Source organism: Anomalospiza imberbis, chromosome 1 (genome assembly GCF_031753505.1).
Source record: "Anomalospiza imberbis isolate Cuckoo-Finch-1a 21T00152 chromosome 1, ASM3175350v1, whole genome shotgun sequence".
NCBI lineage: Eukaryota > Metazoa > Chordata > Aves > Passeriformes > Viduidae > Anomalospiza > Anomalospiza imberbis.
This window is the reverse complement of record NC_089681.1, coordinates 11,958,078-12,064,819: the sequence shown is the minus strand read 5'-3', so window position 1 is coordinate 12,064,819 and position 106,742 is coordinate 11,958,078. Positions and strand designations below refer to the sequence as shown.

At 41.1% G+C, this 106,742-nt stretch overlaps 1 protein-coding gene and 1 long non-coding RNA gene across 7 annotated transcripts; one reads left to right on the top strand and one right to left on the bottom strand.

Moving 5' to 3' along the window:
* Positions 1–10,429: 10,429 nt before the first annotated feature.
* Positions 10,430–34,471, bottom strand: LOC137469172 (uncharacterized). Its single transcript, XR_010996386.1, has 3 exons — positions 34,322–34,471; positions 28,069–28,169; positions 10,430–11,362 (listed from the first exon to the last, which is right to left on the bottom strand). It is a non-coding gene; the product is annotated as an uncharacterized lncRNA (long non-coding RNA).
* Positions 13,405–90,610, top strand: FER1L6 (fer-1 like family member 6). 6 transcript variants are annotated; one of them, XM_068181653.1, is made up of 41 exons: positions 13,405–13,525; positions 33,400–33,482; positions 34,174–34,300; positions 34,929–34,983; positions 35,079–35,210; positions 35,926–35,988; positions 40,583–40,661; positions 42,134–42,290; positions 43,333–43,519; positions 45,093–45,285; positions 46,315–46,664; positions 49,303–49,411; positions 51,157–51,337; positions 54,337–54,457; positions 55,742–55,842; positions 56,511–56,601; positions 57,377–57,496; positions 58,557–58,709; positions 59,991–60,177; positions 60,727–60,851; positions 62,799–62,933; positions 63,474–63,623; positions 66,117–66,227; positions 66,847–67,008; positions 67,983–68,166; positions 68,353–68,537; positions 69,107–69,229; positions 69,360–69,399; positions 70,299–70,414; positions 71,512–71,643; positions 72,585–72,710; positions 73,760–73,887; positions 75,169–75,339; positions 76,479–76,639; positions 79,404–79,546; positions 80,112–80,200; positions 82,120–82,218; positions 83,706–83,947; positions 84,265–84,428; positions 85,638–85,738; positions 89,887–90,610. In XM_068181653.1, the coding sequence occupies exons 1-41, from the start codon at positions 13,506–13,508 to the stop codon at positions 90,071–90,073; spliced, it is 5,583 nt and encodes a 1,860-aa protein (XP_068037754.1). In that variant the 5' UTR covers positions 13,405–13,505; the 3' UTR covers positions 90,074–90,610. The 6 variants fall into 6 exon arrangements, with proteins under 6 accessions (XP_068037754.1, XP_068037761.1, XP_068037746.1 ...); XM_068181645.1 differs by lacking the exon at positions 13,405–13,525 and adding an exon at positions 25,220–25,361; XM_068181660.1 differs by lacking the exons at positions 13,405–13,525; positions 66,117–66,227; positions 66,847–67,008 and adding an exon at positions 25,219–25,361.
* The last annotated feature ends 16,132 nt before the right edge of the window (positions 90,611–106,742 follow it).

Here is a 106,742-nt window from a genome sequence, read left to right as displayed (position 1 = left end):
GAACTGCTCTCAGAAAAAAATAAAGATGCTTTTATCGTTCTTACAGGCAAACTGGTTTTGAGGGTAGCTGACATGAAAATAAAATAGAAAACACTGACACCATCCCCAGAGTCTTGCATTTGCTCTGCACTCAGCCCCTGGCTGCCGTCGTGTGCTCTGCTGCCATTGCGCTGAAATGAACAGGGCTAATGCCTTTATTAATGTTCAGCTCTTTATTAAAAGATCAGCTGGGCAGGGGGCCCGAATGGAGCTCGCCCCCGTTTTTGTAGCTTTCCCAGGTGGCCAAAAGGAAGGAGGCATGCAGGGTCTGTCACTGAAGTCCAGAGCAGCAGCTGTCCCTTCTTCTTCCCTGTGGCACAACCAGTGGCCAAAGGGTGAGGAAGCGTGGAGTGCAGTCTGTTGTGAAGTCCAGAACAACAGTCCAGTCCTTCCCTGGTGGCAGCCCCAGGGGCCTCTGTCTCTTCCGTCTCCACTTGCCCCAGCCTACTCTAGTCTAGTCTTTTTTTAGGTGATGGTGACGGACAAAAGTCGATCAGGGAATATGTTTCCCCCTTCCTCAGCTGGGGCATTTGTCTATCCCCCTCTACTGTCTTTATGCCCAAAAATTACTCCCATGATTGCAGGGGGTTTTCTTATTTGCATTTTAGTCCAAAAATGTCGGTGTGGTGGGAGGAGGCAGGTTATCTCCAGATAGTTTAGAGAAAACAAACAGAGCAATTGGCTAATAAACATTTCAATATCGGTACTCAGCTAGAGCCAGCAGCCATTCCAGTGTTGCCATGGGAACTAGGAAGGCCCTGCCCGCCTCTCTGGGAAACACCTGGAAACTTTGTTCATTCCAGCGCCTTCCTGGGCTGCCCCAGGGCAGGCGATCCTGCGTCAGCCCGGCACTGCGGTGTGGCTTTGGCAGAGATCCGAGCTCTGTTTCTGTTCTAGTTTGGTCTATTTGGAGAACGTGTTTGTCTGCTGGCCCCGAGACCCGCCCGGCCTCGGCACAGCCGAGGGCAGCGAGCAGTTGCAGGCTGCACCGTGGCTCCAGGAGCCCCTCCTGTGAGACAGCGGTAGAGATTCTTTATACAATGCAGAAGAACAGGAGAGACCAAGACTCGTGTTTCGTGTTTACTGTCAGGCACTGGAAAAGATTGTCCCGAGAAGCTGTGGCTGCCCCATCCCTGGAAGTGTTCAAGGCCAGGCTGGATGGGGCTTTGGGCAACTTCTCCTAGTGGAAGGTATCACTGTCAATGGCAGGGAGCTGAAGCGAGATGATCTCCAAGTTCCCTTCCAACCCAAACAATTCTATGGCTAGTAACTGGCCTTAACCAGCCTCTGAGAAGTGGATATTTGGCTCCTGAATATATATATATGTAGAGATAATGAGCAAATACAGATACGACATTATTTGCAGCTTATGGTCAGAGCTCTGTGTGTTCCTGGTGCTGCAGCCGAGTTTCTGCAGCTGTGGTGGAAATGGATCTCTAAGAAATGGGATGGGAGTTCTGCTGCTGCAGCTTTTGAGGGAAACGGGAGAGAGCAGGAGGGCTTTGGACCCTGCTTACCAAGGGCTCTATACCAGATAAGAGAGAAATTAAGTGACAAAGGATTTTGGTTATCTTTTGCAAAAAAGCATCAAGCTTTCTTCCCTCCGCTTCTGATCTGTGTTTTGGTGAAAATATAATGGCAGTTAAAAGAGCTTTGCTAAATCTTTCATAAACCATGCTAGCTGTGGAGAAAGCAGAGGAGTTGAAATAAAGTTGAGTGTTTTCCTTGCAGACTTTCTTGCAGAGACTCCTACAGATACTGAGGTCTGCAAGTCTATGACTCCTAAATGCAGTTGCTCATTTTTCACTCAGAAATTCCTGCAAGTGACTCTTTTCAGAGAAATCTCACAGATCCTGAATTTTCCTCTATTCCATCTGCAGTCATTTTCACCCAAACCAGTTCCATCTGAAGTTAACTTTGTTAAATTTTCTCCATCTTTAAAAAAATGCTGATTTTTTTTGTGTAGATGGAACAGTGTTTCTAGGTGCACAGTTCTTTTCATGAAGGATCAGCTAGTTATTTTAAAAGGAACCACACAGAGAAAAAACAGACTTTTGGGTGCAGCTATAAATTTCTTAAATATTCCCATTTCCTGGGTATAAGTGGTTTGATAAACTACCCCTGCATATAGAACCCTGTATGAGAGCAATCCAGGTCTTTGTTTTAAAGAGCTTTTGAAAAAAAGCAAAGGCAGTATGTGCTCAAATCTGGTGTAATTTATATTGCAGGTTACAGAGTTGCATTTCCAATTTTCACAGTTTCACAGTGTTGTTTGGATTTATGTTGTACTAATTAAATTTTATTACATCTTAAATTTCTGTTATCTTTTAATTATAATAATATCTAAATTCATATTGAAAAGTGTGGCTTATCAGCCCACACAGTACCTTTCACAAAAGTGAATTAAATGTCTTGAAAAAAAAATTTAATTCATGTTTATCGAGATGAATGACAAAATAGCTTATCTCCTCTCTCTCTGCTTTTTCTTATTTATATTCCTAGATGTTTATTTTATCCAGCTTTCAGGTCCCCACTGTGGTGGATTTTTCCTATTTAAAATAGAGCTATCCCTTTACAGGCAAACAAATGTTTTTCCAAATGAGAAAGAGAAGTATTTGGCTTTTGTGCCTTACTCACCAGAGCTGGTGCTGTGAGGAGTCTGGGCTGTTTTTGTGTTGATGCTGGCAGTGTTACTGTGTTCAGTAACTGGGCATTTCTGCTACAACTTATATGCAGCTCAGAATATCAAATATCATCCCTAACTTCATTTTCTGCAGAATAACTACAACGAAGCAATGCAGCTTTTTGTGTGCCTCTTTGTTTAAGCAGGGCTATAATTTTTGCAGCATGTGTTTGGTGTGGGAAGACAATTTAATGGAGACATATTTCCTCCCATTTACAAATCAAACCCTCCTGATAAACAATGAGTCAAGTCTCAGGGAGCTTAGGGAGATGCCTCATCTCTCATATCATTTTCTCTTTGCTGGGTCATGGGTGATTTGAGGCGGCAGCTATGTTTTCCTGTCTCTGTCAGATGGAGCTCAGTGGAATGTTGGCTTGAACATCTCATAAAGTGATATAAAATGAGCATAGAAGTGGTTTGTATAAAAAGCATAATCTACTTTTACCTTTACTTTTTGTTTTTACTGTCTTTTTAGTATAGTATGAGACCGTGATCTTAATGAAGATGCCAAACGTGCACTGTGAAATCACTTCATCCTGCAATCAGACTGTGTACTTGATGTTTGGAGAGGGATGTGTATCCATATTCAAGCTCCTTTTAACCCTTGGTTTCGGTTTAAAATTCTTAATTAAAGTCCTGGGACTTTAAAACTCTTTATTAAAGTCCTGAGACCAAAATGCTCTTGTCCATTTTTGAACTCTTGGTAGGGAGAAGATGCTACCACAAAGAGAACTTGGACCCACATTTCAGCAAGCTCTGTTCAGGCAATTAAAGATCATCATCACCAACTGAGAGAACAAAATCAAGGAGGGCTTGAATGAACAGGAGTCTGGTTATTACAATTATCCCTATTAAGGCTCAGGTCCCTTGGGGCAGGTTTTGGGTAGTGCAAAGCAAAGGGGTAGTCTCTGCCTCACTGTGGTCCCACTGTCCATGGATCACAGCCTGGGTTCACTGTCCCTTGCTGGCACCTCCAAGGGCTTCAGCATGGCCCTGCTGAAGTTCCTGCCCTGGGGTACACTGATGCTTCTGGCATTTCTAAAGTTTCTGCTTTCTTCTACACCTCACTATGGAGCTCTGGGCTGCCACATTCATTCTCTAAAGTGGGAGTTGAGTGTTCAGAGCTCAGTCTGTGTGACTGTAACTCCCTCCTGTTCTCTTGAGCTCATTTTTTTCCCCAGGTTGTCATTTAGTCAATCAGTTTTATACTTGAGTGATATGAAAGTGATATGAAAATCAAAGTCAATGAAGAGAAGGCCATAACTTAGGGTCTGTTTATATGGCAGTGCACTTACTGAAGCAGGCTCTGTTTGCTCAGATTTTTAAGTTTTTTTGGGAAGGAACTATTCCTCTCTATAGGTCTGAATTGGTGTTAAGATTGTGGCACGCATATTATGAGTGGGGTCTTTAAGGAGTTGTCACTCTTGCTACAACTCAGACACTCTCAAGCACTTAGCAGTTGTTGAGGCTGCTCAGGGAGATGTAAAATGCTTGTGTTTGGCCAACAGCAGCATCTTTCTGAGAAAGAGGTTTGTGTGACCAAGGAAAAAGGTATGAAGTGCAAACATGGAGCCAGGAGGTACCCACCAGGGGCAAGGCTGGTGAGATCCACAAGGATGACTCTGCTGGGTTATGTTTGCCAGCCTTGCCATCTCCTCTGTGCCCTGATAAGGAAAGTGGGTTCTCAGAGTCAGAGAAACCCCCATCCTGGTCTTGCACATTCCATTCTGAATTTGCACCTGAAATTCTGACTTTGTAAATATACATTTAACAAAAGCACAAGGAAAATTCTCATAACAGTGGCACTGAAATAACAAGATACTTCCTCAAATTTAGTTCCTTGTTTTATATTGACTCACCTGTGTCACAACACACAGTGCACAGGGGTGTTGATACACCAAACAACTTGGCAGAATTCCATATTATAGTCCAATTTTATATTTCTACCTGGCCTACCTTTTGATACCTACTATGCCTGAAAATTTTACGATAATTGTGTCACAGTCTCTGATGTCTTAGGACTGATTTGCGTGACATTGTGGGAACATTAAAAACTGCAGATCACCTGAAATGGACTCCCACAATGGATAAGATTTGGAGTTATTACTTGATTTCTTAACCTGTAGGTGTTTTTGGTGGTTTGGATATGTGAATGGGTTTTGCTTTGCAGCCAAATCATACTAGAGGTGAAGAGGAGTATTTAAGAAAAGGCTGAGATTCTTGGATGATATTATTCCAACAGCTCAGGCTATTTAAAAAAACCCCAAATCTAAACCCAAACCCAATGAAGATGCAAAAGGAGGCTACAATACTTTGTTAGACCTTGAATGAGAAAATAGTTACAAAATAAAGATAAACCCAGTCATGGAAATACTTGTGAAAAATGTGTAGCATTGATCCTGTCCATGTAACAAACTTGTGCCCTACCCACTAGGTAAAAAAATGCTTCCAACTTGTTGCTTTGATATCAGAAAATGTGACATTTGTTCATCATTCTCTTTAACTGAATTAAGCTAGTATTGGCCAAGTGGTTTTCAAGAACTAATGAGAGCTGAACACCATCTGGGATGCCTAAATCAGGGCCAGGTTATCAGATATTCAGAAGTGCCAGTGTGGCTATTTGTGAAGGTGTTTGCCATGCCCAAACGTTAACACAATCATTTGGAAAGCTTGTTTGGAGAGATGCTCAAGAGGCAAAGTCGGAGTTTCCTGGCCCAGGACAGTCAGTACCTAGGCAGAGCTCTTCTTGGTGGGGTTTTTGCCTCCCTACAAGATCAAATGAGGGGGACAGTGGCACATCATATTGGTAAGGAGGACCACACATGAAAAGTCTTTATCAACAGTATTGTGAAATATTTTTGGGACTCTAAATTGTAGTGTTTGGGTGACTGGGTATTTTAGGGACTGTAGTGCTTGTACTCGAGGCTGCTCTTCAGAAAGTCCCTCTCTTCACCTGGCCCTCTGCTGTATTTTGGTTTCTGGAGCTGGTCTGCAAGGATTCAGGAAGAGAGACTGCTACCTATTGCTGCTGTGAACTCTTGTTTAAGACCTGCAAGCAGCTTTGAAGCAGAGCCATATGAAGGCATCACCATTCTGGTCTCATCCTGGTTTGAGACATCACAGAAGAAAATTAAATAAGGAGATAATGTGAAAAATGTTTTACAAATTATAGCACTAGTATTTTGAAGGCAAAGAAATGCAGATAAAATACATTGAGCAATTCCAAATCCATTAGCAGTGGATGTGCTTAGAAACCCCATGCCTATTATGGAAATTTGTGGGCAGGTGTCCATAAATTCATAAAAATGCATTCTCTAAGCAATGTTCACAAAACTGAGGCTGGAAGACTAATAGGGAAGCTGTGCAAAGCATCAGCAATAACTATTCTCCATAGCTATACACAAAGAGAAAAAAATACAAAGCTGGTAAAATCAGAATTAATGTCAATCTAACTTTACAAGGAGAAGTGAATGTCTCACAAGTGCATATAGAAGAAATGAAATCTGTTTAATGCATAAATTGAGAAATAAAAAAAAATCATGGGATATAATCAGAGGCTTGGTCTGAATCACACCCAAGTGAAAAGTATTTCAAAGGTATGGCTGTCTTTGCCTTATCAAGCCTGTGCCATAGAATAAGCTCTAAGCAAATAAAGAAATGTGATCTTACAGATGCAGTAACTGCAGTCATGCAGAAGGGGAGAAAGTATACAAATAAGTATATGGACAATGTTAACTTTAAAGTAACTTGTAGAAAATTAGGTTCAGGATCAGCAGAGGACAGTACCATGATAAATTCTGGAAAGGGGAATGGAAGATTACTGTGGGTAATGCTGTGTGAGGTTTTAAAGCACGGAACACATCCTCATGTATGTGACCAAGCCACTGAGGCTTGGAAGCTTGCCTAGAGGTGGGACTTGAATTATGAACACTGCTGAAAAAATTCTGTATAAAGTTGTTTCTGTTGAAGAGAAAAAAAACCCAAAACAGATGTCTGCTGTCACCCGCAGGATTTCAGATTCAATTTAAATGAATGAGCTTGTTGTGGATTAAATAAACCAACAGAGCGTATCTGTAAAAAATACTAAGAAGTGCACATATTAGAAAAAATTCTTTCCCTTTTCTAGTGCAACATATCTGAGGAAGGAAGCAAACCAACTGTACCATGTTTTAATTACAGTTGTGAACACACAACAGTTTGAATGGTTTATACAGAATTGTTTCACAGAGGGAACACAAAACCTCCATAACTGAGTGCAGGGGAAGCTGTAGGTGTATAAACAAGGAGAATTTTATTTGATTCACACGGGCAAAATAAATTCCAGTCTCTTCATACTATATATAAGAGTGAGAAATGGATGCATATGAAGCAGAGATGTCTCTTTGTATGTTACCTTCAGTAGGAAGTGCACATTTAAGGCATTGGGTAATCCAGGTACAAGCCTTTTTAAGCTGCTTTTGATTTTGTTATGTAAGACTAAGTGAAGGACATGGCTGAAGCTTTGCCTGTGGAGCAGGAGGATAAGGTGTTAGTGGTCACACTGCAGGACAGGTCAGTCTGGTGTGTATTTGTGTGATGTCCTTTCTACTTGATACCAGAATCAAACATTGCAGAGTTCCTGAGAAGTGCCAGCTAATATGGTGAGGGGACCTCATTGGTAGTAAGACTAGGGTGGCCTGATGTTTTGAGCTCGAGGGGGGTATTGAACAGGAGCTACTCTCTTCATGTTGTTAATTATTGGCTATGTCTTCTATGCCATTGAGTGTAATCTCAGTACCACATGACTGGGAAGGACTTTTGGATCTTTTGTTCCACCCTCTATGCTGGGCCAAGGCTGCAAATGTTAAGTCTGAACCTGACAGGAGAGCTCAGGGGGGTTGCCCTGCTGGATGTCCACACCTGCATGAGCTCTCTAGAATGTGTTAGGTCAGCTAAGTCTCTAAATATTTCTTTACTTCCACTGACCAAGAGGTTCTGGGTGACTATTTCACGCATCAACATTTAGTCTGCAGACATGTGGAGTTATGAGAGATGAATCTCTTCTCTGTCATCCACATCAGGTGGATCATGACCTAGAAAACTGTGTCACTTCCAGCACAACTCCCTTCTCAGAGGAAAGAGGAGAGGAAACAACAGAAGAGTAAGGAATCTGACAGCAGGTTCAAGTTCCTTCTTTTACGTTAGAGTTGGCTTGTGCCTGTCTTTGCTTTGCAGATTTTTATTAGGTTAGAGGGTAAGAGGGGAAATGGATTGTTTTAAGATGGGGTAAGCTGATAAATGAAGTAAAATGAAGGAGAGCCTCCTCCCAGTTCAGCTGCTATAGACTAAGAAAATCCATCTCTGGGGGGGTTTGGCCCCTTATCAGGGTTTCTCAGGAATGTGCCCTGCCTCCATTTCCCAGTAGATATTCCTCTTGCTGCTGTCTCTATTAACTAATTCAGAAAAAAGCAGGAAACGCTTGGACCTCCAGGAGATCTCATGCCTGAGCAAATTCCAGCACAAGCAGTTTCAGGAGAGGATGTCACAGGCTGACGCTTTGCCCAGGCTGTGGTTGGCTAGGGATGGGCTGCAGCCTCCCTGGTATGCTCCAGACTTCATACCAGCTTTGGTTAGCCAGCATAAAATTTTATCTGTGTGCCTCGGGGGGTTCCTGTTCTGAAAGCAGAGAGAAAGAGGCCATCAAACTTTTATGGAAGTTGCAGTTAATTTACATGAGAACTTTTCTTCCATTTCAGAGCATGGAAAATATTTTTATAGTAGCTGTGCATTATGTCTATTCCAATTCTTCTACATCAATAACCATCTTTTCAGGACTGAATTTATTAATGAAAACTCAGCAAATTTTTCCAAGAGGCATGAACTGCTAGAGAAGCCAAAGATGATGGTCTATTAATTGTGAATTAAAAAAAACCCATTCTTTAAAAACTGACTGTATTTGAGAACCTTGTACTCTGTGCTCTGAATGGAGTTACTTTACCCTTAATTTCTTCTGGTATCTCAATGTTACATGGTCATGTGCTGAGTAGCAGCAGCTGAATGGCTTCATCTGTTCCACGCTGTAGCTATGTGTCTTATGCAAAACACTTCTTCAGTGATAAACTGTGAACAAGTGTTTTCTGCTCATCTTTCCCATTCCACTAATGATTTTAGAAGCTCTAATGTATGCCACTCATTTGCTTTTTTCAAGCATCAGTGTCCAAGATGTAACTTGTCTGGAAGGCACCCATGCCCTTGGTGACCTCTGTCCCCTGACAACTTCTATTGTCTTTTAAGAAAACTGCACAGACTCAGGGTGTAAAACTAGGTGTTTAGAGTGGCATAATCCTTTTTGTCACAAAATGAAGAAATTATGGATGCTTCATCCACAAAAGGAACTCTCAGACATGGCCACTGCATGAATAAAATGTCCTTGTAATTAAATCCCTGAGTGAATATTCTCAATGAACCTCTTAATTTTTCTTTCTTTCCCCTTCCTTTCTGAAGTGTATAAGAAATTCTGCCAACTTGACATCTGCCTGGGTGGAGCCCTTTTCCTCATTGCCTGTTTTCCCATTTCTGTCCAGCAATGTGCTTTACCCAGACTTATTCTCCTCAGCATTTTAGTGCACTATGCACTACATTGCATTACCCAAACCCTCCCTTGCAGGTATAATGGCACTGTTCAAACTAATAATGATAACCATGTCCTGAGAACCTGCCACACCTTGTGGCTGCTCTCAGCTAAACTCAACTAAATTGTCTTGTCAGAGGTTTGGGCTATTGTGGGTAAACATTTCTGAGTCACAGTGGCTCTGGAAGTCAGCTGCCTGGGAAGCAGGAAAGTGCCCACATTTACGTAATCCCTCAGGCAGGGAGGTCCCTCCAAAGAGCAGTGCACTGCTGGAGATGGGTCCAGACAGACTTGTTTCATCTTTCCCCCCACTACTGAAACACAGCAAAGTTTTCCGTATTTGATCATTGGGTAGATGTTGGGGGGGGGGGGGAAATTTAATGTGTTCTTATTGAGTTATTAGTGTCAATTAACACCAACCCGAATCCCACTGTCTGAGGACAGAAGGAGCCCCACTGTGGATTTTCAGTGGTGTTAATTATTATGTCTCATTGCAAAGACTGTGCTACAAGATACCCTGTTATTTCTGTGAGGGTGTATTATCCCTAAGATATCAGCAGACTGAAAGCCTGGTATTGACACAATTTTTCTCTTCCTTCCTGCAGACAACAGACCTTCACTACAGTCACTGCTTTTCAGGTCACAGTTATATTTTTCAGCCTCCTCTGCCCCCATGGTGTTCAAGCAGATCAGACAGACCTCACTGGGCTCCTGTGTGACCCCCTCCAGGGCACTGAAGTGTGCCTCATTTCACTTTCATTTATTTAATTTCCAAACTTAAGGAAACCAAATTAAATTACTGTCATGGTAGTTCTGAGCACGCGTCTCTACACAGAGAAGAATGCAGTTGAATTTGTCCACTTTAAATATTAATTCAGAGTAACTCCCCCTGTGCCCCCTGAGCAGTAGAGCCATGAGTGGTCTCCCACAGAGCCAAGAGACTGGCATCTTTCAGGGTATTAGAGAAATAAAAATACCTAGAATGAGATTAATGTCATTTAACCTCAAAAAGGCCCCCTCTAGTTCATGCTGAGCAGTGGGGCACAGCTCTGCTGGTCTGCTCTGCACAGGCACATTAGAAAGCCCCCTGGAGTGCTGAATTGAGGACAGCTGATACCTGATTGATGTCTGTCAACATGAGAGATGATTCTCCCACCTTAAGATCAGTCAGTATCCTATATGTGAAGGAAACTACATAAATTCTGTAAGGTAATGACCAGTGGCAGCTATAATATCCACTGAAGTAACTATGCTCCAGAAAAATGCCCAAAATAATTATGAAGTGAAAGAGCTCTGCACCATGAAAGAAAAATTTTCTTGAATGTGGGAGCTGAACTGATTGAGATTACCCATAATTGCTTGGAATGACTTTCCAAAAAAATTGAGCTTCCGTCTTTTGTTTTATTTCATTCGGTTTTCAAAACTGAGCCCTGCAGCATTACCTACCAAAAACTAGTGGGTCACACTCAGTCCTCCTGCAGTGCTGTATTAAACCAAAGTGGAACTGTATGAACACAGGCATCTTGTGCCATTAGAGATGCCATGGAGGCCAGCCACCCATAAAGGTTGGTAAGTATAACACAGGATCCATGACATCTACCTGTTTCCGGAGCAGGGAAGGGAGAACAAGCAGGATGGTCTGAAGCACCACAGATGGCACTGGTTGCCCCTGTTGAGCTGCACTGCTTCCTTTGCATCCTCATTTCAGAGTCCAGGTCCTCTCCTGTTTCCAGCTGCTGTCCTGATGAGCATTCACCTAAGCACACCTAGAGCCTTCCTCAGAAAGCTGCTAGAACTACTTTGTCAGGATAAACATATAACTGGGTAAAGAAATGAAGAAATTGCTCACCTGGCACCTTCACAGACCACACAAGGGAACATATGAGTGGAGAAAAACTGTTTAAGATTGTGGTTTCATCTGGTTCTGAGCCACCCTGGTGGCTCTATCTTCCCTGCTGTCCTTTCTTCTGTTTGCAGATGCATGATGGCTCTCCCTCCTTTCCTCCTGGCTCCAGACTCTCTGGTTCCTCCTGGAAGAAGTTCTAAATTGTCCATGCCTTTCTGGTAGATAAACTGTCTCAGAGGAGTGTTGCTATAGTTGGTGTAACATATGCATGAGAAAGATGGTTGAGAGCAAAAAGGGGACTGATAAATGGGAATACTGCCCTCATCCCTTCCCAGCAGCAAAGAGCTGTTAAATTAACTCAGACTGTCATATGAAAACCCATCAATGCTAAATGTCTACACTATGGGGTATGAACGTGTCCCTGTGAGTTTTACTTAGCACTCAGAGCATCTGGGTGTGTAGCCAAGTGCTAAAACAGCCATAAGCCCTAAAAAATCAATTAAGAAAATACTAACAAAAGGTAAAACCCTTTACTGTTTCTCTCTATCATAATATGTTTTTAACTAAGCAAGAGAGCAGTTCTTGTTTGGAGAGGCCTGAATTAACCTTCACGATGTAAGACATTCCTCTTGCCAAATAGTCAGGCTTTTCTTTTCTTTCTCATTTACTCCTTAATATTACTCTTTGGTAACACTTAGACAAGCTACTGCACTAAATAGCAAAATGACTACATATGCAATGGACTGCTCAGTGACACAGGTCCCCTCTTTTTGTGCTAATTTTATTAATTACAGTGGTTTCTTTATTCTTTATTCATTTCATGCATTTTTTAATACATGGGAGATGTTTACTTTTGCAGAACCGTGGAGCACAGCATGTATATACATGTTTTTATATGAGAAGTGAAATGATGAGCTAGTTAACAGTCTATGTATTTGCTCAGCAGGTTGATGTTCAGGTAATTTAATTAGGTTAAACAAGACATTGCCTAAACTGTGTCTGTGCTTTGTCCCAAAGTCTACACTTGTATCACTTCAGGACTAATGGAAATATTGCATTGGATGTATTGCTGTGAGACTGTAGAACATAATTTGCCACATGAATAATTTTTAAATGTTATAGCATGCCTGCAAATGCCCCAGGGAAATAAGAAACTGAAATGATTCCCACTCAGCAGCTGCATAAGCTGTAATTCAGAGAAGATGTATGATCAATACCTCTACAGGGAGTAGATTTTATCCTCAACCCATGCTGTAAATCCTGATATGCCTGCGCACACCATACTCGGAATATAGCAGAATATAGGATCATAGGATGGGATCACAGGAGAACTGAGCAAGGGCTTGTGGGTGGGCTCCAGTTCAACCTCCTGCTCAGAGGAGAGTGATCCATGAGTGCAGACCAGGTTGCTCAAGGCTTAGTCCAACCAGGCTTTGAAAATCTGCGAGGACAGAGATCACACAGATTCTCTGAGGAGGTTGTTCTGATGCTGGGCTGTCCTCATAATAGAGGTTTTTTTTATTATTGTTTGTTTTGGTTTGGTTTTTTTTTTTTTTTTTTTTTTTTTGTTTTTAGTTCTATCTGGGACGTACAGGGAACAATAGCTCTGAACCCTGGGAGGACCTAAACTAAACAAAATATTTCTTGTGCCTATCCAGTCTACCAGTCTCTGATATCTTGGAGTTAAAACCTCCCAAGATTCTGTTGATTTTGTTGGGATATTTGTACACTGGGGAGAAAAGTCTGGACTGGTGAATCTGGAGAGAGGGTCCACACATGTGGAGAAGGAGCAGGAGTTGTGTTAGTGCAGCAAATACCTGGTCCACATGAAGCCCTGTGAAAGGATATACACCACCCCCAAGGATATACACCAACCCCCAAAAACCCACCCCACTATACCCCATTTTGGCATTGTTGCACCCCAGAACATCAGGCTATTGTGCCTCTGGAGCTGTTTTATGAGCCAGAACACTGGCTGAGCCAGGAGCTGATCCCACCCAACTGCAGCAGCATGGTAGGAGGAGGAGAAAATGTCTCTGTAAAGGAGCACTATGAGCCAAAACCACAGACTTTTGCTAGGCTTCAGTAAGCAGCTAACAACACTTGTACACTTCAGTGCTTTGGGAAGCCTTATCTGCAATAACCATCATGAGTACAATTCAGTGTTTAAACAGCCTCACCCTGCCGTGGCAGATCTCTCGGTGGGTTAATCATAAACACAGGCAGAATCCCTATGGCAGCCAAAGGAAGAAGACTGGAGAGTCTGGCGTGTGTGGGATGAGTTGCTGAAGGCCAGCTTGACACCAGACAACAGGAAGGTGTAGGAGATGGAAGGAAAAAAGCCCAGGTAATGTCTCTTCTTGGCAATGAAAATGTAAGACATCTGCAGTTAGAAAAAATAAGGTTTAGGAATACCTAGAGACCTAGAATTTCAACATTAAGGTGCTTGCATGAGTGTTTAATTTAAGTCAGCAAGTTTTGTATTATTATTTTTTTTGGTTTGAAAGTCTTCAAGGTAAGCTCATGAATTCTACTGAACTACAAATGGGAGGAGATGAATGGCAAGCGTATTTTCTTGCATCCTTAGATCTTTCTTGTCCACTGTTTTCTAGAATTTTAGTGTCTTCAGGATCACTTTGCTTCACACTTGGTGTGCACTGACCCAGCAGTGCAAGTTAAGAGAACAGAAATCCCTTGGAGCACCCTGGTCCAGGACTGTGGGGCTTGAACGTGTAAGAGTGGTTTCTGTGTCTGCAGCAGTTGGCTTAACATAGCTGTTATCTCTTCCTTGAATTTTGTGATTCTGCCCTGAAGAAGTACTCAGAAACAGCATTGCTGTGTTTTGTACGTAGATATATAGGTAGATACATATAGGCATCAATTTATCCATTGAGAATGTCTTTTGATTGCAATAGGATGCATCTAAAGGCAAAATATGGCACTTAAATCTTTTAATGCTCAGGTGCAGCAGCTGGAAATAATCTTACTTTCGTGAAATTGATCTAATTCATGAGCTGGGAATTAGCTCTAGTTTTTTAATTGCTTGTTTTTCATAAGGAAAGGTTACTGGCTTTTTGCTGAAAGAGAACAGAGAAATATGTGGGTATTTTTGTCTTTGAGCATATGCAAATATATATATGCATATATCATGTTTATTCATATGTTTATGAATTTCTGTTAACAGTAAGATTATTTAAATAAGATATCCTGCTTGTAGCATATGTTCTTGTTTCTACCTTCTTTTGCAGTAGAGCTGAATGTGGATCTAGAAAACAAATTTTGCCTTGGCTGTAGAACAAACCCAGAACTTTTTCATGGATTTTATAGCATCTCTACAGACTCAGAGATATGGAACTGAGACCTAAGCTTGGCCAAAGTTCTTAGAGATTTTGACTTAGAATTTTATAAAATTTATATTAATAGAAAATAGATGGTAGTTATTAAATAAATTTAACATAGTGAAAAATTTTAATTTGTTCCTCACCCTAAATTCTAAGACAACTGCACAAGGTTTTTCTGTGTGTAAAGAGAAAGTAATGTTTTGCTTTAATGATATGCTTCATTCATTGAAACAATATAAGAATATCTACCTAAAACTAAACTAGCATTAACTCTGGTAAGTTTTATATAATTTTTTCAATTTCTTCTACTGAAATGTATTTTTTCTGCTGATATATATATATATATATATATATATATGTGTGTGTGTGTGTGTGTGTGTGTGTGTGTGTGATTTTGGAGTCCAAGTTATTTAATATTCTGTGGGACTGATCCTGCAGACAAGGGATATCTCCATCAGAGAAGAGAGAATTTCTAGTTATTATCACATAGATATTTATTCTGCATTACCATGGAATACCTTTAAAGTTAACAAAAGGGCTTGTCACAGAAGAAAGGCAAGAGGAAGGTGGGTGGAGTTATTTGGATTAATTTTAGGTATTATGTTGTATCCAGGCTGCTTGATGTCCTTGAGGGAAGTGTTCCTCCTGCAGACAATTCACATAACTCCACATAAGCCTTTGTGGCTGAATGCTCTCTGGAAAAGCCTGTCTGTCTCCACTGGTCTTCTAGGAGGATCCTGCTTGCTAATGTGCAGTGGGACCAAACCCTGGCTCCCTCCCTCAATCCCAGCAATGGTAAACATAGTGGGGACCTTTATTTCTAGTTTGGATCTTTATTGCTGTTCACTACAGCTCAGCAGGTCTGTTAGGGACTGCAGCACAAGGAAAAGCAAAGCAGTTGTGCTAGGGATGAAAAGTTTTTAAAATAGTGAATATAGAAAATTACTTCAGGGATATATTGCTTTCTCTTTGAGTCATACAAGTACCCTCAGAAAGTTTGCAGACAACACAAAGCTGCAGCTGATTCACCTGAGGGAAGGGATGTCATCCAGAGGGGCAGGCTTGAGGAGTGCATCTATGTGAACTTCATGAAGTTCAGCAAGGCCAAGTGCAAGGTCCTGTGCATGGGCTGGGGCAATCCCCAGTATCAGAACTGCAGAATGAGTGGGTTGAGAGCAGCCCCGAGGAGAAAGACTTAGAGATCCTGGTTGGTGAAATATTGGACACGAGCTAGCAATGTGCACTTACAGTCCAGAAAGCCAAGCATGTCCTGGGCTGCGTCAAAAGAAACTGGCCTGCTGGTGATTCTTCCCCTCTGCTGTGCTCTTGTGAGAGCACACCTGGAGTCCACTAGCCCCACTGTCTCCAGCTCTGAAGTCTTCAACATAAGAAAGACTCTTGGAGAGGGTCCAGAGAAGACCATGGCAATGATGGGGGGCTGGAGCACCTCTCCTGTGAAGAAAAACTGAGAGAGTTGAGGTTATTCAGCCTGGAGAAGAGAAAGGTCAAGGGAGATCTTACTGCAGCCTCTCAGTATACAGAGGGCACTTAAAGAAAAACAGAGAAAGACTTTTTACCAGCAGCTGTAGTGGCTGGACAAGGGGCAATGGTTTTAAACTGAAGGTCAGTAGGTTTAAGTTGGACATAAGGAAGAATCCTTTTGTTGAGGGTAGAGAGACACTGGAGCAGGTTGTCCAGAGGAGTGGTAGATACTCCAGACTGGGAAGTGCTCAAGACCAGGTTGGATAGGGCTTGGGGAAACCTGGTCTGGAGAAAAATGTCCCTGTCTGTGGTGGAGGGTTTGGGCTGAATAATTTTCAAAGTTCCCTTTTAACCCAAATCAATCTACTATTCTGTGATTTTGTGAATAGAAGACTAATTATTCCTCTGTATATTTATATACAGGGGCATATTAGTAATTCCTCCATCAATCTTTCTTCATATAATAATCAGTATCTTCTTTCATGTTTGTTTGCTTTTCTTCTTTAGTAAATAGTCCTGGTAAAATATGAATTAAATTTGATGCAGACCCGATTCCTCACAAGAAGATCAATTTTTATGTGGAGACAGGCTCCTTGCTAGACTGCATGGACAGGTATTTTTGACCAGCCATTTCCATCTCTGACACTTACAAGGCTTGTGAAAATTGCAGTGACTTGGCTGCTTCCAAGCATCTTGAGAAATACTGCAATAAGCAGAAGAACTTGGTTCAACCAAATGTGCTTATTTTTGATAAAGTGACTCATACCCCCAAAGAGCAAACTTCTTTGAGTTCCACCCTGTGAAGGGAGGATGCTCTCAAGGACATTGATGAGACGGGAATATTGGCACATAAAGATGCTACTGTAGGCATTAGTAGTGTTCTAGACATTTTTACAGCCTTTATTTGAGCAGCTTCCCTCTAGCAACAGTGAAACAAAGGAGTAATACTGATAAACAATGTTATATTGATGGCTGTGGTAAAAGGTGAGAGAGAAGATATTTGTCCAGAGCTTTCAGGCCCTCTCCTTTGAAAGTGAAAACTATCTTTGATTAAAGGGTGATTTTGTGGAAAATCTGGACTGATCACACACTTTCTTTTTACAAGTTTGGATTTTCTGGTAGCAAATGGAAACTGAGTTGCTGCAGCACCAGAGAAGACCCATTTCCAGTCCAGTTTAAAGGCATTTTGCAGCATCAGTGCGAAGCACATAGTCCTGGTTTCAGCTGGGATACAATTAGTAGCTGATACAGTGTTGCAAGATTTGGATTCAGGATTGAGAATAATGTTGGTAACACACTAATTTAGTTGTTCTTGAGAAGTACTTACACTCTGTCAAGGACTTTTCAGCTTCTCACACTGCCCTGCTGGTGAGGAGTCTGGAGGTGCACAAAAAGTTGTGAGTGGACACAGCTGGGACAGCTGACACCAGCTGATCCAAGGGATGCTCCATACCATGTGGCATCTTGCTGAACAATATACTGGGGGAACTGACTGCAGGTGGTGTCCTGCTGCTCAGGGACTGGCTGGGCATCAGTCAGTGGGTGGTGAGCAAACTGCATTGTGCATAATTTGTTTTGTAAATAATAACAACAACAATTATTATTATTATTATTATTATTATTTCCCCTTCATTTTTGTCCTATTAAACTTCTTTATCTCAATGAAAGAGTTTCCCCTTTTTTTTTCCTGTTCTCTCCCCTGCTCCACTGAGGGGTGGTGAGTGAATGGCTGTGTGGTGTTTAGCTGCCTGCCAGGGTAACCCAGAACACACATGTAGTGTGGCACTGATCAGCACTTCCAGAGGGTCACTTGGTGCTGGGTGGCAGCAGCCCTGTGTCCCATTCATAGCCTTTGGAGGATCCCTTGGATTTCCACAGGCAATTATCCTCATGCTCCGTAAGTAATTGTTCAAGGCGTTACTATTTTTCTCTCTCTCTCATGACTGGTTCAGGACTGAAGAATAAAGAAGATTATTTGGCCTGGCAGGGCACAGTGAAAATCAAGTGACCTTGCAATGATTGCTGTCTGGACCAGAACACAATTACTGTAGCAGCTATTCCATAAAATATTCCCTTTAAACTTGATATCTATAGAAATGCTGAAGGCAGCATCCACTCTTCTGGTTTTCAAAAGATATGTCTGTTATGAAGATAATCCTCTAAAATCATACTGAAGATTAATTTGAAGGTTTTGCAGAATAGGAGGTTATTCTGGAATATGTGACTGGTAAGCTCTAGCATTTTACAGCCCCACTGAGTCAGAAATAAGAGTCCTTTGCACTTTAAGATAAGTAAGATACGCATCCTGTTTCAAGAAATCTCAGAGTCACAAGCTGCTTGCCTCTTCATCTAGGAGCATCTTTTACATTGGTCAGTGATGGTCTTTTCACTTTTATGGACTGGAACTGAGGAAGGGACAACAAGAACAGATTTATAATGGAAGAAGATATCTAAAAAGAAAAGACATCTAATGTTGGCAGTGTGGGATCACAGGGACATAGGAACTGAAAAAGTGTTGTCAGTCCATGGACAATGCAAAAATCATAACTTTAATCTCATACATAGGCATTTGTAAATAGAGAACTGTATTATGTGCTCAAGAATTGTCAGTAGCTTTTGGTAAAACTCTGGGAGGGCAATGTACATTCCTTATCCTCCACATTTGCCCACCAGGACCCCTGCTACTGGATGTCTGTACTTGTCTTGGTAAGGTGAGCTACAACCTTTCTGAGGCAGGAATAAAAAAGCAGCTCTGTGCCAGGTGTAGTGACTTTGGAGCTGCTTTGTGCTCACAGCTTTTTGTTTATGGAAACCAACCTGCTTGTCCTCCTGAGCACTGTTTGAACTTCATGTCTGCTTGGTAGAGAATCTCACTGTGTGTGGGATAAACTGAGATGCTGAGCACTTCCCTCAGCAAACAGTCTGACTTTGTTCCTGTGTCAGAAAGGATTTATTTACAGGGATTAATACTTTCCTGCCCATTAGTCAATGGTTATGTTCCAGTGCAGACAATCTACTGATAAAGCAGAAGCATCTTTGCAAATGTCACTGTTTAATTGACATTCACAGTATATTTTATGTCATCACTGGAGGGTGATGACCCAGACAGCAGTTTTGGGGCTATATTGGTGGGCTGCATTTTTTGGTGATAGCTGTACCGGGCAGAAGGCAGAGCCTTGTTTCCCCATCAGAGTATGTGAGAGCTCGCAGCGCTGCTGTTGGCACTGACAGGGTTTGGTACAAAACAGGACAGCCCTAAGTGTGTTTCATATCCATGGCCCAGGCAGCCATCTATAACCAGGAATGCAAGGGAGGGAGAGGAATTAAACCACTGTGATTTAACTCATACCTTGACAAGAGACTAACCTCTGGCTTGGGATTAACAACCACATCCAAAGCACACATAATACTGTGGGCCAAGTGCACCCAGATGGGAGTTATGATTCCTCTCCTTTTCTAGCTCCACAATAATTTGCTGACAAATCTTGATAATGGACTTTGGAAAGTCAAAGACTAGGTATATTGTGAGTACTGTAAATAACAAGGCCCCTGGGAAGAGGTAGATTGCACAGCTGCACTGCAAAGCCTGGGCTGAATACTGAGATCTGGCATGGCCTGGGAAAGGTTGAGCCACTGCCTGTGAGAAATGGCTCAGCAAGGGATGCTTGTCTGCCTGGCTCCACAGAACAAGGCTTGGCCAGGACCAGCTCCTGCCCCAGGCTTGTTTTAACACTCACAGGGCACTAAGGTATCATCACTGACTACAGGCTGATTACAGACCCTCCTGGCTGAGCTGGCACTGAGACTGCTCTGTGACTTGGCTGCTGAGCAGGTTTATTTTGCAGACCAGCACAGCCCTAAGTCTGTCACTGATGCTTCATTACTTCTGCAGATACAGTAGTTTTTATGACTGCAGAAGTAGAACCAAAGGCATTAGGGGGGTCTGAGTCACTTTGTGCTGCCTGAGCCACGCTGCAACACCTGCTGTACAAGCAGGGAGGTGGAAGAGGAAGCAGGGGCACAGAGACCTTCCAGCAGCTGCTCACCTGCCTTGAGCAAAGCTGGGATTACAGTTCAGGGCTCTTGAGTTCCACTTCCTCTGCCCATTTGTATGTCTTTATCTCCCTGAAAGAAAAGTTTTTAGTAAAGCAACTGCTGAAAGATTGAGTTAGGGATGGTATCAGAACACTGAGGTACCCCTGGGCAGGGCACTGACTGTAATACTTCATTTCCGCAAGCACTTATATTTCTCAAATTTTAAATATTTTCCTTTACATCAAAGCATGCATCTGTTCAATATTCAGGAAGAAATACACTCACTGAGGGTAATCCAACAGCATTGTCCCACACAAGCCAGGTCTTGTAGAGGCTGGCAGGTTCTGACTCTCCTTCCCTGTGTGACCACCTTGCAACCTGCTCCCCAAAGATGTAGGAAGCACTGGGGAAATGCTCTTGCTCTTATGGCCCTGTACAGCCACTTCCATATCTGCACTTCTCTTGGCCCTTGGCCAGCTTTGCAGCATCACTTACAAAAGCCAAATTCTGTTCTTTTTACTTGGGTCTATCAAATCTCTTTATTTCTTTTCAGCTGGATCATTAGTTAGATGATCCTGTATTGTTTTTGACATATGCATTCTTCTCTGAAAAATTAGAGAAATCCCATTTATAGGGCTATGCAGTCACTGAGAGAACACACCAATTTATACCTGCTGAGTAGACAGCCTATTTAATGTCTTTTTCTAACCTAGTATCACTTTCTCAAAAAGAGGTTGTTCCAATGCTTTGAGGACTCCCTGTCAGCAGACAATTTATGATTCTTGTTCTCTGACTTGCCACAAAAGGAAGTCACTACTGTTTATAGCTGCTTGCATTTGGCAGCAACACGCCAGTTTGGTCCCATCTGGAGCCATAGAATGGTTTGGGTTGAAAGAGATCTTTAATGGTCATCTGCTCCCAATGCCCTGACATAGGCTGGGACACCTTCAACTACATCTGGTTGCTCAGGGAACTGCCCAGCCTGTCCTTGGATGTAGAGATGGGGCATCTACCACCTGTCTCAGTGGAACAAGTGGCACCAGGTCCCTCAGGGTTTCAGAGATGATTGAGAACAATATTCTGCACCCATTAAAGAAACCAAACACAAAACATGTGGATCACTAAGTGCCCAGGGTACTTGGGAGGAACCATCTTGTCCTCAGATGCACCAGCCCATCTCTATAAATGCTATGGTTTGATCAGAGCACTTTTCAAACATGGAAGTCTGGCTCTCTTCCCATGGGAGAGGTACATCTTTTAAATCCATCAACTGAAGAGACCACTCAAAGCTACACAACTTTATTGCTATGGCAATAGCAATAAAGGAATGAGGATGGAAATAGACTCCATATCTTGACTTTCTTCTCATCCCTGGCCTTCCACTGGAGGCTGGACTTAGCCCAGGTCTGGTCTACTTTTTTATGACAGGAGAGGGCCTGAGTCACTTTTTTAACATATTGACTTACTGAAAACCTCCCCTTATGTAAGCTTTCTATTTCTTGACACTCCTAAGTTGTCAAGTATTGTATAACTTGGTACTGGGCACAGCCCCCACCTTGATTTATCAGGCAGCTCAGAGAAACACCCATTCTGTAAATATAAGGGAGTTTCTGTTCAGCCCCGGATTTATAAAATGAACATGCCAGAACTTTCTGTCCTTCTGTTCCTGTGACACAGAGCAGTCAATGAGGCAGAGAGACTACTGTCCTGTGGTGCCTGGCTGGGGGGTTGAGGATCACAGCTGGTGCAGGGTTGTTCCTGCTGGGTGACAGTGGGAGATGCAAAGCTGAACTTTGAGCATGGTGGGGAAAAAAATATTTTAACAAGTATTGCTGAGGTTGGATTTCCTATGGGAGGGGAGAAAAGGGGCAAGGCTCGGGAAAGTGTTCCCCCTCAGGCAGTGATTTGTGATGTGTTTTGTGATCTGTGATGGGCAGCTGGTGAAGGCAGGGTTCCTGTGGGGCTCTTTGCTGCTGCTTTCCTGAATGAACACCCCAGCTGGAAACAGCCCCCTTTGTCTTCCAGCAATCTTAACAGGATGCTCTTAATCACCTGCTGATGAAAGTTTCACTTTTGGCTATCCCCACTCTGAAGCCTGTTCTCCCACCCTCGGGGATGGTGCCCCTCACCCAGCACTTACTGTGTGCCCCAGCAATCAGCAGGAATATTATGGTGACCTGTTTCACTGTCTTTGATACAATGGCAGGTAAAGACCAGCACCCCACTGTGTTTGGGTCAGGGTATGTTCACAGAAAGTCTCAGAGAGTCTCACAGAGTCTCTGGAAGTCTCTGAGGAAGCCTTGAAGAGTTTTTAGTTTCACTAGCAAAGAGTGAGAGGAATGGAATTGTCAGTACTGTGGTCATACAGGTAGGAAGGATCACAAGGTCTGATTTCACTAATTTAATGTCTAGCTTCTATGTGGCAGCCATGGCTTTTCTAGTGAGTAGTAATAAATGGAAAGGATTGTTCCTGGAAGAAGACTCTCAATTGCATCATGTGCTCTGCCAACATGGCTTGATTTCAGAGTATGTATAGATACACACATGGAGTCTGCTTCTGCCCTACTTGTTGCACAGCAGTTTTGGAAACAAACTTCAGAAAACATGGGCTGAGGTTGCACCTGGAACGTGGTCCTTACAGCAACAAGAACAGGAGATACCACCCTTACAGCCTTTCCCTGCTTTTACAGTGCTCAGTTATAAAACAATCTGTGAGATTTCTTGCCAGCCCTGCCAGTGTGGAGGCACATAGACTGAGGAGCAGTGTACATGTTTACATCCACTTAAAAAAGCCCTGTTGGCAGCTGTTGGCAGCTCAAGGCAGGCATCCCATATGGCCTGAAGGCTGATTTACACCTCTTTACATAGTGAATCTTAACTGTTAAGTTTTGTAAGTCTGAAAACATATCCTATAGAAAAGGAAGCAGTCGAGACAAACTTACTCTCTACTTTTTCCTTCAACAAAGTGAAAGAAAGAAGAGAAAAAGAAAAAGAAAAAGAAAAAGAAAAAGAAAAAGAAAAAGAAAAAGAAAAAGAAAAAGAAAAAAAGAAAAATAATTAGGTCAGGGCAGCTGCCTCAGCTTTTGCCACTTAAATGTTAATTGAGTCCTCAACACAGAGCCACCATGTCCAGCTGAGCAAAGGGGATGCTATTGGATTATTTCAGGTCTTATGGGAAGATTTGCCCAATCAGAAAATAAGTTTTTTGAGACCTGGATGGTGTAGGGGCCTTGCAGCTTGGCAGAGAAGCTCTCTGGAGAGGTAAGCAGAGTTTGGTTGCCTGACAGGATGTTGGTGAGCAAAACTGATCATCCACTGAGTGTAGTTGGGTGCCCAGGACTCTCCCTGACAGCTTTCTCCTGCAGTTCTGCATACTTGGTTGCAATTTCTAGGACAGGGTAATGAAACCATTCTGTGGAGGTCATGAATCATTTTTCAATTCAGCCATGCAAGAGGGATATTTTTTTCTTCTTTTTTTTTTTTTTTTTTTTAATTTTAGCAGACCATGAGCAACCCCTCCACTGAAAGGGCTCACTGACCTCACCTGTGTTTAGGATTTCATCTAGGAACAGGGTGCTTTAAAACCTCACTTTGGTGAAAGTGCTTTGGAATGGCTGTGCTGTGTGGGGTGTCCCAGGGGACCACACCACTCTGCTGGCAGCCCAGTCTGTCTGGACTGGGTGTGCTGTTATCTGCAAAAATGCAAGAAAAGAAATTGAAAAAGAGTATCCCCAGTAAAAGCCAGCACAAGAACTTGGGGCTAATTGCAAAATTCAGAAGGATGAATGAAAAATAAAAAAGCATTTATTTTCTGCTCCAGTGGAGAAAAGGAAATTTTGCATATGCTTTCTAAAGATACAGGAGCATATGAGATATATGATTTAATTACCATTTCTCCTTTGAGCAGAGCTGTGCTCAATCACTTAAGTCAAACAAGAGTGTAATGGATGCTGGTGAAGGGCAGGGCAGCTTCTGGACAGCTAGGCTGGAATCTTATTGAACAGAAGAAGAGCAAATAAGCCTTACCTTCAGAGGTAGCCATCTCCCCAAATTCCACTGAAAGAAACAAAAGGATGGAGAATTTTGACCCTTGTTGATCAATTGGGTTAAGCTGCCTATTGTAGTTTAATTTCTCTGCATTTTTCACTCCAGCAGAATTACTGATACCTCACATGGTACAGGTGCTTCATCACTGCAGGGATCTTAATTATGTATTTTGTGAATAATGAATCCTCCTGCTGGGGTTCAAATACTTCATTCCAAAGGTGTCCTTAACGAGATGTTTACCTCACAGAAATATAGTGTCCTCTTTAAAGGCTAGCTGCCATTAGACAAGGTTAAGAACAATGTGAAAACTGTTTGAGAAGTGCAGAACAAAAGTGATCTTGTGCCTCTGTAATTTGTTCTCACCAAGGACTGAAGTATGTCCAAGAGGAAATGTCAAGGAAGTAGATGTACTTACAAAACTGGAGACAAGAACTGTGACTAATATGATGGTTTATTAACTAACAGATATTAAGCCTTAGAACTGGGGAGGTTAGAGGAGTAGAAGGGGGAACCACAATCCAGAGCCTTGTACATTGAGCTGCAATAGAGAGAAGTTAGGCAAGATATGGGTGGGAAAAGAAAGTAGAGAAAAATAAATTATGTCCTTATTAGAAATGAGTGAAATACAAGAATACTTTAGATAGGCCTATTTAGATAGGCCTTTTTCAGAGAGTGGTTGGTTACTAAGACTGTCTGAAATCTAAACTTTTCTAGGTGTCTTGGTGGGTGTGGTAAGCCTGGTGGCCTTTTAGCACGGAGCTGTTGTTCAAGAGCAGTGCATGGCTTCCACAACAGACTGGCTCCTGCAGATCTCTGCAGAGCAAGAGGAGTTAATGTTTGCACTGAGATAAGTCTTTGTTCTTGTTCACTATTTACCAGATTGACTGAGGCACCACATTTGCTACCAGCAAGAAGCAAACTTAAAGGCAAATAGAACAAGAGGACACAGCCTCAAACGTGATCAGGGAGGTTTTAGATTGGATATTTTAAAAAATTTCTTCACTGAAAGGGTTATCAAGCAATGAAACAGGCTGCCCAGGCAAGTGGCTGAGTCACCATCCTGGATGTATTTAAAAGACATGTAGATGTGGCACTCAGGGACATGGTTTAGTGGTGAACTTGGCAGTCTCAGGTTAATGGTTGGACTTGATGGTCTTGGAGTTCTTTTCAGCCTAATGGGTTCTATAATCTTGGAGAGCCTGTTCACAATGTAAAAGGTAGAGACTGAAAGAAAAACAGCAGGATGGAGCCCTCAACAGTGGTACCTCAGGCCCACAGGTATGTCTAATACCCTCAGGAAAGTCTTCCAAGGTTTAAATTAAATCCAGCTAATTATAGCTAAAGACTTTTTCTTGAAGGAAAAGAAAATCAACAAGTCCTTTAATGCTTGTTTTATTTGCTCCTGGCGGGGGGGGGGGGGTGGGGGGGGGGGGTGTGTGTGATTATTATTCCCAGTAAGAGCTAGTCTATAATGCCTTGTGCTGTCTTTAATAATTTCTAACTGCACAAAGTCCTGGGAAGCCTTTCACAGTTCAGCAGGTGAGGGGTCAAGATCCCTGTAGGGGGAATTAAGAACTCTAAGAGGTGCAGGAACAAAAGAAAGGACCTCTCTGCATGTAACAACTGCATTCTTTATTTTGCAGGCCTGTGTTAGTATTTAGTAGATCTGTTGCCCATCTCTTGTGTATTGACATGAGAAATGTTGTTGAATATGGGCAATAATTTGCATCTGTTCAGGATGTGGCTTCCTTGTTGTCATGACTCATGATGCTTAAGGATGCTAAATGTCAATAAAAAGTCATGGTTTTCTGCAGGAGGGCCAGGGTTTGGAAGAACTGAGGTTGAAGGTGCCAGGGTAGATGGCCAGTGTTTGCAGAGATACCTTGCTGTGGTGCTGTTCTTCCTGAAGCCTTCTCAGAGATGGAGTTTTAGATAATTTGTGGCAAAACTGCACAGTTCAAAAGTTCAAATTATAGGTTGCTCAGAGTGCATATCAGTAGACCTGGTATTTCTTCTTCTGCATCTAGGGAAATATTTTTTTTTTAAATTAAAATGCTGAAAAACATGGAAGCAACTGTGTCAAACCAGTTTCTGCCTGCCAAGAAGGGCCAATGGTGGATAATTGGAAGTATAGTTTGTGAAAAAAGCTTGTTTACTTGTGTGAGCAACGCCCTCAGCAGTTTCATAGACTTAGAAAGTTTATGAGCTGGATGCATATCAGACCCTCTGTCCACAAGCTCCATAAATGTGCCTGAAATCTCCTTGAATTCTCTAACTCAACGACCTTCTTTGCAATGTGTGATATATATGTCTCACTGAAGAAATCCCCATTTGTTCACACCCTCATTTGTTTTAAGCTTGTTGCCTGATAATGTCATTGAGCACTGTGGTTTTGTGGCTTGGGGAGTGAAACTGAGACACTCCTTTTCTATCCTTCTTTCCATGTCACTCATTATTTTATAGCTCACTTCCAAAGAACACTTCAGGTGTGGTTAAACAATTCAGTAAACCCAGATGCCTCTCAAAGACATGGTGATCACATGAGACTGTGTGAGACTGTGATAATTGGGAAAGAATTCACCTTCCTGCTGAAGTGTCCTCCAAGGATGGATTAATTTTTTCACTATCAGGCTTTATGCTGGATTAGGTATAATTTTGGCTAAAGCTTGTGCTATATGCTTTGATCATTCAGACAGAAACATGATAATGAACCCATACCTGATTCAAATCCATGCCAGGTGACCCAGCCATGCATGGATTTGGTATTTATGATCAAGGAATGACCAGAACAGGAGAAACATCCTATGAGGTCAGATCTCATATCCATCTGGCACTGTGCTCTTCTCCAGCAGTGGCGAAAGGGTGGGATATTCAGGGAGAGCACATGAGCCTGGGCACTTTCTGTGGTCCATTCTCCTTAGCATCCAGAATATTTTTATCATGAGTGTTAATGGGTACATTCCCATCCAGTCCTTGTAGTATTTTCAGTCTTGTTTCAAGTGCATCCTCATTCTAGTGTTGTGTGTTATGCTTTGTAAGAAGCTGCTCTGCTTTCATCCTATTTGCCCATTGAAATGTATAAAATTTCATCCTATTCTGACTCAGTCATCTCCTCTCCAAATAAAGAGTTACAGCTCTTTCAGTCTGTCATAAACTGACTTTTCCCATCCTTTTTCTGTGCCTTCTCTAACCCTGTTGCCTTATTTGAGATATGGAGACCAAAGCTGCACCCAGTATGTGAGATGTTAAACTGATTTTTTTCTGTGATCCTGCGTAATGACCCTGTGTAGGTTCACCAGTTCTTTAGAGGCAAACTGACACTCACTCCTTTCTTTCTGACACCTGTTCTGACAACACCCAGCACAGTGTGGATGTTTTTAACTGATGCTGCACACCGAGCTGCTAATTCAGAGACCACCAGGGGTGACTCTGGGACCATCTTCTAGTGTTTGGTAGCCAGTTCAGAATTTCTCACCCATGCTTCATTATTTTTACCTCACTGCACCACCTGAAAAGCTCAAGCTATGTTCTCTCTCTTAGGCTAAATAGACTCTGCCAGGACCCTCTTTTGATCACACTTCACAGTGTTTTCTCTGCATTGCTGAGTTTTAGTTTCCTTTTGAGATAGGAAGACAAAGCAATAAGCTGTAGCAAATGCAGTAAATTAGCGGCGTAAGATGTTCCCTGCCATGTTTTTATTTAATTTCTTATGCTTTCTAATGGCTGATTTCAGGCTTTGACTGCTGCAGTGCAAGAAAGAGAAGTTTTACACAGAAATAGCTACAAAGATAGAAGAATTTCTCCTGAATAGCTATTTTATAGCTCATTCTTGAATGTACAGAGCCAGTGTGTAACTAATCCTGACCACTGTATTGTCAACTTGCAATTTTGTTTTCTTATGGGGGAGATATTAATAGTTGAGACAAGACATGTAAAGTCACAGTGTCACATAGATATGAAAAACCCCAAGATTCAGAACTGACACCTGTGGCTGCCACAGCTGTTTTTCAAATTGCAGCTTGTCATAAAGGATTCTGTATTCACCTTCTTGAAGAGCTGAAGCTTTCCTATTTTAAATCCTTGGACCTGTCAAAACAGCAAAACCAGGGGGAAATCAGGAAAAGTGTAAACAAGTTAAGACAGCTCGTAAAAGCTCCAAGCTTTGAAAGAACCACATCAGAAATGATGGACTTGGGGATAAAGGGAGGTTCTTTGCTGAAGCAGGATGTAGGATTTGACAGTATACTGAACAAAGCAACCCTGCACTGGGAAACAGAGTGAATTAAATTACTAAATAGGTGAAATCTTCCTTCAAATTCTATAATCCTGAGAAAAGAAGGCATGAAATGAATACATTTTAACCACTCATTAAGTTTTTTTTTTTTTGCTTTCCATATGCCCAAGATCACAGAATTTATTTTATTCATGCCTCCTTGATAATTAAAGGTAGTGCAATAAATTTCTTCTCTGGGACTTCACTTATTATCACAAATGACATAATGTCTTAATAAAAAATGGTTGTGAATTAACCAACTGTGCTTATGTGACTGTTTTATATTTAGTAGACTTTTCATTTTGAAGCCACATCTTTGTATTGTAATTATATTTTATTATTTGGAAAAATAGATTTAAGGTATGAGATAATTTCCTCGATTAGTACATATTTGGAGTGTTAAAATGAGCCAAGAGTCATTCCTACATTGCAGGTTTGTTTTTGGTGTTTTTTTTTTTTTTTAAAGAGAACTTGTGTTTATTTAATGGAAATTAGAACTACTCATCTGTTGATAATTATTCAGCTAGTGCAGTACTGGTTGATCTACTGAAAGACTCTTTTGAAAATGAACTTACATTGAAAGAAGTGGAATTTTAGGGAGCTGAATAATAACCCCACCAAGACATCTTAAAAAGTGCAAATAACAAAATCTAAAGACAAAAACCTACCTATCAAATTTTATGTTCATGTGTAGGAAGGCAGCAGGTTTTTTTTCCTCTTTCTTCAGTTTCTGCTTCCCCAGCCAAGGCAATCACTGTACCCATGGCTTACAATCTTGAGGCACTGGAGCTGGCTCAGAGACGAAGTGCACAAACCATTGTCCCTGAACTAAATCATTTTGATGGTTCCAAAAGGTTTGCTTAGACTTCTGCTTCCAGGGAGGAAGGGACTTGGGGGGAAAAAGCAGGGCAGCTGCTCCAATAAGGACTTCCTGCTGCCAAGAGCACTGGCAGCTCACTCAGCCTGTCCATGTGAGAGCTGGAGGGTCCTGGGAGATGTGCTGGATAAAACAGGCTTTGTATCTGTGCCTGTCCTCTGTGTGTGCAGATCCCACTCCCTGGTTTCATTCCTCTCTGCCCACCAGGAGCACAGCTCACACGCCAGCACAAGGGAAGGGCATCCCAAGGCTACAGAAATGGAACTTGATAAATATCTTGATCTAATGTAGCTAAGCCCAAGTCTGGGTTTTGCCTGACTGAGTTCTGGAAAACTGCACAGAGAGGGGGCTCTGAGGAAGAGAACAGAAGGTCCCTTCTCAAGCCACACATGCCTGTGTTTAGATGGCTCAGTTTATTCTTCCAGCTTCGTAAGTGATGGAAAAATGTTTTCTGCCATCCCACAGTGAGTGCCTAGAGTGAGGTAGATAACCTGCACCCTAGAAGTGTCACCCTTGCGCCAAGAAAGACATAAGAACAGACGAGGACACGGCGTAAAAAGGAAGAAAAGAAGGCTTTAATGGAAAGGAAGCTTCGGCTTAAATAGACCAACACGACACATTCTATTTGATTGGTTAATTAATAAAAACAACTTGCTCACACACTGTCCTTGAGAGGAACAGAAAAGCAAGGTGGAAAAACACCACCTGAAGATTATTTAGACTAACAAGTTATCACATTCCTACAACTCCCTAAAAATTCTCACAAGCCACTGTGAGAAACGTTTGCTGTTTCTCTCCCTGGCCAGGCTGACATCCACCCTAGAAGTGCCTGTTTGTCTCTGGATGGCTCATAACCATTCCCACAGCAGGAAGCCAGTCTCCTCTTAAGTCAAGTCTTCAAGCAAACAGGCTTCTCAAAGATTTTGTTCAAGAAAATACTAAGTTTAAACAATGTGGAGAAACTCTGAGGTTCAGTATTAGTAAGGTCATTTGAACTCTCCTGCTGACAGCTCTGAAGCAGATTTTTTTGCCAACTTTCCTTTAAATTAGACTGCAAATTGCATTTATTGGATATCTAAGAGAACATTATGCTGTGCAAGAAGTGATCATAAAGCCTCTGTGATGATGGGACAGCTTAGATGAAAAGGAAGAACATGAAAGCAATTTTTTGGGAGCTGAAGGCTGCCATGGATGAACCTTGACAAGAGGAGAATGAAATTTGTGAGTCTTTTTCTCAAGGTATGATAATTAATTCAGAGACCCAGTGGACCTGTGGCACTGATAATAGGAAATGAACAGTTGTATTTACAGAAGTGCAAATTCAACATGGTCTGAGTATAGGCAAATGCTGTGGTATGGTTGATGTCTCACTCTTATTTACTATTTATATCAGGGAAGCCTCAATGGATCACAGTCATAAACTAAGGTCCACATTGGACTGTGCATATGCAGAAAAGAAAAATTTCCCCTAACTTCAGATTTTCTTACAATCCCCATGTGAAAGGAGCTGAGACACTTGGTCCTCTTTGAACTAAGAAATGTTCTTGATTAGCTGAGATGGCTGATTTTTAATTGCTTCTAATTAAAGCAATTAAAACAGGAAACCTCTTTGTAGCCTGTAAGAATTCCTTCATCTGCCTTCTCTTTGGGCATGAAATTGCTTTATTCTATCTCAAATATCTTGTAGAATCCAGTAAGAAGCAAAACCTCTACTTGTGCATTATGTAGTATATGAGGGTTAAATCTTCACTTAAGTTTGTGAGTAATACCTCAACACAAACAACCTCCAACCTCCCCACAGGTCCATGACAGGTGAATGAGTTTTTCTGCACCCCAAGCCTCTCCTGATTTCCCATGTTTGTGCCTCACTGATAGCCAGGAGATCCTGGGGGAACACGGGAGACATTTCCTCACAATATCTTTGGGATTTACCTAGAGGTGGCACAAAGTTTTATGCCTGGTTTAGGGATACAGATGTGTATGTATAACTTTAGGGTCATTATCTGGTATAACTGCATAGAAGATCCAGACTTTCTCTTTTTAAAATTTTCACCATCTTGAGCAACAAGAGATGGAATAATTTTCAAGTTTTCAGCAGTTGATTGAATTTATGTCAAAACTGCAGGGAAAAACATTTTGTGGAAATCTGAAAGAAAGTTTACTTTTTTTATTCCTTCCATGAGAACAAACTGTCTACCACAAAAAGCGTACCCATAGAACACTTTCAGCAAGCCTAACTGGTTATATTGAGCAGTGTGGATGTTACCCATGTGCACAGTATTAGAGTGCACACACTGACACTGGCTGACAAGTCGTTTATATATCAAAGTGATGGAGCCTGTTGTGAAGGATTGATTCATTCAGTTCCCTGAAGACTTAATTTACTTAGTTTAGACCCTTAGAGAGAAGATTCTCTCTGGCAAATCCCATGTACAGGGAACGTCACCCTGCTCTCCTGCTGAACAAACCCACGCTCTTCTTTCCCGTAGCTGAGACTTGCAAGTGACCTGTGCTTGCTGCCTCTCTGGTGCTGTCGAGGGACACATCTCTGCATGGTTATCTTGGTTAAGGTAACCTCTGGGGTCAGGGACACATCTCTGCATGGTTATCTTGGCTAAGGTAACCTCTGGGGTCAGGGACACATCTCTGCATGGTTATCTTGGTTAAGGTAACCTCTGGGGTCAGGGACACATCTCTGCATGGTTATCTTGGCTAAGGTAACCTCTGGGGTCAGGGGTGCAGGAGAGCTCAGATGCAGCCTGATGTCGTTTGTGCCCAAACTTCTGTCAGAATGAAAACCTGAGACTGAAATCTGGTTTACTTCAAAGATGGATTTTGCTCTTGGCACCATGCAGTTATCCAAAGCCTGGCTAGTTCTCTTTCTGTTACCCTGTGGCACCTTCTGCAGTTCTGTCTTTAAGCAGTTTCAAGTGTTATGTAAACATAAGAATCATGGAAGGCAGCCCAGTTAGCACATCTGGCTTTATTAATGGCCATTTTCTGCAGTCACCCTCTGACTCTTGCTTTGCTTGAGGCCTGTATTTGTCTGGGTGCTACATTTCCACTCATACTGACCAGATTTTAGGATTCTTCGGCACAAAGAAGTTGTACATTTTCTGCTATTGTACCCTACATTGCTGACATTCCTCTTGGGCTGGCCAGTAAACTTAATTTGCTTGCTCTGAATACAACCTTTAAACATTACCAACTTCCCTTTCCAGTCTGCAGTATCTTTTCATCCACAGCTTGAATTTGCAGATGATTTAAGATGTTTGAGCACTGGCTACTATCAGATTTACTCAGCTTGTTGATGACTAGTTGGACTGTGTGCTTCTGCAGGTAAATTTTTATACTTGCAATAATTTAAGCAAATAAATCCTCTGATGACAGGGGGAAGAAAATTTGCTGAATATTTGTCACTGCATGCTTGTGGCCAACAAAGAACCTGAAAAATGCTGCTGTTATATGAAATCCTTTGTGTTTGCCTCTCACCACTTGGTTTGTTTGTCAGTACTGTTAATAGCACAAAATTTTCAAGCAGCATAGATTGTCTCTCCCTCTGAAACATGTGGCATATTTATTTTCTTGTAAGAACTGATGCTAGGCAGAAGCACCTCTCTAACACAGCTTGAGGAGTGACCCTTGTTCAGGCTTGTTCATTGCTTTGCTGCTGAAGGGGAGTGAGAACTACCTAAATTATGTGATTTATGTGCCACAGATACAGTGGGTGTAGTGGGTGTCCTGACCAAGGTATTTACACAAATGACTTTATCTCAATTCAGTGGAAAACTGCTTTTGTTCTGGATCCTCTAATCTGCCTTTTATCTCTGGTCTTGTCACCAGCATAAGGAATGAGCTACATGTGTGGGAAGTCAGTAGATTGGAACCTTATCTTTCATTTCCTTTCTTTGCATGTGCCATCTTGGTTTGAACAGAAGTTTTGGCTCTTGTCACATTCTGTTTGCCTGTACATGGCCAAATTTTAAAAAGAAACTACATTAGATGAAGCAAAAAGTCAGAGCTTTCTCTCGTTTGCTAAATTCAGAATATAATGATCTTGCTTGGAAATCAAAACTCCCTCATAACAACTCCTTGAGTTAAATTTGAGTCCAGTACAGAGAAAGGTTTGAAAATACTGCACTGATCAATTTTATTTACTTTTTCAGAAAAGGGCTGTTTGCTGGCATGAAGCTGAAGAAGAAGAAAAAAGGCGAGAAAGGGCTGACTATTGCAAACAAAGATGCGTTAGGTAAGCCTCATAAATCAATATTTCAACAGGGATGAGCAGGTGGTGGGGGATTATATTAGATCTGATTTCATGTGAACTCATTTGAATTGTGTCTAAAGGCTTAGCATTGATAAAACAGACTGTAAACTCCTTATCACTCCCAAATAAACAGAGAGCTAATTCTTTTTACATTAACTGTTTCATGAAGTTCACGTTCAGATTCTGTGAGTTCATACTGCTCTATCTGGTACAGTAAACTAAAAATGGCAGCCTGCCTCTTACCATAGAGAGATGGCATATTTTTGAGGTGTTTTTTTTTTCTACTTTACAGGTAGATAATTTACTACAAGTGTGTAATTCCTCCCAAAGTTCTGCTTCTTTTAGAAACCATAAAGACACAACCTTGCATAGGCTGTGATGGCTGAATGGGCTGGCTCAATAAAGCTGGCAGCTTGACTCAGTAGTGTGTATGTGCCTGTTGTGAGTGCACACAGGGTGAGGAGAGTGGCTACAGCCACATAGATATGGGAAATGGTTTTGCACAGGAGGGGAGCTGCTGCTGTAATCAATGCTGCTCGATACAGACCACAAGAGTGTCTCTATAAATAAAATATTCAGTTAATGATGATAAATTCACTGCTCTTCTCCAAGTGAGTTTTTGCTACTAGAAATCAGATGTGGGTTTTACTTCCTTGTCTGTTTTCTTCATCAGGTAATCATGATGAGATTGCAAATTTTCTCCACGACACTCTTGGAAGACAGGAAGAGGTAGAGGAAGACCTAATGAACAGTGATGCTCTGTCCACTGCTTTTGGATCCTTAAGCCCAAATAGGAAAAGGTGCTCCTTCATATATCTTACCTAACATCCCCCTCAACATCTTTTCCACCCTTCCCGGGAAGGGCATTACCCTTGAACAAAACATCTGACAGAAAATCCCTTTGCTGACAGCAGTGATCCCTTCACTCTCCTCTCCCACATGACAGAGTGGAATGCATTTGTCAGGTCAGTGATATCACCAGATGCTATTTGTCACTCAGTGATATCACCAGATGCTATCCAGTGCCGGGAGAGGTTGAAGTGGATCCTGAGTGTGCCTCAACTGTGCTAAGGAGCTCTGCTAAACAAAACAAGCCAAAGGGAACAGCAATCTCTATAGCAAAGAGTTTGTCTAGCTGTGCTTTTCATACAGGAGAGGAATGGAGTCAAGCTTGGGGGGATCAACAAGTGAAATCATTGCCATGATAGGTAGCTGCACTGGTTTGTGTGGATGCAAAACATCTCCCTATCAAAAAGTATATGAGAAAGACAGAGATGGTCTCTGCTGTTGAAATCACGCCTAACAATTCACAACAAAGCTGTCTGCCATAAATAATACTTGTTTACTGTTAAGAAGTCTTTCCAATGTGTGTCCAAGTACCAGCTCTTGCCTAAAGATGTCTAATGATTTCTTCTGTCATTTAAACAGGGCAAAGCTGGTGACCAGAATTCATGAGGAGGAGATGAAATCCCAGAACTACCAGGTGAGCAGGGGGTGACAGCCCTTATGTGACTGTGAATTCCCCAGGTAGGCTGGACCTGAGCTCAGGAGTATCCATGGTGTCCTTGTGCCCCACAGATTGCCATCACCATCATCGAGGCCAGGCAGCTGGTGGGTGAGAACATTGACCCTGTGGTGATCATCGAGATAGGTGATGAGAAGAAGCAAACAACAGTAAAGGAAGGCACAAATGCCCCTTTCTACAATGAAGTAGGTGCTTTCTCCTAAAGAAGACAATTTCTTCAGTGGTTCTGGGTGGACTGTGCCATTTGGTAGCTCATAAGGGGATTAATTAAGTTTGCAGCACTTCCATATCTGAGCAGGGAGGTCTCTCCAGGAGACAAAGCACCAGCAATAGCTCCCTCGGGTTTTAGATCTGTTTGGTCTTTCTCTTCTCAAGGTCTGTCCAACCTGTTCCCCACCCTCTCCTGCACATTCTGCTTTACTGTCACTGCTGCTGCAGTTTTTTCAATCATCCATTTAGGAGCTTTGTCTGTACTCCACCCCCCCCATACCTCCAGTGCCTTTTCTACTATTTCATGGTTTCAGCCTTTCCTTGACATATTTTGTTCCAATTGGTGACAAATGACACCAAAACAATCCCCAAAAACCAACAAGTCCTTTGGGTTTCCTTGTGCTTCCTGTCTCTTTTGACAATACCCTCTGATGCAGACTGAGGCCCATGGGCATTTGTGAAGCAAGTCTTGTGCAGCCATGCAAGGAATAGAGTAGAAAACAAGTCTGGGCCATGGCAGAAACATGTCAGGGGCAAGAAAAGAATTTTGCTTTGTCCACCACTGCCCCCCTGAACCCCCAGCATCTCACCAGGGCTCTGTGCAGTAACACAAAATGCTGAGCCATGCAGCTGACAGTGCTGGCTACCTGCCTAGGGAAGGTTCTCATCTGCTGTCCCCTCTTCCCACAGTACTTCGTGTTCGATTTTGTTGGACCGCAGATGCTGCTGTTTGACAAAATAATCAACATCTCTGTAAGTACCTAGGAAAGCTTAACACAGTAAGTAAAGATCATTGTTTTTGTGTCACTTCAACTCTAAATGATTCTTAATGTAGTTAAAAATAAATAATTTTAGGTACCAAGAGTGCTAGAAAGTCACCATGAAGTATAGGAAAGAGGACAGAGGAGAGGATAAGGAAGAGGAGTCTGCTGGCAGAGATTTGAAGGAACATACCCAAAAGGAAGATTTAGTCTGCATTTTCAGGGACACTCATTGCTGGTGTGGCAAAGTGCAAGGTAGAATGAGAAAATTCAGCTTAGCTCTCTCTTCTCCTCACTATCTTCATCCATCTGATTTTCAACCTTCTACTTGATTCAAGTGACTGAGTTGAAACTTATTGTTTACATCAGTTCCTCAGATACAACTGTTTCTAACTAAATGAAACTGAACTAATGCAGACACTTTTCCTCAGCAGGGGCTCTTGGGCTGTCTGGGAGTGTCATTGGTTGGTTGCTATTAGCATGGGAGTGCTCTACAAGAGTTCAGTGCTCCTTCCACTGCTCACTGCAAGTAAAGTCGCAGCAAAACTGCAGGGAGAACTTATTGCTCTGCACAAATACCTGAAACAAGGCTAGAGAGAGGTGTGGCTTGGTCTCTTCTCCCAAATAACAAGTGACAGGACAAGAGGAAATGGCCCCAAGCTGGACCAGGAGAAATTTAGACTGGATGTTAGGAAAAATATCTTCACTGAAAGGGTAGACAGGCATTGGAATAGACTGCCCAGAGAGGTGGTGGAATCACCATCTCCAGAGGGATTTAAAAGGCATGTGGAGATGTAGCATGGTTTAGTGGTGGACTTGGCAATGCTGGGTTAATGATTGGGCTCCATCTTAAAGATCTTTTCCAAAGTAAATGATTCTATGTTTCTGTGACATCTCAGAACAGTCCTGATAGAAGACACACACGCTCTTGGACTTGGAGCATTAGATAATGATGTGCAGATTGAAAAGTCAAGTCTATGGAGCCATGTTAGTTATCTTGTCCAAAACTCATCACCACATGTAGCAAAGCTGCTAAGGAGTTAGAGATCTCATGAGACTCTGGACAGTGCTGTATTTGTATTATTTGGAAAATTCAACAGCGGTGCCCTTCATGAACTCTTTTTTTGGCTAAAAGTCCATCCATTTTGTCAGAGATTTCACTGGCAAATAAACAGTGTATTGTTGCTCCAGGAAAAGTCTTTTTCTCTGAAGTGCTTTGTCCTTTTCAATAATGTACACCAGGAAAAGATCTGTGCTGGTTGAGCTTGGCAGAAACAAGCAGTGCTCAGGAGCTATAGGGCACATCACTGTCAACTTCTTTTTCTGAGCTGCTAATAGAGTGACTTTTCCCAGCTACAGAATAAAATGTGTTCATTTACACATGGACAACTGGACAACTAGGTTTTCAATGCTGGGAGTAAACTGACAGTTGAAATCCTGACGTTCCATTAACATCCACTGTATCACACTCACAGCTCAAACATATGAAGTTCATAACTACATAAGGTATCTGCAGATCTGATCTCATCTGTGAGGACAGAATTTACTACAGGCTGACAATGGCATGGGAGTAGACATCACCTCACTGCTGTGACATATCACATCCTGTGGCCCCATAGGTGTGTCAGACATGGTTCCTGTATCAGCACGCTGCCAAGGCACCAGCTCCTGTGTGCTGCTGATGCTGTTGGGGTTGTAGTTATTTTTCTCTGAGATATGGCCAATCTTTCCAATCTCACATTCTTTTGATAAAGATTCCATATATCCAGTGGTGGAGGGGAAAGTGCCAGCTTTCTTCTGACTGCAATGGGGGTGTGGGAAAACATGTTACCATTACCTGCTGTATATCTGCACAGTTTCATCAGGCTCAGCAAGCTTACTTTATTTATAGCTGACGAAGGTGCAACACTAAGAAATTAAAGGTCTTCTAGATAAAAATTACTTTAGGAAAAAGCTTAGCAACAGCAATGAACTAACCTTGGGCAGTGCTCATGTATGCTAGTGAAAACAGAGATTCATTACCTTGCAACATAGTTTTGGAGAATGCAATCTATCAGGGGAATAGAAACAAAGAGAGGAAATATGTGTGCTGGGAGTGAAGAAAACCCTGAGGGATGGAAAGTTTCACAGCACTTGTTTAGCATGAATCTTACTTAAGAAGAAACAAAGATTGGCAGCCTCCATTATGAACTTATCTGCATATGGAAGCTCAAGGAAAACAAAATAGGTTAGTACCCTTCTCCATCAGCTTAGCAGTTAGTCTAGCTGTATTCAAACACTGCATTTGAGAGAAGAATGAGACACTCAATTTCTCAGCACCTGCTAATTACTAGATTTTTTTCTTCATTATTATCTTCCTGTACATTTCAGCAAACTTGTAGTAATACCATAGTAAAACTAAGGTAACCCTTGTGTGCTAAACCTGTATCTCCCTTACTGAAATATTCCTCAGTGTAACACTATGCATGTTTGTGCTCATTCAGAAAATCCGAAGAAAATCCTCCAGTCATCTACAGTAAAGTGTGAAAAGACACAAATCTTTAATTAGATATGGTGTGGATGTGATGCTACCCTGCAGAGAAGACAGGAGGTGTTTGCTATAAATTTCATCTTCACTTGCTTTATTGTATTAGAAGAAAATACACTTGGAAAAAAGAGGATGAGGAAAGATGTAGAGTGTTTGATGGAAGCAGTTAGTTTTTTCCTCAGCATTAAAAGCAACATGCACTGCAGGGAGTGGAAACCTGCATCATTTCAGTGGAACAAAGGCATTTACATTTCACAAAGCAAACCTCAGTGACAGAGAAGTGAGTTTTACACATTTAACATTTAACGCTCTCTGGACAGGCTGTCATGGAGAGCAAATGAACAAAGAGCAATGAGGCAGCACCACTTTGGACTCGCCACATACCCTCATCTAGTTTTTGAGTCTTGAAGAAGCTTGTGGGTTTTTTTACCTACAGAAAGGCTACAGCCTTCTTCCCCCTTTAATCTATCCTAGTTGGATCTGTTGATTTGGGCATTCCCATGTACTTCCTCCAAAGCTATAATATTGCCTGGCTTCAGGAAGAAGCCAAACAGATTTCAAAGCTTCTTCCCAACCCTGTGTGTGATCCAGTCCAACCTCATAGGAAGGAGGGCACTATGATGGGACCTGACAGCACCAGGGATTGAGGAAAAGCAGTAATTGTGCATGAAGCACTAACTTCACACTAACTTCTCTTCCACATGAAGGTTGTTTAATTTTTCAGATTAATAATAAAATAAAACTGCTCCTTGGTCCACTCTTGATTTTTCAGCTCTAGAAACTGCTTCTGTGTTGAAGTGAGGAATTACCAAGGACAGCTGAGTGTGCTCCTTAAGTCACAGTGGCACAGTGGCAATAGGCCCTTAATGGGGAAAAACATTATATTGCAATTAGAAACTTCCTGAATTTTCTGGTGAATCTTCATGAAGGTGTCAGTTATCTTTACTTAGAAATATATGTCTCCTGCTCTTGAAAAATGTTGAAAATAAAGTCATATGATCAGTCCAGTGCAAAATTGGATAGTCTTCCTATCCAGAAATATCCTTATCTACAGTGTGTAGATCCAAAGAGAGAACATGATGTATTCCAGACTCCTGAAATGCTTTGGAGGCTTGATTGTTTACTTCCAATATTTAGATTTAACTTCTGTAGACTTGAAAGAGCTTAGTTTCTCTTTGCAATTTGGGCAAGGTGTTCCAAAAAATTTAGCCTCTTTCAGAGGCTTTTCCACAACCAAGGAATTGGTTTCAACCTTTTAAGCTATTCTGAAACCAGGTGAGACACATTTTTTGAGAAATACAGTTCTACAGCAAATCTTCCCTTAGAAGAAGCCTCTGCCTTGTCTGTAAAATGAACCGTATGCAAGACTTTGAAAATGAGACACAGAAATACATAGGTCTGGAAATCATGGCAATTGAAAATTATTAATTAAATTTGAATTCAATTAAATTAAATTTATCACTTGGCAGGAAGAATACAGAGACAGACTTGCTGGGGCCTGCTTGCCTTCTAATACACATCTATATCACTTCTCTGCTTTCATTAATATTGTGGGGGACTAGATTAGAATTGAGTCTCTTGGTTTATATGTACATTAAAATGTTGCCAAGAAACACATTCTTTCTCCTCCGAGCGTACTCAGTTTTTATGGCAATTCAGCTATTGCACTGAAAGTGATAGGATTTCTGCAGCCTAGTGTGAAACCAGTTATGTCCCATGTGTTTATATTCATTATGATTTAGTTAAAACTGCCAGGATAAGTAATATAACTGCACCTGCTCTGAAGGAGCATCGATCTAATTCCTGCTCTCTATATCCCAGGGACCTGGGATGAACCTGTGTGATTCCACCCAGATGCAATGATATTGTTTTCTAAACTGGCACAATGTTGGGTCAAAAACATATTTCAAATACTTGCTGTATCTGCTGTGGCTATGTGCCTCCAGTTTTGGGTGGGGCTGGATGTTTGCTTCTGAACCAAATGTGATCTTAGGATTCTCTTTCTTAGGCTGACTGGGAAGAGAGGTAATGACATTCTTTAATCAGCTTTTTCTAACAGGTTATGCACAATAAACTGATTGGGAGTGTGCTGATAGGCTCCTTTAAAGTGGACCTGGGGACGGTGTACATTCAGCCAGGTGAGTGCTCTTTTTGTCTGCTAAGAGAGATTTGAGGCAGGGAAGGGGAGGAGACAGAGATGTGCTGCTTTTCCACTCAGATGGTTGTGGTTTATACCAGCTTAAAGCTTTTGGGAGAGTTGTTTTCCTATTTGGATAGCAGCATACCAGCCTAACTGTTGGAAAGAAGTTCAACACTGAAAACACCTTGGCAATCTGCCCATTGGTGGGTAGCACTTTTCAAGGATGGCATTTCTTTAAGTGGTCAGAGTGGGCAGCTGAATATTCCACAAAACCCAACTTCACTCATTTGTTACAGAGCATCCAAAGCTCTTTCACCTGTGTTGGGGTAGAAGGAGTAGAGGGAGGGACACCAGGATGGAGAGTGGAAGGAATGGTGAGGAGACCACAAGACAAGAGGAGAAGCAGACCATAAGAGGAGAGAGAAGATGACAAAGAGATCACCATGGGTCCACTTGACTTGTCATCTTCAGAGCTGTTCAGTGCTTTCTGACATTGGAACCTAAGAAAAGATCATCTACCTCTCTTTTGGTGTTTTTACAACCACCCACAAAACATGTACCTTTATCTCTTCCATAATTACTCAAGGGCACAGTCTTTTCTTTGTCTTTAGGAAAGAACATATTTAGGCCACTTGCTGTAGATGTGACACAGTTATAGCAAGAGTGTAGAGTCATTTGGGCCACCCTGTCTGCAGGGTTCCTGTAAGAGCCACAGAGGAATGGCTTATCTGAAATGAGCAGTCTATGTCCATGCTCAGGCTGTGTTAGTCTTGAATTCTGTCCTGTATCTACTGCTCACACTTTAACAGGAGGGTGGTGTCTGAGGTTTGATCTTGAGCTCATATCCCTGGTACTCTGTGGTCTCTCCTTCCCACTCCTATGCCCACCCAAGGTGATGTCCAATGATTTAACATGAGCTCTTAGGACCTTTTTTGATGGGGTTGTTGAAACAGGGTTACAGCAAGGGCTGTTGGTGAATTGCCTTGTACATTTTCCCCCTTGAAAGATGGAGCTGAACGTGCTTCTGGCTCATTCTTCTTCTTCTGATGGCTGTCCACTCTCCTTCCCTTTCTCAGCTGTCTGCCAACGTTACAGTGGCCACAGCACCCAGCAAGGATTTTGCTGCCAGAGTGTTGAGATCTTCAGACGGTTCTCATCAAAGAGGTGGCCTTTCCTCATAAGGACTCAGCCTTAGTTCAGCTGCTGAAATCTGATCTTTAGTCATTGATCTCAGTAAATAGTGATTAAAATGAGCTTGTTTCTGACAAGCTCTGGATCAATCCTTTGCTTGCCTTTTTGATCACAAAATATTTTGGACCCTCTAGAAGTGTCTGGTAAACAAGTACATTTCAGCATAATCCTCCTGACCACACAAACGTTGTTTGATGTACCTTTTCTGCGAGTGAAGAGGAAAACACTTGCATGTTTTTATATCCTTTATTTGGGTGTTTAAGCTTGTCCTTCTTACAGGTCATCAGTTTTGTGACAAGTGGGCACTTCTCACAGACCCTGCTGACATTAGGACAGGAGCCAAAGGGTACCTGAAGTGTGACCTCAGTGTGACGGGGAAAGGTGATGCAATACAAGCGGCACAGAAAACAGCTGATACTGAGGAACAGATTGAAAAGTACTGCAATAATTTGTTTGGTTTGTTTTTTTTTTTTTTTACTGCTTTCTTCCTTACTAGGTACCTCAATAAGTCTCTGCCCTCATTTCAGTCCTTTCCTTCTTAACTTGGTGTTAATAGCAGGATAACATTGTACACCTGGCTGTTCTCACATGCTCAAAGAGAGTTTTTACAATCCTCTCATCTAAATTGAAGACCACATTAGGGTCGCTTCTCTGCAGCTGATAGAATTGACAAGTCCTGTTGGCTAAGTTCCAAGTTACCCCTGACAGAACGTTCATTGATCTAAAATCAATTAATGATTTATTAAAGCAGTGAAGCAAGAAGAAAAAATATGAGGATGTAAGTGTACAGATATTTCCATATCCTTGGATAAACTTAAGCACATTATCATTCTCCTTGTGAAATACAGAAGTTCAAAGTGGTAAATATGCTATCAGCATACTTTAAATTTTACTGAAGCAATGTTTCTGGTCAGTAATGACATTCTGGACCAAGTCTCTGGAAAGTCACCGAGCTGATGGAGCACATGGTCTATGGGGAAAGGTGGTGGGTATTATTTTTTTGAGCCTAAAGGACAGCACTCAAAGGGGCATCATACATGAGGAGGGCAGATACAGGCTCTTTTCAGATGAATGGCTCTTTTCAGTACAAGGATGAGAGGCTTTGGAGGCAGGTAAGAACAATGAAATTTCAGAACAGATTGTTTTTTTACCATGCACACAGTCAAATGAAACAGGGGCCCAAAGAGAGTGGGAAATCTCTGTCCTTGAAGATATTAAGAATTTACTGAACAAGGTCTGGAGAACCTTATCTCACTGGTCCTGATTCTATATCACATAGAAAAGTTTGCTGAGTAATGCCATATAATGTTCTTGTGGTAAAAAGATTTTTTTTTTGTTCAGATGAAAAAGCAAATTCATACAACTTTTTGTGTCTTCTCAGGTGCATGCTAACCCAAGACCACAGTGCTGTTGTAAAAAATATCACTTCATTGTCCAAGTTTTCAATTTTAAGAAAACATCTTCTTTTTTCCTTTCAGGAATCTCTTGATCCCCAAGGGCTTTCCATCTGAAAGACCATGGGCCAGATTTTATGTGAGAATTTACAAAGCAGAAGGACTTCCAAAGATGAACTCTAGCATCATGGCCAATGTCACCAAAGCATTCATAGGCGACAGTAAGGACCTTGTGGATCCCTATGTGGTGGTCATGTTTGCAGGTCAAATGGTAATTGGGATCCTCTTGATCACAACAGTAGGCCTTCTTTCCTATTAGCTGTGCTACAGGCAGGTGATTTTGCTGATGCCCTTTAACTTATAGTTACATAAATTAGGTAAAACATGTATCTTGGTCATCAGAAAATGTTCAGTTCTTAAATTATGCAGAAATAAAGTCACGGAGACACTTCATGCCAGCAGATCTAATATCAGGCTCACAGCAGTAGGTTAGAGGCAGGCAGCAGGAGGGGAAAGAGAATTCTGTAACACTGTTACTAAAACACTGAGTTACAAGACAGTGATTTACTCAGCATGGTATCAGGTAAGTGCTAGGTTCTGGTCTTCCTTGAGTGAAATAAGTGAGCAGGGCTGAAATCAGTGAATATGATTCAGTCAGGGTTTTAGGGCTATGTATTGATTTCTGAATTACCCTGCTGAAATTCAGGAATCCTTACCTTTCCAGTGTAGAGTAAGCATTTTGGCAGACCGGCAGTGTTTCCTGGCTTCTTTGCTCCCAGAGCAACTTCAGCATCAAACATGGTGTGACAGATTGCTCTTTAGAGAGGCTTCTGACTCTGGTGGAAGAGGAATGCAGAGGAGGTCCAGGGCCTGGTTCCCCTGGGGTACACCATGAAACCCTGTGTCAGGGAGCCTGTCCTGACTATTGGTGTAAATAAACAAAGGATCAAAATGGAAACTATTTTAAGCCAGCAATGCTTTCTGTATGCAAGGAAGCCTTAGGGACACCTCCATTTAGTTCTTTTTAGACATTTCAGGCATGAGAATGAGGCTCTTGGTGCTGATTGCATGTTTTGTCATGAATCCAAATTGCAAAGTACTACTGTTGGTTAAAACAGGGAAATGCATGCAGCACCCTCAGGTTCAATAGAGGGCTAAAGAAGACAAGAATGGGTCAGTGATGTGAGTTTGCACACTGGTGTGCAAATTAGGGTTTTATAGAGAGGGTTGGTGGGTTTTCTGACTGAGTTCTCTCCACTTAATGTGAAAGTCTAAGTCCTGCCACAACCAGTGATTGTACAGACTGCGATACAGTCCTGCCATCTCCTTAGGTTTGGAGGACCTACCCCTCTTGCACACAGGCATATGTCCAGAACATGAAACACAATAATAATGTTTTATGCTAGATAAATTGCCTCATTTAAGGTAATCCCATCGGTACACACAGCCTGGCATCTGTAATGAATTTAGTCTTTTATGAGAAAAACTGTGCTGCAACACCACTGCCCAGGTATTTCAAAAGACATTTGAAGATGTGCAGTTTGTAGCAGAAATGCCAAAGTCTGGCTTTACAGATACATTTTGGGAATAAGTGTCCTGAAGTATTAGATTTTATTCCAGGCTCTGCTGCTTGCACGTGAGAATTCTTTAGCTATAATGTGGTCTTTTATTAGATATGGAGTGCAAAATGAAGAACCTAATAGAAAGCAAAAGTACTTTCAAGATAGAATATTTGTGCTTTAAAAATGCCAGAGAGATGATGCTAAGTGCAATTTCTGCTGTACTCATTTCCATTCTCCAGAGTTCAACCCCTCTGGAATTAAATTTGCTGACTTTCCTTTCAGGGCCGGACAACAGTGCAAAAGAACTGTGCAGATCCAGTGTGGCATGAACAGATTATCTTCAAAGAAATGTTCCCTCCACTCTGTCGAAGAGTCAAAATCCAGGTCTGGGATGAAGGCAGCATGAATGACGTGGCCTTAGCCACCCACTTCATTGATTTGAAGAAAATATCAAATGAACAAGATGGTGACAAAGGTAAAGGGGGAAATGTTTGCTCCAGGATATACCCTTAAGGTAAAATCTACTCGCATGGGATCTTGGCACTGAGTAATCCTGATTTAGGGATGCCTAGAGTTCAAGTGTTGGTTCTGAGACACTTCTGTTGCTTAATTTTACATTATATTATATTGTGCTCAGCACATGGAGGGTCTCACATTGTTGTTCTTGTTAAAGGGCTGCTGAATAATTTGTTGCCATCTGTGTGACTGTGGCAATAGTCTACTCTAATCCATTGGGGATGACAGATATAAGTTTATAGTTCATGTGAATTTCTATTAAGCAATGAAGCCACTAACTGAAAATCACTAAAAATCAATGGCAGAGCAGGCTTGTGTTTTGGATCTTCCCACTGGAAGCAAAGTGTTTAGGTGAGGCTCAGCTGGGTTCTATCACAGCCCAGGGAGGCACCATGGACTAGTGTGAGCTCTGTTTGAGGAGAGGCTCACTATCTGGAGACTTTTCACCGATGTTTGAGTTTACTTGTATAGCCTTGTTTATGTTGTGTGACCTATATGTGGAACATGGTCAGTTAGCTCAGTGAAGGCACAGTAACTCCTTAAACCTGCCAATTTAAATGTATATCTCAGTCCTTAATCAGAAAATAAAAGAAAAATTTATATAAATTGAGTGACATAGAGTTGAAACAGTTTGACTTAAAGGAGAAAGCCTCCATCCTTTTCTGTCATATCCCAGTCTTTAGTCTGCAACAGCAAGCTCTTTTTCAAGAGATGCAATAGACCTCCTGCCCAGCAGGTGTAGTATCATCATCTTCTGAGAAAGAACTCCAACCCAGCAGAGTTGGTCGGGTATTGGCAGAGATTCCTTGGTGTCTAAGGATTGCCCTGCAAAGCAGTGCTCTGTGTGAAGTGATTCCCCACTGCCCAGAAATGGGTCCAGGTTTGGCTTTTGGGGCATTAGAGGCAAAATTTCTTGGGGCAAGACAAAATTTCTTGGGGCAGACACTAATACCCAACAGAAAAGCCACAAAATGTACTTTATCTCCAGGGTTTTTGCCTACCTTTGGGCCTGCCTGGATCAATCTCTATGGCTCACCCAGGAACCACAGCCTCATTGATGACCACCAGGAGCTTAATGAAGGTTTTGGAGAAGGGGTCTCCTTCAGGGGACGTCTCTTCCTTGAGATTGCTGTGGAGATACTTTCAGGAGGACCCCGTGAGTCAAAGTTTTCAAGCATTATCAAGGATATCAAATCGTCATCTAAAGATAAAGACTTCAAAGCACTCAAAGGAAAAGACAAAACTGACAAAGCAGGAGAGGATCGAAAGTCAGCTTCTCCTTCAGACAAGATGAACTCAACTGAAGTGGAAGTTGAGCCATTTGATGTACCTTTAGAGGTCAGTATGATATTAGGAGATTGGTTGTCATATGTCTCTGAACCTCCAAGAATGGCACTGGTGTGTGTATTTGGGGTCAGGCCATATAATACTGCTATTTGTGCTCCCTACAGTTTCTGCATGCTTTCACAGTCTTGGGACCTCCCCACAATAATACACAAATGGAGCATTAATGTGTACCTGTAACTCAAAAAACTCTCAAGTAGGATTTGGTGTTCATAAAATTTAGTCTCCTGTCATATAATCCCTTTTGCACTAGCTGCATCCACATGTTCCTACTAGAAACTTCTCTGACATAATATCTACTAATGGACAGAGAACCAGTGTGGGCAGCTGGGAATTACAAAGCCTGACTTCCTGCATTCATTCAAGAAAATCTGTAGTTGTCAATTGAAGTAAACAGAGAACCATTGACATAAAATCTGTGCAAATGCAAAGAGATAGATACATTCTAGCCTGATTTAGTCTCTTCCTTTAATACTGCATTGCCAATGTGGTGCTAGTGTTAGGATGATAATCTCTTTAGGAGAAGAGCTGAAAATTATGTGCACGGTTTCAACCAGTGGTAACTGATGTTGTTCACCTAATTCCACCTTTTGTGTAGGATTGCATCATGGGAAATCTGCACAATGGTGCTTTGAGAAGGTTGGGTAGTTGTGGCAGGGTGTGTGGGCTTTGGAGCTGAGCCAATGTTTGAGCTTTAATTCTCAGGTCCACCACATCACTCTTTGGGAGCAACAGCAATTGCTGCATATGCAAGCTCATTTTTTAAACCCAGTAAATAGGGGAAAGATATTCTCATAACCAATTTTCCTCCCACTTCACTATATCTACTACAACTACCTGACAGGAGATTGGGGGGTGGGGGGGTAGGTTGGCCTCATCTCCCAGTCAACTAGCAATAGGACAAGGGGAAATGGCCATGAGTTGTGCCAGAGGAGGTTCAGGTTGGATATTAGGAAAAATGTCTTCACTGAGAGAGTGGTTAAGCTTTGGAACAGGTTCTCAAGGAAGTCGTGGAGTCATCATTACAGGAAATGTTAAAAAAATGAGTAGATGTGGTGTTTCATGATATAGTTTGGTGGGCATGTTCAGTCAAATTGGGACTTGATGATCTCAGAGGTCTTTTCCAGCCTTGATGATTCTGTGATTCTATGTCATAGATCAAAACTTTGTCTTTTGTACTGGCAGTTCCAGCTCATTTCTTAAGATATTTGTGTCCTTTATTAGTTCTGATTCATGGTCTTTCCACTCCATCTCTACAGGTAAATAGGAGAGGGGCAATTGTTCTTTGGTCTTGAGGCCTCGCCTTGAGAAGTGCACTTCCTTGGCCTGTACCCTGGCAATTCTGGCCTGAGGGCTGGCTGGAACGGGTCAAGGAGTGTGTTAGCAGAGAGCTGGTGTGGGTAATTACAAGCCAGTTGTGTGAACTTGTGCTCTGGTGTTACTTTATTTATTGATATAGTTACAAATTACCTCTGTCTCTCGGTTCTTCTCTGAAGACTAATAGAGATGACATTTAAAGACATTTATTTCCTAAAAATTTTCCTTTATATGCAAGAAATCCATTATTATGAGTAGCTCAGACACTATGGTCTTGGGCCTGGCTAAATACCCCAGGTAGAGAAACAAACCCTGCTGTAACACCCACCAACAAAAATTAATAGTAATAATAAGGATTTATTTCCAGCTGCTGTTTCAAATAGAGAATACATAAAAGGCAATAGCATGATACAGTGATGCTTGATATTCTTTTAGTTTTGACATTCAGCAATACTTTGTGCTACAGTAGACAGTAACTGTATTACAACTCTCTGAAAGGAAAAGCAGGAACTGGAGACATTATCAATAAGGCGAAAAATGTCTCATAGAGCCTCTGAGACAACAGAGGCAAATTATCCATCCCCACAGCACAACTTTATTGACCTATTCTGACGGCAAGAAGATACTAAAATTTGTTTTCTTTATAATGGGAGATAGATGTGTGTGTCATAGTCTTTGAGCCTTGGCTTTATTAGGGTTTCATACTGGACAAGTATAAAGAGCTAAAAATACTCTAGAGCTGCAATCTGTTTGAGCTGTTGACTTTGACATATGATGCTGCTAATCCTTTCACTGAAGACCTATGATATTTTGCTGTGTATAGCAGAGGTTTTTCAAAATGAAGATATCATAGGCTATGTCAAAAACTGTTCCTGCTTTGCAGAACTCAGGGAAACAAATATTCATGTAGAGCTGATGTTTTATTCATTGCCTCACAGTGCAGATGAATTAAGGTTGGTCTTGCCTAATGGGCCTCAGTTTGCAGGTGTTGTGAAATGAGAAGGGTTTGGATGGGAAGATTGCGACATTTGGGGTGTAAATTTGGGGAGAACTCAAACCATAAAACATATCTCCTTTGAGCTTAGTCTTGGCTTGGGGTTAATAGCTTTTGTTGTTAATGACCCAAGAGCATCAGAAGTGTTAGCTGGCCCTTCTTGACTGAGAGTCCATGCCAGGCACAAGCAGATGCTGGGTTTCCAAGAGGTGTAAACAGAGCCTAGCAGAGCCTTAAAATTCACTGCACTTTTCCTTTATGCTGTAAAAAATAGTAGAAGGTAAAATAAATGCCAACATTTTCCTCCTTCTTCTCTAATAGATCTATGAAGAGAAATTTGAAGAATTCCTTCTCTTTGGGACATTTTTTGAAGCCACAATGATTGATAGGAAATTTGGGGACAAGCCAATAACCTTTGAGGTTTCTGTTGGTGAGTGTGTTAAGGTCTTATCCAAAGGAGAGAGGCTGCCTCAGGAGGAAGGGGATGATAGATGTTACTGACTGATGTGTCTCAGGGCTCAGGAATCAGCTTCAGAATAGAGCCTACATTTGAGTTAACCCTGATTATCATTTCTCTGGATAACAGTCAAGCTGAACATACAGATGCCTGTCTTACTCCCCAAATGCTCTGTATTAATGCAAATCCCCTCCCCCAATATATACAGCAACTTAGCCAGTTATTTACCCTTTTAACCACTTGGGAGATCAAACTCAGATAATTTACTTCAGGCATTCTGTGATGTCCATTTCGATCAGTTCCTGGCTGTGAGGGAGCCCTTTGTGGGGGATGATCCCCATCCGTTGTCTTGGCCAACCCCAGTGAGTTACCTGTGGGTCTGTGAGTGTGGCAGGGGGATGAGGTACAGCCAAGACCCAAGTTGCAGGCACCACTTTGTTCTAACATCCTCCTGGTAAGTCCTTTCCTATTTCAGGGGAAAGCAGGACCATGCTCCATGAGCTCCTCATCATGGAGATAAATTATCCCTCAAAGCAGAATAAAGAGAAAATGAAGACATTTTCATTAATATTTTCAAAGCAGGGGAACTTTCTCTTAAGGGAGAAACTTGAATTGGCCTCATTTCCCTTGCAGGGATTTGATTATCTCCATCCCAGACCCCCCAAAGGTGCAGGTAAACAGTGACACTTCCAGTCTTTGTGCTCATGTCCATGGCTGTGCTCAAATATAAGGCTATGTGTGCAGGGAGAGATGCTGTGAAAAATAGGGGAATCAATGAGTGATACTGATTCCTGCTGAAACTTAGCACGAAGCTGAGCTGAGAATGACAAGAAACTCATTAAAATAGTTAGGCAAGGAATTATAGTGATTCTTGTCAGAATTAATTCTAAAGATGAATCTGGCCCTGAATTCTGGACCTGAATATCTCTTAGACACCTGTATAGCTGAAATTTGGACCCAAACTTGGCCAGTTGTCATTATTTACATGAAAGGCTGAACCAAAAATCCAGATCAGGATGTCATATGGGATGATTCAGCACATTCTTCTCCTGCAGGGAATGTTTTCTGTCTGTCTCTTTTAAAATCTGTAATTATCAGTTTGATGGATGTACCCCTTTCCCAGTGCTGATAATTGCCCTTTAAGGCAAAAACTGTTTTAGGGAAGATGATTGTATCATTAGCCGAGTTGTCTAGCATTAGGCTTGAAGCTGAGGCCTCAAAGTGTTGTTATTGCTAACTCTGCAACCCTAATGTGCAAAATTTACTTGTCTAAAAAAGAGTTTATCACTTCAGAGATCAAACTTTGAAATGATCATCCATATGTTATGAAGAAGACATATATTATCTGTGTGAATCAATCCCATATCAGGGCTCCTGAGTATAGAAGTATCAACAGCAGTATTGTTTTGGTTTCTGAATTTTTTTACCAAAAGCTGAAGGTCCTGGGTGCCAGCAATCAAAGGATCACATCACTAAGTGATTTGATATACTAGGTATATGTCACATGGGACAGGCAAGGAAGCACTGTTCTAGAACCTGACATTCCAGGGACAAACATAACCTGTTACAACGTTTATGAACTGTGGTGTGGTTAAAACAGCTGACTGAACAGGAGGGGAGAAAGATTTCCCACTGGTATGACTGGCCATTTTCTTTTTTTAAAACCTCATTCATGTTTACCACCTCAAATTTAGACATCTGTAACCCTGGGTCTCTAGGTAATTTTGGAAGTACTACTGATGGAGTGTCAGCAGGAGCTGGAGGGAAAAAGAAGACCCATGATGGAGAAGCAGAAGAAAGCCTTCTGCATGAGGGGGAAGATGACATTTCTCATGACCTTGGAGTACCCCTGGTATCTACCACACCCCCTGAGAAGCCACTGATCACAGGTGGGAATAGGTGAGGATCTGTTTCAAAACCTCATAATGTAGGACTCTGGTTCTTATTTTATTATCCTGTGGGACTCATTGATGAATCCAGGCAGCATTAAAGAGTTTGTGTGAAATGGAGGCTTTCAGGTCCTCAATTACATCTTTCACAACAGTAAATTTTCTTGTCTTCACTGAAGTGAACAGGCTCAGAGCTATTTCATATGCATCTAATCTTGGTCTCATGGGCCCTTGAATCCTTTCTGAAAGTGTTGTGTGTTACACCAGCTGTAAATTGGAAAGCTACAGCAAAATGCAACTTATTTCGTGCCATCCCTGGTTTAGGGTCCTACACTGTGATCACAAGTAACACCCAGCCAGTGTCCAGCTCCAGAAGCACAATGTCACATGAGAAATATTGAAATCTGGTCAAGGCAGAGTCACCTTCCCAGAACACTTTCTAGAGCTAATAATTACAGATACAGACTTAAACAGCAAGTAGTAACAGAGGTAGGAGGAGATAGGCTTTGAGAAAAGAAATGGAGCAATGGATGAAAACCTGCAGAACAGTTCTTCTAAATAACCTTGTTTATAAACAGAATTGTAAAGGTTTAATTCATTTGAAAGATTGTAATAAAAAGAAATATTTTTGTCATTGTTTTGGTAGGTAGAACAATCCCTGGTATTGGTGACTGCCAAGACTAGATTACACTTCTTCCTTTAGAAGGCCAAGCAGTCTACAGATAAAAGGACCAGGGGCAAAATATTGACCTGGATCTGTTTGGTTTCTGGATGTCTCTAAATTTAAAGAGCACTTTCATTCTTTTCTGCAATCAATGGCTCACTTAGATGAAATAGGAGCTAGTGAAAGAAAACAAGAATGAAAATATCGTGGTAAAAAATTCTGGTTTTGCAGCAAGTGAAAAAAGAGAGGAGAAAAGCACTTTCTATCAGTGCTTGATAGAAAGACAGTTTCCTTTCCTTGTTAACAGAACTTCAAATTTGGGTACATGCAGAGGGTTATTATCTTCCCTGAGAGAAGCTGGGATTTTTTAGTTTTCCCTTAACAGGAATTTAGATTTAAAGAATCATTGTAAAAGAATGAATCACTCTTCAAATCAGCTATTTGCTTCTTGACTTGCTCCAGTATTAATAAAGTTTTTTCTCATTAAAGATCCCTTTTCCTCAAATTTATGTAGAATGCTGCATCTTTTATTCCCTCTTGTGCTATTTAAAACAGCTTGGTCAGCCACAGATACCAATTAATGAGTTTTTCACTGTCTTCTCATAATGATGTCTTGGTGGTCTCACCACTGGATATTTTTAGTATTAATAAGTACTTAATGGGATATCATTTTAAATTCATAAATGAGCAATGGAAAACAAAAAGAAGAGAATATTTTGGAGATTAAAACCATCAACTAATCAAAGGAACAGACAGAACAATAAGACTTCTAAAGCAGACACCATGAAACTCCCAGGAGTTTTCCAAATTTATGTCAAAACTTAAATTAAGAATAAGCTAAAACTGAAAAAGCAATTCCTCAAAATTGTAGTAGTGGGAATAATAGACATGAATTTTCAGTTTTCCATTTGAATTTTTTCATGGCTATATACTCTTCTTAGTAAATCCAGTGAAAAGGTTCATAAGCTCTATGAAATTAAGGTTAAAAAGTTCAGGCCCTGGGAGATCGTTGAATTGATTTTGTCTGTTCTGAAAGCTCCAGAATTAATGACACCCAAGGTCTGTGTAGCTCTGCTGTGCACCAAATTCAATGGGTAATCCTCACCTTGTTATAGGTTATTGAGGAGAAAGTAAATGGAAAATTCTCTCTCTTTTGATATCACATAGGGCAGGAAAATGAAGTTATAGAGAAGATATTAATCTTTTTAAATGGAAAAAATTCACACATAAACCTCTTTGGGATGTGTGGAAGTTTGGAGTCATTGATATGACACTCTAGAGCAAAAAGTGATTTGGTTTCCATGGTCTTGGCTTGGTGATCTAACACATGTGGCCAGTTCTATCTGAAATCACTGAGGCTATCTGAAGCCATTCGAGCCAAGGTCAGAGGACCATGAAGTGGTTTGCAAATGTTCATACACATTAAAAAGGTCTCCACTGTCCCACCATTGGTACAAAAAATGAGGAGACCTCTATTGCTAAATCCAGCGTGGCTGAGCAATGGAAGTTTCATAAGGCTCTAGTATTTGTATAAAGGAGGTCAGCGTGCTTATTGGGTACATGGACTTGGCATGGTACCTACTGCAGATCTAATCAGAACATCAGCTTTGTGTACTGCAGATCTGTACTGCAGATCTAATCAGAACATCAGCTTTGTGGCAGGTCTGCAGAGACTGGTTATGCTGGCCTCCTGCTCATTTTTTTTCAGTCAAGTCACTTCTGCAGCTGAATAAAAAAGGAAAGTAGAGTTACAAAAGTAAATATGACAACTTGAACTTAAGATCAAAAGTGTGAGAAGAGAGAGCAGTGGATGCATTTTATCACTGAGTTATTATGAGTTTGGTATTACTTTTACCAAGCAGGCCTTGCAGATCAGTTTCTGACATGGAATGTCAGTCTCCACAAACCCTGAAAAAGAGCATCGTGTGAAAGGAATGTGGTGTTGAGACTCTGTCATGGCTCTCCCACTGTGCAGTTTGTGGAACCATTGCTTTTGAAGATGTGACCAGATATTAATCTTTGCTCCTTTTTCCCTTGTAGTTTCCTACCATTAATAGTATTTCAGAGCTTCACTGCATACCTTTTTGTTTGGCTTTTCTCCCACCCTGGAAAGCACTGAAATTAGATCCATTGACTTAAAATTGTTTCTCTTCAAGGATCTCACTGGTAGCACAATTGATGTTTGTGCTTGCCCTTCCCAGGATTTACTTGTTAGCACGTGAGAGCACATCCTGTTGTGCCTAGAGTTTCTATGCTGTGAGAGCACCAAACAACTTTTCTTTGCTCTGCCACCCCTTGACCTGCTCTGTCATCTTCACGATCTGCTCCCTACCTTGTTCCCACAGGAACTACCAGTACCTGCCATATGATGAGAAGAAGCCCTGTATCTGTGTAAAGAGCTGCTGGGGCAACCAGACCTTTCGGCTGTACTCTTCCAACACTCTTGAGAAAATGGCAGATCACCTGGTAAGTGGCAACCATCCCCCCAGGCTCATTTATTCAGCAAAATATGGCAGTGAGAGGCCACACTTCCCAAATCAGACCTTCAAAATTTCTCCCAGCTGCATTTCTTGTTGCTCATTTCGTGAGAAAGCAGTTGATATATTTTTATTTCCTCCAAAATGCTTTGAACTCTTAGAGCTGCTCAAGTATTCCTGACTACAACAATTATTTTTGGCCATAGGTCTGCTTTCTTTCCTCAGCAATGTTTTATTCTTTGTAAAAACATTCAAACAATTAAATTATGAGAAACAGAGTAATTTTGTCTCCTATGGCTCTTCCTCTAATATCTTCTTGCCTTATATTTATACTGGGCACTCCTAAAAGGACAATATTTTCTCTTCGTTTTCCTAAAACATTTACAGAGACAGAAAGGCATATCATCTCATGGGCAGTCACTCTCATGTCCTAGTCACAGTGTTTTCCCACAATGATGTTTTATTTCTAGCTTTGTTTAAAGTTGACTATCAACAGTCTCAAGAAAATAGGTTTTGGGTTTTTTTTGGGGTTTTTTAAAGTGACTCCTAATGTTGAATATTTTAATGTGGGGCACTCAGATTAAGAGTCTGATTCATCCCACATTTATCCATATATTTCTCATGAGCAACAACACTGAAGTCACACTCATGCAAGGTTGTATCAGGAGAAGACAATGACTTATAACTAAACATTTTGAACTCAGGTATCTGAATATTAAACATCTGAATATATGTATGTGGAGAGATAATGTTTGTCGGTGCACCCCAACACCCACAGGCCTTTCTGAAAATCCAGATATTTATTTTAGTTTTTAAGAACAGACTCCATTCCTCATGGATAACAGTAGGTTTTGTGATGGACCTTACATATGGATTCAAGTGATCGCTGAATTTTAAGATGTTAATTCCAGCAACTTGCTAAAGTTAAGCAGCAAGATTAGAAACAGAACCAAGAAGAACTATTTTTTTATTCTACCTAGCAGAAAATGTTTCCAAATTATTGATCTTCCTCAAAGAGCTAAGAACACAAAGTTGCTCCAAGCAGTAATACCTTGGACAAGTAATTGGAAAGATTGGGAAAAGGTCAAAATATTATCATGCTGCTGGAGTCTTTTCTCTGTGCACTTCAAGCATAGTGATATATCAAAGGTTCTTTCTGTCAGGCCACAAAATCGCCTCCCTCATTCTTGCTAGTCATAAATAGCACTGTAACACCGACAGAATGACGAAGTGTCCTCCTGTGCATAGTGGCTTTCTTGTGTGTTTTTCATAGGAAGAATCATTAGAGCAAGTAAAGGACTTGATCAAGGTTTCAGAGACTGCAGCTGAGGAGAAAATGAAGAAGACCCTAAATGGTTTTATCAATCAAAGCAGGTAATAACCTTTACTAGATGCAAACAGAAAATTGAATTTAATGTTGGCTACAAATTCATGGCTAGACAAGGAAACTGATGATAATTTAAAAAAAGTACAGTATACTTACTGAGCTATGTATTTTGTTTTTTTTTTTTCAATGTAAAAGCAAAGACCTTCCCAAATTGCAGTTTCTATGTAGACAGAGAAAATATTTATTGTTATTTTCAATATGCAGTATTGGCAATAGATAACTGCCAATAATTGTCATATTATTTTGGCTTTCAGAACTCTAAGAATACATTGTATAGATGATAAGTAGGATTTAATAAAGTGTGTGATAGATACACTGTAAAAAAACCCAACCATTATTAATATAAAAACAAAGGATGCCACATATTGGTATAGATCCAGTGGGCTCTGTATCAAATTACATGATTGGGCTCAAACTAGATATAAGCCCTTATTTCTAGATCGTATTGATCCATTTCTGGGAAGTGTGGTGCTGAGGTTTTGGACTTTATTCCTTTAATCTTGTAGGTACACTATATTTTAGAGATTTTCAGCACCTTTGTCTTCTGGTTCATGTACTGCAGCAGACACAGAACAGTCCAATGTATTTTAGCACATTAGTATCCTCACATCAAAAAAATAACAGATTTTAAAACCCTGTTATTCCTGTGTCCTAGGGCATTCATGGTCATTGCTGAAAAGAAGCCCAAAGGGTTGAACTGCACTGCTTTGGACAAAAAGAGGCTCATGCTCTTCAAACAAGAGCTGGTATGTGCTGTACTTTTCCTATAAGCATTGATGAAATTATGATGACTGAAAGCACACTGCTTTGTTTTTTTTCCTATTTTATTTTCTATTTAGTTGCACCATATGGGGAGGCTTTGAAATTCATATGAATATAGTATACATGAGCATTTATTTTAATAAATCCCACTGTGCTTAATAAAGAGTTGTCAGCTACACTAAAATGAATCAAAAGATGTTGTTTTTTAATACCAATAAGTCATTATAATAATGAGATTTTTTTTTTTGTCCATGCATCTTAACATGGAATGATGCTGAGTTCAGTGGAAAAGCACCAAATTTACACTGCTGTCAGGCATCTCACTACTATGGTGGTGCTGAACTTCAAGACTAGTAAAGTCTGGCCTTTGTAAGGACCTTAGGAGGAGGACCTTACTTCCAGGGAATAAGTGAGAAGAAACCAAACTGGATGGAGGTCATCTGAACATTTATTACCTTTTTTTACTGCTTGTAGCACAAAAGATTGTGCCTTCTGTCTGGATCAAGGCCTGGTAATTCCAGGTGACAATCACATGTTTTTTGGGACTTCCATACATGCAGTATACAAAGACAAAATGGGGTGCATTCAATTTTTATGTTGTCCAGCTCCAAAGAGCTGATCAGTTTCTGTTGGGACAAAGAAACATTGAACATAGTGTCTCCCATCTTCTCTTTTCAAATTGAATCAAAGACTGTTTCTCTTCCAATTCAAACTACTTGATAACAGACAGAAAGTATGTATTGTATTTCCTCACTGCAGGAAGCAATGTCCAGTGATGCCAAGGGAATCGTTCAGCAGCAGAAAAAGAAGATGCCAGTGGATGAAATGATTCGTGAGACTCAGAGCTTTATAGATAAAATTCGATTCTTAGCCGATGAGGTAATCCACACAAAATTCAGAAAAAATTAAAATCTAGGACTTGGCTTTGATTTTCATAATCCCATGTGAATAATAACTTCTGGCTTGGTTATCCAAAGAGTTCTCCTTCAGATATCTAGACCTTATTCACTTTTGCATTAAATGAAGCTGTTATCAAACCAGGGTAGGAAGTGCTGGGCTTTGTGGTATGGAGAGGATGCACCACAGATATATTTTTTAAATAAGGTCATCCCATATCTGGTGGCTTGGAGAAGCCAGCTTTCTGATATGAACTCATGTCTCCACCTGTATGGACACCTGTATGTATCTGGACTGATATGAGCTCGGGGTGCCTTTATCATTTAGCCTGAGAATAACAGAAAAAATGATATATTTGGTTGGGCCAAAATCCAGCCACTGGAAAGCTGTGCCTCTGAGAGCTGCCTGTGCTAGCAAACCAAAGAGGGCCATGGCTATTCTCTGGATCAGAGAGCAAGTGGCACAGTGGTATGGCACAAATTCTCTTCCTTCCTAGAACAGAGTGACCCTGCTTACAGCTCCTTCAGGGAGCAGCCCCTTGGCTGGTCTTTTCTTCAAACCACACTGAAGCTTTGTTTGGGGAACATTGTCTGGGACAGGGCAAGGCAGTCTTACTGAGCATTGTCACAAGCAGAAAAGATGATCATATGCCAGTGTTTGAGCTTGGTTCTGGTCCTTTTTGGTTTGCTGGTATAGATGAAATTGGTGGTATTTCCATGGTAGTTACTTACGTGGTCTGTAGTTAAGTTAATTCCTGGGACAGAGCCATACCCAGATTCCTAATTTTCTTTAATTTCTCCTGAAATTACTTATGAAGTAATCCTTAATCACTCTACAAAGTTCTTTACCTTCAGCTGTAATTATAAATTCAGATATGGACTGCAAAGCATGAAGTAACAGCCTCGTTTAGTTCAGAGGCATATCTGCCACTCCACAGGAGCCATGAGGGCATCGGCTCTTATTAAGAGAATTTCAACAAAAATATGATGGTGGTGGCTCACAGAAAGAATTCAGTTTTCATTCAATATGCTTCATTTAACAGCCACAGAATACAGTGCCCGATGTGTTCATCTGGATGATCAGCAACAACAAAAGAGTTGCATATTCAAGAGTCCCAGCAAAAAGCATACTCTACTCCCCAGCAAAAGAGCAGAGAGGCAAGGACTGTGGGAAGATTAAAACTCATTTCCTGAAAGTAAGTCTGTGGCACACTGCAAACACAGATAATGCCTGGGGAGCATTTGGTATTCCGATTTCTTCCAGGGATAGTATTTTACATATTAATCTTCGTAAAGTAAAAATATGTACAGATTTGTATCCACCATTTATTAATATTTGCTTATTACATTTATGCATGTCATTCTTTAATCACTCTATCATTGCCAGGCTTTTTATGTATGAGTAATTAATTTCCTACTTGTTATGGCAAGTATAGAACATTGTTTATTGATGGCTGTACACTAAACAAATAGAAAAGGTACAGCCTCTTTGCTGACCAAAACATCAGCAGCACACAAAAGTCTGTGAGAAGACTGGTGAGAGATGAGCACTCAGCAACTCAGTGAGGAAACCTAGGTATTCAGGGGTAATACAGGAATTATTTATACTTCCTATTTAAAACATGCTTAAGTTTGTACAATATATGTCCGAAGTACTGTTGTGGGATTATTCATGATAAAGGAAAGCCCTAGTGGATGTACACCTCCAAAGGCAGTGTGACCAGTAGTGCCTACAGTGGAATATTGCACAATGTAATTATTACTGTGACCATCAGGAAAAACCCAAATGCTCCAGACAACAGTAACTTCATAAGTTTTTAGTGGGTTTTCACCTTGGACTTCTGGGAATACTCCCATAAAGCAGAGCTAAAGAGCAGATAAAAACATCTAAGTTCCTGAGATACTTGCCACAGGTACTTGCTAAGCAAAGTACTATTTGCCTGCATGAAATAAAATATTCTGCAGTTAACTACCCAGCTCCTTCAGTATCAAGAATTACCTTAGGAAGAGACAATACTAAACTCTGAACTTAGCAGATCTAGATGAAGTGGGAAGGAAGAAAAAGGGAATAATAGGTCAAAACTAGTAATATTTATAGTGGAAATGTTTTCTGACCTGCCCAATGGAGTAATATTTTTAATAATACATGGGACTAACTGCTGGATACCAGCAAAACTGCATAAAATGGAAAGTGGGCTGAAGTCTGGGCAAAGAAGGGCATAAAATAGCACTTATATGCGTGCAGCTGTAAGATAGTCTGCACAAACCTGTGCATATCAGGCATTAAACTACTAATTCCTTCCCTAAGAATCACAGAAGTTTCTTGTGCTAAATGAGTTTCAGAGCCGCTCACTGTGAAGAAATGCCATTTATCAGAATATCAGCTCAGAGAACGCTTCATTTTACTCTGGTTTGGTAAGACTCAGCACCCGGCCACCTCTCTTGAGCTTGTTGGTAACATTGGATTTTTTCTTCAGCTCCCAGGCAAACGCCCTCTGGGCTGGACTGGGCAGGCAAAGGTGGACATCTACCTATGGCTTGGACCCAGCAGCTATGCCCACAGTGCCATGGAGAATTTGCCTGTAGGATATGAGATTGAATTACCATCTAACACCAGCTCAGGGCACAGTGTGCTGCCCTCACCTGCTTGCCTGCTGTATAAAAGTAAGGCACTCTTCTCCCTATTAACAATTAAGAGAAATGGCCCCAAAAGCTCTAGTTCACTGTGGCACAACCCCTATATAAAGTAACTGTTCTAAGATGATAATGGCTTTGCTTCTTCTCATCAGAAAAGGCTGGCTTCATTGCCAAGTCATCAGTTCTGCCACTGACACTTTGTAGATGTCAGGGAAAGAAGGAACTTGTTCACTTGCAATTTCTGTTCCCTGTCCCATGAATCTCTCTCCTTGTAGAGGAAGCATTCCTCAGTTCTCCTGATGATGCATAGAACACCTAGTAGATAAAAGAGTGATGGGAGATAAAAACTGACATTTAATAGCCCTGCAGTAGACACCTACATAATTGATTTTAAGTGAATTCAGATTTCTTGCACAACTTCTGAGTGTCTCAGGTTCTTCTTAAGTGAGACAGCACTAGCAACAGCTCCCCTTGTCAGATCCTGGCTGGAGAGCAGCTGGTGACTCTTCCCCTCCTGCCCGTGTGCTGCTCTGTTTCCATGGAGCTGATGTTGCTGTTTTCTCTGCCATGATGCAGCCCTGCACCTCTTCCAGCTGAGAGCCCACATGTACCAGGCCAGGGGGCTCATTGCCGCTGACAGCACTGGACTTTCTGATCCTTTTGCAAAAGTTACCTTCACATCACGCTGCCAGACCACAAAGGTAAATTCCAAAGCCTTCTTTTGGTGACTGACAACTATTTTTTCCCTTTTTTTTTTTTTTTTAATTTTATTTTTGTTTTTTTAAACAATTAAGGTATGAAAAGGGTAAATCTTGCTTTTGCAAGGAGGTACCTAGCAGGAAAAGTTAGATGCTGCTGTTAAAGAGCAGATCTTGAAAGGCCATTGCAAACAGGCAAAAGTTTACATGTTACTCACTACTCTAATAAGAGGTGCAGCAGTACTAGTTTATTTTAGCTCAGATATCACATTCTCTGGGACTACTGGGGCTTTGTAATAAGTGTACCTTTCTTCACAATTTTATTTCTGTGTTTTGGACTGTTGTCATTGCTAGGTATAAATGTGGGGGTAAGGATGAACCCTCACGGTTCTCTTTTCCTCTAGCCTGTGCATTCAGTCATTGAGCGGAGTGAAGACCTTTCTGTGGCCTCTGTAGCCATGCGAGCCAGCACTGCCCTTTGTGATGGAATGTGGCAGAGCACATTGGGGGTTTTAGAGCATTAAAATGGAAATCAGCTGAAAACAGAGAGGAGGGAGACTGAAAGGCTGCTAAAATATGCCCAGTAGGGAATGGTCTCCGTCTCCCTTAGGAAACTCCAGCGATCAAATGGGCTCCTGTGGGGCCTCTAGAGAGAAGTGGAAACTTTTAAAGAGTTTCAGCAAGAAGGGTTGAAGTACAGCCTGGGCAAGTGAGCAGGAGGATGGTCCCTCACAGAACATGGAGACTTACTTTCAAAGGTCCTGAGCCCTTTACAGCTACCCTGGAGTTTAAATTGGGCAGGAATTCTGACAGTCATGCCACAAACAGAATTTACTGAGCCAAATGGGGTCTTGCTTCACGTCAAATAGAGTCTTGCATCAGAAAAAATATTTATCCAGCCCCTCCCCACTAAAACTTCACAGAAGACTGTTTCAATTTAATTAATTCTAATATTCCTCTGACATTTTATTCTGTTACAAAGCAAGTTCTGTTGCATGTGCCAAAGGGAGCAAAAATAAAAGCCTTTCTTTAAATTGTAAATGCCTGCTTGTGCTACTTCTGCCTCAGGGTTTTTAATTGATTTTTTCCTGTAATGTGATTTTAATTTCTAATAGAAGATGGTGAATGAATCCAATTAAATTAGTGTCTAGATGCACCAGATTCTGGAAAGTAGAATTTGGCCCAGGAAAAAATAGGTGTTTATAGGCACAGAAGTGTTACGTTTATTCACTGCCTGAATAAAATATTGCAGCCGATAACTTGCATGTTTTCATAAGTGTCAGTTAAGAGCCAATAAATGGTAAAGAACCTTATTCCCATTCAAAAGAACGATAGCAGGTTATGAGTAATTTTGCAGTTGGCACGATTTTCCTCTTTAACTGTTATCTTTTTAAAATATATTTTCTGCCTAGTCAGTTAAATCATTGTCTATGAGGAAATGCTATAAGCCTCCACCTAATTAAAATTACAACAAATTAAAAACTTCTGATTTCTTATGAGTGATTCACAAAAATATCTTCTTTCTTTTTCATAAAGTGTTAAGTGTCATTACACAGAACTAAAAATAAGATTAAAAAAATGTGCCCTGGAGAAGTGAAAATGGGCCTCAGTTGGGGAAAAAGCTTTATTTTAATAGCACTTGGCATGTGCCTGCTTTCCTAAACCAACAGCTTTCCTCTAACTTTAATACTGAAGTTTGTCTACACGGTTTTCATGTATTGATTTGCTTTTAGGGATTTGTGAGGCAAACAGGGAAATGGAGAAATTGGAGGTGCCAGCCTCACAGCAAAAGATTTGTAATCTCCTGGCTGGGAGGACCTGCTGAAAAATGTGTTGTCTCAGACATGGCATTGTTCAGGCTGTGGACAAGGAGGTCTCCAGCAGATGAACATGCCCTGTTGAAGGGCACCCAACCAAACAGCTCATTAAACATTTCCTCTCTTCCATTAGATCATTTCTCAGACCTTATCCCCCACCTGGAACCAGACACTGCTTTTCAACAGCGTTGTGCTTCATGGTGACAAAGAGGAGATCGCCCAGTTCCCACCGGAGATTGTCATCGAGCTGTATGATGATGATGCAGTGGTAAAGTCAATGTTCTTCTCACTAAAAATCTGGGCTTTTACATCCTACTGCAAGCATGAAAGCAAAGCTGTGTCACTGAATAGCCTTTAAATGAATCACCTACTGAACAGAGCTCAGCTCTACTGTGGTTTGTAGTTTAACAGCTGGGAACAGCCCTGAGATTCACTACATGGCCTTGCAAAAATGTGGCCTTTTATTTTCCCCAAGTGAATCTGCTTCCAGAGACCAGCTTACAGAAACCAGAAGCATCTTGCCCTCAGGTCCCTTGAACACTTCTGTAAATATTGTATCTAAGTCTGGGTCAAAACCATGCAGACTCTGATGCAGTCTCACTGACAAAATATAGACCTCAGAAATTTTGGTTACACTGAAGAGCTAATAAGTACTCAGCTCTTCCTCTTCATAGCTGCCTTGCATCTTACCTTGCACTTTCCTTCAGAAGATTTTTTTTTTCCTAAATACTAAGCTCTGCATCATCTCAGCTCCTATAACCATTGTGAAATCCAAATGCATTTGACCCCTGTATTGTCCTTTATTTAGGGTAAGGCAGAATATATTGGGTCTACAGTGGCTGCCCCTGTGGTGAGACTTGCTCATCAAAACTATGAACCACCAAAACTTTGTTACCACCCAGTGCACTGTGGAAGTCTTTCAGGAGGAGACCTTCTTGCCACATTTGAGCTTCTGGAGGTAAATTACACTTTCTCGACAATTACACTTGTACACCCTGGGGCTCACAAAAGCTGCCATGGCATCAGGGTCCATGACCATCTTGAATTAATAGGAACTGTGAGCCATTGGGTCTCATAGTTCCCATGCAACTCCTGTCACCCCTTCCACCTTATCAGGGGCCACTGCCCACACACACCCACCACTGCCAGCCTCCTTTGCCTGTCACTTGCCCTGCCCTAAACTCTGCTCTGGCCTGAGAAACTGTGAAAATCCCATTGCCATTGCAATGACCCGCTGTTTGGAGTAGCACATGGCCCTGACTACCAGCCTTGAAGCTCCCAATACTGCTTTCACTCTTAGGGAAATGAAATGGTGAATAATAAGGATTGGATTAGGGAGGCTGAGTTTTTAGATACCCCTACTATATTAAAAGAAACACTACATGGTTTCCAGCTGCAAGACAAAATGAAAATTCAGTCCTGGTAGATGCAGGACTGGGGTCTGTCATGCTGGAATTTCAGGCAATTTCACTGAAATTTGCAGAGCCACCAGTTAAAGGTAACATCCATCTGCTGAAAACTTACAACAGTTAATTCTGAAATCTGAAATGGGAAAAAGGTGGAATGTCATAACATGTTTTACAGATAAAACAGGCTTTTAATCATGATAGCTACTTATGTCTTTGGTGAAAACCAGAAATAGATCACCATGTGGAATATTTCCTCATTATGGTGGCATCACAGGAGAGAGTGGTGCAGAAAGGATCCTCTTGCTTTCTAAACTCCTTCTCAGAGAGGAGCCTGAGTGTGGCTGGGTCCAATCTTAGTCCCAGACTGTCAATGGTTTAAGTCTAAGGAATTACAGAGGTGTGAGTGAACCTTTCTGTGATTTCGCTTTTTGGTAAACAGAAGAGTTATATATTATATTTTGTTTAACTCTCTTTTGGGATAAAGAAGCAACACCATTTAGGGTATATATTCAAATATACTCCTAAGAATTCTCTAGAAAGTTGACAACTTCATTTCATGAAAGGAAATGAAATCTTGCAATTTCAGTCAGTGAGTACCCATTTGGCAAAGTTTGGTCCATTTTCTTGTACATCATGTCAATGTCATCCCATTCCATTTTGCTGTTTGCACTTTTTATCAGAATTTTCTCTTTTTTTTTTTTTTTTTTTTTGTTTTGTTTTGTTTTGTTTTGTTTTGTTTTGTTTTTTGTTTCCTAAGCATTTAATTTCATTAATTTCTTCTCCTCTCTCTTTGTTTCACTTTGTTCCCTCATTTCAGGATTTCAGTGAGTATGATTTTGGCCTCTTTTGATTATTTTCAGTGCACCTTGTTTCATCCCAATCCATTTTGTTGTGTTCACTCCTTTTCCAAATTTCCTTTTTTTCAACTGCATTTTGTTTTATTCTATCTCCTTTCCAGAAGGTTTGTTACAGTTTGTTCTCTGATTTCAAGATTTAATTTTCTTTTGTGAAATGAAACTGCCTGGCCTCAAAGCACTCCAAGAGCTGGTATACTCTTGGCTTTTTCCAACATCAGGAGATTCGTCATGGTGTTCTGTGTGAGGAAGGAAAAAAAACCCTCTCTCATCATTGATTTATTCTCATTCTGAACCCATAACTTTTCCTATGACATAGCATTCTTGATAACTCTGATCTGCAGGTACTGTATGGTTCAGCTGAAGAGTGTTGTGAAGAAGTGAATGCTCCTTTCTCCTTTCAAAATGAATGCTGTGTCTTGCTGAAGGAATAAAATTAATCTTACAATGAAGCATCCTGGCATTCAGAGAAAGAGTAAACTAAAAAAATACAGAGTAATGGATACTGAGAGTCTTGCTTTTGCTCAGAATGAGCTCAGGGTTTATTGATTTTTTTTAATCAAAAAAGCAAAATCCCTTTGTAAACCTTCTTGCAGGTATTTCACTCTACTGTCATTTGAGTAGTAGATAATTTTCCACCTCTTGTTCTCTGCAGTTATTAAATTAATTGCTTTGGATTTTTACTGATAAAATGTAGATCACACGTGCAGGTGAATTATTGCTGGTAATTATGTGAATTATTGCTGGTAATTATGTGAATACTCAGCTCTGCTGCAGGTGCAGTTCTCAGTATTATATTTTCCACCATCTCTTCCTCCACCATAGAGGAGGAATTACCATGCTTAGAATTACCATGCTTTCCATTTTTAGTACATAGAATTACCATGCTTCAGTACATGCATGTCTTTCGGGCAAACTATGTCCTACTAGGTAAAAGGAGCCCTTTTTTCAGAAAGGCACATAAACCCAATCTATTGAATACTATTTTTGCCATATGTTTTAGCATCACAGCATGAGAGAGAGCATTTCAAGTCACTTTCCTTTCACAGCACAACAGTTCTGCTCTGCAGCTTGTCTTATAAAATTGATTGAATTGGTGTGTTCTATGTGCCATTATCAACAGATACTTCCAATACTGGTTTTATTCATCCAAAAAACAGCCTGAGTTACAACTGCTTCATTTTTCAGATTCCTGAGTCAGATCCAGACAGACTTCCCCCACTGGATCCACCAGATATTGGCCAGATTTACCCAGTCCCAGCTAACATACGGCCTGTTTTAAGCAAATACAGAGTGGAGGTGAGATACTTTGACTATTTCCCTTTCCTAACCTCATCTCCTTTTATTCTCTTGTTGAACTATAACAGTAACTGATGATTTTACAATCTTGATCAATATTATTCACATGCAAATAGCATATAAGGGCATGCAAGGCTGTACTTCCACTGAGGGGAACAGTGGAGCTGTGTCTCAGTCCTGACCTGCTGGGAAGGGACTTCCCTTGTGGCAGAGCATGGCTGGTGGATCCACACTCTGTGCAACCAAGGAAGTGTCCACAGGAGATGGAGAGCTTCCCCTTGCAAATGACATCACTGGAGCTGAAGTTTGGCATCAGCTATCTATCTCACAGGCTTTTTCTGGGTCCTTGACTTCAGCTAAACAATGCCTTCTGCCTGTGTACAAATGTCTACACCTTCCCTGCCCTTCTCTCTTGTACAGTGTGTGTCCAAAGTAGCCGTATATTAGAAATCTGGGAAAACTGGCAGCTTTTCCTATTACTGCAATGCCTGATGCTGCCCAGCCCCACTGGTCACTGCCACTCATTCTGCAGCCTTCACACCACCTGCTTGCTAGCCCATTTGGCCATGCCAAGCCAGGGTTTCTGCAGGCTAACAGTGTTTCTCTCTGCACACCACAGGTCCTGTTCTGGGGGGTTCGAGAGCTGAAGAAAGTCCAGCTCCTCTCGGTAGATCGGCCCCAGGTTCTCATCGAGTGTGCAGGGAAAGGAGTCAAATCCTCTGTCATACAGAGCTACAAGAAAAATCCCAATTTCACTGGCCTTGCAGACTGGTTTGAAGTGGTGTGTACAGCCTGCTACCCCTTGCCTGTCTGTTCTCTGGTCAGACAAGGTGTTAATTATCATTATCTTCCTTTCTTGTCAAATAATTTCTTCTGTGTCTTGATTAAATATTAAGGGATGTCAGTTCTTGTGCAAATGCTACTGATTTGAAAATGCTTTAAAGACTTCTACTACAATCATATGATAAAAGAAGATGATTTTCATGTTAAGTCCCAAGTAGATAAGAAAATATGTTGCAATCAGATTTTTACTGATAGATTGGAGCATGTGGGCAGCTAACAGAAATATATTTAGTATTTTTCCTCCTCCTTTCCAGTTTTGCTGGGTAGTGTTCAGTTTCCTTTGTTTTCTTTCTGTTCTTGCAACTTTCCTCTGTGTGTTATTGAGCTATTAAGGGGATTGATCATTTCTGGCTTTTGAGGTCAGGACCTTCTTACATTGTCACACCTGCTTTTATGAACTGCAAAGTAATGTATCACCTGTTGGTTGGGTTATAAGAGCTGGCACTTTCAGAATCAGTCACCAGCAGAATAAAACTGTAAGTCTGTTCAATTTGCTCTTGAGAAAAGTATATCAAAACAATAACGGGTACTGAAGTACAGTTTCTACAGTATTTCTAGCTCTTGATGTACTGTCCTAAGAGCTGTTTTCCTCTTGGTAGTTCATCCTACAAGGTGGTTACCCAAGGTCCCCATCTCGTTGTTGGGCAAACTGAGGCAGATAGGGCAGATAGCAGCACTGTCTGTACAGTCCACTCTGTATTTTAAAGAACAAAGCTTTCTCCAGATTTTGCAGAAAACCAAAATCCTGTTGCCTATGCTGAATGCATTTTGCATTATGAATATGTTCATTGCTAAGGAGGAGAAGGGAAGGTGGGAAGAGCAGAAGCCTTATTGCTGTACATGAGAAATATTCTATACATGTCCTATGTTCTCTAGCAATTCTCTCATGCTGCTGTCTGCCCCCTGTACTAGGAGCTGCCTGAAAATGAACTCTTGCATCCACCACTAAGCATCTGTGTGGTTGACTGGAGAGCTTTTGGGAGGAGTACTCTTGTTGGAACACATACCATCAACTGTCTTAAGCAATTCCTATGTAAAACCCCATTAGGTCCTCAAGCTGCTCCTAACAGAGAAGACATTGCAGAAACTGAGGAAGGTAAGTGTTCAATTCTGACCCCAAAAAAAAGGACAAAGGGTCTTCTTAGAGGTTTACACTTAGAAGTGTGCTTTATTGTGTTGAGCATAGGATCACACCCTTAATCACATAATTATTTGATGATCATCAAATGCTATGACAGTATTTCTGCAAAATCTTACCTAACTTGCAAAGTTTCAATCTCAGCTTCCCCTGAATCATCCCAGCCTGCTGAGCTATCCCAAGAAGAACCATTTTTAGCTGATGACATCTATGCTGAGGTGGAGCATGGTAAATGGACGGTGGTAGAGCCAGACCCATCCCTCACAACGCTTCCTGCCACTGAACCAGAGCACTCTGCCTCTGAGCCAGGGAAAGAGAAGAAACAGAAGGTGGGTACAGCTGAAGCTACCAGCTAACTTCCTCCTGCAGTCTTGCAGACTTCAGTCCTTCCTTATAAAGTGGTAAACTGTTGACCCCAGGTTTAGAGATTCTGGGTATTGATGTTGACACTCACACTATCTTGATGACCCTCAAAAGAAGTAGTTAACAATGCAGCTTTGACCACACAGAATTTCATTACTTCCACTGACAGATCCTTAAAATACTTGCAGATTCAAGTGGGAGAAGCCAATTTGTATCTGGATGCTTGCATCCCTTGAAACATAATTATTTATTATCTGTGTAGATTTGCCTATTGTACAGGCTGCTCCTGTGGCAATGTCTCCAGTGTTTAAAGTCATGGCATAGTCAGTAGAAAATACAGAGATCACTTTAATAAAATGATGATCATGATGAAGTGTCTTGGAATAAAAGACAGAGACAGGAATTCATATTGCATTTTATTTAACTCTTGGAGGGTGAAATTTTCTGTGTCTGTGTATACAGCTGTTCATGCTTAATGTCATGAGTCAGGTGATTAGTTTTAATCAGTTCTAGTGCTTTTGCCATCATTTGGTAGGAGATGAAAAAATCCATCCGACGGTCAACAAAGAGGAGAAAAAGAACAATTGCAGATGAATCAGCAGAAAATGTTATTGACTGGTGGTCAAAATACTATGCTTCTGTGCTTAAAATGCAAAAGGTGAGTCACCAGCATGCCCAAAACTCTCACAGATGAGCAATATTTTAAAAGTAGATTTACTGCTGAATGATTTCTTTTTGGTATTACACTCATAATGAGGAGTTTGTCCATTGTGTTTTTCTTTTGAAAGGCAAAAGGAATTTTTTACAGTGAAGGAAAACCTGAAGACAGTAAGTAAATTATTTGCATTTTTCTATTATTTTGCACCAATAGTGTCTCTAATATCGCTTCTCTACTGTTTTGCTGGCAACAATTATTATCTGGTAACAGAGTACTGTTGGTGTACTGGGCTCTTTCCTCTACAGCTGATCAGATGTTGTGTAGGTTAAAACTTCAGAGCCAGTGTTGGGTTAACATGAATTTCCTGTCATTCAAATATCATGCACAAATATTAGCAAAGTCAAAGTCCTAAAGGATACAAGATGGAGATTATCCAGATCTTAGGCTGCACTTATAACAGGTTCTAGAAAATAACAGGTTTCAGAAAGAACTGAACCATCTCAGTGTAACTTTTGAGGGCTCACCCTCTTTTTGATGGGAAATCCCCTATCAGTGTTGGGAATCTGACTTTAGTCTGGTGTACCTTCTCCCATTTCTCACACTTCCAGGCTCTCACCAGGTGATATACACCCTATTTTGTGATATCTTTAAGCAGAGAAGGACTTGGGTCCTGATAGCTGTCAGCCTAAACAACAGCTTTCTGTTTTAAAGAAACCTTAAATTTTATGTGAAAGCTGATAAATTCTGTTTATTTGCATTGGGGAGGAGTCAGAGAAGAAGGAAAAGGGTGGTCTGGGAGGTGGCCATCAGGGAGGGGTCATAGAGGACACCATCACATTTGGTCCAGCAAGCTCTTTATGAAGACTGGCAGCCACAGAGAGCATAAATTGCCACGTCTCTGCCTGAGAGAACCAGTGGTAAAAGAGAGCATCACCATGTCTGGCAGTAGAGGAATAAATAGAGAAAGAGCAAGGGGGACTCTTAAAAAAAATGTATTTTGCGTCCTTCTCTGAAGCATTTTATATGCTTTGCTTACTAAAACACACATGATATCATTAAATTTCTGCAGATAAGCAGACTTCTGACCACATAGCATTGATCATAGAGGATGACCCAGACAAAAAGAAGAAGGATAAGACATTGAAAAGGATAAAGAAGGAAACTCCAAACCTAGCAACACTGCAGGTAAGAGAAAAGTAAGGCTGAGGTAAGGCTGTTGTTATTCATTGTCTCTCCAAAGTTTGGCATCAGCAGCTGAGTTGGGCAAACCCTCCCTAGATATATTTGAGACACTTTAAAATTAATAAAACACACTAAATTATAGTGATAATGCCCTTCAGCACAAGGGACCACAGTCGTATAGGGTGGATGTGGCCCACTTGGTCTTAGACATAATTTATTGGTGAAGACAAACACAGAGAAACTTCAGTGAAATTCAGTTTTGTTGTTTGCATGTAAAATACTGCAGTTGGAAATCCCAAATTTTGTGTTAGAACTACTGCAGCCTATTAAGAATGTCTTAAAAATAGAGGTGGAGAGCATTATTGTCATGGCTAGTGCATTCTCTTTGATGGGAAATAATACTCAGCTCAAATTAGATTTGGTTGGGTAATGATAGAAGGAATTCGAAGAAAACTTTATGGGCTGTGCAAAATGTCTGAAGAGATGAGAGGCTTGAAAAGATTAGGACAGTTTGGATTAGATTGTTGCTGAATAAATGGGAATTTAAAACTGCTATTTCCATTTTTTAAGAGATGGCAGTTCACACCTATTTCACACTTGATAAATTACTGGGGGAGAGTATTGAAAAAACATGTTCTTTGAAAAATTATTTGGTCTTTTGAGCTATCCTAAAGCTTTGTCCCCACAGCACTTTATTATTGTCTGCTTTGCTCTCAAGTTTTGACACATTAACACAGTAGAATGGGTCTGTTCAACAAAGGCACAATGCAGCAAGGAAACAGAAGGAAAGAGCAGCACATCCACAATTTTTCACTCACACCAGTGGCTACAAATGTTCATTTTGGCCCCTCCAGATTCACTTCCACCTGCTGCATTAATGTGTTATTTCAATAGTTGGGGAAAGACTTTGGTTGAGGACAAAACTGGTCCTGTTTTAAATGGGGAATTAACTTTTTTCTTCAAGGACTTTTGTAAAACATTGGTTTTTATTAAAGTCTTCATTTTGTGTGAAAATGAATTTCTATTCATTATCTAATAAAAAAGTTGCTATAAATATATTCACTGCACCACAAAATATTAGTACTCTTCTATTTTCAAAGATTTATGAAGGAGACTTGGAGAGTGAATTTAATAACTTTGAAGACTGGGTGAAAACTTTCCAGCTCCTAAGAGGAAAATCTAATGAGGAAGTTCATGCTGATGCTGAAGACAGAATAATAGGAAAATTTAAGGTAATTTTTGATGTTGATTAAATGGGTAATAATTTAGAGACTTTAGGTTTTAATACATATTTCAGGTATGCCAGGATGAACAAAATAAACATCAATGGTCTGTTGTAAATAGAATTATCTTTATTATATATAGAGCCAAGTTTTTTCCTTTCCCATTATCTGATAGAAAAAAGCATCATCCAATATCAGGTGTTCAGTTCTGTTTTGAAATAAGGAACCACAAGGAATTTGAAATTACAGAAGGGGAAGAAGAGATATTATGTAGTCCAGATTTCACTAATGTAACTTGGTTTCTACATTATCAGTTACAGAACCTTATATGTAATTTTGTGTAATTTAAGTGTAGGCCCTCACAGCTACAGCCTCATCCAGGGTTCCATCAGGCAATCTGAAAAGTTCAAAGCCTGAGCAATGTTATTAGGAGGAGAGTTTAGAGGAACTGATTAAACTCATTGATATCTCAATTAGCTTACAATGCAGATTTCTGTCCAAATGACTTGTTAGTTGGTTTCAGGCAGTATGAGCTACTCAGCAACATAAGTCCATATTGATTTATATGAGCTGAAAAAATACAGTTGGATTCCTGTCACACTGTTATGAAACTTACTCAATGGAATTATTAATTTACCAATATATAGTTAAGGTCAAAATATTATTTTTAAAATATTAATGATAAGAAAGTTGGATTTAGAACACCTACAGGTATTAGTTTAAAATAGTCAATAGGCACAGAGGTACTCCCTGTAAATATCTAGATATGATAGTACCATATTGTATAGAAAAGACATTTTAAAAGGTGATGTTTAGTGCAATGCAGTTTGGGTTCCCTGTGAGGGCTACCATATATAAGTTGAATGAGTGATGGTTTTTTCATTCAAAGGGTTGTTTTTTTATTGCACTAGATCTGTTTTCAAGGGAGATAAAAGTCAATGTATTTCCAGGGCTCCTTCTGCATATACCCAAGTCCTGAGGATGGCAGCTTGCTGGATGGAGGGCAGCCCTGCATCCTGCAAGGGATACCCCCAAACCACTCTGTCAAAGTGCTCATCAGGGTTTATATTGTGGCAGTAAGTAGACAGGTGCTCTTTTAACCTTGAAGTAACTTGGATTTTTGTTTTCAACTCAGTTTACTTTAAGTGTATTTGCAGTGAAGCTTCTGAAAATCCTCATCCATGGGGTTTGGGCTTTTTACTGGTCATATTTCAGGCAACATTTCATGGTGTAGAAATGTGTGTTCAGAGTAGAAAATGTTATATATATTCCTGACAATAAATCTGGACATTTCTGCAAGATTGAAGAATCACTTTACTTGTTCAAACTAAAAGCTCTGGATACATAACTAACTTAATAGATACTATAGATCTATAGTATCTAACTTATAGATAACCTGTTCCATCCACAACATCCAAATGCAGCCAGTTTTAATGAGTAGAGTTGTTAAAAATGACACACATTTAAACAAAACCTCAGCAAGGGGGAAATGGTAGTGTATTTTTGAGGGGCTGTGAATAGCATACTAGGGAAGTTCTACATGTAAATAAATTTGGGGTCGATTAAGGTAGAAATACAGAGCACAGGATGAGAGAATGGTGTGAGAGGTACAATTGGTAGAAGAAACTGGTATTTCAGAGAAACAAGAGAGTTTCAGGTATCCAAGACAGAAAGATGGCATGCAGAGAGACTGTGGCACCAAAATACAAAGAGATAGTTTTACTTCCTGAATGCATATAAGGACCTAGAGACCTTTTCCAACCTTAAGAATTCTGTGATTCTATAAAGAGTTGGTTTGCACTGTTCAAGGATCTGGAACAATATTTGTGGGTAAATCTTTCCTGAATCCTACCTGCACCTGTGCATCCAGCTTCTGCTAGCATTGCCTCTCCTGCTCAGCTTTTTCTGTCTTAGTGATGAGACAACATTTCCAGCTTTGCAAACTCTCCAGATCATCTTTTCACAGTAGCCTACAAAGCCACAGCCAAATTTTGCATTTCATGAGGCAGGCAAAGTCCCTGAACTTCCAGAACCCCCAGGATTGGGCAGGAAAACCATAGTTCTATGTAGAGACCCTGCTCTATTTAAGCAAACTTCTTGAGGACACAATTTTTCTTCTTAACAGGCGTTTAACCTCAGCCCAGCTGATCCAGATGGGAAATCAGATCCCTACATTGTGCTGAGGCTGGGCAACACAGAAATTAAAGACAGGGAAAACTACATCCCCAAGCAGCTAAACCCTATATTTGGAAGGTCAGTGATGACTTATTTTTGTATTCGGTGTAATTTGTGCTTTATCTTTTCCTACCACTTTCCTGTTACTAAGTGTTTGCTATATGCTGATTTCTGCCTGTTTGGATGTTTTGTAATTCTGATTGTTAAAATGTTGGGAATTGGTGTAACACTGTATGATAATAAAATATTTCATTTTCATACCCATCAAAACATACCAAGCAATGCAATCTGTGAGAGGTTTTGCAAAATGATGTGTGAGAAGAAGTGAGACAACAAGTGATAATTGTCTGTGAACATTAATACAATCATTAAGTTTAAAGCAAAATAAATATCAGAACAGTAAAGTGTGATTTCACAATCTTTGATGCTGTTTCAGGTTGAATAGAGTGCTAAATATATCTCATAATTCTAGGAGATATGAGTTTTTTGAACTCAGACAGCCTTCTGAATAGGGAAGCTGGGGCAAACTGTCAATAAATATCCAGTTTATTATTATCAATGCTTTATAGTTATTTATATTTTTATGCTAGTAGTTGTGATTTTTTTTCCAGTAAATTTTTCTATTTTAAGAAAGTTTAAAATATTTTGAATTGGGGTGGAAGAACATTAGGACAGAAAAATGATACTATTTTGGACTGAAAGACCCCTAGAATGGGGGGAAAAGCAGAAAACTCATCCTTGAGGAGACAAAGCTCAGTTTTTTCTGTGCTTTGGAGAAATCTGGAGCCAGTGTTGTAATCAGGATGTCCTGTCTTTTACTAATATGTCAAATCCCTTTTACAATCACATTTGTATTTTCAACTTCCCATCACATCTCAACAATACTGATCCCTGAAAAATGCAGCAAGTGAAAAGGGAGTTCTTATCTTTGTTTTTTTTGAGATTTATTTAAAACTTTTGCCTGATCATTGTGTTGGGTGCCCCCAAATTCCTATATTCAATATTTAACCTGCAGCTTTTGCAAGAAGACAGAAAATACTTAGATGTCCCTTTTGGGGGTTCTGAAAAATGCGTGAGAACCATTGCCTACACCTGTATTAGCATTATTGGATTCAGGATTGTAGGAACAATCTTAGGACTGTACACAGGGTGCTAGGGAAGCTGGAGAAAGGATATAGTTTTGCACTGCGTGTTTCCAGCATGTTCATGTATTTAATTGAAGCAAAAAGCACTACCAAAAAAGCCCACTATTTGTTAGAAGAGACACCACTCACACGCTGTTTGCATGGCATTAATTAGACTAGACTTTGAGGCTTCAAAATTGATTTGACTTCATGTAGGTCTCAATCTTTCCTGTAGATCATTTGAAATCCAAGCTACATTCCCCAAGGATTCGTTGCTCACAGTCTTGATCTATGACCATGACTTCATTGGGACAGATGATCTTATTGGAGAGACTAAAATTGATTTGGAAAATCGTTTCTACAGCAGACATCGAGCTACCTGTGGGTTACAGAGTCAATATGAAATGTAAGTACTTCTTCAGGCAGCAACAGAGCTCACAGTGAGTGACTTGACTTGAAGGAGAAATTACAGATGTGTTCCAGTTGTGTTCCAGATGTTTGTGCTTTCTCCAGCACAAAAGTGTCACAGAGGGTATTTTAATTAAAACTTACCAAAGAGCTTAGTGGTGGCTTTGGGTAGCTGCCAGCCTCAGTAGGAAGTGGATATTTTTAAATTAACAGCACTGTTGGTTCAAGAAGTATTTTAGATATAAACAGCTGATGTTTACAACATACCTGCTTGATAAACTGCCTTTGGACAGGCATAAAGGGCAAATGGGAAAAATCTCTCAGAGAAATTATGCCAGGGCTCTACTTTGCTCTCTACTATTCAGCTGCAGCTGGAGTGATTGCAGCAAGGCTGGTGGCACTGGGGGGAGCAGGAACAGAAACTTCTGACACGACCTCTGTGACAGGGTGAGCCGTGGGGCAGTGAGGCTGAGCTCCTGGTCCCTGCCAGACATCTGTACTCCAAGGACCTTGTGCATAAAAATTAATTCATGCAGAGAAAGTCAACCTAAAATAACTCAGCTGCCCTGGGGTGGGGCACTAACCTGGGAGATGTGTGTTTGGGGCTCTTCTTTGATTGTTTCTCATTTTTTTCTAAAAAGCAAGGGTGGATAAAGTCAAAAAGCAATCCAAGAACACAGACCAAACCCCAAAGCTTCCCTTGCCAGCTCAATCTCCAGTGTGAGATATTTCTTCATGTGCTTATTATGTGTCCCAGATAACCTGAGCTCATCCTTTGCATCTGGGAGCTGCAGAATAATTCTCCTTGAATGGAGGCAGCACATGTAATCGCAAATCTTTTAGGTACAACAGGGAACAAGCTCTGTTCCTTTTCCTCATGGGAAGCATGCCATGCTATTACTTTATCTAAGCTGTAGGCAAGGCTGCCTCAGCTTCTCCTGTGTTTTAAGAGAAAGGTCCTGAGCAGAAAGAGGCAGCATTTCAAATCAGAAGCAGTGCTGGAGAAAGGAAAAGTTTGAACTGGTATCAGGCCACTGACCACAAAGCAAATCTCTGCATTGAAATTCCTGGTCTGTCAGTGCGCTATTCTGAAGGAAAACCTCACCCATTTCGCTTCACTCTGTCCCCTCCTTGCAGAGAAGGGTATAATGCATGGCGAGATGCACCCAAGCCAAGCGAGATCCTCACTAAGCTGTGCAAGGACTACAGAATAAGTGGACCCTTCATGAGGCCAGGAGAGATACAAGTAGGAACCAAAATCTTCAAGGGACAGACAGTCTTCACAGAAGATGAGAATGGTAATGAAGTAGTTCAGCATCCTCCCTTTGCATTGTAGCAGTACCAGGAGCCTGCCAAGATGTGGCTGGAGCCCTGTTGTGCTGTGAACTCTCAAGCTGGATTACTCTTAAATGCTCATGTAACTCTGGCAATGAAGGCTGTGTCTGTATTAGCTTTTCCTGTAGCTTAATTGCAAAGAATCTGTAGAGTGAAACAGTTGCTGCTGATCATTTGACATCCTCATGGTGGCTTTTGGGGAATACCTTGGACTAGCTCCTACCTGATCCCAAGGATGGGACGTCCAAGATTGGTTGGAGTGTGGGGGACCCTCTTGGAACTCTCATGTCTTCTGGCTTAGTGTTGGTCTGTGCATGCTCTGAAATCCTTCCCCACAGAATATCAAAGCATGGGAAGTCAGGAAGAGTCTTTCAAAGAATGCATTCTCTGTCTAAGTTAAAACACTGGAATAGACAGACCCAGGAAGTGAGAAGTAGAGGGAAGAGAAATACTGTTTTGAAGGGAGTTACTTACGGTCAGACAAATTTCTGACCATAGTTATATTCCAGGCCACTTACCAGCTACTTGTCTTTCCTCTCTGTTGGTTTTTTCCTGATTCCCCTTCTGACATAGCACTCTATAAATCCAGGTATCTGTGAGGTCCATGACTCCAGGTGACAGGATGTAACTTATTGTCAGTAACTAACTCCCAGGTTAAAAAGAGGTCAAAGCAATTGGGACCTCCAGTGACCATATCACATTTGGATGGAGTGGGACAGAGTCATCAGAGTCATCAAAGGTGGCCCTGCCTGTGGTAGGGGAGATGAACAAGATTGTCTTTGAACATTCCTTTGGACCCAAACCATTCTATGACTCAATTTTGTACTCAGAATAAGGAAAACAGATGTGAGGATGGAGCCTTTCAAGGGAGTGAAAGGAGCTGGTCTTGGAGACAGTAGTGGACACTGTGGCAGTGTAAGAAAACTTCCAGTCCCTTATCTGTGTTGGTTTTCTTTGACACAATTCTTAGCAACTACAAAATACAGCTCGCACCTTGAGTGGAAGGCTGCCAAGGAAGCACTGCTGAAGGGAGAAGAGTTGATCCATTTTTGGTTTCTTGGCCTGAAAGAGATTTTTTACTCCAGTATTGCTGTTTGTTTTCCTCACTAGCAGATGACTGAGTGTGTCTACCAGCAACAGGATATCTCAATCAAAATTCTGGTTCACTAAAATAAGATTTAGACAAACCAATGTCAGATAAGATGATGGAAATTAGAAGCAAGGAGATATAGAACCAGATGGCAAGGACCAAAAGACTTATGTACACAAGTTTTTCAATATTGTACAGAAATAGTTTATCTCATGCAGTCTTTACATAATTTCTATCCTGATTGCTGTTCTGACAAGTACATCTGGGTCCTTATTTCCTGATGGATTTCTGTGGTGGCCATCATTTGGATCTGTAAACTAACAAAGGCCACAGATTTGAGCTCTAGAGGCATACTGAAAAGGGAAAGCAGTCCCATTTCCACTGCACAGAGGAGAAAATGATAATTACCCATCCAGCTTTAACTTGCAAGGGAAGAAAAAATTTAACTTTGCTCTAGGAACAAAGAAGCTGGAGAGGAGAGGAGAGGATAAGAATAGTCTGGTTGGAACAGACCTACAACAATCATCTAGTCCAACTGCCTGTCCACTACTCCCAGGTAGTCTAGAATTACCTGTAGCCAATGGGAAGAAATACGCATCCTCAGAGGTAAAAAAAAAAAAATCTTTAGAAAGCTTTCTTTGAGAAGATACAGGATATTGTAGGATAATCTGTGTCATTGTTACTGAGGCTGCCTGACTGAATAGCAGCTAAGACCTTGTTTTAGCTGGCTAAAATTAGATGTTGGTGCACAAGAGGGAACCAAGATCATCCTTCCTCACTCTTTGAGCCATTAGGGAGGGTTTAATATCTACTCTTTAAATTCCAAAAGAGGCTTTTGCCAATGATCAGTAATTCAGACATAGCAACATGTGTAGGAAGAGTGATAACAATTTGTTGACACAAATAAATCTTAACCTTCTTCTCACTTAGGGACTTCTAATCTAGAAGATATCACTTGTCAAAAGTCTCCTTTTGTGCAGAGCCCACACAAAAAGGGAGGAAAGAGAAGCTCAAGAGCTCAAAGGGTTTTTTTTTGCTTTCTACATTCAATATTAGCACTGGTCCCTCCTTGAGGTGTCATTCTCTGGAATTCTCTGGGTATCCCTTCCAGTGGCCAAGGTGAGAGGGTCAGGAGGTGAAATGTTCTTGCCCATGCATTTCAACTCTCTTCCTCTGAGGTGTGATTCAATTCTCTAAGGCAGTCTTTGATGTTGCCATCAAAAAGTAAAAGGAGGCATGGTTAACTCCTAGTGCCTATTTACTGTCAATTTTGTCAAATCCAAGTCTCCTTTTCCTTCACAGGCTTTAAAACTTCGCAATTTTCTGCAAAAAGAATAACTGACATGTTTCTTCCATCTTCTTGGTAAAAACTGATGCTGTAGCAATGGAGTGATTTGCTGTATTTTACAGGAAAACTGCTGCCTGAGTGCTAATCTTCTAATTAACCCAGTGGGTTCCCTTATTTATGCAAATTAGAAGCATTTCAAGGCCCTTCTTTATTTAGCTGGAATACATAAAACCTTCCTCTTAAACATTTTTTTAATGAGAACCTCTAATAACTAACAAAACATATGACCAAGGGGTTCAACATTATAATTCGGCTCTCATTGTTCTTTTTGTTTCACTCTTTCCCATAGAAGAGCCAGTTGAATCATACGAACATCTCTCCTTAAAGGTTTTACGTGCTTGGGAAGAAATCCCTGGAGCTGGCTACAAACTGGTCCCAGAGCACATTGAGACTCGGCCGCTCTATCATAAGGACAAGCCAGGCATGGAACAGGTAGAGCAGCTCAGCTCCTGGTAGACCCAGGAGCAGTTTTCATTCCCTCCAGTTATTGTGGTTTCTATTTGCAGCTGCAAACCTACAGAGTCAGCACTCCAGTGCTGCACCAAACGTGCACGTCACCCATGTGTGTACACAGCCACTTACCCAAATACACAGTAATCACACAAGGTGTAACTGCAAATTTTCATTCTTTTAAATGCTTTACTTCATTAAGTTAACAAAACCTCTGCTTGTATCTAAACCTTGGTTGTCCTTTTTGTGTTCATCACATACTATTTTTGCATGTGTTTTGCATGTGGTTTTTTGCATGTGTTTTACCTTGAAGCTGACAGTGTTTGAGCTCTATTTCAACTTTACCAAATACCTGAAAGATTGAAAGAACATGTTCATGAGAAAGATATTGTATAGAAAGTTCCTAGATTAAACCATAGTTACAGGATATTGAGCTGGTTGGTGCTGGTAGAGGAAGTGGTGATTTTGGATGTCAGAACTACATTGAAAGCCTTTTAAAGCCTCTGTAAAATAGGGTTACAGGGATGTTTATCTCTTTGTTTTCAAGGGTCGTGTACAGATGTGGGTTGACATGTTTCCTAATGATATGCCTCTGCCAGGACCCCCCGTGGACATTTCACCAAGAAAACCCAAAGGGTAATACTCTGTGCTTTCCTACCACCACAGTGGCAATAACTCTTCAAAGACTGAGTCTTTCTTAAGTGTCTGGAAATAAATAGAAAATTAACTACTAAAACAAACCTCTCCAGTCCTGAGGAAAGTTTCTTAGGTTCACATTACTTCAAATCAAAGAGGAGCATCTAGTTTGATTTCCTCCATTAAACAACTCTAAGAACTGTTGGTGATTTTTCAGCAAGAGCTATCACACACCTCTTACAAAGATATCCTTTTTTATCCTTTATCCCTTTATCCTCTATAATAAAGAGATTGCAGGTGGCTAGAGGCAAGTAATTCTGATGTTATCATCTACTTGTTGAGCAGCAAGAATTAATTCTGGTTTCACTAGCTTTTTCGCTGAGATAACTTCCTTGACCCTGGTTGAGCTCTTTAATCTGCTGCAATAGCATTACATGTATTGGATTTCCAATTTCTTCAAGGATAAGATCAAGAAACACATAAAGCAGCAACAGATAGAAGAGAACTGTTTGGAATAGCCTCCTCCCATTTCCTTATGCTTCTTTACATGTAATATTGCACATAATTGTTCAAGCTAATTGAATATTGTAAAGAAAACACAAAAATGAGAAACAAAATTCTCAGCCAGTCCTGTATTTTAGCAAGACCTTTCCTGAGAATTTAATGTCTGAAACATCATCAGGTACTATTCCTATATTATTTGATTTGACAAACAAACAAACAATCAATGTTGCAATTACTTCTTTCAGACCAGAACTTTCTCTAAAACTCCTTAACAATATTTTCTAATCAAAAAAGATTTAAAAATAATCAAGCCCATAAAATCAAATCATTGCTGCCTTTTTTGTAGTTTACTATAGCAAGGGAAAATACTGGTGAACATTAATTACTAGGAAAAAAAACAGTACATGTAGACACAAGTTACACATCTTGCTGATGAATGCATATTTGCTGCAGCAAACCAGGCTTCAGCCTCTATAAAACTTCAAACACTTTGTGAAAACATCTCTTATTGATGATCTTTGATTGAACAAGACTCAGGTGAGGCATTGCAGATTCAAGTTTCTTTGGCTGTTGCAGAGGCTTGGTTTTCATGGAGCTCCTTAAGAGCTCCATGATGTAGAGTATCTGGTAACTTCTGAAGCAAATTGTGCCACACCCTGAGATTGAGGCTATTTCCAAGACAAAACATGTCATATCAGGGAAACTGTATATTGGTGTTATCAAACATAGTTAGTTTGTCTTTTTTTATGTATTTTGTAGTTTATACAATGACTTAAGGAATACCTAAATTTTTCAGTATTAAATTTTAATGTCACCTGCAATATGTGTATTTCAGCTCAAGTTTTGAGAGCTTTGGATGACCACCATAAATGTTTGCATATAGAGTGTGGAAAGGAAGAAGAAACTTTAATTCCTTTTATGGTTGTTTCTAAAGATGATTGTACATGCTTAAATGCAAATATCTCCAAGCAGTTCTCTTCCCTTTTAATGCCCTAGATTGCACAAAATGCAATGTTTTTAGTAATTTCTTCTAAAAAGCATCTCTCAGGGAGCTCTATTCTTCATCAGCAAGCTGATCATTGTTTTGGAGACAGCTCTGATGAAGTTTTTCAGATCAATTTAGCCTTGTTCCACTGGAGGATTTTTGTGAAAAAAAGTTGAAAATGAACAGGCATATAAAAAATGAGGAATTTTAGATCCCTCTGAAGCTGGCAGTGACTCTGCTGTTGTCCATTATAGTCCATGAACGGAGGGGAACCAACATCCCCACTTTATCACCAAACTCTTGTAAACAGAAGAGGCCTGAGACTGATGCACAAACACAATATTTCTCACTTTATAAAAAACATGATTTGATTGAGGTTGGCATTAGTGCCTGACCAGGGCTTTACACAAAATCCTTTTTTCTTTTTCAGATATGAACTGAGGGTAATAATCTGGAATACAGAGGATGTCATTCTAGAAGATGCAAACATCTTTACAGGGCAAAAATCAAGTGATATCTATGTAAAAGGGTAAGTTCTTCACACTTCAAAACAACATGCAATATTTCATTCAAAAATCAGAGGAAAAAATTATGTTGTGAGAATATTTGATGAGCTATTCAGTGACCTTTGCACTTTGCACTAAATGCCTGCCAAAATTACTCACCCATATTGGATACTTCTCCTCTTTGGTCCTGTTTTACTTCCTCTGAAAATCAAGTAACAAAAATGACACTAATCGTTAATTCCTACTCAGGCAGAGATGGCACACAACAAGCACCAAGCTCACAGTTTAGTACAGAGATCAAACACTTACAGAACTTGAACTATAAGAGCTTACATGGCTGCAGAGAGGTTTGACATAATCAGAGAAAAGAGTACCAGGGAGGGCTGGGATGAAATTATGGGCATAAGTGGTAGTACAAAGTACTGAAAATCTCAGGTGCCAGACTGGTCTTAGATTTCTTGCCATTTTTCCACTCCTAGAGAGTAAGTTTAATAGGCCAATATGAATTGAGTGTTCAGAGCAGCAGCAGAGTAGCTTTGAGAACACGAATTTGAGGAATTAAATGGGGAACCAGCCTTTGTGCTGAGCTGTGTGATGAGAACATCAACATCAGTGCCAGAGTGCTCTGACAGAGAAGGCAGGAGTGGGAAACTTTTGCTTCTGTGCCTTAGTGATAATGACAAAATCTCATTATATTCAAAGAGTATATGTGGCACTGTATCTGTCACCAGCCATGGATTTGCACTTGAGGCAGTGTCATGTTTCAGGTTGTTACCATTTTTCACAATTCCTTTTTGAAATACTGGGGCTGCAGGGGAAAAGCTGCTCTTTGGATACAGCACAAAAATGCTAATCTTTATTCAAGGTGTGATAAAATCATCTACAGAACTAAAACATGGATCATTACCTCTCTTCAGATGAGAAAATTATGTTTAAGAAAGAATCATTTGTACCATAGCACATCTGATGTTGTGCACACTGTAGCAGAAACCAAGAGGAAATCACAAAAAACCAAGAGAGACTTCTCCAGCCATATAAATACCATGTTTATAACTGCAAACAGGTTAAAAAATTTAGGCTCTAATACTGAGCACTGATCACAGTCTTGAGAGAGTGACACAGAATTTATTAGTGCGGCAAAACATCGATACAGGGTGATTAGTGCTGGATAAACAACTGATGCTGTCACCACTGCCTGTCCCAAAGAAGAGAGGTGTCCTGACCAATAGCAAACTGGTACTGGCCAAGTAGTACTTTGGGGTCTGATTGAAAGAAAAACCATGTCCTCATTCTCAGCTTTTGATCACCACTGGTCATTACAGTGGCTGGTGTCCCAAGATCCCCCAAGCCGGGGCTGTTGTTTCCTGTCACCGTGCCGAACACTGTGTTGTCTCTTACTGGTTAGGGAGGAATTAGTAAATGGTCAGGCCTGAAACCAAATTACATTTTAACAATTACATTTCAAGATCCCCTGGTGACAGCAATGCTTTCTGCTGTGTGCTTGCTGTAGGTGGATAAAGGGCCTGGAAGAGGACAAACAGGAGACAGATGTACATTACAATTCCTTGACAGGAGAGGGCAACTTCAACTGGCGCTTTGTGTTCCCTTTCCACTACCTCCCAGCAGAGAAACAAATGGTGGTTACTAAAAGAGAAAATATATTTTCCTTAGAAAAGACAGAACGCAAAATACCTGCTGAGCTGGTGCTTCAGGTGTGGGATTTTGAAAGACTCTCTTCAGATGATTTCTTGGGTAAGTATGCATTGGATCTGCCTGAACTCCCTCTGAGGTCTCACCAGACCTGTGTTCTGCAGAGGTATGCACAAAGCGGTGTCTGAGCCCCAACTTTTGTTTTTCTCTTTCTGAAGCATCACATTGCAAACTTACACATTTCTTGTAAAGCCAATAATTAGGTCAGATGAGAATGTCAGGGCAATACAAATTAATGACTGACAGTACAGAGAGATCCTCAGTGGCTAAATTCCTCCACAGATCTCATCTGGAAGCTGCTGTTTGAATGTCTTTGTGTCTGTCTGGTCCCTAAGTGTTGTCAAATTATTTTTCTCCAGGCACTCTTGAGTTGGACCTGAATGGGTTTCCTCGAGCAGCAAAGACAGCCAAGAGCTGTGACTTAGGCACAGTTGTGGCAGCAAGTGAAGAAAACAAGATCTCCATATTTCAGCAGAAGCGCATCAGAGGCTGGTGGCCTTTCATCAAGGCTGGGGAGCTCACGGTAAGCAGCTCTCTATAGAGGAACAGCTTTTCTCTGGGACTAATATGCTAATTTTGGATTTTGAACAACCACCAATGGCAACCCATAAGAGTCCTCCAAATGCTTTAGTGGTTCTCCAGATATTTGGTTCAGAAGAACCCAGATAACTGAGTACTAAAGTGCCTTTTCAGCTGCATTCAGTTCCCTAGGGGGGACATAGACCAAGAGCTACCAGCTACTCATTTCCAGTAGTATAGCCCTCTATATATTCACCTGCTTTGGTCCTTTTTGGGGGGTTTCTTCCCCTGTCTCTAGACTTTCATTGATTCTCCAAGGGTGTTCCTAAAGCTCACCATTCCTTCACATTTCTGTCTATTCCAGCAAAAAGAAAGTTTTAATGAAAAGTGCCATCTTCAAGTTAATTTCCTTATTCAGCTTGAAGCTGACTGTGTACTTTCCATGGATTTAGTGAATGAACTCCACTTCCAAATGCCAGATTTACTTCCCTATTCTCAACTCTAGTACAATTTATTCCCTTTCTCCCAGTCCACTTTAATCACTCCCTTGCTTCCACGTTTATACTTTATTGGCATCCTTCTTTCAGCCCTGTTCTGTGCTGAATCACAGCCAATGGGCATAGGTCAACGCTTCAGATTCATACCAACCACAAAGGTATAGGGTAGGAAAATCAGAAATATGTGTAAAGTCATTTGTCTGTTTTTCATCCATCACAGATTCTATAAAGCTGATTTGATTTATCCACTCTGAATTGTAACTGGATTTTTTAAATCCCATCTTCCTTTTGTGAGCTGAGACCCCACAGCTCAATGCTCCAGCACTTGTGACTGGCTGAATTTCCCCCTGCTGATGGATTACATCTGGTCCATGTCAACAGCACAGCTTCTAGCTCAGACATCCAGCTCTGCCAGGATGTGTGGTAGATAGAAAACGTGTGTTTTCAGATGAATTACATGATAATTTAAGAAGAAGAAAAGGTATTTGTGGGTCTGGAAGAAAATATCTTCCCTCTCTTTCCTTGAGCATAAATCAACAATTTTTGCCTAGGTTTTCCTTTGTGCTTTCTCTTCAACTGCAAAGACTCTCTTATTTTCCTTAATCAATTTCCTTTGCCCTCAACTGGTTCCATCATTTCTCCACAAGACAAATCCTGCTGTGAATAAGTGATGATAACCCAGGACTGGATACTTACATATTCTCTCTCTGATCCAGGGCAAGGTGGAAGCTGAGTTTCACTTGGTCACAGCAGAAGAAGCTGAGAAGAATCCAGTAGGCAAAGCTCGAAAGGAGCCTGAGCCCTTGGAAAAACCCAAGTGAGTAGGAGCATACTCATTAAACATGCTGGGGCAGGGGCATTCAGCAGAAGATGGGAAAGGGCAACCACCTGACCTCCTTGCAAGACACCTCCTCTCTGGTCTCCTGGATTTTCTTCTCTTTCCTGCTGCAACCTTCAGCAAGAAATTGTGCGGCTTGTGCATGGCCTGGTGGCTGGCACTGCTGCTGGCAGCACCTTCAGGTTTGCTGAAATGTCTTCCTCTGGAAGCCCAAAAAAATTGCATTGCTGAGCATTTGTCCTCAGCTGCAATTCACACATAAGCTCATTCCATAGCTGACCTGGCACGTGATAACACCTTAAATCATCATAGCTTACACATACAGCCAACATCTCAGTTTGGTTACCTATAAAGATCAGTTGGCTTATATTTATTATATTAGTAATAGAATCATTTAGGTTGGAAATTATCTTTAAAATTATTGAGTCCAACAATTAATCCAGCTCTTCCAAGTCCATTGCTAACTCATGTTTCTAAGCATGACATCTACACGTCTTTTAAATACCTCCAGGAATGATGACTCCACCACTTTCCTGGAGAGCCTGTTCCAATGCTTGACAGCCCTTTTGGTCAGTAAATTTTTCACCAATACACAACCTAAACCCTCCTTGAAGCAAATTGAGGTTATTTCCTCTCATCCTGTCATTTGTTACTTGGGAGAAGACACCAATTCCCACCTGGCTACAGCCTCCTTTCAGGTGGTTGTAAACAGAAATAAGATCTCCTCTGAAGCCTTCTTTTCTCCAGGATGAACAACTCTATTTCCTTCAGCTGCTTCTCACAAGACCTTTCACCAGCATCATTGCCCTTTGTTAGACACATGGTGTGACTTCCATCTCTAATTTTGTTGTACTTCATACTCAAAGAATGAAGATGCTTATTTTTCATCATAAGACTGTTTAATGAGGACACTGTGTTTTAACAAAGGCAAATGATCTAGAAGGAGCAGTTTATCCTTCAGCATTTGTCACATTAAAATTATCAGCTGAGTTTTTTGCATTCAGGAAAAAAATATTTTTAATCTATTTTGGCTCAAGTGCTTTGTTCTACTAAAACACTTGAGCAGTTTTTTTTGTGAGCTGAATTAAAAAAAGAGTGTGAGAAATTGATGTTGTATTGCTATGAAAGCTTCTAAAATTCAATTGCTAGCCATAATGGTAATGATTACACATTCTGTTTAATTTTGTTGGTTTGAGATACATCACAGGATAAACATGAGAAAGGAGGAAGCAGCATAAAGGAATTATCAGGTCAGAGGTATCAGAGCATTGTTTAAAACTAGCCTTGGAAAGACTTTAATCCATCACTTCACCCAACACCTTTACCCAAAGGCAGGATGAGCTTTGCCTGACAGGTGTCTGTTTGAAAGATTCCCAGTAATGGAAACTAAAGCAGGTCTTTCAGAGGAGAGAGGACTGGGATAGCTCTGAAATACATGTGGTGGAAAGCAATCGGCCTAGGGAGTTTTAAGAGGGAGTGTCAGGTGGAATAGAAGAATTACATCTCCAGAAGGTTGTCAACAGGATGCACAAGGCACTGTCTTATTTTCCTCTCATTGTTTGAGACCCAGCCCATGCACCCATGGCTGCCTAGGGCTCCCTGTGTTTTCAGTCAAGGACATTTTATCTGCAAATGTGCTGCTGGGCCAAAAACTTGTCAGCAGCCTGGTGGCCTCCTCTCTGCTGCACAGCCTGCAGGTGTTTTGACCCAGAAGCCACAAAACCAGAGTCTTCCTCCAGATCTTGCACTGAGTAATCAGTGGTTTTTGTGGTGTGAATACACAGCCAACATATGGCTCAACATAATTCTACTCTCAACTGAGATGCATGCCTCAATTAAATCAAAAGTAGGGTGGAGATAATGTCATTTGACACTACCCATCTCAGAAGCAAAACATTCAGGCTCCTTTTGTAGGTGTTCATGGTACAGGTGGAGGAGTTGTCCCATTTCCTTAGCACACATATCCTGAGATATGAGCTGGGGAAAGAGATGACTTGGCCTCCTGAAGGTCCTTCCTCTCCCCATGCAGACAGCCCATGAAGGACCAGACTGAGCACCCAGGCTTTAAATTTAACCAGAATAAATCCTAGGGTTACTAAAGCAATATCAGCATGTGAATAGTAAAAATTATTTTAGCTAGACACTCACTCACTGGAAAGAAAATGAACTAACAGCTGAAGACATAGCATGCCTCAGTTTCATTAAAAATATTAAAGATTACCAGCTCAGTGCCCCCAGGTGATGCAATATGTGGTTCATACATGCAGAGTAATCACAATCAGCTGGGAGATAAAAAATCATTGATTCCACCCTTCAAATTATTTCTCTTCAGGAAGGAGTGGATCTCAAGGATCTCTTTTCTCAGGACCTCCAGATCTCTATGCCAGTACTCAGATTCACAGATTCACTCTTTTTTTTTTTTTGCTCATCATGTAGGATCACCCAGAGAAGCAATGTTCAGATTGTTTTGTGAAGTTATTCTTTATAATTAAGAAACAAAATAATTTCAAAACAAAAAATTATTTTCTAGGACCTATAGACAGTAGCAGACTCCTTAATGTGCCAGAGCAAAGGTGGACAAAGATTAAATGTCTGTGAATTAGAGAGAGGAACATGCAAACAAAGAATAAGGTTAAATGAGTGTAATTTCCTGCTGGCCAAAGCACTATGAGGTTATTCATCTTTGCAATTCTGTTGATCAAGACATGATGCCTTTCCAGATGCAGTCTATTATAATAAATACACTGCTATAGCTGATAATGAGTTCTACTGACTACATTGCAAAGGAAACAAATTAAATAAGTAAGAATCTGGCTTTTTTTCCCAGCCTTTAAAGGTTATGAAAAGTTCTCAAGCAGTTGGTATATGCAGACTGGAGGTCTTGTTACTCAAGTAGTTTTAATCTTCAGCTCGTCCAGTTTTTTAATAATTCCTTTTAACCTGGAGGGCTAATTTGATTATTTATTTCTGAATCATTTCCACCTCAATAAAAAGCCCAGTCTTTCATAAAAAGATATTCAGTTGGCCTTTTATATTCACAGACTTTCTGTCACATTGGCATTCACTTCCACTGGCTTAATGCTGAGTTCACTAGATAATTGAGACATTGCTTAAATTCCTGGAACATCTTTCTGGAGTGAGACATGGCCACAGCTTTTTGTGACCCTCAGTTAATTTCATTCTCCTTATTGCTGCACCATCTCCACAATTACAGTGACATTGGATAAGAAAGACAATCTGCCCAGGTTTTGCAGGGGTTAAGGTTGCCCAACACCACTGCATTCATCAGATCATCCTGTTGAAAAAGCTGGCAGATGCTGTCTTGGGTAGGGCTGCTGGAGCAGCAGCACAGTGCCCTCTCAGTCCAAGTGTCATGCCAGAGGAGAGACCAGGCCACCTTTTTTCCTGAACAGAACATTGTTTTCCTCTCTGTGTGCAGTCAGCTTTGTTGTACAGTGGGAAGAAACTTCTGGGTATGGAGGAGAACACAACATGGGGCAATATTTGGAAAAAACTTGGATTGTGGGATGCAGGTATTCTCCACTGGAAGAAGGTGGCTCTTCTTTATGTACACAGGCAAACCATCTGGGTTTTATTTAATCATTTCCTGTTTTCATGAGGCCTGTGTTAAATTTCCTTCTGAAAATACACCATTTTGGGCCACATGCCCAACCAGAGCTGGCTCTGATTATTATGGCACCATGACAATCACTGTACAATCAGATTTTTTGTAGTGGATCATTCTGTAGTGCATTTTGGGATGCTAAATTCCTTGAAATTACTAGAAAGCTTTTGTACTCAAGTGGATGGTGCCTGTATTTCTTCTTTAGGGTTTATCATTATTTTGTTTTCTATTTTGAACCCTATATCATGACATAAATTGAAGTATTTATGATGTGTGAACTGGAATTTCATTACAAGTTGTGTGTAGAGCTTGGTTTGGGATTGGGTGAAAGAAAAGTGACCCAACAGCTTGTGAACATGGGTGGACATTCCCTCTAATCCCTGTAGTAGGTTCCAAGGAGTTAAAGGTCCTTTCTAATGTCATATATTTTGCAGTGGGATAACTATGGAAAGAGATGGATTTGCCTTAACAAAATATTTTATTTTTCTTTCTTTCCCTTTAGCCGACCAGACACATCCTTCTCTTGGTTTGTAAACCCTTTCAAGTGTTTGTATCACCTGATCTGGAGGAATTACAAGAAGTACATCATCATTGGCATAATTCTGCTTATTCTCATTATTTTCCTGGTTCTCTTTATCTACACACTGCCAGGTGCAATTAGTGAAAGGATAGTTATAGGAAGAGGGTAGATCATGGCTCTCATTCTAATCAATCAAATAAGAAAATTTCTGCTAAAAATAAGTAAGGCAAAAAGAAATAATTAACCTTAAACACATCTCATTCCTTGTAAAAAGAAAAGTAACTGTTTACATCAGAAACTGGAGCTCTCAGAATACTGGAATGTCTTCTTTGAATGCTCATTCAGACCCATCCTTAAAGTACATTATCATTCATGTACATTAATGTACATTACCAGTGTATATTAATGATGTACATCATTACTACTGCAGCTCTATTGACACTGAAAGTGTTGTTATGCACCGAAAACTGAATTTAAGAGTAAATTTTTCAATGCTATGTAGAAATTAATTTCTCAGTCAAGTGTTTATTATTACAGATGAATGATTAAATATGAAGGTCAAAATCTTTACACAAAGATAAATGTATAATACAGTCTTTGCATAGTTTTGTAATTAATTATTTTAACTGTTTTTCAACAACTTTATAATGGCATGATTATTTGTAGATAAAAGATACTATTAAAAGAACTATAAGCTTAAATTGTCTCATTTGGTGTCATGTAGAATTTATCCTGCACCTCTCAGTAAAAATTCTGTGCTCTACAAAAACATCTCACACACTCATAAATGAGCTAAGTGCCGATGACAGGGGTGTAGTAGCAGAGACTGAAAGAACTTTTTCCAGCTGCAAATTGAATGTGCTGGTGATCTCTGGAGAAGAGGGATCAGGAAGATGAAGACTCATCCATGGGCATTGTGGAAAAAAATGATCCTTGTAGAGGACAGGGAAAATCCTGCTGCTTGTAAAGCAAAGCCAAAGAGCAATGGAAAAGAGATGGACTGCAGAACAGAACAAACCATGGCATATGAAAGAAAACAAGGAATAAAACCTAACACTGTTGTCAATGTGAAAATCCTCATCTACTTAAGAATACATAAAATGTTGCCACCTGTCTCATGCACAAGGCAAGGCTTGATAATTCAATGATTCCACTTGGCCTTCAGATGAGTAGTTATGAATTTGAAAAAGCCATCCAAATCTCCTCCAGTGTCACCTACAGTTAGATCTGTTGTAAAGACAACCTTTGTGAAAATGCTTTTCCACCATGCATCCCTCACATGTGAGCACCCTTTGCACATTTCAAAGTATCAAAAGGCAACAAAAAGAGATCCTATAAATGCTGGTAATTCTACCAAGCTCAGGGTGCAGGAATAGAAAAGCAGGCACCTTGATAATTTTCAGAAGCACTTATAAGGGAAGCTTGTTTGGTACTGCTTGTACCTGGCCTGCTAAAGCTGTGCAATGAGCCTCTGTTCTCTGGCCTAAAACACAGGTAATTGTATTAGTCTGGAAATGGATATCAGTGAAACTTCCACAGACAAGACATCTCACCTTTGAAAAGCATTTTAGAGGCTCATTTTGGATGGGACAACTTGCTCTTCCCCATTCCATCGATGACAGAGGCAGATGGCTAAAGGCAAGCTGAAAGCATCCCATCCCTACTCCATCCAGCAGATCGCTTTCCTTCTAAATTTAATCTTCTAAATATATAATAAATATAACTAAATTATCCATATATGTGAGTGAGTATATTACAACCAGACATGTGGCAAAGGACTGCAGTGGGTGAGTTTTTCTGTTCTATCTTCCTTTAGAAGTTATTATTTTGACCAAGAAATTAAAACACAATTACATGGTTAAATCTGCCCCCCTTGAATGTAGCAAGACAATGATGTGAAAAGGTGCTGATCACCCTTGAGTTCATCTCGTACCCCTCTGCACCAGGCCATTGTCTGGTGCAGTCTCTGCTCACACACCATGTGTGACATACTCCTCTGAAACCACGTTTTTCAATTTTGTGCTATTTTGCAACTGAACCTGTATGAAAAAGAAAACAAAATGTTGTTTGTCCTGATAAATTTCATCATACCATGAATTTTGGAAATGCAATTTAAAAGCTCCAGTAAAGTAAATAAAACTATTCTGGTGCAAAAGATGAGAGATAATTATTAATGACTGGAGTATGTTGTGACAGCCAAAAAGCAATTTTTCCATTGTATGAGGTCAGAGGTCCTGATGCTGCATGGCAGCTGTTGTGTTCATCTGTCCTTATTCTGTTTGCTCTTGCTGCCATGGACTGTGGTCTGCTCTGTCCTGATTTTTGCAGAATGTTCTGTGCCTTGCTCCCAGTCTGCAAACTGCACTGGACCCAGCAGATTGGTCTCCTAGTGACTAATGACTATGTTAAAATGACTTTTATATTTGGAAGAAAGAAAGCCCTTGACAAGGTGATATAGGAATTTGCTTTCTTCATATTTTAGTCACAGAAAGGCTTTTGGTTGCCAGGCAGAGCTCTTCATTGCTCTGTGTGCCAGCTGCCAGCTCCAAAGGGATTTTTATAATCTTGGCTGAATATCCTGCTTGCCATCAGCTCCAAAGTGCAGAGCACTCTCTACTTCCAGACTAATTTTATACTTTTTTATCAGCTATTTGTGACTGGGGAAGAGCTCAACCCAAGATCTTGTTCCAGCCTCCCAGACATTTGGAATATGACAGCCACCTTTTCTTTCCATTTTCTAATTAATCTGTCTCAATAGCAAACAAATTTTCATATATTTTCTATGGAGAAAGGATAATTAATAAAACTCTTCCAGACAGCCTCTCTTTTAAGCACTTCTGTAAGCAGCTATGAGGACTAATCAGAGCTACACTGATTAGCAGAAATCTGTGTCTGCTTCCTGGATGTCTCTGCCGTGGCTCCAGGACTCCACAAAAGGAACAGAGACCTCCTTCATTAGGAACAAGCCAGAAACATTTATGGATGTTCCTTCCCTCCCTCTGACTGAAGAGTGGCCCTGGGTGAACTCTCTGTGATGACACTGACAGCTCATTACCTGGCTAATTCCAACACCCTGTTCTTCCAGAGTGCCTGCCCATCACAGCTCAGACCTTTTTTTCATACAGCAGCTCCTCAAGAGGGCTGTGCTTGACTCACCAGCACAAGAGAACACTGCTCCCAGCAGTGCCTCCTCCTTTTGCTCCAGGGGTGGCTGGAGCTCTTTTCCAAGCAGGTGGCTCCTGCCAGGGAGCAACTGGAAAGCTGCAAGTGCACTGCAGGCAACTGCTGCTTCAGAAGCTGGAGTGAAGGGGAGACTGACAGAGGGGAGGGAAATCACCTCCCATTTACATGTCATGTGCAGCCTGCATTTTCCCTCTCCATTCAGATACTGACAACATGGCAGACCTGTAGGTAATATCAACAGGTACTGTAAGATTTCTTTCCCAAACATCTTTTAAGACAGGCACATACAGAAATTTGGTATCCACTAGTGGGCAAAATTGAGAATCACTGGAGATTGGGAAATACTGTAAGATATATACAAAATTATATAACAAATACAGATCAGAAACCTGTCAGATGTCTACACGCCCAGGTGGGATGGTCAAACAGTATTTATTTACTGTCATCACCCTCTTCCAGTGGATTCCTTTTCCTTTAGTTCTTTGTAATTCTCTGAAGTTCTCATCCATTGAGGATCTCTGTGTGTCCTCAATCCCTGAACCAGAGCAATCAGCTACCCTGGGACACCACATCTCAGAGGAATCCTTCACCCACTTTTCTACCTCCAGCCAAAGTGGCTACAGCTGGTCCTGCAGCCTCATTTGGAAGCCCTGCCTCTCCACTCTTCATCATGGATCAAGGCATTTTGCACCCATGAGCAGAGGTTACAGCTGCAATCTCCTGCCAGGCCAAGGGACATATTTCAGGCACAAGAAAATCCAGATAGGTTTGTCGTGCCCAAAGCATGCTGGCACACACTGCTTTAGCTTTACACTGCTGCTTAATGCCAGATTTTAGAAAAATATTAGGAAAAGAGCCAAATGCAAAGGCCCATACAACATAAGAGACAAGCAAGGATTTATATGTTTGTTTACTTATTTGTTAGTGAGGTTTCTTTTCCCTGGCAGATAGTTAATCCTCTCCAGAAACCAGCACACATTTCTAATATACTGACAAAGCACTGGCCTGTCAGTATGACTGTACAGCAAATAAACATTGGCTGCATTTAGTGCTTGTGATGAACTTTTAATTAACCGTAGCAATAAAACCTCACCAAAGCACTTAACAAAGCACTTTTTAAAGCCTCTTGACACTGTCAATAAGCTCTTGGCTCTTGGTGTGTGAATAGTTTCACCCAAGAGAGCAGCTTTGCCTTCGACTGACAGCTCTCTGGGGCTGGTACCCACCATGCAGATGGATGAACACAACTTGTGCAAAAATGCTATGCCATAGCAGCTTCAAAGGCTGTTTTAGTGTGTGGAACACAACTGTGGTGAATACAGTACAGAAAAGTCAATATATTAAGAAAAGAGTGATAATAAGAGCAACCCTTTAGGAGGATTTGTTCTGCTCAGTGCATTTCTTCCCCTTTGTTATCTTCATTTGGAAATGGTTCCAAGCTCAGCTTTGACTGAATGCTGATGGTATGCAGCTCACACTGATATTCCATCAGCATCTATGACCATAAAGTGGATTTGCACATGGCTCTGGAAATCTGATTTTGATGTACCATGGCCAGGTCTCCCTGTTCTTGGCACAAGGAGCTGCAGTAGCTATTTGTGAGGAGCACTTATGGACTGAGTATTTTAAATGTGACACTATGGAGGATGGGTTTCAAAGCCAGGCATTCTGATTTTCCCTCCCAGTGCCATGATAGAACCTTAAGAGAGTTGAATAACCAGTGCTGTCTGCGTGATCCTGGCTCAACATCTACCACTAGTAATAGATGTGCCCTTGAAGGATGTGCCCACCACAGACCTTTGCAGTGTGGAGCCAACACACATACTGTAAAAAGAGTTGTTGGAGTTTTGGACAGGAAAGACTTTTCAACCTGGAAAGTGAAGCTGGGATGCTTGGTCAGCGTATTTGTTTCTTTTTTTATAACATCTGTGATGGGGAAAAGAAAGATGGAAAGGTTTAATGCTTTCTACTGTCTCCACAGGTTCTAGTCAGGGCCTTTTTAGTTTGTAAAACCAAAGATTGTGCAGGCAGATAAAAAGGGAAAGTTTGGGAAGGACTATATTTGTAGTTCAAATCATATTACAGTGCTCTAAAATTCAAGTGACTGTAGAGCCCCTTCAGACCCTCAGGTCAAGGACCAAAGCATCTTTTTCTCCAAAAACCTCACTTTCCCACACAGTATCTCTAGTTTGGGAGCTGAAATTTTATAGATCAGCTTTAGTGGCTCCATTTCCATTTAGTGATTTGAGAAGTCAGCTGAATTTATGGAAAGGGAAGCAGAGACTGATGAGAACTTGGTTTTGGTGTCTCTCTCTGGACTGTGAGCCATCAAAATCATCTGCCCACCCAGCAAGAGCTGAGTTCTTCCATCAGTCTTTGGGAGCCTGTATCATAAACACACTCCAGAGCGTGAGATCTCGTGTAGCTGAACTCCCCTTTGCCAAAGCCTTTTATTACTATATTGGGCAAATTATTTCCTAGCAGATGGTAGATTTTCCAAGGTGGTCTTCCCATTGGAGCCAAAGAGGAAAGTTGCACCTATGGATCTCCTGCCCCTGTGGTCACTGGGGTGCTGATTTAATTCCCTGTGGCATTTCAGTCTGTGTCAGACCCCAGGTAGTCCATTGCTTATGCCACACACAAAACCTTTTTTAGGCACAGAATAAGAGGTCTGATAAATGCCTGAAAGGTTGTTCTGCTTGGTTATTATTCAGATATGCTAATTTATTCATGGTAAGAAAATGATCTTGCTGCACACAAAACTAAACCCTGGTTCCTGCAATCACTTACATTTCATTAGATTTACAAAAAAGTCACAGGTTTGCCTTTGAATTTACTCCCATTCATTTTGCTACCCTGCAAGGAAGTTCCTCATGAGTCCCCACGAGCATCCTGAGGACTCCTAGACAGGCTGGGGGACTGACCCCTTGTGAGAGAAATGTCAGTTCTCTGTTTGAGTCCAGTCTTGTAATGGCTGCAATATTTAACAAGCCCTGCTGATCACACCTTGCTTTGCTAGTTGAACCCATCCAGTGGGGCTGAAGGACAAGCAGAGCAAGTGATGTGAATCTTACCTGCTAATTACCTTTGGGTGACTCCTTGCCTTCAGACCTCTCCTTCAAGGGCACAAAGTTTTTCCTGCAATCCCTGATCACAAGACAAGGTTTCCAAATCGGCTCTCACTCACTACTGAAATTAAACACTCACCATTGCCAAGTGGCCTTCTAAAACTCCTGTTTCTTCTCCCCTGTGCCACCTGTTCCCACTACTGCAAGAGCAGAGAAGTCATTCCCTCTTTGGAAGAAAGCAACCTCTTGGATTCTGCTGTCATTTTAAGTACTGATGGAACAAGCTCTTCTTCCACAAGCGATGAAAAGCAGACACACACCTGGTTTAGCTGTGCTCATCATTGCTTCCTGTGAGGCCAAGTACCCACAGCATGTTAATTACTGAGCCTCTATTATTGACTTTCTCCAGGTATTGGCTGTAAATTAAAATATAAAATCAGATGGTTCCCATCTCTGCTGTCCTTGGCACTGGGAATCTTGTCTGCTTGGGGAAAAGTTAAGTTTAGTTTCAGAAAAAGCATTTTATGAGCAGGTTTGGCAGCACAAATCAGACCCAGACCTGGAACCCAGCTCCTGCACATTCCAAACCACAGCAGAAGCATGAAGGAGGAACCAGCTCCAAATTTCACAGCTGATCCTGCTACCTCCAGGTTTCAACTGGAGCAGGCTGCCCTGTGGGATGTGTGGTTGAGGACAGGCTCTGAAGATGCCAAGGCTCCTCAGCACTGATCAGGGTCAGTATCTGACAGCAATAGCTCAACCCTACATGACCTGGTTTGCCTCAGCTCTATGGGTCTGTAGGCAGTTCAGTATATTTTAGAAGTTTTTCAAGGGCTATGGTTGATTCAAAACCACAGGCGGTTTCTCTTGTAACTAAATTAAATAAATTATGATCCCTGTATCAGAAAAGCAGGCAGTATGGGGTGGGGTTTTTTTCAGTGCTTTTGAGAGAGCAAGGCAAATTTGTCAACAAAAAAATGTTCTGTTAACCTGGGGCAGCTGGCAAGTACTTCATATGGGACAGCTCTTTGATTGCACTGCTTATAATTACATTAACTCAGAACTTTTACCAGGCTCTTGATATATGAATGTGCATGACAGTGATCTCCTTTTTTTAATCCATCAAAATACCTGTCATTGCAGGGCAATAAGGTCTTTTATTCAAGAATCCTTGTGAGTTGGTTTTACATTACAAACTTCACTGAAAAGGAAGCAAACCAAGTGGGGCATGTGGGCATTTGCAAGGCATCTGCTGAACTGTGTGCAGCTGCAATCATCCTGCTCACATCTTGCAAAGCCCTGATAATGAGGCCCACCATCAGAGAAGAGCCCCTGGAATATTGGGATGCCACAGCATTCATGCTCAATTGACTAATTAACAGACAATACGGCTTGTGTGGTCAATCATCCCTGGCACAGCTTAAACATTAAACTGAAATGACTGTGTGCCAAAGCATCACACAAGAAAGCAGAGCTGCTCTTGCTGAACACAGTGGGAGTTGTGTTTCTGGTGTGTGTGGGGGCATGAGACTGCTAGATTTCAAATAATCAGCAAACTGAGAGTAAGTGACTTTGCTGCTGAAGGCTTTGCAAAAAGTCCTCTGTTGGTTCTCATCAAATATATGTGCTTCTCATGGTTTTATATGTTGGAGGGAATAGAATGCACACTAAAGAGAGCCACTGTGATCAAATGCTCTGCTATAAAAAAGCTGTAAGTACCTTCAGTATTCCACATTTGCAGACTTTTGTAGTGCAGGACTCAACATGAGGGCTGGGAAAAATAAAAAAAGCCCTCAAGAAACCTCTCTGGAAAAAAAAAACAAAAACCAACCTTCTCTAAACTCCTGCAGTGTGACTGCAGCCCTGGAGATCCATTCCTCCCATCAGGCTCTCATGGTGCAGGTCTGAAGCAGTGGGTGGCACAGAGTGGGTGGCATCACCCTGGGGACAGGAGGGCAGGGCTCCATGAGATGCCCCGTTTGCACAGGTGAGGTGGGGCAGCACTGGAGGCAGAGCAGAGCAGCACGGTCAGCTGCCTGTGCTCACCCCACCACCCCTCCTGCAGCACCTGATGCAAGGCCCTCACCAGCCCATCCTCACCAGGAGACCTGCAGATGCTTATCCAAGCCTGGATATGAGCTGGGGCTGCAAACAACACCTTATGGGATGTATTGATATTGAAAGAGATGCCACAAAGCATTTTTAGCAGTCAGTGGCTGCAGAATTGAACCCTCCTAGTCAAGAGCATTTCAGCGCTGCAAGAAGGAACAAATAGTACACAGCAGAGCAATTCAGAGTGCCAGTGGAGAGAGAGCTCCTGAGCTCACATTGTGCAGCAGCACTGACCCAGAACAAGCTGTTTCAATACCCCTACCAAACAAACCTTTGTGGTTATGAGATAGAGATGTAGGTGCAGATCCAAGTTTAGTCCCAGACTCAATCAACCATTTATATCTAGAAGGTTATATGGCACAATCAATTTTTTACGTCCCTTAGGTAAGATTTCAAAGTTTAGCATGCAAGTATCTGTCAGCCTCAAGGTGTAACCTTGAGAGTCATCCCTACACAAGGGGAGATCGTGTCATGCAGCCTGCTGCCCTGCAGCAGAATCCAAGGGACCCTGGGCTGCCTGCTATTTATGGAGTAGGGTGATTGACTTAGTCATATTTACACACCTGCTCAATTTTAGGTTGGCACACGTTCAACTAGTCCTTGGCTGTTGAACAAGATTTGTGGCCCTCAATTATTTTGTTGTCCTTCATGACCACCACCAGTGGCTATTGCATAAGAAGGAAAAGGGGGAGAAGGAAGCACACTGTCACAGTCAGGGAAGTGGTAAAACCCTTCAAAGAGTTTGAGGCACTCAGAAAGTGTGCCCTCATAGTTGTTTAAATCAAGGGAAAAGTTTGGTCTCCAGTAGTGACCAAGGTAATGAAAAACCTTTCAGCTTCTTCCTCTGCACCCCATGACACAGTAAATAAATAGATATTGATTTCCCAGCAAGCCCTCTGTGAGAGGTGTGTGGGCAGGTGTGGGAACAAGCAGTTTGGACAACTCCAACCTCTGCTTTAGTGATGTAGCTCACAGTCCCTGCAGAGAGATAAAGCTCAGCAGGGCTGTGGGTTTCCCATGGTGCTGGTACAATAAATGCATCTTACAAAGTTTGAGTCAGGAATTCAAAAGGAAAGCCTTGGCCTAAGAAGACTCTAGAACTGAGGGGCTGCCTAGGAGGACAAGAGAGCTCCTGATACATTTGCACATTATCCCTCCAGGACTGTCTTTTGTTAGAGCAGATAGTCCAATATAACAACAATCTGAGCCAGCAATGCTGCCTTCCTGCCACAGGGAAGAACCAGCAAGCAGAATTCAAATGCAGCTGGAAAGGGGTTCCACCACAGACAAAAAGAGCAAGAGGGAGTTCAGCCACAGCCACCACAGGAGGGACAGAAGGTGTTTGGTTAGGGCTAAGAGCTCAGAGTTCAAAGCCCTTTAGGGTTCAACACTGAATAGCAACACTCAGGAAGAGGAGAGTCAAGACTGAACTCCTTTCCCTGAGAGCCTCAGAGGGCATCTCAGCAACTACCAGGGAGGAAGGTTTCTGGACAGATAGGATCTGAGATTGGGTTCATTTAACGGAGTTTGGGTTCATTTATTCTGTCTTTCTCTTCTGTAACCTTTTCCCCTACTTGAAGTACAGCTATCTTAATTTGGTTTGGCTGAACTGAACCTGTCATGTTCCTATCCCTGCCTTGCCTTGTGAGAAGCCTTGGGAAAGTGAGAAGCCTGTGGATCAGGGGAGTTGGAGATGTGCACAGGCAGTACCACTGGGACCTGGCAGCCAGGATGAGTGAGGCTGTGCCTCCTGCAGACCTTCAAAGGCAGCTTACTGGGCAGTTTTCCCCAGGGCCAGCTCCCAGACAGAAGTCCCTCTCCAGCACCTGGGTGGCAGCTTCCAGCTCCAGCACCCTTCTCTCATTGTCTGCTCTTGGCACACGCCTCCCTTGTCTGAGGGAGTGAGAAGTTTTATGCAAGGCATTCCTCAAAGCACTCGTGTCTCTCCTCCTACAGAATGTATTTTCTGTGTTTTGATCCTGTGAGGTCACTGCCCCAGCAGGCATCTCTCTCCCCCTATGGGCTGCACTGCCTCATCTCAGCCAATGTTTGGGCGTGACCTATCTGAGATAACATGAAGTAGGAATTACCTCTCTATTTCCCCAAGGAAAAATACCATTATCCTGTTATCATCACAGCACTTCTCCATCAATTTCTTTTGGAACATATCAGATATTTATTTATCTTCAAATGGTGATATCATTGTCACATTTTCACAGCTGTTCTGGTGCAGATATTTCTCACATTCCTATCAGAAGTTCAGGGCATTGCTGTTCTTCAATAGCAGGAATTTCATTGCAGAGACTTCAGAGGCTGGGTAGGCTCTTCCAATCTGCTGATTACTATTATTAAAGCTAACTAGCTGAAGAACTAAACTGTCTTGCAAATAGGTGTTTGATTGAAAAAAGCCCATTTCATCCTGAAACCAGCCCAGAAGTTGGATGCTGGTTCCATGAATAGTAGCAGAGAGCAGATGCTGTTCAGAAAGGCTGACAGGATCTGAATGGCCATCTCCCCTCAGACAGGGGAAGGTGCAGAAGCTTTCTACAGCATTCTGGCAATAGGAACAGCTGGTTTAGTGATCCTGGCAGACTGACATCAAATCAATGGCAAAAGTTTGTGCTTCATCTCATTTCCAAATTCAAAAAGAGTGTTTGAAGTAAGCAGAGATAAGGGCCTGAGATAGGTTCTATACCAATTATTGGAGATGTAGCCACACTTGCATCAGTTTTTCACTTTGTTTACAAGGGCAAAAAGCCACATATGAGTCATTAAAGACCTTGTGAACCTTTCACATTCTGTTAAAAGTACCAATAGAAGGAACTTCTTCAGCACCTTCTGAATCATCATGTATATGAAGAGCTACTAGGAGCTGAGCTCAAGTCCCTGAATGCAATGTCTTTTGCTTGATAACCACAAAATACAAATTCTGTTGGGGTATATACTGAGGTTTGGGGTTTTTTTTAAAGTAGCTCCTCCAGTTTGGATTAGATGACTGGGAAGAGCAAAGACTGCAATTTTCCCAACCCAAATCCTTCCGGTCCAACTTAGCAATGGAGCCAAGAGAAGTAGAACATAAAATTTTGTTGCAACTAGGGCTGAAAGTTTCACTAAAGCTCAGGCCCAGGGAGATGTCCCAGGCTGGAAAATTTTATCTTGAACAATTACAATTAAGCAAACTTACAAGTGCTTATAAAGCAAATTTTAAATTTTGGGATTAGAAGGATCCCATCTTCAGAGCAGGTGAGTAGGTAGTAGAACATCTATTGTTCTCACAGAAAGTGTTTTCTTCTTTCCAATATGTGATTTCTTTCATGTTTCCTTGACTGCTTCTTATCCTACCCATCCTGAAAGGGAAGTGGGTATTGCTCCTTTCTCCCCCATTGAAACCTGACATATTTCAAGACCTTTTTATTGTTTCTGAGTCATTGATTCTGAATGTGTCCAACTGCATCAGCTGAGACCTCATTCCTGCTGAACACAGCAGCAGGGTAACCTCAGGGGCCGTGTAGTCTTAACTGCAAAAGTCACCTTAATAATTATTCTGGTGTGACCTGCTGAGCTGAATTGCTTGGGGAGAAGTGGGGGAGTCAGGCAGATCCAGTCACTTGCTCTGTTGTCCCTGTTTCTTAGCCATGCACTGTAGCCAGCCATGGAGAAGGAGCAAGATGGTCAAAGAAATCAGTTTATTTTCTCCATTGTTAATCCCAGTGGATCTATATGGCTGTTCTTGAAGCTTTGCAGTTGAAAGGTACTTAGGGAGTGCACAATACCCTGAAGAGTGGAACATGTCTTATTGTATCAGGACACTTCTACATATTTTTTTACTCCAACATATCATTATATGCAGAGTGACATTATGGTCTAGTATATGCAGAATCTGAGCAGAGGAGATAGTAAAAAAAAAAAAAAGCTTCACTCAGAGAGCATTTCAAAGACCAAGAGAGGGGCAGACATGTCTTATTTGCATCTATTTGCCATCTAAATTCTATGTCTTATCCTGACCTCAGGTCAGATAGCAAGTATTAAGTGAATTTCGTAGAGCAGACAAAAAAAAATGTACCACATTACAGTATCCCCAAAGACTGTCTCCAGTGCAAACGCAACCTCCCACTTCTGTTGGTTGTGGAATAATTTTGACAGGCCAGGCAGAAGATTGATTATTGTTATAAATTATTTCATGATCCCTCTTCTGGTGCAATAAAAAGCAGTGATTCAGCTATCCAGAGAGTGGCGAATGAAAGGAAATTAAGGACTGAATTAAGTGCAATTCTGGAGTAGAAGTTTGTTGGTGGAAGGTTTTTGAATCCATTTAAAATTTCACTCAGTTCTTTTTATTTCTAATAAAGTCAGTAAAATGATACAAGCATTCCACTGTGAGAGGTTGCACCTTGACTAACCATAGCCAGTGAAGCTTTTTTGAACTCTGTTTTAATGTATTCTTTGATTTAGTAAGATTAATATTTTCCCAAATTGTTTACAGAGTGCTAAAGGTTTTTTATCTGTGTCAATGCAGCATGAAAATATTCCAAGGCTAGAACAGAGGAAATGTGTAAGAGAAACTGGTTTCTACTAGTGGAAGAAATTAATTATATTAATTAATATACTGGTTGTGAAATGGATGTTATATTTTCTAGACGGAAATTTCAAGTGGATATTAGAAGGATATAGCTACATATTAAGTTACATTTAAAGGGTTAGACACAAAGGATTTTTAAGAAAAAAGTGTGATATTACATTAAGCAAGCCCTGGGAGTGACCCACTATGGAAGAGTTAATAGATGACTGAGTGAAGTCCATGAAGGGAACTAGTTGCACACCCTATCCCAGAACCAGGACTCAAGCACTGGCCCCATCTCTCCAGCCCTAGTACTGAGCTCAAACTTCAATTCTCAGTGTGATCCATGAATCATATTCCACAAATGCCACAGGTGTAAATAAGAATGGTGCCCTTTTGTTTTCTCAGGCACTACATGGAGAAGTGCTCAACTCTAGAGCTAACCTTTTCCCTCCTTCATCTTCCTCCTTTCTCCTCTTACAGCCCATTTTAAGGAGTTTCAATGCTGATATCTTTGTGCCCTTGTCCTGTGAGCTCCTGGGAAAAGAGGAGGCTGTGGTCCTTCCCTGCGGGTGAGCATGGAGGGGCCACCCCTGCGGGACGGGCAAGGAGCCACAGCTCAGCCACACTGTGGGCTTCAGCCTGAGACACACAACACCCCACAGCATTATAAAGTAGCAGGAAAGACCAAATGAACCCCTCATGTACCACCATGGACAAGAGCTCAGAATTTTCCACTGATGAAGATTCAGGAGGGACAGAATGCCAATAAAACCCTCTTTCACAGCACCAAGTTTCTTATATCTAATTTCTTTCAGTGAGCAATATCTGGCATTCTTTGAGATGCCAAAAATTGGGACATTTACTTTTTACTCTGAGTTTGCAGCATCACAGTCTTGAACCAGAAAATTCAGCTATTAAAATGGATTGTGGAAGCAAGGCTGCACAAGCAGCTTTCCTTCCCTGTGCAGGGGCACATTACACATTATCTCATCTATAGCTCACACCTAATTCAGAACAAGTGATATGGCAGACAAAAAGTGCTCTAGAAATTAACAACCAGATAAAGTGTTTTATATACAGGGAAGAGAACTGATGAAGGAGAGCCACAGGGGAGGCAGAAGAGGTGCATGTAGGAGGTCCCTGCCCAGTCCCCAGCTGTGTCACTGGTCTTCTGGTGATCTGTGTCAGCTGCCTCCCTCTACCTGAGCAAAAGTTAGCTGCACTTGGGGGTTTGTGACTTGTTCTTCCTTGCTTTTAATTTTTCTCTGTGAAAAATATATAGCAAAATTTCCACTTGAAAATCCAACATATTTCCTATTTTTTCTATCCTCTCTAGGCTGATTTGAACCCCAGGGTAAAAAATTTGTACTTAGAGTTTCCATCTATCTCCTCTCCACAGAAGTATTGGAATTTGATGAAAATAATCTGATTCATGCTCCCACCTAAATTTGGTTTTCTTTTTTTTCCCCTCCAGTATCCTGCCAGAAATAATGTCTTTATTTCAGTCACAAAATTAAATATACTTATAAATCTCCATTAAAAAAAAAATCACTGTGAAATGAAACCAGTTTTCCTGTTCTCTGGCTGTGTTTGGAGAGGAGCTCATGAGAAGTGCTGCACAGAACGAGCCATTAGCAGAGCACAGACATCTTGGCCACCCTGGGCACATCTGAGTGCCTTCTGCTGGCACCTCCACCGTGGAGATCTGGTACTCCTCATGCTCCTCATCTCTGAGCACCCTGCTGCCCCCATAGGGAGCTGGTCACTCCATCGCCACAACAGAGGCCACCCAGCTGGAGGGTGTGCCTATCACTAAATCTTTAAAGATTTAAATGTGATCATGCTCAGCTTTGCCCTTCTGACCATCTTCTAGAAAGTTTCAGCCTTGAACCTGTCGGCAGCAGTGCTTGGCACCAGTCAACAGTGGATGTGAACTACCACTATCAGTTTGTCATCCTACTGCAAGACTTTCATAGCTTCTCTCTGGGAGTTCTCACGGGCAGCTCCTCACAGCACTGACTCCTCTTCTCTTCCACACAACCACCTGATCCTCACTCCTCACAGCAGCACAATCAACTGACTCCAACTCTCTTCTCCACCAGCTAACCCACTCTTTTATAACACCCATCTTACTGGACACAGCTGTGACCTATTAAAGGCAAGGCTGTTCCTACTCTTTGGTAATTAGCACAGCTGCAACTCCTCAGGGGCGAGATTGCCTTCAGCACTCTCTCTATTCTCTCATAATCCGTCCTCCCACATGAACCTACATCTTTCCTAACAAGGATGGGGATTTATGAATGATGATGGGTCATGAGCCACAGACAGCTCCCAGACAGGACTTTATGCTCTATTTCCCTCCAGGTCACCTACTTAGGTATCCTGCCTCCTTTCTGTGCAACACTCTCAGTGTCCCACTCCCACTCCCCCTTTCTGCTGATACTCCTCCATCCCACTACATTTATATAGCCACATATGATACTTTTTGGAGAGAGAGCTTTTATGTCTTTTTTCTGGTGGTCCAATAGCAAGCAGAAGGTACCAGGAGGATTTGATGAAGCCTGTTCAAGGCAAACACAGTGTGAGGCTCTTACCTGCAGCTTTGTGGGCCTCTAACCCTAAGTAGGAACTTCAGGGCCCTGTCAGTAGATTTGTAAAACCTCAGTGGCAAGGAAATGTAACATCTGAGAGGTTGGGGTGATGGGCTGAGCTGTGCAGGATCTGACACCTACATGGCAGCCTACCTTGCCTATAGGAGTAGGAGGGCATGAAATAGCCTCAAGAATTTGGGTTGGAGTATAACAGAAGGTGTCACTGTGAAAATGTTGTATTAACAATTCAAATTCATGAGACTCAAGGACTGCAGATTGTGGTAATGATGCAACTTCTTGCAGTGTTTTCTCATGGTAGTGAACAGATACTACAAAGATGTATAAAGACACAAGAGCAAAAAGGGGCTGCAAAAAGGAAGATTTGTTCTCTACTGTAGCAGCAGGGCACAGAATGAGAGGAAAAGATGACTGATTTAAATTATTATTATGGGCAGTTGAAAAATTTGAGAGAAGGATAGTAGGTTTGTAGTTTTGGGGTTCTAACTTTCCCCTCTTTGTTTCTTTTCAGAACATCAGGTAGGTTTCTTCTATTTCAGAACATCAGGTCGGTTTCTTCTATTCCTACTGCCTTTTCAAACTTCTCAGCAGTTTTACACAGTCTCGTGATTTGGGTACTTTTATCTTGGAAGGGTCCTCTGGAAGTCATCTAGTCCAGCTTCCTGCTCAAAGCATGGATATTTTCAAAGTTAGATCAGGACTCTCAGCACTTTGCATAGCTGAGTTTTGGAAATCTCCAAGGACAGAGATTTTCCATCTTTGTGGGCACCTATTCCTGTGCTGACTGACCAACATGCCTACTCATGCTGGTTTGTCTAGGCAACCTCCCCTCTGTAGAGCAACATAGGAAGGGAATATAACAGCACAGGACATCTCTGTTTTCCTTCATATTCTCATCAGATCCATTTTTAAATGATTACAGGCCTATATATATGTATTGAGACAGCAGTTAACTTGGATACTCCATTATCATTCATTGGGGAAATTAGGCACAGTTCAGCTGCTACTGAAGTCAGCACATGTCTCCCCAGAGACTCCTCTGTAGGATTCAACTCAATACCCAGAACTTTAAGGCATGTCCACTTTTTCAGAAACCTGTTTCTGAAAATAGCTAACACAGTTATCTCAGTTTTTTCCAGGTTCATGCTTGGTCTTTCCTTCCACATTTGGCCAGCAAGTAAGGTCTAGAGAAGTCACCTCTCTGGCTAACAAAGGAATCCATTCAATCAATCAGCTAGCTGACCTTTAGACAACAAGCAAAGCCTGAACTCTAAAATTGCTTGTTCTGCTTGTGCTTTTATGAAG

Excerpts from the sequence above, each read along its gene's own strand:
- FER1L6 (XM_068181645.1), top strand. The coding sequence starts at position 25,327 with ATGGAGCCCTCAACAGTGGTACCTCAGGCCCACAG. Across the intron at positions 57,497-58,556 it reads TTCGATTCTTAGCCGATGAG|CCACAGAATACAGTGCCCGA; the intron begins GTAATCCACACA and ends TTCATTTAACAG. Across the intron at positions 83,948-84,264 it reads CTCTTCAGATGATTTCTTGG|GCACTCTTGAGTTGGACCTG; the intron begins GTAAGTATGCAT and ends ATTTTTCTCCAG.